Source organism: Engystomops pustulosus, chromosome 1, assembly GCF_040894005.1.
Source record: "Engystomops pustulosus chromosome 1, aEngPut4.maternal, whole genome shotgun sequence".
Classification (NCBI taxonomy): Eukaryota; Metazoa; Chordata; class Amphibia; order Anura; family Leptodactylidae; genus Engystomops; species Engystomops pustulosus.
The window spans coordinates 96,101,816-96,245,994 of NC_092411.1; the positions used below are offsets into that span (position 1 = coordinate 96,101,816).

At 40.7% G+C, this 144,179-nt stretch overlaps 6 protein-coding genes across 7 annotated transcripts in view; 3 read left to right on the plus strand and 3 right to left on the minus strand.

The window, feature by feature from the left end:
* Positions 1–15,129: 15,129 nt before the first annotated feature.
* On the minus strand, positions 15,130–34,672 carry PES1 (pescadillo ribosomal biogenesis factor 1). Its single transcript, XM_072148965.1, has 15 exons — positions 34,499–34,672; positions 33,186–33,265; positions 31,442–31,595; positions 29,134–29,243; positions 28,462–28,633; positions 22,708–22,797; positions 19,330–19,446; positions 19,093–19,170; positions 18,904–18,993; positions 17,995–18,125; positions 17,697–17,822; positions 16,904–17,088; positions 16,416–16,537; positions 16,159–16,326; positions 15,130–15,687 (listed from the first exon to the last, which is right to left on the minus strand). Exons 1-15 carry the CDS (start codon positions 34,520–34,522, stop codon positions 15,604–15,606), a joined length of 1,731 nt encoding a protein of 576 aa, XP_072005066.1. The 5' UTR covers positions 34,523–34,672; the 3' UTR covers positions 15,130–15,603.
* TWNK (twinkle mtDNA helicase) lies at positions 34,627–43,069 on the plus strand. Its single transcript, XM_072148951.1, has 5 exons — positions 34,627–36,079; positions 36,363–36,603; positions 39,024–39,131; positions 41,067–41,208; positions 42,642–43,069. Exons 1-5 carry the CDS (start codon positions 34,849–34,851, stop codon positions 42,885–42,887), a joined length of 1,968 nt encoding a protein of 655 aa, XP_072005052.1. The 5' UTR covers positions 34,627–34,848; the 3' UTR covers positions 42,888–43,069.
* Positions 43,070–45,602: 2,533 nt separating this feature from the next.
* Positions 45,603–53,471, minus strand: PXMP2 (peroxisomal membrane protein 2). Its single transcript, XM_072148991.1, has 5 exons — positions 53,127–53,471; positions 51,827–51,943; positions 50,270–50,432; positions 48,987–49,106; positions 45,603–47,978 (listed from the first exon to the last, which is right to left on the minus strand). Exons 1-5 carry the CDS (start codon positions 53,243–53,245, stop codon positions 47,910–47,912), a joined length of 588 nt encoding a protein of 195 aa, XP_072005092.1. The 5' UTR covers positions 53,246–53,471; the 3' UTR covers positions 45,603–47,909.
* A 69-nt stretch (positions 53,472–53,540) lies between these two features.
* POLE (DNA polymerase epsilon, catalytic subunit) lies at positions 53,541–95,229 on the plus strand. The gene is made up of 49 exons (XM_072148979.1): positions 53,541–53,714; positions 55,293–55,428; positions 56,060–56,140; positions 57,735–57,779; positions 58,381–58,473; positions 61,355–61,509; positions 61,954–62,095; positions 62,784–62,864; positions 63,349–63,456; positions 64,315–64,425; positions 68,635–68,720; positions 68,808–68,927; positions 69,038–69,170; positions 70,308–70,421; positions 70,515–70,727; positions 70,808–70,915; positions 70,993–71,121; positions 71,209–71,311; positions 74,062–74,208; positions 74,734–74,879; positions 75,122–75,270; positions 75,834–75,926; positions 76,560–76,704; positions 77,125–77,282; positions 78,038–78,233; positions 78,401–78,615; positions 80,356–80,458; positions 80,541–80,621; positions 80,798–80,920; positions 82,266–82,478; positions 82,563–82,775; positions 82,932–83,075; positions 83,330–83,470; positions 83,581–83,734; positions 84,006–84,112; positions 84,208–84,384; positions 84,474–84,697; positions 85,064–85,284; positions 85,655–85,856; positions 86,022–86,195; positions 87,388–87,513; positions 87,597–87,729; positions 87,897–88,092; positions 88,180–88,311; positions 88,445–88,638; positions 93,826–94,026; positions 94,118–94,243; positions 94,330–94,419; positions 95,030–95,229. Exons 1-49 carry the CDS (start codon positions 53,653–53,655, stop codon positions 95,141–95,143), a joined length of 6,858 nt encoding a protein of 2,285 aa, XP_072005080.1. The 5' UTR covers positions 53,541–53,652; the 3' UTR covers positions 95,144–95,229.
* A 9,905-nt stretch (positions 95,230–105,134) lies between these two features.
* On the plus strand, positions 105,135–119,992 carry LOC140077779 (telomerase protein component 1-like). 2 transcript variants are annotated; one of them, XM_072125373.1, is made up of 15 exons: positions 105,135–105,280; positions 106,156–106,329; positions 106,399–106,600; positions 107,916–108,240; positions 112,421–112,539; positions 112,651–112,888; positions 112,966–113,074; positions 113,960–114,096; positions 115,624–115,827; positions 116,092–116,304; positions 116,399–116,599; positions 116,912–117,133; positions 117,231–117,326; positions 119,197–119,285; positions 119,779–119,992. In XM_072125373.1, exons 3-15 carry the CDS (start codon positions 106,455–106,457, stop codon positions 119,897–119,899), a joined length of 2,220 nt encoding a protein of 739 aa, XP_071981474.1. In that variant the 5' UTR covers positions 105,135–105,280; positions 106,156–106,329; positions 106,399–106,454; the 3' UTR covers positions 119,900–119,992. The 2 variants fall into 2 exon arrangements, with proteins under 2 accessions (XP_071981474.1, XP_071981389.1); XM_072125288.1 differs by having other exon boundaries at positions 106,416–106,600.
* Positions 119,993–131,856: 11,864 nt separating this feature from the next.
* The window catches only part of P2RX2 (purinergic receptor P2X 2), a 15,161-nt gene continuing 2,838 nt past the window's right edge, over positions 131,857–144,179 (minus strand). The window contains exons 6-12 of the mRNA XM_072125496.1: positions 143,239–143,319; positions 141,210–141,342; positions 140,678–140,805; positions 136,679–136,769; positions 135,634–135,699; positions 133,898–133,975; positions 131,857–133,056 (exon numbers count right to left, since the gene is read on the minus strand). Coding sequence (XP_071981597.1) covers positions 132,814–133,056; positions 133,898–133,975; positions 135,634–135,699; positions 136,679–136,769; positions 140,678–140,805; positions 141,210–141,342; positions 143,239–143,319 — 820 coding nt within the window. The 3' untranslated portion in view covers positions 131,857–132,813. The remainder of the gene's footprint in view (positions 133,057–133,897; positions 133,976–135,633; positions 135,700–136,678; positions 136,770–140,677; positions 140,806–141,209; positions 141,343–143,238; positions 143,320–144,179) is intronic.

Below are 144,179 nucleotides of genomic sequence, written 5' to 3' on the forward strand. Positions count from 1 at the left end.
ATTACTTTTCTTTGGCATTCTGGCAGATTTTTGCATGCGTTTTGAGTGAAATTAGTGAAAATCTGCATCAAATCTGCACCAATGTGTGGTTTTTATCCAGAATTCCCACAGCTTGAAGGGCTTGGAAAAAAAGAGGAAAAAAAACTCATGTGGAAACTCTGCACAAACAAAGCAACACTAAATAGACCTTTCTGCATGTCAATCTTCATTGTGTACCTAACAGGAAAAGCCAAGTTATTGGAAAGGCCAGATGTCATTACTATAGTAGTATCAGATGTTGCATTTCCACATGGGCACCATGTTCTACTTCAATTGGTATAAGAAACCTACATATAAAGTGATACAACCCAACCATGCCGGATTTCAGGCATTAAGCTCTCTGCATTATCACTGTACCTCTCCTTCTCCTGTGTGCAGTAGTGATCAGCAGGTGCGATGATATAATGGGAGGAGCTGGGCACAATCTAAAGTTTTGAGGAGGCACAATATAAGGGGCCCTGCACTACCCTATGTCCTAACATCAGCACATACAGTCAGTGTCAGAACCATAGGAGAGCAGCGGGAAGGAGAGATGAGCCTGGAGATGTGTCTGCTTTGGGGTCTCCAGTATTAATCATATTCTCTGAGGGCCCCCACTATTATTTCTCTGCTCCGAGAGTCTCCACTATTATAGGTCTGTTCCAGCTGTTACTAGTATTATAGGTATACTCCATAGGGTCTCCAATGTTATGGGTCTTCTCTGGGGTCTCCAGTGTCATAGGTCTGCCAGTGGGGGGATGGGGTCTCCAGTGTTAAAGGTCTACTTTGGGGGGTCTCCTGTATTATCATCATCTGGTTTGTGCATTGTATTTGTAGTCTGCTCTTGAATATGTATTAGTTATTGTAGAAATGCAATATTTGGTTTCTGTGGTGACATTGCATGCTGTACTATAGTTTTTGGTTTCTAGTGCAGCCCCTTGGGTTTGAGACATATGACAATGCAGCCCTCAGACTGATAAAGGTTATGCACCCCTGCTTTAGCGAAACATGTGTCACGTAAAAAGTCTGTATACATTGTATAGATCTTAGCATCTTATTAACAGCAGCCGTTACCCTCACATGACCTAGACATGGCCATCTTACAATAATGCTTGTCACAGTCTATGGGGATTAGTCCCTTAGGACTAAGTAAGTGGACTCCCTGGACCACCGCGGGAGATAACAACCTTAGCCACACCCAGGAGCGGAGTCTAAGTGAACTCCTGGTCTTCGCCAGAGCCCGCCGCAAAGCGGGATGGACTTGCTGCGGCAGGGAGTCACCAGGTCGCTCCACGGGTGCGACTAGGCCCACGGTGGCAGCCAAGGTAGGGACAAGGGGACCACGGATGGCAGGCAGGACCACGGGAAGGCAGGCAGGCAGGACCACGGGAAGGCAGGCAGGCAGGACCACGGGTAGGCAGGCAGGCAGGACCGCCACAGGATGCCAGGACCGCCACAGGATGCCACAGAACAGGGTAACAACACGGAACACAGGAAACCGGGAACACGGGAACTCAGGCGTCTGGAAACACTCAAGAAGGCTTTCTCCTCAGAAGAGTGAACTGAAGATCCGGCAGGGGATGCTGGGAGTCGCCAGGCTATATAGCCGAGCCTGGAATGCCAGAGCCAATAAGGAGGACGCTGGCCCTTTAAGGCTGGGAGAAGTCCGTGTGCGCTCCCTCTAGTGGCAGGAGCACGCGACTGCATGGAAGAAGCATGCGGCCTACACGCTGGGAGCAAGAGTGCAGGCCGGAGCCTGGAGAGGTAAGTGAGAGCTGGGGGAGCGGGGACCGCGGCAGCAGGCACGGGTACACCCTCAATCCGTACTGAGGATCGTGGGTGTAACCGTGACAGTACCCCCCCCTTAGGGCCCCTCTTCTCTTCTTCTTCAGCGCGCTGTTCTTCTTTCTTCGCCTCCTCCAATTCTTCTTGGTGATGAGACACCTTAGGAGGAGAGAAGGCACCGGGAAGACTTGGGAAGCAGGCTGGGTCGGCTCTAGCCACACCGGAGCAGCCTCAGGGGAGGCCAGAGCAGCTGTGGCAAGCTGCGGAGTCTCTGGAGCAGCCGTGGCAAGCTGCGGAGTCTCTGGAGCAGCCGTGGCAAGCTGCGGAGTCTGGGGGGCCACTTGGGCAGCACTGGCAAGCTGCAGAGTCTCTGGAGCAGCCGTGGAAAGCTGCGGAGTCTGGGACGCCACTGGAGCAGCCGTGGCAAGCTGCGGAGACTGGGGCGCCACTGGAGCAGCCGTGGCAAGCTGCGGAGTCTGGGGCGCCACTGGAGCAGCCGTGGCAAGCTGCGGAGTCTGGGGCGCCACTGGAGCAGCCGTGGCAAGCTGCGGAGTCTGGGGCGCCACTGGAGCAGCCGTGGCAAGCTGCGGAGTCTGGGGCGCCACTGGAGCAGCCGTGGCAAGCTGCAGAGTCTCTGGAGAAGCCGTGGCAAGCTGCAGAGACTGGGGCACCACGGGAGCAGCCGTGGCAAGCTGCAGAGTCTCTGGAGCAGCCGTGGCAAGCTGCGGAGGCTGGAGAGTCTCTGGAGCAGCCACGGGAAGCTGCGGAGGCTGGAGAGTCTCTGGAGCAGCATTGGCAAGCTGCGGAGCCACTGGAGCAGCTGCGGGGAGCTGAGGAGCCACTGGAGCAGCTGCGGGGAGCTGCGGAGCCACTGGAGCAGCTGCGGGGAGCTGCGGAGCCACTGGAGCAGCTGCGGGGAGCTGCGGAGCCACTGGAGCAACTGCGGGGAGCTGCGGAGCCACTGGAGCAGCTGCGGGGAGCTGCGGAGCCACTGGAGCAGCTGCGGGGAGCTGCGGAGCCACTGGAGCAGCTGCGGGGAGCTGCGGAACCACTGGAGCCACTGGAGCAGCTGCGGGGAGCTGCGGAGGCTGGAGAGTTTCTGGAGCAGCATTGGAAAGCTGCGGAGCCACTGGAGCAGCTGCGGGGAGCTGAGGAGCCACTGCAGCAGCTGCGGGGAGCTGCGGTGCCACTGGAGCAGCTGCGGGGAGCTGCGGAGCCACTGGAGCAGCTCTGGGAAGCTGCGGAGCCACTGGAGCAGCTGCGGGGAAGCTTCGGAGCCACTAGAGCAGCTGCGGGGAGCTGCGGAGCCACTGGAGCAGCCACTGGAGTAACCATGTCCAGGTCACCACTATCCCATAGAGGAGTAGCCCAGTCCAGCGCCTCTCCAATGAGCAAAGAAAAAACACATGCCAACTTAGTGCGTTCAGGGGTGGACTGGGAGGACGTCAGCTTAATGTATAACGAGCACTGGACGACAAAACTCCTGCAAAAATTGGGGTTGCCATCAAATTTGTTTGGCATCAAAAAATCTGATCCAGAGTTCGCTGCCGAAAAACATGGCTGGAGGAGTCACATGAGCCTGCTGCTGGGAGGTAATAAACCGCAGGGTGGCAGCGAGTTTATCCAAGAGTTCTTTTTGCGTAGCAATCTCTTGGGCCTGCTGGGCAATAGTGCTGGGAAGGTCACCCAGAAGTAGGTATGGATCCTTGACACTGTCCATGGCTTTGGCAGAGATCATGACCTTGGCGGAGTCCATGGCCGGATCTTACTGTCACAGTCTATGGCGATTAGTCCCTTAGGACTAAGTAAGTGGACTCCCTGGACCACCGCGGGAGATAACAACCTTAGCCACACCCAGGAGCGGAGTCTAAGTGAACTCCTGGTCTTCGCCAGAGCCCGCCGCAAAGCGGGATGGACTTGCTGCGGCGGGGAGTCACCAGGTCGCTCCACGGGTGCGACTAGGCCCACGGTGGCAGCCAAGGTAGGGACAAGGGGACCACGGATGGCAGGCAGGACCACGGGAAGGCAGGCAGGCAGGACCACGGGAAGGCAGGCAGGCAGGACCACGGGAAGGCAGGCAGGCAGGACCACGGGAAGGCAGGCAGGACCACGGGAAGGCAGGCAGGCAGGACCGCCACAGGATGCCAGGACCGCCACAGGATGCCACAGAACAGGGGAACAACACGGAACACAGGAAACCGGGAACACAGGAACTCAGAGGCGTCTGGAAACGCTCAAGAAGGCTTTCTCCTCAGAAGAGTGAACTGAAGATCCGGCAGGGGATGCTGGGAGTCGCCAGGCTATATAGCCGAGCCTGGAATGCCAGAGCCAATAAGGAGGACGCTGGCCCTTTAAGGCTGGGAGAAGTCCGCGCGCGCGCTCCCTCTAGTGGCAGGAGCACGCGACTGCATGGAAGAAGCATGCGGCCTACACGCTGGGAGCAAGAGTGCAGGCTGGAGCCTGGAGAGGTAAGTGAGAGCTGGGGGAGCGGGGACCGTGGCAGCAGGCACGGGTACACCCTCAATCCGTACTGAGGATCGTGGGTGTAACCGTGACAATGCTGTTCTCTTTTTTTCATTGGTACTACACCAATTGAAATAAAAATACAGAATGTCAGTCAGTTTTGCTAAAGACAGTTCACTTAGAAAATGCCTTACCAAGTTTTTTTGTTTAACATATATTTTTATGATTTTTTTCCATGGACACTGCCAAAACAATTTGAGGATAAGGGGAGTGAAGGAGGAAGTGGACTTGTCTAAGCTTGATGAATAGGCCAAGCTGTTCTTAGTGGAGTTGCTTAACCAACCAGCTTCCTCACCTATTGAGATTGATCAGATCCACAGTACTTTGGGTCCTAAATCTTCCAACATGGAGCGCTCTAGAGATATAGTTTGCCACATAACCACACCAGAGAGCTCAAAGAAATAACCTTCTGTGGCTCTACAGTTATTGTACTTCCTGACCTTGTAAGAAGAACCCTCAAACTGCAGAAAGCCTTGCACCTTTTGCTGGCAGAATTGAAACCTAGAGACATTCCGTATAGACATTCAATTGATTGCAAAGAAAGATGGGAGATTAGCTGTCTTTAGATCCCTGGGTAACATTCCCAGATTTCTGGGGACATTTGAGTTTCCACAAGTCCCCTTCCGAGTTGGCAGTTCATCAACTCGGCCAAGGGAGAAATGTCAAGAAGCGGCCTGGAAGAGTCCAAGCAAAGAAGCCAATCATCCTACTGTAACCTGATTCATGTTATGCGATGTTCATACATGGCTGTTTGTTTTCTCTATTTTCAGTCTCTTGTCACCATTAGAAAATGAATAGGAGTCTAGCAACGGCCAAGTCTATATACATGGAAAAATAGTTAAAAACACACTTTAATGAAGAAAAAATAAAAATATATTCATGGCGCCATGAGAAAAACTGTGTGTCTGAATGTTTCAGATAGCGTTTGTGTTAAGAAAGACCAGTTGGCCCGGTTAGCATCATCCAACATTGAAAATAACACAAAACATGTAGTTAATCAATGAAAAATGTATTCATGAACATATATACTGGTATATATACGAGTATACGGGGCAGGCTGTATACTGATGGGGGCAGGCTGTATACTGCAAGGGGGCAGGCTGTATACTACTGGGAGCGGTCAAGGCTGCAACTTGCACCTTCAGACTTTTCCAATAACCCTTTTAAGGCGTTCCATGACCTGCCTGACCCCTGAGGAAGTCACGACAGCGTGACGGAACGCGTGGGGTCTTTCCCCACACTCCAGCCCTCCCTGCCCCCGTCTGACCTGTGTTACTCTATTCGTGGACTGCTCCTGGGCTTTTTCTAATTTTCTATCGTACATTGGAGGTATTCTATCCTTTATGTGCCATTTTTTATACTTGCAGGACTGGTCCACTTGTCTGTTTATTTATATAATACTGTCTGGGGGTCATCAGAGGGTGTTTGAGGTTGGGGTGTGTGGGTGATCCCTGGAATAGGGACTAGGTTTCCCCCTTCCTCCTCTTTGTTTGGGGGACTGTGTGCCTCATTGTGGCACTTTTTTGTGTTTTTATCTTGTGTGTGTCCTTGAATTTATGAATAAAATTACTCTGTTATATATTGTTTTGGGCCATATATTTGCATCACCTTTTCTTTGTGCATTTCTTAGGTAGATATAGGACGTGATCTTCTTCCTGCTCTTTAGAAGGGTGGAGAGAAATGCATCTGAATGGCCCCTGTCCTTCATGATAATTCTTTCAACCTTTAGTTAAAGCTGAAGCAGATTTGGAGGGTGAATTTTTCCCTGAGACAAGAGGTCTGCAACTTGAGGGAGTGTTAAGTAGTCTCCTTTCAACATTTGAAGAAGTGCCTGGAACCATTGTCTTCTTGTCCAAAAGGGAGTAAAGAAGATCACTGATGCTCTCTGATGGATCTTCTCTAGGGTCCTGGAAATGAGAGTGAAGGGAGGAAACGCATACATCTTGATAAGATGTGGGTCCTGGTGCCTCCTTGCTTGTTCAGTTAAGCTACCATCATAGCATTGTCCGTCAGGATTTTTATATGGCAATTTTTTACCTGAGTGGAAAAAATGTTAAAGCCTCTTTCATTGCAGGAAGTTCTCTTAAATTTGAGGAAGCTTTGTTCATTCCCTCCCCCAGAAGTCCTGGGCTAGATCAGGTCCCCAGTGGGCACGAAGGTGACTCGTCTGCCACGACTTTCTGGATACACTTTGTAAAAAGGGCCTTTTTTATAGGATGAAGAAAGTGATTTCTTGCAAATACCGCATTTCTTTTGCTGGATCTTTAGTTTGAGATGACTCCTGCAGGAGATCAAACAGGGTGTTAGGATTTATATGACAAATTACTTAAAAAAAATCCCTTTAAATAAGCACCCCTTTAAGGCCGGGACCCCCTCAAGGGTAGGACCCCTTTAAGGCCGGGACCCCCTCAAGGGAAGCACCCCTTTTTTTTTTTTTTAATCTTTATTGAATTTTCACAATACAAAAAAAAAATATAACAATAATGATGCACTATATTACAAACCCTATTAATATGTACAAAGTGCAATAAAAACTGTATAATATTGCATCATATCCAATATACATTAATATACTTCCATATAACACCCACCCATACCACCCCAGAGGCGCCAATCAGGGAGAAAAAAATAAAAGAAAAAAATAAAATTTAAATAATATAAAAATTTAAGTAAAATTATATAAAGTCGACAAACAAACAAAAAAAAAAGAAAAATTACGGTACCTAATATGTGGTCTATTCATCCATAATTGCCAGATATCCCTTAAGGGCGATTGTCTACCTGATGTACAAATCTCCTTTTGTTCTGCTGTGATCAAAAGATCCAGTCTCATTTCCCACTCCTCAACAGTTGGTGGCTGAGCAGATTTGCAGTGATACATTATAATTTTCCTAGCTATCAGCAAGCCTTTCATCACATACAATATATGTGCCTGCTGGCCCACTACTCCAACTTGAGTACCCAAGACACATATTTTTGGATCATTGGGTATATGACTAGAAAATATTACCGTATATACTTGTGTATAAGCCAAGTTTTTCAGCACAAAAATTGTGCTGAAAAACCTCACCTCGGCTTATACACGAGTCAATGATAAAAAAAAAACAACTTAATACTAACCCTCTGGTGTCCCCGATGTTCCTCGCGGCTCCCTATCCCTGTTGCGGCTCCCGGCAGCTCCCCGTGTTTCCTCTTCTGTCTTCTATCTTCTCTAGCCGTCAGAGTCGCGTCCATGCGATCTGCCGGCTGTCGCACACTACGATGCGAAGATAGAAGACAGAAGAGTGAAGAAGCCGCCGGGAGCCGCGATGGGGATCAGGAGCCGCAACGAACATCGGGGACACCGGAGGGTGAGTATTAAGTTTATTAATCTGTTTTTTAATCTTTATGCTACACGGGGAAGGCTGTATTCTACATGGGGGCAGGCTGTATACTACATGAGGACAGGCTGTATACTACATGGGGGCAGGCTGTATACTACATGAGGGCAGGTTGTATACTACATGGGGACAGGCTGTATACTGCAAGGGGCAGGCTGTATGCTACATGGGGCTGTATGTATACTACACCCTCGGCTTATACTCGAGTCAATATGTTTTCCCAGTTTTCTGTGGTAAAATTAGGGGCTTATACTCGAGTATATACAGTAATTGTAGTCTTTCGACTACGTCCCTCCAATAGGACAATATGTAGTTTTGGGCACCTCCACATCATGTGAACCAAATCTGCATCAAACAGATCACATTTCGGGCATTTCTCATTCTTATCTATCCTAAAACGATTCAACAACTTAGGAGTGTAATATACTGCATGAGTCAAAAAAATTTGGGATATGATATAGGACATGTTTATAGTCACTTTTGAGATCATATTCAAAGAGTCCATTCGTTCATTCATTGATAAATCCATTAATTCCTCTTTCCCTTACGTCCCCATGACGGCCCACCTGGAGGATGACCCCTTGACCTCTGTAGGGACAGGAAGCAGAGAAGTTAAAAGGCCCCACCCCGGCATCCGTACTCCAGTGGTGGCTCCGGTCACGTGCTCCGACGCTTCATTGGAGAACTTCCGGTCGCACCGGAAGTGACGATTTGGAGTCACTGGATGGCCGAAGCCGGATCACGTGCTGCGGCGCACGAATTACAGGGCTTCCGGTCGCACCGGAAGTGACGTTTGGGGGCGTGACGTTTGGGAAAGCTGACTGTTTACTTAAAAAAGCTTGGGAGTCTGCTATGCTTAATCTAAAAGCTAATGTAGCTACTACCTCGGTTGTCCGTACAATGTACTTCTGGCTATCTGAGCTGGAAAATCACATTAGGGAAGGCACTCCCAGAGAACTCCTGTTAGAGACTCTTCCAACTTTAAAGTCGGCTACTGCCTTTATTGCCGATGCATCTGGCGAATCCGTCAGGTTCTCTGCAAAAGAAGGAGCATTGTCCATTGCAACTAGAAGAGCGCTATGGCTAAGGCAATGGTGTGGGGATTTCAGGTCAAAGTCCAAACTTTGCAGCATTCCATTTGAGGGAGAATTTGTGTTTGGTCCTGAACTTGACTCTATTCTGGAGAAGGCGGCGGACAAAAAGAAAGGAAAAGGCAAGCAAGGGCGCTGGAGCCATCCGAAAGGAGGTAGAGGTAGAGGCTTCCTCCTCAGCTCCAGTAATTCAACCTCATTTGGGAGACAATGACGCCAGAGTGGGAGGAAGGTTACTAGGGTTCCTTGCACGATGGTCCCAGATCACATCCAACCCTTGGATTCTGGACATAATAAAGCAAGGGTACAAGCTAGAATTAACATCTCTTCCTCCCCACAAGTTTATCCTGACCAGGCTGGAGTCTCAAAAGTTGACTGCTTTAATTTTTCAGGAAGTCCAGAAACTCATTCAGATGGATGTAATTACACCTGTTCCAGAAGAAAAATGGAAGAGCGGTCACTTCTCATTCAAAAGCCAAAAGCCCTTGTTTCTCATTCAAAAGCCAAATGGATCCCACAGGATGATTTGCAACCTCAAAGGTTTGAACCAGCATCTCTTGTACAGGAAGTTCAAGATGGAGTCAATAAAGTCTGCAGTAACACTGATCCATCCAGGAGCCTACATGTGCACGATAGACCTGAAGGATGCGTATTACCACGTCCCTATCTACCTTCCGTCTCAAAAGTTTCTGAGGTTCGCAATAGTCTCACCACAGGGGAAGAAACTATGCTTCCAATACAGGTCTCTACCTTTCGGGATAGCATCAGCGCCAAGAGTATTTTCAAAAATCATCATAGAGGTCGTAGCCTTCTTAAGAACACATCAAGTCCTGGTCGTTCCATATCTGGACGACTTACTCATAATAGCGAAAAATCGAGAAGAACTTATTCTACACCGAGACTTTACAATCCAAACGCTACAGAATCTGGGATGGATTATAAACTGGGAGAAGTCTGCCTTGCATCCAGATACTCAGATCCTTTTCCTGGGAACCCTCCTGGACTCTGTGAACCAGAAATCTTATCTTCCCAGAGAAAAGTCAGAACGCCTGGTAGGTCAGGTAAACATTTTTCTCCATCGCCAAAGATGCTCGATAAGAGATGCTATGAAGCTCCTAGGGCAGTTAACTTCTTGCATCCAGTGTGTCCAGTGGGCACAGAACCATACGAGAGTCCTGCAAGGCTGGATACTGCAATCATGGGACAAAGATCCCCTACATCTGGACAATTACATCAGCATTACTCCTGCGGTCAAACAGTCCTTAGTGTGGTGGACCATTCCTACACACCTACAGAAGGGAGTTCCATGGCATCCTTGGCCCCTATCTATAGTCCAGACAGATGCAAGTCAAAAGGGCTGGGGTGCGAACATAGCAGGATCCTTCTTCCAGGGAAGTTGGCCTCCTCCTATCCAAAGAATGTCGTCCAACTATCGAGAACTGAGGGCAGTCCTGGAAACCCTGAAGACAGCCAGTCATCTCCTGGTGGGACAACACGTGGAAGTCCTATCGGACAACTCAACGACAATAGCCTACTTACAGCATCAAGGGGGTACAAGATCTCCAGACCTTTCAGACCTCTCGAGCGAAATATTCTCATGGGCAGAATCGAACATCAAGTCTCTATCAGCAGTTCATCTGAGAGGGAAGGACAACAAAGTGGCAGATTTTCTGAGCAGGAAAAAACTAGACCACAACGAATGGTGTCTGAACCAAAAAATATTCCAGCTTCTAACCCAGATGTGGGGAATACCTGTAGTGGATCTTTTTGCCACCAGAGAAAATACGAAAGCGGAACTTTTCTACTCTCTCAGTTATTCAGAGACCACCTCGAAGTTAGATGCATTCAGCCACAAGTGGGATGCTCCTCTGGCATATGCCTTTCCTCCTCTGCCTATAATTGCAAGAGTTCTTCGGAAAATTCAAAGAGACGAATCCAAGGTCATTCTCATTGTTCCTTTCTGGCCCAAAAAGAGCTGGTTTCCGCTCCTAAAGAAGATGGCTCTAGCAGAACCTCTAATGCTACCCATTCAGGAAGATCTCCTCCATCAAGGGCCACTCTTTCATCCGAAGCCACAGGATCTCAAGCTCTCGGCCTGGATCCTGAAAGGAGCCTTTTGAGGGCAAAAGGCCTTTCGGACAAGGTAATCTCTACTCTACAATCCAGTAGAAAACCAGTTACCTCAGCTATTTACCTGAAGATATGGAAGAAGTTTATTTCTTTCTGTGGTCCAGCAGTTCCCAATCAATCTTCTCCTAATATCTTACAGATCTTAGAAATCCTGCAAGCCGGGTTCGACATGGGCCTTAAAACTAGTACCCTTAAAGTCCAGATTGCAGCACTAAGTGTGTTCTTTGATTCATCCCTGGCGGATCATAGATGGATAAAGAGGTTTGTAAAAGCGACTGTCCGAATCAGGCCCTCAGTGAAACCTTCAGTAGCTCCCTGGGACTTATCCTTAGTGCTAAATTTTCTTACTGGACCTCAATTTGAACCAATTGAATCTGTAAGCCTTAGAAACCTTACCTTGAAAACTGCCTTCTTAATTGCAATCACTACTGCAAGAAGGATTGGCGAGATTCAGGCTCTATCTATAAATGAACCTTATTGTTTAATTTCAGATGACAGGATCATTTTAACGCTTGACCCAAACTTTGTCCCCAAGGTTTGCACAGCTTTCCACCGAAATCAGGAAGTGGTCCTACCTTCATTTTGCCAGAATCCAAGAGCCGCTAAGGAAATCAGCTGGCATTCCCTGGATGTAAGAAGAATAGTACTCAGGTACATAGAAGTCTCTAAGAGCTGGCGGAAAGACTCTAATATTCTTCTCCAATTCCAAGGAAAAAACAAAGGGAAGAAGGCCTCAAAAACATCCTTATCCAGATGGATAAAAACCGTCATCAAAGAGGCTTATGAGTCTCTGAATATGGCTGCGCCAGATACCATAAAAGCCCATTCCACAAGAGCGATGGCTACCTCCTGGGCTGAAAGAAGAGGAGCCACAATTGAGCAGATATGTAAAGCGGCTACCTGGTCTTCTTCACTTACCTTCGCTAAACATTACAGACTGGACATTCCGAATAACATGGACCTTTCCTTTGGGAGAAAGATACTACAGGCCGTAGTCCCTCCCTAAAAAATAATTCATCTGGTATATCTCCAGGTGGGCCGTAAGGGAAAAAGTGAATTAGTCTTACCGGTAATTCCATTTCCTTAGTCCACCATGACGGCCCATATATTTTTTCCCACCCTAGGTATGGGATTTAATTTATTTAAAATCTTGCTTGATTTAATTGTTTGTGCATATTAACAGGCAATAAATCGGGTTGCATCCAAGCCGGTGTAGTTATTTGGTAGACACTGGAGTACGGATGCCGGGGTGGGGCCTTTTAACTTCTCTGCTTCCTGTCCCTACAGAGTCAAGGGGTCATCCTCCAGGTGGGCCGTCATGGTGGACTAAGGAAATGGAATTACCGGTAAGACTAATTCACTTTTTCCATTTGTTATAACTCTGAATGGCTGGCCATTCCCATTTCGATGTTTTCAATTGCTGATAAACCTTTGCCATGAAACCTCTCCTATTGGAATATCATCCTAAACATAATGGGGGTCATTTACTAAGGGCCCAAATCGCGTTTTTCCGGCGGGTTACCTGAATTTTTCAGTTTTCCCCGAATTGCCAAGGGGTTTTGGCGCACGCGATCGGATTGTGGCGCATCGTCGCCGGCGTGCACGCGACGGAAATCATGGGCCGTGGCCGCACGAAAACCCAACGGATTTGGAAAAAACCGCAGCATTAAAAAAAAATATATTAAAAAAAAAAAAAATTGTCGCTTGACACGCGCTTACCTGCACCCGGCCTGGCTTGGTAAACTTCAGCGCACTCAGACAAAACTTCAGCGCAGCAGCGACACCTAGTGGACATCGGGAACTACCTTAGTGAATCGCCGGAAGACCCAAATCCTCCACACAGAGCGCGCCGCTGGATCGCGAATGGACCGGGTAAGTAAATCTGCCCCAATATGTTCTTCCCCAAGGACCACATTGAAAGCATACCTGAATTGCACATAGTAAAACCAATCCTTAGCATTCAGACCGTATTCCAAACACAATTCCTCAAATGATTTGAATCCTCTTTCATCTAAAACCTGGTGAATATATAAAATCCCTTTATCTGTCCATACATGTGAATTCTCTAAGGGACCTAGAGTCAATTTATTAAACCCCCATAGAGGTGTCTCATCAAAAAAAACCTTACAACCCACAATTAATTTCAACTGCTCCCATACCCATTGCATCATTGTGAAAATGGGAAACTTAAACTCAATTTGCGAGAACACATTGGATTCTAAAATTCCCCAAGTACTATATCCCTTTAGAAATCCGTATTGGTTCCCAATAATATAGTGCACCAAATCTAAATTACATTCTACAATGTTCTGTATTTGTGCTGACAAAAAATACCTACGAAAATTCAGGAGTGCCAAACCCCCTTCATTGACTGGGTAATATAATTTATCCAAGCTAATATGTGCCCTCTTACCACACCAAATAAAATTTCTTATTTGTGCTTCCAGTGTTTTATATATCCTAAGAGGAATTATTATTGGGCAGTTCTGTAAAATGAAAATAACTTTGGGTAATATAACCATTTTTAAAAGGACCAGACTAGAAGCCATTGGGATGTGCATTCTGGCCCAAACAGAAAATGTTTGTCTAACTTTTTGGAGCAGTACTAATCACAATTCCCAGATAATTAATATTATCTACCACCTAGAGTTGTCCAGAGATTTCAGTACTACTCACTACGGTGTCCTAAAAGAGACATGATGGCTTTTGCCAATTCATTTTAATACCTGACAGATAACCATTGGATTCAATCAAATTAATGACTGTAGTTATCACATCATCAGATTGATCCAAGAAAAGTAACAAGTCGTCAGCATGCAGCAACAATCGATCTTCCAATGGACCACGTATAAACCCCCTTAGCTGCTCACATATTCTTATACTGCAAGCCAGAGGCTCTAGAACTACCGCAAAGAGCAAGCGTGACAGAGGGCACCCTCGACGGGTTCCCCTTTGCAGCTGCCATGCAGCAGAGGCGCTGCCATTCACGCTTACTCTTGCCATTGGGCCACCATAAAGCAGCCTTATCCAACCAATGAATTGTTGCCCAAACCCCATCCTTTCCAACACTAACCAAATGTAGTCCCACTCGATGCGGTCAAAGGCTTTTACTGCATCGAGTGAGACCACCATTCAATTACCCAGAGCCTCACATTGAGTTTGAATGTTCCACCATGTACGCATGATATTTTGCCTAACCGATCTCCCCGGCATGAATCCCGACTGATCATTATGAACCACCGACCGAATAACTTTTTGCAGTCAAGATGCTAAGATGTTAGCTTAAAGTTTATAGTGGATATTCAGCAAGGAGATCGGCCGGTATGACTCCACCTGAGGGGATTTACCGTCCTTCAACAGCAATATAATTATAGCCTCTTTCATTGATTCTGGTAACATCCCTTTTGCATAAGAGTAATTGTACACCTTTAAAAGTTATGGCAATAAAATCGCAGAGAAGGATGATATAACCTCTGTAGGAATACCATCTGTTCCCACAGCTTTTCTCCTTGGGAGGCTTTTTAAAGCATCTCTTAACTCTTCTAAATTTAGGGGTGGGAAGGGAAGCACCCCTTTAAGACTGGGACCCCCTTAAGACTTGTCAAGCAGGAGGGACATACCTGGGCAGGGGCATTGCTAGGCTCATCAGGACTACGGGGCTCAGGATCCATGGCTAATATGGGACAAAGTATCAGCAACACATACCAACAAGAAGCTTGCTTATATTTTCAAATTTGGCGCCAAACCTTGCAATGTCATTCTGAGCCCCTCCTCTTGTGACTTGGTGTCCAAAAGGTGACCCGGCACTCGAACCCAAAAGTAGTGGGAGAATGGAGCCACCGTAATCATGCAGGCATTCAGCTGCCCAGACCTGCCTCCCAGAAAGGACTTACAGTGAGGAGACAAGGGGGGCACCCACACATGCAAGTCCTCGCTCCCTGCATCAGCATGCAGGGAGCTCAGATATTCTCTCATTTTAACGACACTCCAGTGGGAGAATCTTCTAACCTTTGGCAAGGTATGGTTTGGGCCGGGTTAGTGGCAGGGTGATAAAGAAAAACAGTATATTGTAAAGCTCAATCTAGACGGGCCGCACATGTCAGAAGCCAGGCGCCCCCTGGAAAATGTCAATTTTTAACTGATCAGACTCTGATGAAACTCTTATGTGAAAGGGGCCTTAAGAAAAAAAAGTTTGAGACAAATTATGATCAATAAAATGTTTATAGACTTTATTAAATGTGGGCCAGTTGATGTAGAATACTTTTCATACATTTGTACAAACAATGGTTTATTTTTCACAAGAATTATGTGCCGCTTTACATCACATTGCAAAAATTGAGTAAATGCAACAAGGGACTACTTAATATAAACATGTTATAATAATATAAACAAGTCCTAATATGACAAACATTTTCAGCTGAAGTGAAAGCAGTCTTGAAAACCCTCCTTTATGCAGATTACTCTGATAGAGTTAAGTCTACAATTTGCACTACAGTATGATGTAACTTGTGGGGGAACCAACGATATTCCCTCTTACATCCCACAATAAAAAAAAAGCATGATCTTCCATTTCTTCTGCATCTATGGATTCATAGTTCATATAAGTAAAAAGGGTCCTAGTTACTCTGTAGACACCGCTTGGTTACATTTAGGTCTCAATAGATTTTCAGTGCTATTCACTGCTTTTTTGACTTCTTTCCCTTCCGTTCAGATTTGCTGGCTTCATCATGGGCTTTCCTCTTCAGTGCCAACTTATTGGCCTAGAAAACAAAGATGTAAAAAAGTAAATCATCCATTTTTGCCTTATTTGTCCATGTCCTGTGTTCCATTCAACCATTCTGAAAAATGTAGTAGGCACCGACAGTATCCATAAGACTAAGCCCAGTTTACATCTCCTTTAAGTCTTTAGTTATTTTCTTTAGCCATTTAAAGCCAAAACAAGGAGTTTACAAAATAGGTGCAAGTCTCTCCGTTAAACATTCCTTCCATGCAGTCACTGGGAATACTTGCACTTGTTCTGTGGTATACCACACCTGGATTGGGCTCAAATAACTGAAGGATATAACTGAAGATCTGAGATGTGAACTGGCCCTTACCAGTCTGTTATGAAACATTAAAGGGCATTTTCTTTTTATAAAAAAGTTAGATTGTTGTAAAGGAGTGGTTACATGACTAACACTCTGCAGTTTTACATGGTCCAAACTGATGAGGCATTCTTGTGGGTTACTTACCTCTCTGACTTTCCGCTTCTTGCCAAACATTATCTTGTTGTAAAGATATTTTTCCTTTTTCTTCATCATCATGATGGCCAATCGTTTCTCTTCGCTCTGCTCTCGCTCAGCAGCTCGGGTTTTGTCCACGACTCTGATAGTGCCAGCAGTAACCTTCACATTCAGCTTCTGTATGATAGATGATAAAGTAAAGCTTTACTATAACAGGAAAATAAGCAAAGGGATGTTATTAAAATCAATTCTCAAGCAGAACAAACATTTTGTCCAGAGGTTTGTTGCTTATCGTTTTCATTCTTGTCTTCATCATCTTCTTCTGCCTCCTCTTCACTTTCTTCCTCCTCTTCACTTTCCTCCTCCTCCTCATCACTTTCCTCCTCATCTGTAAACGGGAAATAAAAAAATGTTTCACGATAAACTCCATTTTCAATTAACAAAAAAAAAAAACAATACTATTACTGCAGTGATTTAAGCTTACAATACAGTTTGGACAACACTTGCCTTAAAAGGAAGGTTTGAGGTAAAAATTTTCCTTTTCTCATCTTTAAACATGAGAAAACATATCTGTATAATTCACACAGTGTATTACAAAATGGAGACGTGCTACTGAATACTAAAGGTTAAAGTAATTGGCCAGTCTTTTATATGACAACTGGCTAGATGTAACTCTCTGCTCTGACCAAAATGAAAAAAATCCCTCCACCTTGGCTAAACTAGGATCTATTCAATAAATAAAGAGAGAAGTTACCAATCGTCTCTCCCTTCTGCAAGGCTAGAAGTCGCTGTTTCTCTGGAGGAACATAGTCTCCTTCTTTCTCTTCAACAAATGGCGAGAGATGTGGAGGCAGCAACACACCCGGAAAGTAATCTTCCACAGGAAGGAGCAAGTGGGCATTTACACTGTCAAAAATCCACTGTGGTTGTACATAATATCTGTAGATAAAACATCAAGTAAACCTTGTTATTTCCTATGTAAACATTTCACATACACAAAACAATTTGCATGCACATAAATGCAATTAGTTTAACTTTCATCAATTTAAAAGGAAAAGGTCAACAGAAAATGAACCAAGCTTTTATGTTAAAGGAAACCTACAATACACTTTTTTTTTTGCTGAATTTAAGAAAAACCACTTGGTTCAGGGATTAAACAAAATATGTTTCTGCTTCAAGGTAGCCACAGCATTCTTTTTGAATAACACCCCCGGTATGCAGCAAAGACTTAAGAACACCCGACCCCTAGTTACTAAGGGACCTCTGGATTTTGGTAATTTACTGTTCTTTAGCCCCAGGCTATAATAATCAAATATAACAGTTATCAGAGGCGTGTGCAATTAAGCTTTATTGTTAATCCTGGTTTTGATAAAAATTCAACATTTCTAAAATACAGAAACCAAAAAAATTTGTCTGGATGTACAATGATAAATGATCTTGTACGTAACCCGGGGACTGCCTGTAATATGCCCAGAGTCCCATCCACCTTTAAGAGGAAATTAAAAAGTTTATTTAAAAAATAAAATAAAAATCAGTAGTTAAAGTACCTGTTGATGATCTGCGTTTGTACATTTGGTCTGTCTAAGATGTGATGTGTAATGGAGGTGTCTGAGCTGTCATATGTTGCACCAATACAGACTGAGCTGTCCCACGACACTTGTCCTCCAAAACTCCTGCAGAAAAACAGTGTATTAGTGTCTCTTTATATACTTTAAATTTTTAAAATTGAAGTAAATGATAAATCATGACAAAATCTGAAAAGGGTTGTAAGGACAAATGGAGGATTTATCAGTGAATTATAAGTTTCCCCCAATGTCTTTAATTTGTCCTCTTATTTGTACTTACCGGATGACAAATGCAAGAGCTTCTCTTGGTACTTCCCGGTTCAAGAAAAACTTAAGACCCACAAATAAAGACTTGTGTTTTTCCTCTTCTTGCTGCTGTTTTCTTCTCTCTTCATGAATGCTTGAGTTCTCCTGTGCCAAACAATTTACAACGAGAAGAAAAAATGCTAAATAACTAGAGGGGTATCTGGCCTCCTCAGGCCAAATCCAGTAGCAATTCTCCATGCCTCTTCAGCAATAATGTCATGTGACCAGGGTGAGAGCATCTAAGGTACTTCAGCCTCCTAAGGTTAGCAAACGGTATGCTGGAGGCATGCTGTGATTTATGCATGGGCTACCAGACAATAATATATTGCTTCTACCTTCTGCTATCAGAACATGAGCATTAGAAAACAGCATTTACGAAAGACACTGCTGCAAACATCAGTCCTGCACCGGCTGACGTCTAAATGCCAGTGGGTGCTGTGCATAGAGTTAAGGAGTGGAGCAATTCATTAGAAAAAAACTACAGGCTAAGGCTCAGTTCACATCACCTTTACGGGTTTCTGAAGTGCTCTCCATTTAGGAAAGTTTAATGGAAACTAAAAAGGACAGTTCAACATCCGTTCTCCATTGACTGAATGGTGCCTCCCATTACCATTCTGTCATAATCATGGAGAAGGGGGGGGGACGACAAACTGGTTGCTGCACTCATTTTACCACCATTTCATAAAAGGAGAATGGAAAAAGCCGAAAGCAGGTGTTAATTGAGCCCAGGCTCTTTAGGGCATATTTTGGGTGTTTTAAATTGAGATCACCCCTTTGATAATCAAAACTGAAAATTAATATAAAATGTTCTGATAAGAAGAGTTTCTATCCTGTTATCAAAACCCCCGGTTTGATACAATAGTCACAACAAAAGATCACTTACTGAATCTGCAGGGAACTCATCAACCTCCACTTCGTCTTCAGGCTCAGATGGAATCACACGGGACAGACTAGCACTAAGAGCTGCCAATTTCTGCAGGATAGAAGAGGAAAAAAAAGAGAATTTATGTAATCGAGACTGCCCTGGAATTAAGTCAGCAGGAAGGCATAATAATCTACACATTTCCCATACCTCCATGTAAGTCTCAGACTCCAGAGCATATTTCTCTTCTCCCTCCATCTTAAGCTCAGCCTCGGAATTAGAATCCAGCTAATATGTAAAGAGGAAGTTTGTTCATGAAAAATAGCAGTGTATGGATACATTTATTAACAGTTTTTTAAATTACCGTATTTAGGATTTTCTCAATATACAGGAACCCACTTCCCTTTAATTGGTTAGTGGAAGCAAACAAACTTTTGCATGTATTACCTTAGGAGGGTACTGAAGATTAAGGGTCTGATACAGGCGGAAGTTCACAAATCCCAAAAGAGTTGTATAAAATTCTGTGAAAGTGGCCATAACCCTGTAGTCCACATCTGTAGGATGCTGCAAAAGACAGTATAAAGATTATGATCTTTTCTTCACATTCAGGTTATACTAGGACTGGATAAAATCCTGGCAATAGTGATCATAGCCTCACTAAGTTTAACATATGGACAATAGTTACCTCTGCAAGGACATTTTTACTTTGTGATCATGATGTGCCAATGGCTTGCCGTGACCGTCTATGTCTATAAATCCATTATAGGAGTTCATGCACATGTATTCATAAACCAGCATAGCTCCACCACTACTTCAGACCGCATTGGTTTGAAGTAGTGGTGCAAAGGCAGGAGGAGATTGCAAAGTGATTTTATTTTTTCTTTAAAAGTTCATGGTGCTCATCAGAATAAGCCTGCAGGCCATTTCTAGAACCATTTGTTCCTGCATTATCATGTCTTAATATGTTTTTGCTACTTCTCAATCCCATGTATTAAAAATTCTTGCACAGCTGAGTTGTATTTGTCCATACTTCAGTTGGTTTATATATCTTTGGAAAAGCTTTACATACCAAAAGAATTTTAACTTTTTTTTTTCATGACACGTGAGACTATCTTTATTGTATAGTTTATTAATTACATATTTTTTTTCATCGATCAGAAAAATGACAAAATAGATTTTCACATTTTTAGTCATTTATCAGCCAATTTAAAAAAAGTTTTTTTAGCATGTAAGAAAATGGAATAACCTTTTATCAAAGTTTGCTAATAATTTGTGTAGCATCATTCCATCACCCTTTTCCAAAGTTTAGCTACAAATGAAGAGCGTGCATGTTTGATTTTGTAAATATCTGACAGGCTAGCACAGCGGGCACAAATCAGTGCTGTATTCCAGGTAAAGATAGGAAATTCCCCTTCTTTCTCCTGGAATACGGAACGGTGCCGCACATGTGCAGCACCGTACCACTCCATATGGCGCCGTGCGGCCATTGCGACCTATGGGGGCCGTGTATCTGACGTATATACGTCGGCCGTATACAAGTCCTCCAGCGGCCGTCTGAATGCATCCTAAAAGTTACAACAGGGCATCTTGTAAAAAAGAAAAAAGTAGTAAAAAAATAAAAATATTTATTTTTATATACAGCTTTCTAAGAGTGGATATCTATTGTTCTATGAAGAATCCATTGTGTGTTCAGAAGATATAACCTTTTGAAGTTGGCCACTCATATAAGGGAATGTGAAGGGGTTAAAGCAGCAGCTGGCTATAAAAATAGAAAAATCACATCAGCTGCTATTATTATTATTATTATTATCATCATCAATAGACTGGATTGCCAAATAGTTTTGAATGTCGTAGACAATTCATAGCGAAAAAATTTTTTGCCACAGAATTCTACATTCTATTTTGCTTCCTGTACAAGCATTAATGAGGCACGTAGTCAGGCAGGGTTATACAGTATATGGAAGTGTTATTCAAGCACTCCAAGATTGAAGGTGAAAAAAAATTAATGTACTTTTATTCCCATGTGTAGCTACTTTTCAGCTGCTCAAAGACCTTGAATCTTGGAGTAGTGCCATTTTTTAATTTTTAAAAAAAATATATACCACCATGTTATGCAGCCCCCAATAGCGTAAAGACCCAATAAAACATTTATACAATTTGATCAAAATGTAACCAAGAACCTTGTATAGTGTACACCACAATTTCCTAAAGGCTCAATAAAGCTTTACTGTATTGTATTGTACTGTACGTAGTGAGTGGATGTGCTGTCCAGATCTTCTTATCTCCAAATGTTGGTACATCTTAGGCCTCTTGCACATGAACATTGTGGGGACATATATCCAGTTGCAAAATTTGCGGCTGGATACCCATCCCCACAGACGCCTATGGCACACATTTACCATAGCGTTCATTGGTAAAAGATAAAGCATGCTCTATCTTTTCCCGTAATTACAGCCCGGCATCCCTATGGAGGGGGAAGTAGTGAGCAGCACAATTCACGCCGCCTCTCCAGCAAAACACATGCTGGTCCCGGCCCAGGTGTAGCACAAATTCATGTGAAAGTAGCCTGAAGTTGTATTTACATGCTGCATTTTCATTGTACTTGAAAATTTATCGCTAACGCTTCAGGACAAAACACATGTGCATTGTTACAAGAGTGACCACATTTTGCCATGGTAAGGATTATCAATGACTTAAGGGGGTTGTCCGAGTTTATTAAAAATCTTTAGGTAGCCTACATGGTGCCGCAACTCCCCCCCCCCAAAAAAAACTTGTACTTGCCTTTTCTTGCACTCCCGTTCCTCCACTGTCGCCCGTCAGTTCCGTGTCCGTTTGTTTACAGCGGCAGGAACGCTTTTAATAGGCAACTTCTGCCAGCCTGGAATGTGCACCGATCCCCTGTCCAAGCACCTGATACGGCATTAACTTCAATGTGCATCAGCTACTGGGACAGGTGGGCATGCTAGGCCGGTGAAAGTTGCCCGATCAGAGCGTGCCTGCCTCTGTAGATAAACAGCACAGCACTGAAGGACAGCAGCATGGAACAACTGGACCACAGGAAGAGGCAAGTATATGTTTATTTTTTTTTACAGCACCCCACACACTACCTGAAGATTTTTTAATAAATTCAGACAACCCCTTTAAAGTTATTTAATAATCACATGCATATTATGATTTAGGCATGATGTGTTTGCAATACATTACCAATGTATTACCCCATGTAAAAGCAGGTCAGGAAACACATGGGGCTCAGGCGCAGCATAGCCGCATAGTAATTGTCTAATCTGTAGCTACTTCGATTGGCAGCAAGGTAGATGGAACGACTACGGAACAGTAGTCTTTGCATCAGATAAATTTGATGCTAGGACTCCCTGTTTGCCAGCCAAACAGCAACACTACTGTTACAATAGGATTCCAGTGCACTGTGCGCACTCATAGGATCCAACAAGTGTTTCCATGGCACATTTGTGCGCAGACGCCATATTACTACAAATTCCATACTCTTCCTTGACTAAAGATACTTCTAAGAAATGCCAAGAAGAGAATTTTTACTCTGCCAAAAAAAGGTAGTTCGACGTCTGATACAGTGTAAGGCTACATTCACATGAACGTCTGGCACGCAGGAGAGATGCACTGTGTATAGTTCATGTCCCATCGATTCCCTGTGTACAGAGCGGCATCGCTCTGTGCGACTGTTACTGTCTATGGGGGATGCATGTACAGCAGCAAGTTTGCGGCCATACACAAGTCCCCCATACATCCATGTAAATGAACTTTAGCACATAGCTTTGGGTTACATCTAGAACTAAAACATTAAGAACTTACATCATGGGAAAAAGCATATGGAGTAATCCATGTCACTGTCTGTCCTAGGATTTCTGCCTGGTAGTAAATACCTTTGATTGACAGGAAGACCTGCAGGGGAAAAAAAAAACAAAAACAAAAAAAACAACATTAAATGACTATTGCAAAGGTTTAATGGGCAAATCAACTAATATCTACTATATAAAGAGGAGTGTGAATGTGAATGAACACAAGGGACTGATGTAGTTTTCCTCCATTTTCAGGCTTTTGCCAGAGGTTCTTACCCAATTGCTTATAAGGTAACGGGCGTGAGGAGAAGGTGACCCCAAGGGCAGATTTGTTGTAGTCCACAGAACTATCCAGGGTTCACCTATCACACTGGGCAATATATACACCTCCAATACCGGCCAGATACGGTCTCTCACACGAGTCTTTAAGCAAATTGATAAACTTCCTAGGTGGTTTTGCTCGTAGGGTGAGATTTTAATCTGTCATATTCAGCTCTTGAGGATAAACGCTCCATTAATAGATCCCAGCCCTCTCCAGCACTATTAAACATCACAAGAGAATTCAGCAAACTTTTATGCCTCCACGGCCTCTGGAGAATACACAATCCCAAGGATTAATCCATTTCATTCTACTGCCCACCCCATGGCACCTACACTAGCACTGAATTACAGACATTAAGGCTCATGCTTAGATCCCTTCTGGGTCCAATTTCATGGTGAGAGCATGCACCTCTTACAATAGAATTAATCCCTTTATGACCAGGTCTCCATTTTTCACTCCCCACCTTCAAACTTTAATTTTTTTTCATGTAAAGAGCTGAATGAGGGCTTGTTTTCTTCGTTACAATAGTGACGGTATTTAATATTCCATGGCCTGTACTGGGAAGCAGGAAAAAAAAAAATGCAGTGCATTTGTGCCATTTTCTTGTGGGCTTGGTCTTTACGGCTTTCACTGTGCGCCCCAAATGGCACGTCCCCTTTATTTGGTATGATCACGGGGATACTAAATTTATATAGGTCTTTTAATGTTTTCATACACTTTTCTTCATTTTGCCTTCTTCAGGCTCTAATAACGTTTTCATACTTCAGTGTACGGAGCTGTGTGTGGTGTCATTTTGTGCGAGATGAGAAGATGTTTCCAATGCTACCATTTTGAGGACCGTACGGCCTTTTGATCACTTTTTCACTATTTTACAACATATAGAAAAATGTAATAAAAAGTAGCATTTTCGACTCAGGGCAGTATTTTCTGTTACAGGGTTAAATGGTGGGAATAACAGTAATGATATTTTCATAGATTGGACATTTTGGGACACTGTGATACATGTTTATGATTTTTACTGTTTACTTTTATTTCAGTTTAGTATTTTGAATTTTCATATTTTTTTCAAAATTTTTTTAAGTCGTTTTTAGACCCTCTAGGGTACTTTAACCCTAGGTTGTCTGACTGATCCGACCATATAATGCTATACTACAGCCTGCTTCAGGCGCTGCTCACAGTAGGGACAGAAGAGAGCTTCAAGGGCTTAGATGACTTTTTTTACACCTATAGAACATTGATGGTTATGTTACCGTATATTCCGGCGTATAAGACGACTTTTGAAGACAGAAAAATCTTCTGTCTTCTCTGGGGTCGTTTTATACGCCGGTAATCCCGACCGCCCGCCGTGTATTCAAGGCAGCGGTCGGGTCACGCTGCATGGAGAGGGCTCACGGGCTGAGCCCTCTCCATAGCCGGTAAGTCTTTGCTGCATATTGCAGCAAAGGCTTACCGCTAGCACCCAACGCAGGTGTTTTCACAGCGATGGCTCCCGGCAGCCTAAAAAAGATAGCGGCGCATGGGCGCCACCATCTTACCTGGGATCGCTGCTCCCCGTGACGTCATCGGGGGCAGCGATCCGTCTCCATGGTAGCCTCGGGTCTTCCGAAGACCCGAGGCTATTTCATTTTAACCCCTTCATTACAATGTGCTGATAGCACATTGTAATGAATGAGGAGGAAAATCCCCATATACTGCCATACTGTAGTATGGCAGTATATGATAGGATCGATCAGACAACCTAGGGTTAAAGTACTCTAGGGATTCTGAAAAATAGTATAAATAAAAAAAAAGTTAAAAAAAAAAAAAATTATAATAAAAAACCCTAAAATTTCAAATCACCCCCCCTTTCCCTAGAACTGACATAAATATAAATAAATAGTAAAAATCATAAACACATCAGGTATCGACTCGTCCGAAAATTCCCGATCTATAAAAATATGATAACGGTTTTTCAATGCGTTTAACCCCGTAACGGAAAATAGCACTTTTTTGCCATTTTGAAAAATATAAAAAAAAATCTATAAAAAGTGATCAAAAGGTCGCACAGTCCTAAAAATGATATCATTAAAAATATTATCAAGTTTCACAAAAAATGACACCACCCACAGCTCCGTACGCCAAAGTATAAAAAAGTTATTAGCACCAGAAGTTGGCAAAATCAAAAAAATTATTTTTGTACAGGAGGTTTTCATTTTTGTAAATGTAGGAAAACATTATAAAACCTATACAAATTTGGTATCCCCTTAATCGTACCGACCCAAAGAATAAAGTAGACATGTCATTTGGAGCGCTAAGTGAAAGACGTAATATCCAAGCCCACAAGAAAATGGCGCAAATGCGTTTTTTCACCATTTTCATTGCATTTGGAATTTTTCTGAGTAAATGGCATGGAATATTTAATAAAATGGACGATGGTAATGTTGTTGTTGTATGCCTTATGTTTATGAGCGACAGTTTTCCTGCTATATACCTGCATGTCATAAGAATTTACATTAAAAAAAGGACCATGTTAAATTCAAATCTGTTTTTTTTTTTAATTTTTACTGGTGTTTTGTATGCGTTGGAAAAGGGGTAGTCTTATACGGCGAATATATCTTAAACTCTATATTTTAAACAGGAAAGTAGGGGGGTTGTCTTATACGCCGGAATATACGGTATATAGAATTGTTTCCACTAAATCCCTTCCTTATCCAATCCCTTCCTTCTTTCCCGACTTGCCCGATAAAGGGGACATGGCCTTATTTAAATGGGCATGGCTTATGGGAAACCGTCCGTGCGCCTAAATTCTGGCGCACAGTTTAGACCAACTAAAAGTAGGTCTAAACTAGGAACCGACAGTCTAATGCTGCACAAGAATTCATCATCATAGTGATAAATCTGGCACAGCAAAAGACCAGTGTTTTTTAGCTAGAAACTGGCGGAACCTGAGACACATTGTTAATGAGCTTTATATGTCTGTAGTTGAATATTAGCAGACAGCCACTAAGTACAAGGGGGCAGGGCAGTGATTTGAAGAGACACAGAGCTGTCAGTCACAATAATGGGGTGTGATTCACTGTCAGAAGACATGAGCCAGGAAAACTCATTTGCATAACAGAAAAATGGCTGTAATCAAAGTGCAGTGCCTCACTGGCAGCTAATTTTAGGTGATATGGGGAGGACTTCTAACCATTAATCAGGAGGCATGGTTAGCCATGGTGGTAACATTCTGGTGACATGTCTTCTTTAAGTACTACTGGGCAGCCCACCCAAGTAGAATTCCAGCCTGGTCTACTCTACTTGTGTATTCCAGAAAGATGGAGATAGATAGAATGTCCCGATGCAGGAGGTATCTTCTAGCAGGGACATACTATTAGGTCCAAGTACGGGAAAAGGTTAATTGCTCTTTCTGGCAGCACTAAAAACCTGACGAGACTATTATTGCCTTATATCAACTACATGGAAGCAATCACCCCCTCTCTTCAATGCAGACTTCTGCATAACAAAATTTAACAATTGAATCTAATTCAACACCGTGAAACTATTTCAGAAGGTGCAAAAGTGAATTCTAAACAATTCTCTCTAACGACACTTGCAGTGGTTATTCTTCTCCTAATCTTATGTGTTTTCCCCATGTCTGTGGTATGTTATGTCTAGAATCTGTTAGGTTACTTCTCCACCTGGTATTTAGGGCTCTACCCTGAACAACCAAAGACACTGTTTACAAATATTTCTTATCTACCTTATTTTTTATGTGGAATACTTCACATTACCATGAGATGTTTGAATTGTTTTTATTTGGTAAAGAAACTTTCGAAATGCTTAATAAAAAGAGTTATATAAAAGAAAATATAACACTGATCATACACTCTACATATCCATAACCCCAAAGGAAATCTTATCTTAAGGACTGAATATATTGGATTTAAGCACATGTTCTAAAAGGGGATTAGTTAGTAGACTGTATCACCATTTATCCACACATAGAGAGTCCATGCAACCATATTCATGGCCAAGTTGGTTGAGCCATCTTTTATACATAAAAAGGAAGCTCATATTTACTTCCCAAAGACACATACTTAGGCTGCATTCACATGACCGTAGGGGGGGGGCGCATGAATGGCTGCAAGCTTGCGGCCGTACATACATCCCCAATAGACCGGCAATGGCCACATGGAGTGATACGGAGCAATACGTTCGCATCTTTTCCCGTGTTACGACCCATACACCGTGCATTTCAATTGAAATGGGTCATCCCTGTTCTCCATCACCATACACATATGCCTGCCCGGCCGTAGCACATGTCAGTGTTAATGCTGTCTTAAAGGGGTGTTCCCATTTCAGCAAATTAATCTTATGGTTTGCATAATAAAAAGACAATTTTCCAATATACTTTCTGTATCAATTCTGATTTCTAAATCTCTGCTTGCCATCATAGGACGCTTTAATGTTTATTTCCAGTGGATAGAAATCTGACCATGGTCACACAGGTGCACGGCTCGTTAGTATCAGAGTAATCAGAGCTGTGTGATATAACGGCTCGTGCACCTGTGTGACCATGGACAGATTACTGTCCACTGGAAGTAAACATAGAAGCTTTCTATAAAAGGACAGCAAGCACAGATTTAGAAAACCGTGAGGAATTTTTACAGAAAGTATATTGGAAAATTGTCTAACTTTTCATTATACAAATAATAACATTTATTTTCTGAAATGGGAATATCCATTTAAGTAATTTAGTACATTAGTGCCACCTAGCAGGAGATTAAGCGCATAATACTGAACTTGAAGAATATTAGCTACCTGTAGGGGGTGTTATTGCAACTTTTGATTGGTCATACATACACATTCTGCTTCAGCTACATAGGGAAGGTGTCATCAGAAAACTATTTTTATGATAAACATATTTTGAAGATTTCAATGATATTCAATATTCACCAAATGTGGTTAGTAAAGCCTAGGTCAGTGGTGGCGAACCTATGGCACTGGTGCCAGATGCGGCGCCCGGAGCCCTCTCTGTGGGCACCCAGGCCATCACCCCAGCATGAAGTTCACAAGACAGGACTCTAAGAATCTTCCTACAGAATCTTCCTACAATGAAAGATGAATTTGCCCTCCTCCTTTCAACTGTGTTGGTTTCCTTAGGAGGCTGAAGGATTGAAAGTTGCCAAAGAACAAGGAGAAATAAATTACTGCTTAAATTGCTGTGCTGGCACTTTGCAATAGATAAGTGGCCTTTGGTTGAAGTTTGGGCACTAAAAGGTTCACCATCACTGGCCTAGGTAATATGTTAGCCCCCCATTAACATGGACAAAAAATATAGAATAAAAAAAGATAAGAAAGAAGGAAAACCTTTTAAAGGTTTTACCGCATCAAAACAAAAATTGGTTACACATTCATTTCAAACTAGAAGCGAAGATTCATTTTACAGTATAAAACTATATTAGCTTTATACAATTATCTCACCTTGCGTAGAGATCGGGAAGCAATGACATAATTGAGAAACTCTACGCTGAGGCGACGACAAAGCTGTATGGTCTGAACGTGACACTTGCCAGTGCGCCTAAAGGTCGCAAACAGAAAGCACATGGACAGCGCATCGTCCAAGTCACGGAGAGAATCAATGAAGGTTGGGTACCTGCAAACAAAATCAGGACATGGAACTCAGGACAAGAGACACAAATGGCAAACAAACTGCCTTAGAAATCAAAGGTTTAGGCCTTTCACAGTTATGTCTCATGCAAAAGACTGTGTGCTTTTCCTAGGCTGCAAAAACGGGTTAGCAGTCCGTAGCTGTAGTTCAGATGTGAGCCATAGGTCTGTAAAACAAAAGGCTCGCGTAAGGAGTCAATCTTTCCCCAGCTACTTGAAGGGTCACATGAGGATTTTACCTATTAAGAGATACCCATTAAGAAACTAGAGGGGCTTTACTGTAGCACAATCTCAATGGCAGATCAAGGTTTCAGGACATACAATACTAACGGTCTTAAAATCTAGGAATGCAAAAAAAAAAAAAAAAAAACACTAAGTGTAGGAGTAGTTTATCAATTTGCAACCATCATCATAAACTTGTCTACAAAACCAAGTTTCCATTTCCTTATGTTTACTTTTCAGATAATGATGCCTTATGTATATTACCTCTCCTTGATGATGTGATCTAGTTTATAGCCTGGTTTGTTGCCTCTTATCCGGTCTACATCATCCCACTCCTGTTTTCCATATGCTTTACGCAGGCGACGCACAAAAACCTGACAGTTAAAATGAAAGAAATCCTTCAAGTTTTGTTCACATATAATATCAATTTACCACACAAGCATAATTATTAAATACAGAGAACCCGTGACTTATAATTGAAAAGACCTTTCTGCTACCTGTGACCCCTGGGGATGCTCTCTGGATGCTGGTAATTTACATCTGACCATTGCAGCCTGGGGCTAAAGTTGAGTAAGAGTTATGAAATGTGTATGCAATGAAGACCATTCTTTTTCCATTAACCCAAATTTATAAAAATGTAACTGTCACAAAAAATATTTTCTAGGGTTACACTTACAAAATATACCAGTTCCAACTTACATAGAAATCCCACTTAACAAACAAGAACAAGGTTCTGTATGATTGTTCTTAACAGGGGACAGCCATATTACTTGATGCCAAAACTGTGGCACTAAACTAGGGGAACGTAATCACTTGAATATTCAGTCAATCTTTCGGATTTAGTTTTTTTTTTGTTTTTGGCATGGTTTTTCCTTAAAAAAAAAAGTTTTGTTGCCATACATGATTTATGCTATTTTGGATTTTTAGTCTAGGTTGGAACAATTGTGGAAGCACAAAATGTGTGTGATTTTATGTTTTATTTTTAACCCCTTAACACTGAAGCGATTTTTCACCTTCCTGACACGGCCCATTTTTTCAAATCTGCCTTGTGTCACTATAAGTGGTTATAACTTTGGAACGCTTTAACGTAGCCAAGTGATTTTGAAATAGTTTTTCTCGTGACACTTTGTACTTCATGTTAGTTGAAAAATTTTGGTGGTATGTTTTGCGGTTTTATGAAAAAAAAAAAAACCAAAAAAGAGATACTTAGGAAAAATTCTCGATTTTCGGAATTCAAAACGTTCTACTTTTTCCATACATAGTCATAACAGCAAACCTTAATAACCAACATTCAGTGAATGTCTTCTTTATGTCGATATGCTTTTTTGTGCATAATCTAATTTTTGTAGGATGTTATGGGGCTTTGAACTTCACGTGCGATTTTTCACATTTTCATAAAAACACAAAATCCTGCTATTGATGGTCCAGCTCAGGTTTCAAGTCACTTTGAGAGACCTAAATAAAAGTAAAACCCCATAAATTACCCCATTATATAAACTACACCCCTCAATGTACGTAAAACAACTTTTGTGAAGTTTGTTAACCCTTTAATTGTTTTACAGGGGTTAAGACAAAATCGGATGCAATTTTGAAATTACTTTTTTTTTTTGGCTAAATCAATGTGTTTTTCATAAAATGTACAAATTCCAGTGGATAAAATACCAAAAACGGTCCACAAAGTTTGATACCCCATATTTGTTGGTGACCTGCTGTATGGGCACACACCGGAGCATCGAAGGGAAGCTGCGCCATTCGGAGCCGATTATGCATTGTCACTTTTTATTGGCTATACAATCTTTCTTTTTTTGGCATTTTGGACGTATAAGGGCTTATTTTCTGCGACATGAGATGCAGTTTACAAATACTTCATTTTAATGAATCTGTAGCTTATTGATGAGATTTTATTAACTCTTGAATGTATAGAGGAAAAGAAAATTGTCGATTTTAGTTTCCTTTCTTTTTGCTTTTTTTGGGGGTCGTACACTGTACTCTAAAAATACTACATTATCTTTATTCTATAGATCACTCCGATTACGATAACTCATTTATATAGTTTTTTTTATATATTTTTAAAATTTTACTGGATAAAAACTAATATAAAGAAAATCTCATTTGTTTTTGTATTGCCATCTTTTGAGAGATATAAATAATATTTTTTTATTTGACAGAGCTGGTTTAGGGTTTTTTTTTTACGTGTTTAGTTGTTCTTTTCATTGGTACCATTTTGGCGCACATTTTTTAAAATCATTTTTTGGAACAATTTTTTGAAGGGATTTTATGAAAAATTAAAATTTTTAGCAGTTTTCGGGTTTTGTTTTCATGGCGTTCTCCGAGCGGGTCCAATAATGTTTCTGAGTTATTGTACAGATTGTTACAGAAGCGGCGATACCAAATACATGTTTTTTTTTTAATGTAACACACTGAGCATGCCGCGCAGGACCCGGCTCCGGGAAGGAGATCGCGCAGCCCCGGGTCTGCAATCTGAGGGGAGAATACCTCTTCTGAAATTCCTTACAACATGGAATTATCTATGGCAATGGACTGGTAAAGTCTAAGATATCATAAAATATACCTTGTACTCCCTGAACTTTGACACAATAGGTTCATGCAAAAGAAACTTTATGTCCTTCAGTAGATAAAAGGTCCGGGGGGCTGTAGACCCTTTGTTGACTTTTTTCTTATGTTTGGGTTCATGAGGATAGATTCCTTTTAGGATGCAGAGACGTCTAAAAGAAACAGGACAAGTAACATGTAAACAATTAATACATTTCAAGCACAGTAAACGCTTAAAGAAAATATCTACAGGTTAGAGGAACAGCTAAATAAAAAACATCATAAAAATAACTTCAAGGGGTTGAACTGAACAAAATGCGCAGAATTGCTTTCTCTTTCTAGCATGCTCAGGTAAAGTAGTGGCAAAATTGTGTTGAAAATGGAAAACCCCCAAAATCAAGTTATGTTATTTGGGATGAGCTAAAATTGTTATATTCATCGTGATTTTGCAAACACCTATAAGTTTGTATTATTTACAATAAACTTAATTTGCAATAATTTTTATAGTCAATGTACATACCAGTATGTAAAACCAGTGGGTACTTAACTACTTCAATTGTTTATAAACTTCTCTGTGCTTAACCCGTTAAGAACGCAGGGTTTTTTCGCTCATTTCTTGCTCACCACCTTCAAAAATCCATAACTTTTTCATTTTTATGTGTACAGAGCTGTGTGAGGGCTTATTTTGTGTGCAAGAAATTTTACTTCTCCGTCACATTATTTATTATTCCATGCCAAGCTAGGAAAAAAAAAATCCAAATGTGGAAAAATTGGAAGAAAAACATGTTCGCGTCATGTTCTTTGTTTTTACGACTTTTCCTCTGTGCTCCAAATAACACCTCTACTTTATTCTTTGGTTTGGTACGATCGCGGGGATACCAAATTTATACAGGTTTTATTACGTTTTAATACATTTTCAAAAATTAAATGAATGTGTACAAAAAAAGAAAAAGAATTTCGCCATCTTCTGACGCTAATAACTTTTTCATACTATGGTGCACAGAGCTGTGTTAGGTGTCATTTTTTTGCAAAATGAGCCGTTGTTTTTGCTACCATTTTGAGGACTGTGTGACATTTTGGTCACTTTTTATTCCATTTGTTATGAAAATTCAAATAGAGTAAAAGTCATGTTTCAGACGTTTGGGTGCTATTTTCCGTTATGGGGGGGTCACCGCTGGCAATAACAGTTTTAATATTTTGATAGATCAGGCATTTTGGGATGCGGCGATAGCTATTGTGTCTGTGACTTTTACTGTTTATTATGTTTTATGTCAATTCTAGGGTGATTTGAAATTTTTGGGGTTTTTTTAACATTTTTAAAACTTTTTTTTCCCCCCGTTTTTTAGACCCTCTAGGGTACATTAACCCTAGATGGTGTGATCATTCCTACCATTGGTGTAATACTACTGTATTGCAGTATACGGCATTTCTGCACAGTATATGTTACAATGAGCCACTGGCTCATTGTAACAAAACTGCAATAGCCGTGTAGCCTCGGGTCTGACAAAGACCCGAGGTGTCATGGCAACCGATCGCCGTCACCAGATGACGTTCGGGGGGAGCGACAATGAGATCCAAGACGGCAGCGCCCGGCCACAGTTATTAGCGGTGGGGGTTTGCAGCAATATGCAACAACCTCCACCTATGTATGAAGAGGACTCAGCCCGTGAGCCCTCTTCATACACCCCCAGCACCTCTGCGCTGTAGAGCTACGGCGCAGAGCGTTAAGGGGTTAAGAGAGTTAATAGAAAATGGCATTTTACCTGAAATCTGGAAGGCTCAACTGCAGCTTCTTTCGAGCCTTATTTCTTGTGATGTAGTTTGTGGCTGATCCACTCTCATACTAAAAAAGAAGAAGAAATATTGTATGGTAGGAGTAGAGAAGCATTTGTTGCAGCAGTGATGTAATGTACAGTGTGGTTCTGCTATCTTAATAAGCCTACACTGAGCTCTTCAATCCCAGCCATAAGAGTACCATAGTTTTATTGGTCCCTACCCCCAGAGTGGCTTCCTGGTCTGCAGCACTGACTTTTTAATGTGTATGCAAATTATGATATCAACCACTTACAGGCCCAGCAGTGATGGTACAATCTACGACAATAGACAACGACTGCAATAGTCACATTCGCTAGTACAGAACATATTCACTGAAACTAAGCCCATTTGATTTACTTAGTGATTTCCTACTTGTGTCTATTTTAGTTTAAGTCCTGGGGAACCCCTTTATATACACTGTTGCAGGACATCTAACAGCACGATGAAAGATTGTAAACCAAGTACACCGACATACTGATGTGTGCCCACTCCAGCAGAGTCTTCTCCTTTTTAGCATTGTATGCCTTTGTTTTTCCCCAAAAAATTTTTTAGAATCATGCAAATGTAACTGAGGGGCTTCGGGCTGCATAGCTGTTAATGGTGCCTGGAGCACTTCAGGCTCATTTGCATAATTTTTAAAGCCTTTCTTCTTAAAAAGAGCATTGGAAGCTTAAAGAATAGTGGATCCTGCTAGAGGGGTCACACACCAGTAGGTCAGGGTGCTTTGTTTACAAGCCTTCATCCTGGTGGTAGATGTCCTTTAAGTATTTGCTTGAACTCACTGACAGTATGATCACTTCATGGATCAGCATCTACTATATTATGGACGACAAATTATTTTCCAGGTTTTCATTTAAAACTTTGCTTGGTGTCCGTTCTAAAAACATTTCTGACAATAATCCTACTGCTGACTAAGACTGCAGCTAGGAAATCATGTTCAATCTGCTCAGCTACCAATGCTCTAGACACTATGTACAATCTGCTCAGCTCCTCCTGCTCTATAACACGCTGCCTGCAGATAGAACACTGTACAACGTGATAGGTCCCCTATACACACTTTCTTACAAATATCAGCTAATTGCAGTGACGTGACATTGTGCGTATATAACAGTTTAGATCAACCTAGATTGAGACACATGCAGTCATCCAGAGACGGGGCCCATAAGAAGCCGCCATCCTGTCATGCTCTATAGACCGGGGCCTACATGTAGAGATCCGCTTCTGGGCTCCCCGCATACAACTAATTGGTTGAATCCTTTACCTTTTTCTTCTCCAGGCCTCCCATCGCTTCTTATCGTCACACACCGCTCCGGAACTCCACACGTGTATTCCTCACGCTGCACTAAGGCCCCTTATTGGTGTCTACATCAATGCCAGAGAACGTAAACGACAGGCACTATGAGGACAGCAGCACTAGGACCCCGTATTTTCTCTGACATTGCGGTCGCCGGAAGCACGTTGCTAGTAACAGGAAATGACGTTTGGCGCCAATGTTTTTGTATGATAGCTGTCATGGTGGCGCCCTAGTACTACATGTGACTTCTCCAGCAGTGTCCGGACAATGTGAGGGGACCGGGGGTGCCCGGTGATAACCAGACAGACGTGTGGGTGATGACGATGATGCGATTACACCGGGTGTTCCAGGGGCCTCGCCTCCTCCCATGTGTTCGGATGAAGCATGGCGTAGCTCCCGCTGGATTTTCCCGCAGACATTTCAAGAAGGACCTGTTATCCATACTGGATAGCTCCGTCACCCCAGTGACTGTAACTGAGATCCGCCAGTATCTTAGAGAACACACTATCTCCTTCCATGATGGCTATAGTTGCCTGCATGTCCCCAGTCCCTTCACCCCTAACAAAGACAACCTGTTGTTCATTGACAAGACCACAGGCAGATTTCTGTGCAAGGACTCGCTGCTGGAGGGCACCTGGGAGGACTTTAAGGACAGTATGGATCTGCTCACAAAGGAGGGCTCCACTTTCCTTAGCCCTGATACCATGACAAGCTACTTGGAGGACAGCGACTCTGAGGAGGGAGAGAGGCAGATAAACAATATGGAGATGAGCAGGATCTGGAATAAAGCCGTGTGGATCCATGATCTGGAGGAGGACGATGCACAAATCATTAAAGCCATGTATAACATCTCTAAAATAACTAACAGCACACTTAACAAGTTTGGGGTCAAGTGTTTCCAACCAACCAAAAGTTTAGTGTTTCCATGGTATAACCCACGAGATTTCACCATGAAAGGGTTAAAGTTGTTGTCTGCTGTGTGTCGGGCGGATGTGGTGGATTACATTGAGACTCTTTATCCCAGACCTTCTCATTACAACAACCTATTTGGAATTACGGTTATGGGCAAGAAGGACACAGAGGTGGTGATAACCAGCCGAGAAGTGGATAGTCTAGCTATATATCAAGCCACGGGCATAACCACAGTGTCTTTGCCACGTGGTATAAGTTGCCTCCCGCCTGTTCTTTTGCCGTATCTGGAGCAATTTAAGCGGATAACCCTGTGGCTTGGCGATGATCTGCGTGCTTGGGAAGCTTCCAAATTGTTCTCTCGGAAACTTAATATTAAGAGATGTTCTCTTATACGACCCGGGGATAAACAGCCTAGCCCACTAAAAGCCTTAAATCTCGGACTAAACTTAAACAAACTGATCAAAGCTTCTCTTCCGGCAAGTCACAAGTCTATCATTTCATTCCGTCAGCTCAGGAGTGATGTTTTTAGCCAGCTGGAGAATATAGACCAGGTTGCTGGGGTCAAATGGACAAGATTTCCAGAACTGAATAAGCTACTTAAAGGTCATCGGAAGGGAGAACTGACAGTATTTACAGGTATTTAAAGATTTGGTAATCCTTTATGTCAAGCATATAGATTTCCACTCAGCAGCACAGAGATGGTTGCTGCAGAGAGGCAAACTGTCAGTAAATGAAGATTAGAAGTCACTGCAGTATGGGTGGGCAGGGGGACAGGTAAGTTTAGCTGTATTTTGACTTCCTTGCTGCAATGAAATCCTTTTTCATATTAGATGAACAGCCATATTAGTTTGAATCCCTGGTAATCAACATTGTAGACTATTTCTTGAGATTTATTAACATTTCCTTTTTTCTTTTCCAGGCCCAACTGGTAGTGGAAAAACTACATTCATCAGTGAATATGCTTTGGACTTGTGCACGCAAGGGGTTAACACCTTATGGGGGAGTTTTGAACTCAACAATGTCCGCTTGGCAAAAATCATGCTGACACAGTTCTCTCTGCTGCGTTTGGAGGAACAGCTAGACAAGTATGATCAGTGGGCAGATCGATTTGAAGAGTTGCCACTGTACTTTATGACTTTCCATGGAGAGCAAAATATAAAGTAAGTCATTAGAGACTGAAAATATAGGGGGTTTCTGTTGTAGAAGCACCGAAGTAATTGCAATTTCTTATGCACTGCAATAAATTGCGATCATTCTGCGGCTATGCCACCTCCATGGCGTGGAGGGACTCGGCCACTGGTGAAATGGGCAGTTCTTGCTGTGTTCTAGCGTTCTTTCTAAACTACACCACATTTGACCTTGATGTATCTGCCAAGGCAGGGGGACGCAACCTTTATATTATGACAACAAAATGCAAAAAGGCAAGGGTGTCAGCTCACCTGGTCTGCAGTCTGAAGTGTAAAAGGCCGTGCAACGATGATGAGCCCAGTCCGGTCCTGGGGACCAACGGTAAATGAGGAAAATGGGAAAAATATCATCGGCAACAAGCGAAAAAGTAAAAAAGCTAAACTTTATTTCAAACCACTTTATTAAATCATAACTATTAGTGAACACTAACAAAAATAATTAAAAAAACACACAAAATAATCGGATTTTTGCTCCTCAATAAAAAGTGCTCAAAAAGTCACATTTACGCCACAATGATTCAACTAAAAAGTACAACCCCTCACTCAGAAAATAAGACCTAATACAGCTCATTTAACAAAAATATGTTACAGCACAAAAAATGTCTGCTTATACATGAGTGTATTAAAAAAAAACAAAAAAAAAACTTGCTCACCTTCCGATGCTCTGCTCGTCTCCTCTGCCTTCTTCGTGTGTAATGGAGCGGGCAGAGATGTGTCAATGCACTGTGATTGCCAACTTTCATTGTGACGCAGTAGTGTCGTACGGCTGACGTCATGAGTATTTCCCTACTGGAGGGCTTCTGCAGGGCATTTCTTTACTAGGGGGAGGCTATTTCCCACCCTAGGCTCATAGACGAGTCAATAAGTTTTCCCAATTTTTCAATGTTCTACAAATATTTTTATTTTTGAATAAATGCAAATAATTTCACCCAAAATATACCATTAAGGTGAAGTGCAACATGTCAAGAAAAAAATTGGAAAATTACCTTAGTGTTCTAAAGTTATATATAATCGCATATAAAGACACGTGGCAGATATAAAAAAAAAAAAAAAAAAGCAGACTGGGTCCTTAAAGTAGTTTATAGATTTGGGTCGAAAAAAACAACATGGAGTATATAGGCTCCCTCTCCAGAGCTGCCAACGTCTTCCCAGTGGTGAAAGGCGGTGATTTGCTGAACCTTAGTGCCGGAGAGGGTGATTATTTGCTCTTTGATTTTTTTTTTTTTTTTTTTTTTTTTTTTTTAAAGTTCTATAGACTTTTTATACATGTATTTTTACTGTTAAAAACTTGATGAAGTTTCCAAATTACAATCTAGAAAAAATTTCTAGAATACAGCTTTTGGGGTTTAAAAAAAGAAAATGCCACAAGCTCAAAGTGCATTTACATCCTAGACTTGCCCAATTGCTGTTGTTAGTTTTACCAACAGGATCTGCAGCCATATTGGTCATTACTGCACTTTTTTTCCCCACCGGAACAGATTGTGAAACTGACTTTGTTATTGGTTGCACTTGCTGATAAATGATTTGCATATTCTTGAAGTGAATTTAAAGCCGACAACCAATTTGGTGTTTTTTCCAGGTTGGCTCTTTTGCTGAAATGGTAACTAGAACAGTACAACAAGATGGCAGAGAATGCCTTCCAAACTTTAATGATAGTGCTTAGGCCAAGTGTGTATATATCTATCTCAGAATAACTGATGGTAGATCCCTAACACTTATATATGCATCCGATGAAGTGGAGTCCTGTGCTGTATTTTTTTTATTATATCCAGCATTTTGAAGAAACAAGAGTTTTGCAAAACATGTAATTGAGCCTGGTGCCAAAAGAGCCCCTCTGCACTCTTTTAAGTTATTCACTCCTTTAGTCCTTGTGCCGGTGATTTCAGCTGGCTCTCTGCAAATCTCGTACGATTAGCACTGCGGCTGGGAAAGGAAACCCGAGACGCAAGATTTGCATAGAGCCTGGGTAGCAGGAGGCGGCCAGCTGAGGGCTAGTGGAGTCAATAAATTAAGATGGCAGAGTGCAGAAGGGCTCTGATACCACACACAGAGCCCCACAGGTTCATTTACATTTTTTTTTTTTTTTTTTAATTCTCTTTTTCTTCAAATTCCAGGCATTGCCGGATATAAGAAAAACACATGACCCCACTTCGTTTGAAGCACATGCAAGTGTAAGGGGTCTACCATCAATGATTCTAGATTTCCTTTAAAGAACATTATATGGTATTACAAATGATTTGTTACCTGAAAATTATCTAAAATGTTGCATTGCCTTCAAAGGAATAAAATGTAATTTTAAGTTGAGTGATCCCAGATTCTGTCCTGGACTTGCTAGCTTTGTAATGCAGGGTGTTCATTTTCTGCGGTTTTCTTGTCTTTGTCTTCCCCTATAGGTCTGTGATTGACACCATGCAACACGCAGTGTACATGTATGACATTAACCACGTAATCATTGATAACCTGCAGTTCATGATGGGTCAGGAGCATCTCTTTTCTGATAAGTAAGAATCTGATGTCACATGCTGGATTATTAGTCTTACACAGTTATGGATTGTGCACTTGTTTTATGTCAATAGTCACATACCTTGAACCTCCTTGTGAAGGCTTCCTTTCATTTATATGGACTAGATTTTTATTTCCACCTTATATTTTTCATATTGGGTCATTTTTTTAAAGGCCAATCTTCTATAGAGGACCATCTGTCAGTGAAATTTTTGCAGTTGTCTCAAATAGTTTTTGAGGCCATTCAGAACTTTGAAAAGCTGAGTACCAGTTCTTGTCTATACCTGAAAAAATTAGCTCTGTTTACTTTAAGGGAGTTCGCCAAAAACATCCCCTTTTTAACTCCTATGCTATAGTACATCCCTGTGGGTAGATACTTTCCTCCATTTTGTTTTAACCCCTATAAAACACCCCTATAAAGGGTTAACAAACTTCTTAAGTGCTTTTTCATATTTTGACGGGTGTAGTTTCCATAATGGGGTCATTTACAATTCTAGCTATTATTTAGGCCTCTCACAGTCAATTAAAAGTTGGGCAGGTGCATCTAAATATGAGTTTTTGTGATTTTCCCAAAAATTTGAAAAATGGCACCCAAATTCTGAGCCTCATAACATTCTCCCTCTACCTCTCCCACACCCCATTATTCTGACTGACAGCTCTGCATCTCTTTAAATCCTTGCTCTGCCTCCATGTTCTTGGGGACAGTCTGCTAATATTCAACTACAGACATTTAAAGTTCTATGTAGAGATGGGAAATATTGTGTCAATCTTTTTACACAGTGCCTTCTGTTACATTCATGACGTGACCTCATCGCAGGTCCTTCAGCCTTCTATAATAGCAAACTGTACATCATGTATGTGACTAAATGAGATCACAGCAGCCTCCATGGAGGATGAGGAGAAGTAGATGTCCATGGAGGCTGCTGTGACTTTGCGTGGTCAGATACAGGCGGTCCCCTACTTAAGAACACTCGACTTACATACGACCCCTAGTTACAAACGGACCTCTGGATATTGGTAATTTATTGTACTTTAGTCCTAGGCTACAATGATCAGCTGTAACAGTTATCACAGGTGTCTGTAATGAAGCTTTAGTGTTAATCCTGATTCTTATGACAACCCAACATTTTTAAAATCCAATTGTCACAGAGACCAAAAAAGTTCTGGCTGGGATTACAATGATAAAATATACAGTTCCGACTTACATACAAATTCAACTTAAGAATAAACCTACAGACCCTATCTTGTATTTAACCCGGGGACTGCCTGTACATGCAAGCAGCAGAGTTTGCTATTATTAAGAGGCTAAAGGACTTAAGATTATGTCACCCTGGTTACATGACATGGACTGTGACCAGTATGGAGGCATAAGGCATGGGGATGAGTGGGACACTTTCCCCTCTGATTCTAGGTAGTATAAGGTAAAAGGTAATTAATATGGATGTAAAGGAAACCATTTTTAGCTAAAAAATAATTGTGAGTTGGTGAGTAGGGCTCTTTAGTAACCTGGCACTGGCTGTATATATACAAATGTGGTGACCGGTTCCCTTTAAGCTTGTTTTCAGTTACCTGATCTGTTGTGGCAAATTGGGCCCCTAATGACATCACATGTTTCATGACACCTTTCTGTTGGACCACCTAGATGTGTACTTTTTTTTTTTTTCAAGAGTAGGTCATGTTCCTTGCCTAATAAGAATGTTAGAGTATATTTTCTTATAATTATGCAGTGGCTTTGTGTATCTGATAGATGATATAAAGCTGGAATATAAAAAATAAATTACAAGATTCATTTGATTATAGAATATTTTTTGTGAAAAACAATTAAGGATGGGTTTTATATTGCCTAAAAGCAAGCAAAGCTTCATTTTACCAACCTAAATTCTGCATTCTTGTATACCATTGCAAAAGGGGAACTGTTTTTCTTTTTAATACAGATTTGCGGTGCAGGATTACATAGTTGGGGCATTTAGGAAATTTGCTACAGAAAACGTCTGTCATGTGACTTTGGTCATTCATCCCAGGAAAGAAGATGATGACAAGGAATTACAAACATCCTCCATTTTTGGAACCGCAAAAGTAGGTTGATGATACATATGTTTCCCGTTGAATTGTTCTCATTTGTATTTTTTTACATTGCACCATCCCAAAATAGATTACATTTGTCCTCTGACAGTATCTCATATAGTATGGTGACTGGATACATTTAGGCATTTTACTAAATGATTAATACTAATCATTATTTTGTTATAAATTACTTTAAAGGACATCTACCACCAGGCTTAAGGAGTGTAAAGCAAACACACTGACACAGTGGTTTGTTTAGCTTCTTATGTGCTGGTTTTTACAATCAAAGGCTTTTTAAATTATACAAATGAGCCTGAAAGGCTCTGGGCTTTATAGGTGTTAATGGAGCCTAGAGCCTCTCAGGCTCATTTGCACAATTTTGAAAGCCCTTTTTTCTTAAAAACCAGGACATAAGAAGCTAAAAGAGCAGCTCCTACTAGAGGAGCACACACCAGCATGTAGGTGTGCATGGTTTATAATCCTTGGTCCTGGTGGTAGATGTCCTTTAAATGTTTCAGTATGTTGGTTTTTAAAAGATTTTCTTGACTACACTAATATTTGCAAAAGAATCGGTGGAGGTGGGGGGCAGGATGTGACATGGCACAATAATGGAGTAGCAAACTGGAGTTACAAATATACGTTTTCTAGTTTTAAAAGGGTTTCCCTTTCAAATTCTACAAATAACACAATTACCACAATACACGATTAGCCATATTCCACTGCAAAATATTAAAACTAAGATAACCTTAAATTATTTAAAGGAAACCTACCACTTCTGATGGTGCTTCTAAGCTGCTGGTGCCGGCGCTTATTTTAGTTTTGGTTTTAAACTGATGTAAAGCGTTTATATACAAGTAGCTTCACCGCACCGTGGTCCGCACTCGGAGCACCATGCGCGACCACTTTCTATTCGGGTGCACGCACGGTTGCGCGAATTGTGCGCCGAGCGCATACCACGGTGTGGTGAAGCTACTTGTATATAAAGATTTCTATAGCATTTAAACGCTTTACATCAGTTTAAAAACATAATGAAAATAAGCGCCAGCACCAGCTCACCCTGAAAATAAGCGCCAGCACCAGCTCACCCTGAGCTGGTGCACGGCATTTGCAGCTTATAAACAAGTGGAAGTGGTAGGTTTCCTTTAATAAAAGATTCACACAGAACATATCCACAAGCCCTCTGGAAAAACCATTCTAATATCCCCATATTCAGCCTGGGAAAATATTAATAAAAAGAAAAGATCTTATGATACAGTCCTTAAAAGCTGGAACATAAAGTTGAATACACTGTGTGAAGGAAAGTTTGTAACATAAGAGGGGGGCAGCAAATTTTAGGAAAGATGGGATGAATTGGATTATTTTGTCAGTGTATTTATTCCAGTTTTCAAAGACTTTTATTATTTCTCAGAATTTTGTTTCTCCCCCCTACCTTTTTATGGTCATAGGCGAGCCAAGAGGCAGATAATGTTCTCATACTTCAAGACAGAAAACTAGTCAGTGGTCAAGGGAAGAGACATCTACAAGTGTCTAAAAACCGGTATGATGGTGATGTTGGAGTTTTTTCACTGGAATTCAACAAGTCTTCATTGACTTTTACTTGTTCCAAGAGCAAGGCAAAAGTAAAAAAAGTTAACAAAGAAAATGAGACCCCTGATGATGTGCCAGATACGACACCAGCAAAGAAGAAGTAATCTGAAATCACTGCTGCTAAACTAATATTTAATATGCACTGAATTTGATACATTTTGCTACATTTGTGTCCTAGATTCCAAGTGTTGCTGATGGACATTTCACATGTTTTGAACAGATTTGTTATATTTAAATCCTATTTTATATTCGAGGTCCTAATTACAAAATGATTATGTACCTTAAATTGTATCTCTTCATTTGTATGTATGAAAAGCATTGGAGATGTGTTGATGTAAGCAAGCAGGTTGGTCCTAAGGCATCAACTAAAAATCTTGAAGGAATTATCAATGAATTTAAAACTTTTATACTAGAGGAATAGAAGGCTCCTGAGCAGCAGTTGAGAGAAGAACATAACCAATATTTGCTACATTGCCTTATGTCTGTCATGTGTTTTATACAATTCTACTGCAAGTTCTCACCATGTATGTCTGTGCAGAAATACAGTCTTCCTACAGTATAAGCCAAGACCCCTATAGCCATCCCCCTATAGTATAGAGCCAGCCCAGCCTGCCCCCCCCCCCCAATTGAAACTCAAACATTTTCATTGGAATCAAAGACCTATATGTCTAGTGGAAACGGGGACTTACCCCCCCCCCAGCAGTACTAAAAAAAAAAAAAAAAAAATTATACGCACCCTGCAGCCTGATACAGAAGAAAGAAGACAGAAGAGGAGCCGTGGTGACATCGGGGGAGCAGCGCTGCTCATCGAGGGCACCGGAGGGTATATAAGGTTTTTTTTTTTTTTTTTTTAGTACTGGGCTCGTGTGTTTACTCGTATATAAGCCAAGTTAAGGATTTTCAGCACATTTTTCAAGTTATATAATGGACATTGAAAAAGTCCAGACATCTGTCAGAATGCTCTCAGGGTGGTGCCAGTCGCCCATGAGGCTTGAAACCCTATTACAGCGGACAAATATGTTGCAAAGAATAATCTCCATAAATTGTAAAGTACTGTGTAAAAAAGGGGCCCATATTTATCAGAAATAGCGCAATTTATCAGAAACACTGCTCTGACACAACTGTTTTTTTTGTGGTACACCTTTAACATAGGGCCTGCCACAAAATTCTGTCGGACAATGAAATATAAATGTGCCACATGGTCCGACTGTGCACCATAATGCCAATAGTGCAGCTGTAACACAAATGTGTCTTGGACACTTCTTAAATACATGTGCAAAGTCAGATTGAAAACTGGCTAGAATAAATCTGGGCCAATGTATCTTTCTTGTGGGTCAAGGATATTTCAATTGGGTCCTAAATAGTTTTTGCTACTTCTGCCTTATTCCTTACCTTCGTAGCTATGTGCCATCATGTAATGGTTATGGGAAAATTTATTATGCAATATCCACCATGGAGACCATAAGTTCAGAAGGAACTTTAAAGAGGACCTGTCACCCTGAAACTGAGCCCCAACAAATGTGCCCCCCATAATCGTCTCCCCAGCCAGTTTTTAAAAAAAAAAATATTATTTGTGCCAAGTTGATTTAAACTGATCTGACCTGTTATTCATTAGGGGGCCGGCCGACACACCCCCAGCAGGCCCCTGTCAGCGGGGACCTGTATACACAGCGCGGCTGCGCCACATTGACAGTGGCTGTGATTGTTCACATACAGCACGGCTGTGGTATTCTTTCTACACACCGCGGACGTGGTATTCTTCATATAAAGAATACCACGGCTGCGATATTCTTTATATACAGCGCGGCCGCAGACTTTCTTCTTCACAGCGCCAGGCTTACACAGGGGTGTACTGGCCTGCCCCCTAATGAATAAGGCCGACTGCACTGATACAAGATACGAGAGTCCGACCTCTTATTTAGTAAGAGGTCGTATCGGTTTAAATCAACTTAGCACAAATAATTTTTTTTTAAAAAGGGGCTGGGGAGAGGATTATGGAGGGAACATTTGTTGGGGCTCATTTTTGGGGTGACAGGTCCTCTTTAAGAGCACGCTGTGGCTGTAGTAGATTTCTCCTCTGTGCTCTTCTGCGCTGCACACCAATATGTGGAGCATACAGGAAGGCCTCTACAGCAAAATGGCCCTGTGGAAGACAAGGTGGTGGGAGGAGCCCTCTTCTCTTACCTGTGGATGGAGGCCCTTAAAGCGGATGATGCAAGTCCTTATAACCTGCAAGAGCAACGTTGTAAAAATAGAACACCAGGGCCGCCCATTTTTTAACCAAAATTAAAATCAGATTTATTTATGAGATAGAAGTCAGAGTTGGAGACACAAACTCCTAGGGAGTTTGACAGGGTCCCTTTAAAACGGCATGTTTTTCCATTGTAAATAAACTAGAAAAAAAAGCTTTGAGTGTAAAGGTTAACTGGCTCTATAAATATTAAAAACAAACAAATCCTGAAAGTTCAATGTACATCTATCCACCAAAACATGGCAGATGCATTCCATAAAGAGCTTACTGCTAAATCAAAGCAACTCCTGTCAGGCTGGGACGCTAAGGGTATCTGTAAGCATTGCAGATTACAGATTTTGTTGCTGAAAATTTGCACTGTAGGATTAAAGTGAATGGGATTTGGAAAAACTAATGTAGACTATCTGTTTTAGGTTTCTGCAAAGAAATTGCTGCTTAATGCGGAGAACACCCTATAACACTTACTACTTTGTTGGTAAACTTGGGTTTAACTGCCACGTATCAACCAGCATAAAACCCTCTATTGTATGCTGCACAAACAAACACAAAGAAACAGCAATCAATAGAATCAGAATACAGAGCTATTGCTTTATTAGAATAAAACAATCACAGATTATGTGCATTAAACATTAAAGCCATGTTACAGAACAGCCACATATAGAGCTTACTGCAAAGATATCCGTTAGTGGTTGGACCTTTTGGCACCTATCATTTGTATCAAATCAAAGTAATATTTTCTAACCCTACAGGTCCCATACCCTGAATGTTGCTGACAATGCCTTGGCTTCTAACATATTAGCATCCAATCTGTCAAATAGTATATGCATAATAACAGCCTTAAAGGTTTATTCAGAGGATATAAAGTTTTTCCCTAATTTCAGATAAATTAATGATTCCACAGGCTGGACCCCGACTATTCATGAAAATGGGTCCATTTTACCCACAAATTGATGAGATGAAGGTCACACATAGGTGGCTTTACCATCTACTTTTACAGGGCTTTTAGCAAATGCAATATGAATGGTAATTGCTTGTGGTTCACTAGCAATTGTGATTATATTGAAGCCCTCATAAATTGTATAGAATGCATAGACTTCTGTGTGGCAAAATACACTACATAAAGAGTTTGTACATTCTCTCTGTGTTTGTGTGGGTTTCCTCCGATTTCCTCCCACACTCCAAAACATAGTGGTAGGTTGTTTAGATTGTGAGCCCCATGGGGGACAGGGACTGTGTTGGCATGCTTTGTGCAGCACTTCTATAAATAAAGAATTATTATTATAGTGTAACAAATGGAATTTATCTGAAACTTTTTGCAGCAGATTTTAGTGTAGAATTCAACCTTAGCAATGCCGCAAAAAAGTGATGTCCTGCAGTAATTCATTAACCCCTTGATTTCGAAGCCACTTTGCACCTTCCAGAGACATCCAAGTGATTTTGAAATTGTTTTTGTGTGTGTGTGTGTGTTTTTTTGTACTTTTGTAAGTAAGTGTTTTAAAGGAAATCTACCTATTAAGGTAGATCCGTTAGCAGGTTTATCTAATGAATAGCATCCAAGCCCAATGACATCTTCAGGGCACTCCTCCACGCTCTGCATAGACTCTATGCAAAGCGGGCGGCTGTGCATACTCCGCTCTGAAGCCTGAGCTAAAGGGCGCGCACAGCTCTGAAAGGGGAAAAAAAACAGGGCTTGGATGCTATTCATTAGATTAACCTGCCACTGGATCTACCTTAATAGATAAATCCAGATGGTAGTTTTCCTTTAAACACTTTTTTTTTTTACTAGTTAGCTTTACAAGAATTTACAAGCAATTCTCAGATGTATTACACTGTGTTTACATCAGTGCTTCGTGTGTAACAGCCAGGTCATGTCAGGAGGCATGGCCGGCTCGAGAAGCCATCGTGCAGCCTTGGGGCTGCCATAAGGGCACCCGGTTAGCATGGTGAATGGGAATTGTTTTTTTGGCGCAGCTGCGCTGGCTTTCATGTGACACGACCCGATTGATTCGGACTGAGCACGGGATTTAAATTTTAAATTGTATCACAAGACAATGCACTTACATATACCAGAAAGAAAAAGGTGAACCTGAGGGAAGCGACACATTCATGATATCGGGCGCATGATCTTAGTGAATCACAGTGCCAGACAATGCACTTTTGGAAACTTTGGACAGGTAAATAAATGGGCACCAATGGTCTCAGACCAATTAATTGTTGGTTTCATTTTAACATGACTGATCCTGAGCATTGGTAAAGGGATTGTGCAGGAGATTATAACTATAGGGAAAAATATGACACGTTCAGATATAAACATATACACTTTGCCAATCCAAGTACCCATGCCAAATTATGGAAGTTACGATAGAATGTTAAAGTCATCTAAGGCAGGTTTTACACATGTGGTAGTGGAGTAAAGTACCTAGGAGTAGTTACAGCGTAGTGCAGAAGTACAAGACTTTCACTAAATCTATGCTCCTTCTGTTGATCATATTAACTGTACAATAAAAAAACTAGTGTGCATAGAAGGTTAAAATCCAGCTTTACCCTGGCAGTTTTTGGGGTGCTTCTTTCAGCTCTAAAATGGTGTTACTGCCGTGTTTATTCACAGTTTGCAATACACGGGTAAATAGTATTTCATAAGTTGACAACTTCCAGGCTGTCTACCATTATATATTCCGTTTTGACCAGTTAGTGTAAAATTAGTACTGTCTCAAGGCGCACAACTGCTTCTTAGACATAATCCCAATTATCTTTCTAAATATTACAGTTAAATTTAAGTTTTGATATATTATTGCTGAAAACCATTAGTGTGATTCATTACGGTTGCCATTTCCTCTGAATGTTCCGACACTGGCACTGTAGCTGGATGTCGCAGTCATTTCCTTGTGGAAGCCAAGTATGTATACCAGAAGAAGGCTACCATGTTTGCAAACAAAACTCGGAACTGAAGTGACAAAAGAAACAAAAAACAAAACTTGCCTTTATTTCCTTTTTTTCCACACAAATACAATAAGGGTCAATAGAGAATTATTTACAGAATTATTCACTTACATTAATGTTAACTGTAGTCAATGTTTTCTGAAGTCTAGCTTACAAGTCCTGAATTGGCCATTAACCAGGAAATGCACCTATTTCCCCCCTTAAAAGGAAATCTACCAGCAGGATGAAGGATTGTAAACCAAGCACACTGCCATATTGGTGTAGCTTTTATGCCCTTGATTTCTTTTTTTAAAAAGGTTTCACAATTATGCAAATGAGCCCAAGGGTCTCCAGGCTCCATTAACACCTATATAACCACCTAATTTGAATAATTTTAAAGGCCCTTTTTTTTGTAAATAGCAGGGGATAAGAAGCTAAAAGAGGAGCGGATTCTGCGAGAGGGGCCACACACCAGTCTGTCAGTGTGCTTGGTTTACAATCCTTGGTCCAGGTGATAGATGTCCTTTAAGCCAACTCCACACCATGTGCCCAGCAGCTGAACGGGTGGGTCGCTGCAGGCTATAGCTCAATTTTGCATCAGGCCAGACCTGATTTAGGTCTTCCCCTGCTGCCGATGCAGCTTCCCAGCGGCGGTTAACTTTTGTGGCTGCAGTCATGTGCTTGTATAAACCTGCTAGATGGCCATTTTGGAGTGGGATTATTGCTCCCCAATGTTGTCAGGGTAGCGTGATAGTACTTTAAGTGTCACTGGGGACTTTGCCAGCGGCATTTAAACAAGTAACACCAGTGATCAGTTCCAGCACTGATTGTGACCGTTACTGGTAGGAATCATGCTTGCTACCCAATTCCGAACAGAATTTAAAAATTTGTGTTCAGCTGGGTCCGGAAATCACTAGCAGGAACAAAAAGCAAAGCCTCAGATGGAACAGTGCCACAAAAGGAACTGTCCCATTTAAAGGCTCGTTAAGTAAGCTTTTAATTTTTAAGTGGGTTCCACCTTAACAAACCTTACCTGCACGGGAACATAGTTCACATTAATAAACTGAAAAGGTGTCCACACTTTCCAGTTCATCTTTAGTGCTGACCAGTACCTCTCCTTCAACGTCTGATTTAGTGCCTTGAGGTTTTTGCCCTGGTAGAGAAAATGGATATTCAGTATAGTAAAATATAAAACAATGATTTAGACCAGAAGGATACAAACACAGGAAAGAATAGCATCTTACTTCTAATACAGAAACAACAACAAATGGTACTGCAATTTGCTGTACACAAACTATTCACTACGCAAAAGATGGCCAAACCTGTACATTACTGTAGCTTCAGGTGGGGAATCAAAAGACTATGGAAGTTAAAATTTATTCTTCAGAGACAAGCCGCTGACAAGTAGCTTTGTCCCCTCTTAAGGCTACCCGCACATAAACATGGTCAAAAACGGACGGAAAAAAAAAAAAAAAAAAACACAGGCACAATCTAGCATTCTTTTTCTCAAATCCCAATAAACTATAGTCTATCAATAACTTAGTCAAAACAGTTTTTCACAGAAAACTTCCTACTTAAACAGATCAGTCGCATGTTCCATTAAAATAATGTCTGTGGGCACTGATCCATTAAGAAGTATTTCCAACACACCCATACTATTGGAGCAACAGGACACATACTCTACCCATCAGGAAGAATGGGACTCTATTCTCTAGATAGTTAGGTGTCCCACAGAGCAGACTCTCACCAATAAGCAAGTTATCCCCTATCCCAGTGATGGCAAACCTTTTGGAGACAGAGTGCTTAAGCTACAACCAAAACCCACCAATATGTTGCAAAGTGCAAACATGACAATTTAAGCAGTAACTTAAATTGGTGTATTACAGGTTTTAATCGTATTGGCGTCCTGAGTTCACCAATACAATAGAAAGATGATGGAAAAATTTGGATTGTAGCTTCCCTGCAGGGTCCCATGAAGAGGAAGAATCAGGGGACCCAGAGCAGGAGTTCCAATGACGAACCATCCGTACTTTGTCCTCCTGTAGTCCTGGCAGCCAAAGATGTTGATTAAAAATAGTGCTGAGCATGGCACGTCCTGGGCTGTATTGGATCACAGGGGAAAGCCTTGAGTCCTATCTGGCAAACTCTGTGTTGGGGTGAAGGGGCTCTGTGTGCCATAGGTTTTCCACCACTACCCTATCCTATGGTTAGGAGATTCACTCGAAAGCTAACCAATAGTCCATGGATGTTAAGCAGTTCATACATTCATTTTCAGGGATGGGAATAAGCCTGAGAAATAAGTGTAGAAGCACTCACTTCAAGAAAATTAATGACTATGAAAAAGAGTAGCAGGAAAGCTGGAGCAATAATTAATCGGTCCAGAAGGAGGCGCCGTAGTCCAGCCAATGGCAGAGAGGAAGGGATCCACTGCTCCAAGAACAGGTAGAAGTAATGAGACAGCGGACCAGTGAAGAAAAACCTGAGAATGAGCACAAATTACAGGTACAGTTTTGATTGTACAGCAAGTTTATACAGCTTCTATGCTGAACTATAGTCTTCATGGTTAAAGACATTTTATACACGAATAAAATCACAGAAATCTTGGTTTCTCCCCCTTTATTGCTCAGACAAGTATAAAATCTAAGAATGAGAAGACTGCTGGCTTACTTATAAGTCTACATTGTCCACTGGCTTAAATTTAACTAGAGGTATGATGGCAATCTGAAACCTCCAACCTTAAACAAAGGTAAACTAATGATCAGCTGGCAAAGGTCAGATGGGCACACGTTGCAATATCAGTCAGTCAGTTTGAATATCTGAAAAGCAGGTAAGAAAAAAAAAAAAGTTTCCATTAAAAGAGTTTTAATACTTTTTGAACTGTTAAAGGACATATACCACAAGAATGAAGTATTGTACACCAAGAACACTTACATGCTGGTTTGTGCCCATGTCAGAAACGGTTCATCTATTTGCTCCTTATGTCATGGTTTTCACCAAAAAAAAAAAAAAGGGCTTTAAAAATTATGCGTATGAGCCTGAGGGGCTCCAGGTTGAATTAACAGCTATGGAACCTGGAGCCCCTCAGGCTTATTTGCATTTAAATCTTTTTATTCTTAAAACAAGGGCATAGGGGCACACAACAGCATTTAAAGGGGTTATCCGGGTTTAAAATTTTTTTTATGGCCGGGCTGGGGAGGGCTATTTAAACATAATAAACATGTACTTACCTCCTCCGGTGCTGCCGATGTCCCGCGCCGCGGCCCGTCTTCTCCGTGCGCCGGTTTCAGTACAAGAGCGCACAGGGAGCTTCCGGCCGGCCGGAAGCTCCCATGCGCACCATCTCTTACAACGCTGAGAGATAGGGACGGATGGGAGGAGCCGTCCACAAACGCGGACCGGAAGCTCCCTGTGCGCGGCTTCCGTGCCCCTGTTTGTTTACAGGGGCACGGATCGAAGAGACGGCGGCGCCGGAGGAGGTAAGTCCATGTTTATTATGTTTAACTAGCCCTCCCCAGCCCAGCCATAAAAATTTTTTTTAACCCGGATAACCCCTTTAAGTGTGTTTGGTTCAGAGTCCTTGATCCTGATGGTAGATTTCTTTTAAGGAGAGTCCAAAATGCCTTTCTAACCAATCATGGCTAATCGTTGCTTTATGGTTATGGAAATCAACTGACAAGTGCAAAAGGGGCAGACCCGACTTCCTTGTATGCAGTTGTGACATAGTCAGATGCTAAAAATGTCAATAATGGCTAAAGAGTCAGAGATTTATGGCCAAAAAAGAAAGTATCTTCTCCTATTCTTTACTTTATACTCAGGACATTCGCGCACTTTATCAAAACCTTCACCATGTAGAACAACCACAGAGAAGTTTACCCATATGCAGCAAATCGAAGTGGGGCAATCAGGTCAACCTTCTTCGTTGGAGATTCACATTGGTGCCTTCTTTCTATCCTCTGTGATAAGAGATTCCCCAATGCAGACAGAATTGAACTGTGAAGAAAAACAATTTTTGCAGTGCAATGCCATCAATGTGGCTACATTTAAAGCCTCCTACCAAATCAATATTCTATTTTACTTTAAAGGGGTTATACCAATTTATACCCTATCCACAGGATCGGGGATGACAAGCTGATTGGTGAGTGTCTAATTGATTGGATCTAAACCGATCACAAGAACGGGACCATTAGCAATCCAGGCAACAGGGATCTCATTCTCACTAATGGGTGGCAGGACCAGCATTTTTTTCTGCCGTTCCATTTAATAGTATAGCAGTGTCAGAAATTGCTAATCACGTTGCCGATCTACCTCCAGCACCCCAAATCACAGCTTGTTATCTCCTATCCTGTGGATGGTGAACGTCAACTTGGTACAACCACCTTAAGAAGGAATAGGATTCAATCATGTTTGGCATCTATAAACCATAAAATATGGTAAAAATCACCCATTATTGTCCAAATAAAAGAAAGAAAACACACACACACCATAACTCTCAGCCTACTTGCCGTTTAGATAGCCGCCACCACTGAGGCCTGTGATTGGCACAGCAATGGCACACAAAAATATTCACAGCACAGTGATTGCCAGTCGGGGCCTACAAAGATTCTGTCTCCACCAGTTACACAGAAATGAACCGTATCCCCAGCTACAAGGAATTCTGGTAATTATAGTCTATCCATATTGTAACATATCTGTTGAGGTATGACTGCTGGAAATAAAACATGTGAACTGTCAATCTGTGGAATAGCCTGCCTCAGGCGCTGGTCACAGCAGGGACAGCAAAGAGCTTCAAGAAGGTTCTAGATGCCTTTTTACACCTAAATAACATTAATGGTTATGTTATATAGAATTGTTTCCCCTAAATCCCTTCCTCATCCAATCCCTTCCTTGGTTGAACTTGATGGACAAGTGTCTTTTTTCAATTGTATAAACTATGTACACAGCTTTGCCATCACCCCTGTCTGATAAAACTAAACCGAGCAGAAGCTTATTCATACCCAATGTCTTATGAATATCCCTTTAAAAACACCCCAAATCATGAATGTTTACAATTCTTCAGAATGTAAATGAAAGATCATGAAAGGTTCTGCATCCAGAACGTGACTACAACTTGTCCCCACTCATCCAGATCTCCACTAGAGGACTACATTTCCCAGCACGTCCTCCTGGCTGTTACCTGGTCAGGGCTTTGGTCAGCACGGGGCGGCTGTGCAGCAGCTGCAGGTAGGTCCGCAGGAGCACGGTGTGTAGGTGGGCATGCTCACGCTCCGGGATCGGTTTGGAAGCTAGCGGCATAGCTGCACTAGCCACCTGCCGCACATACAGGAAGCTCGTGACTCCGCCACTACAGGCCCCCGCCTGCTCGTGTGAACGATGTCCTGCAGATGACAAGCGCTTACTACGGAGCACTGGGTACACATGGGCGAGTTATACACGTCAATATTTTATCACATCTATTCCACTGCGAGAAATCAGGATCAGCCCCTCACATAGCGCCGCGATGATTGGCTGCCACTAGCGTAGCTCAGGACTGATTGGTAGAGTGGTGCACTGCGGGTTATGGGTTGGAGACATTTTGAGGTGGTTACTGATTGGCTGTAGCTCGTGGACGGAGCGGCAGGTGATTGGTGTGGAGGTGGGCGGAGCTGTGCACTGCTGCTGGCGGGAGTTCCTTGGCGCGGGAAGTACAGTCTGATGCCGGGATGGTGCTGCAGAACAGCGGGAAGCTCAGAGCCGAACCTCGGGGAGACGGGGAAGGCCAGCAGTGAGTAATCGCAATAACCCGCCTCTGCTGCTGTTCGCACGATTGTCAGGTCTTTAGTGCGTTTCTCTACTTTGCTGCCGGCAAATCAAAACATTGGCCGGTGACAGATAAGCAACAGCACCAGCCTGGTATAATACGGACCATAGGCTAATGTCAAATAAAACCGGAACATTGCTTTCGTTTGACTACATAAGACATGGGATACACGGGTGCACAGGACGGGGCCATTATAAGGAATAGATGGGGTACAGGGGTGCATATGGAGGGCAATATGAGCCATAGATGGGGTAGGGTGCCACAGGGTGGTGGAAATGTAAGGGATGGATGGGGTACAGGGGTGCTGATGGAGGGCATTATGAGCCATAGATGGGGTGCAGATGAATGGAGGTCCATATGAGCCATAGACGGGGTACTGGGATGCCACAGGGTGGTGGAAATGTAAGGGATAAATGGGGTACAGGGGCGCTGATGGAGGGCATTATGAGCCATAGATGGGGTACAGGGGTGCAGACGAATGGAGGGCAATATGAGCCATAGATGGGGTACAGATGAATGGAGGGCAATATGAGCCCTAGACGGGGTACAGGGGTGCCACGTGGTGGTGGAAATGTAAGGGATGGATGGGGTACAGGGGTGCTGATGACTGGAGGGCAATACGAGCCATAGATGGAGAACATGGGTGCCACAGGATGGTAGCAATATAATAATGGATGAGGTACAGGGGTGCCATTGGATGCGGATGATACAATGGATGGATGGATGGGGTACAGGGGTGCCACACGATGGGGGCAGTTTAATAAGCGATAGAGTACAGTTGTGCCACGTAATAACTGATGTTTGTGCCAGAGGACAGTAGTGATATAATTAGTAATGGGGTATAGGGGTGACACCAGCTTTCAGAAGTAACCCCCCCCCCCTATGTTCTTCAAATGTTTTTAGAGACCAAGTGCTCACACTGAGGAACAAACCCACTTGTTTATTGCAAAAAGACCTGAAGTCTTGTTCCCCCTTACCTGTCCCTTTTTCCCCATCAACTTTGGTGCCCCTCATATGTTTTGTGTCTCCTATGTCCGCTAGTTTGTGCTGCCTGCCTAAGCCAAGTCACAAACTTGCCTGCCAAGTTTTGTGCTTCTTCTGCCCCACTAAATGTTTCAGCTCTCTCCCTCTCGTACCTCTTTAAAATTAATAGTGAAGAATATAGAAAGAAATTAACCCTTACTTGTCCCCAGATGAGTGGACATCTTCTTTTATGGTTTACTTTTAAAACTGAATGGAACCAAGATTTAGTCTGTGCACACAAATCTCACATATCAGCTGTTTGTAGTTATCCTTCATCTATTTTGTGGTTTTGCTTATTTATTTTTAGATGTAGATCTTCAATACCTTCATGTGATTTGCAACTCAGGTTCTTGTATCTTAATATCTTCCACCTTTATGGACTTGTCTGTTTTGGTAAATGCTTGATTTTCCTATGAAAATATCTTGGTAAAGTAGTAATACATTTACAACTATATTATTAGGTATTAAGGTTGCTAACAGAAGATCTTTGATAACTTTTTATTTCTTGTCTGCATATAGAGATGATTCGTCATCAAGTTCAGCTGCTAAGAGACTGGAGCGCAGCCAGTGGACTGATAAGATTGATACCCAGTATGGATTTGAGAGGATTAAGGAACCTGGAGAGAAAACTGGATGGCTGCTTAACATGCACCCAGTAAGTGTTGCCTATTGTAATTCTTAAACCCAATTCCCATGGACTGCCAGGATGGACTAATTCAAATTTAAAAACCACCTTATAGCATTTATGCTATGACTTACAACAATGATGCATGGAGAAGGGGGGGGGGGTGACACACACTGGAGTGAGAAACAAACATGGGCAATGACAACTTTGTGACAACACTGTTTAGATTTTTAAGAGGGCTTCTTCCACTACTCGCTTACTGTATATCTGTTTTACAACTGCTTTGATGGGAAATTCCCATTATTTTACCATTAACTTTAACAGCTTTAAGTACCGTAAATAAAAATGTAAGTATTAACTATGATTCTCTATGATCCCTGCCCATAAACTTATTTTGGTTATATGGATTAATTGAGAGCATGAGCATCTCCTTATCTGGCAGGTTTGAGCAGTCTTTGCCGTTCTTGGATACCCTTCTTTCTGAATGGCCAGTGAAAATCTTATATTTCTGAAGATATCTACTCCAATAGATATGTCTGCTTGACTGTGGCTTTCCTATATACATTGGGTCTAAACCAGTGTTATTAGTTTTATTGTTCAAATGGCTGCATTCTTGACATGTGTCAACATGGATATAAATGTTCTGTCTTGATTTTACTAGACTGAAATTCTTGATGAGGACAAACGTCTTGTGAGCGCTGTAGATTATTACTTCATACAGGAGGATGGGAGCAGGTTCAAGGTGAGCAAAAAAGCCTATTTACCCAAGCTGATGCAACCTGCACTTTTCACATCTAGTGTCTTGATGCTTTGCCTACGGATATGGTAGAAGCTCTCTATTTTTATTTGTATTATTAAATTTATTTATAGAGCACCATTAATTCAGTTGTGTTGTACAAGCAGTAAGGGAGTCACATACATTACATTAAGACAAGAACAATTCAATTACAAAGAAGATCTGAAGTGGGAGAAGAGAACCCCTGCCCATGAGGGCTCACAAACTAGACACGAGGTGAGGGAGTGGAGCAGCGCAGTTATTGCATAATGTAGGCGATCCTGTACACGTGGGTTTTCAGGTTATGTTTGAAGCACAGTCTAACACATTTTGGTAGAGTGTTCCAGAGTATGGAGGATGTACAGGAGAAATCCTGCATAATGTTGTGAGAAAAAGCGGGTGGTAATAGAAAGAAGCTGAAGGTCCTTTGAGGAACAGAGATTGTGTGGGATTGTATTGGCTGACTAGCTCAGAGATATATGGAGGGGACAAGTAGTGGACAATTTTGTAAGTCATGGTTAATATTTTAAACAGAATTTGTTGTACAATGGGTAACCAGTGGAGAGACTGGCAGAGGGGAACCGAGGAGACTGATGGATCAGCCGGGCAGCAGAGTTAAAGGAGTTATCCGGGTGTTAGAATTTACTTATCGCAGTGCTGGGGTGAGCTATTTAAAAATAATAAACATCTACTTACCTCCTCCGACGCCGCTGATGTCTGGCGCCGTGGTCCGTCTCCTCTGTGTTCTGGTTGGATTACAAGGGCACACAGGGAGCTTCCTGCCGGCCGGAAGCTCCCATATGACACCATCTCCCAGCGCTTACAACGCTGTGAGATAGGGACGGATGGGAGGAGCCGGCCACATAGCAGACCGGAAGTTCCCTGTGTGCGGCTTCTGTGCCCCTGTAAACAAACAGGGGCACGGATCAAATGGGCCGCGGCGCGGGACGAGGTAAGTAGATGTTTATTATTTTAAAATAGGCCGCCCCAGCCCGACCATAAGTAATTTTTTATAACCGGATAACCCATTTAAGGATAGATTGGAGGCGTGTTAAATAGTTAGATGGAACAATACCAGTGGATGGCAAAAGGTTAAAGAGATGGGTTAGAGCTGGGTTAAGATGTGGATTAAATGCGCAAGTTGTGAGATGTAAACTGAACACCATGGAGTAGGAAGTTAGAGGTAGAAAGTAGTTGTCTGGAGTGGTGAGCGGAGGTATAAGATGAATGATGTAATCATGTGTTGTAGACATATATGCAGATTTGTAGGTGAGGACCACTTGATTGTATGATAGTAGTTCTTCCTTTTTTTTATAAAATTTTTGTTATGTTGTTCCAGCAGTTATGCTCCGATATACATTTATGGAGGTATTCTAGAAACATAGGCCCTAAACTCAATGGGAACATTGTGACTGTGTAGCGTACATTTTATTCAAAGATGTTCCTATTACACCCTCCCTACAATTGTATTGCTGGATATCGCATGAGTGACCTCCTTGAGTTAATAAAATCTTTTGTATTGATGTATCCATGACATCATTTATGTTTTGTTTTATTGCAGGTTGCTCTACCCTATAAGCCGTATTTCTATGTTGCCACTAAAAAGGTAACTTCTTTGTTCAGACTATAATGGTATATTTATACAGTATGGACCTACTGCAAAGTCGTTCTACAAGCTTTTGGATTGCCTATGGGACTTCTAGCTCATTTATCTAGAATAGTATTTTATTAACTCATGATGTTGGATTATAGGGTCATGCTCTCTTATCACTATACTAGTTCATTGAAGGTATTAAGAATGGTTGAGGGCTTTGAATGTACCAGCATACATGTGACCTGGAGAAAATGGAACCAAACGTTTCAGCATTTTCCGAATAAGCCTATTTTCACACTGCAGTATTAGACCTTCATGTTCTATTGTACTTTTCTGATGCTGGTTGTGAACATAACCTTATAAGAAAGCACAGTTCATTTCTGGAGTAGCATCCTGTTTCTATGGGAGAGTGCCATATATTTTCTTGTTGGAATATCCATGTCAAAATCTGTACGGTGAATGGGGCCTAAGACATTGGTCTCAATGCTTTTTCCATGTATTGAATGTGTTAGCTTCCATCCTGCCATCATATATGTGTAAGCTACTGTTTTTGCTGCCACATTATCAGCATTTTTACTTTTACTTTCAATATATATTTTTTGTATTTTACAAGGGATGTGAGAGGGAAGTCTCATCTTTCCTTTCCAAAAAGTTCCAAGGAAAGGTTGCAAAGTTGGAAACTATACCCAAGGAAGATCTAGATCTGGTGAGTAATTTAAATGACAACCCCCCCCCCCTCCCCCCGCCCCTACCAATTGCACCCTCTACCTGTTTTTAAACTGGATATTTCATTCACTCATCTGGCCTATCTGCCAAGTCAATCAGGCATAGATTTATAGGGAGCTACTTATCAAAGTGACAGACGGAAAACATAATTGCAAATCCTTTGCCAGCACATTTTATATTTATGTAAAGTATTTTTTACAGGGATAAACTCAACTAAAGCTTTAAAAAACAGATATCCAAATAGTCAGCCAACAGCTATTCTTTTCCCATACATTATTTGGTCTAGGGGGATAAGGCAATCCCACATACCCCTGGCACTTATCACTCTTGCTAACTGTTAAACAGATTTCGTACATTTATCTGATGTCCACCAAAAAAGGTGGTACTTTACGTGCTACATTTTTTAAAATAAAGTTGTACTGTAAAGTTTTTTAAGCTAAAATAAGTCTGTCATGTTTGAGCACAGCAATTTAGTTTGGGGACCACAGTATTATTATACTAGTGAAATTTATGATCCTCCGCTTTGCATTCTCCACCCAATCTGCCCATCATTTTGTTTAACCCCTTGCCACCGATGCCACTTTTAAACTAAGCTCTGTTTTTGTTTTGTTTTTTTAAAGATTTTATTTGTGAATTTTTCATTTTTAAATCCAACAATAACACATTATATCATCAGACTACGGCGCAGCGTAGAAACACTTGAAGGTATCAAAACAGCATAGGCAAAAACAGCATTGGGTCTAATTGCATACTAGTATCAGGAATAGATGACCATAGTAGTGCATATACAGTATATTAACGCCGCGGTCGGAGCTTAATGAACAATCATTTAGTCACCCACGCATACAGACACACAAAGACAGAACACTAATACCACATTTCTCCACAGAGAAAGAAAGAAGAAGAATAATTATTAAAAAAAAAAAAAAAAAAAAGGGGGGGGGGGGAAGCCAGACAAAGGAATTTGTTTATGGTAGATACTTTACACCGTAGTGTAAGAGTTCATGTTCCATCTAGACCAAATAAATTAACCAAGCTCTGTTTTTGAAATCTGAACTGTCACTTTACATAGTGGTAAATTTGGGACACTGTAACAAAGCTAACTAATTATGGTTTGTTTGTTTTTTTGGTCACACAATGGGCGAAACATAGAAAAAGTGATGCAGTGCTCATTATTTTTCCTTGCCTTTGCTCTGTGCATGTTGCGCCATGTTATGTAATAGGGTTGATTACTATTAGTTCTTAGGATGTGCACACAGTTGCACCGTGTGGCATAATTGTGACACATATCAGTAGTAATGTGTCACAAACTAGGAACCCAGACTATCATGCCCCTTTAAGCTAAAGGAAAGTAAAAAGTATTTAGCAAAATGCAGCCACAACATGATTGTGGTGCACGAACATAATAAATTCATGTGCAACCTCCAAAGACCTTTTTTTATATACAAATGTAGACAGAAAGCTGGCGCAGACATAATGATATATCTGAGCCGTTATACTTTATTAAAACATTTGTTTAATATTTTTCATAAATGCAAAACTGCGATAAATTAACTTAACCCCTAACTTTCTGACCAGGGCTCAAGGCTTTACTGACCAGAGAATTTCTAACAAATTTTCATACTTGGTTTAAGGGCTATAACATTTTTATTTTGTGCAATGCCGTAAACATTTTGTGATTTTTTTTTTAATTTTTTTTTTAATTAATTTATTTTTTTGAGCGGCCCAAATAATAGGGAAATAACATAAATCTCCCCAATTTTGTAATGGCAACCCTCAATGTATATAAAACAACTTTTATAAAACAATGGAGTTGTAGTTTAGAAATTGTAATTTTTTTTTCAACACCCAGAAGCATCCGCTTGTGAGCCAGTGCCAAACATGCAGACGTAAGGGTACTGTGGTTTGTGGAAAGTCCCTTCCTATAACGCAGTACTATTATTACGTTTTGGGGGAAGCTGATATTACATGCACGCCATTGTACTGTTTACAAATTACTGATTAGTTCATATCAATTGTATTAACTAGTTGGTCTTCTGGTAGTTAAAGGACACCTGTCATCAGGTCTCTGCCACTAGTCCTGTCACTACTACCTGTTGGAGCAGCTCACAAGGATCCCATCCCAGCCTTTATCTAGTTATTTCATACAGTAATCATTGTAAAATAATAATTTCTTTATTATGTAAATGATGCGGGTCACATGGTCAGAGGCAGTGATGTCACCCCTGTTCCCCCTCCCCTCTCCTGCCCCTGCTCATGCCTGTGTGTAATGTATAGTAAAGCATAGTTAGTGTATCTGCTGACATGTTGCATCCTCCTAATACATATGTGAGAGACAAAGACATCAGCTACACATGTACCTGACATGTTCTGCTATAACATGGCTGCCTAGAGCTGTTGTATCTCTCACACACACACACACACACACACGCACACACACGCACACACACGCACACACACGCACACGCTGAAGGGGAGCGTGGCCACCAGCAAGCACATGTAGCAGCCATCACAGCATTATACAGGCTGTCAGTCAAGCACTGGGGGTGTGGATATGCCTCCCACTCATGAATAAGCTGGACAGCTTGAATATGCTAATGACTCATTGGACATTTCACAGGTCATTTGCATACAGCTTTAGGACCTCATTGCTTAGGTTTACAGGCATGTAAAGGGACAATGAAGGGATAAAGGCAATGCTTTCTAATGGCAGTTTATGGAAATATATTTAGATTAGAGGGGTTATTTTGCATGACAGGTTCTCTTTAAGATTAATATGAATTACTCAGTAACTCAGATATTTACTGTCCATATATATATTTTCCATATATAAATAACCATCTTTATTTTGAATTTTGCAGCCAAACCATCTGGTGGGACTGAAAAGAAACTACATCAAATTATCATTTCATTCGGTAGATGATCTAATAAAAGTTCGAAAAGAGATCTCCCCGGCAGTTCGGAAAAACAAGGAACGTGATAACGCTAGTGATACGTACACTGCAATGCTTTCCAGGTACCTGTAGAATTCTTTTCACCCAAATTTGCTCACTCTGTGATGTTTTTATTCAGTATAAATATGGATTTGAGGGTCAAATTATTCTTTCAAAAAATCTCACAATTAACATACCTGACTAAAATGCCATATTGGATAAAGGGGCTTATTTTAGGCAAGAAAAGATTGCGAGATTGTCTTGCCTAAATTTGACAGACTATGCCATCATTAGTATTTTTGGCTAGTCATGGGATGTGATTTACCTAAAGCGTGAATCTGCTGTTTTGTTTTGTTTTTAAAACAGTCTTGCAGTAAAGGATTATTTGGTCTCTAATATTTGGCAGCGTTCGAGACATCGAGAAGCTCTGGACTAGAATAAATAGTAGTGAAGATCTGGATGTTTAAAATGCATATTGTGTCATTCATGGGTGTTTCATTTGATGCAAATATTGCAATTTTTTGCAGTGCTTTAGCTGGAAACAACTTTGCTCCTGAGGAGGAAGGACCCTCCAAGAAGATTTCAGATCAGATGGAGAACATAATTGATATGCGAGAATATGATGTCCCCTACCATGTGCGACTTTCTATCGATCTTAAAATTCATGTGGTATGTGCAGAATTGTAGCCATTTAACTTTTATTGGAAAGCCCAGCAAAGCCTGGCTCAATCCCACCACCAAGTGTCAAGTGGTGACTTGCTGTCTGTAGTTTTCTAGTGAATAATAGCCTACAGTTGGCCTTCAACCTTCTACAATGCCGGCAGAACAAACCATAGTAAAGCAGTATAACATGTGTTATTACTTAAAGGGTTATTCCAGGAATCGGCATAATTCATATACAAATGGGTCTTTAAAATATAAGCCAATATGTAATTAGTTGTTATTTAAAATTTTGCTCCCCTTAGCAGAAAAATGCTGGGGACAGATCCAGAATGAGATGTCATCTCAATGAGGTAATGTACAGTGATGGCAGTTACTATGGTGATAACTCCGCCTACTTTAGAAAGCCCATACCATTTTGTAAATCAAAAAAATATAACCATTTATGCTCCATTTTGAGACTAATGACATTGAGTTTTGTCATATTCATTTATTTGTAGCATTACAGGTTTTTGTATCAGAAGTTCATATTCCCGCAATACCCCTTTAAGTAATTTATTTTTGTGAATTTTATTTTAAACGTTGCTGTTTGTATTGTGACCCATGTGTTTTTCATTGTAAATTATTATTTGAATCTAATAATCTACTTTCTTGGAAATGTTGGCCTATGAAAATATAATACTTTTATTCCCATCAGGCACACTGGTATAATATCAGATATCGTGGAAGCTCTGCACCCCCAGAAATCATACGACGTGATGACCTTGTGGAAAGGCCTGTAAGTGTGTGGTTTTCTAGCATAAGGATTTCAAGGATATTTTAAAGTTGACAGAGGAGTAGCGGGTAGGGTTAAAACTTTTATTTCTTTTAATAATTTTATGTGCACAGCACTCACACACCATAATCTCCCGCTCATTTGTCCACTGATCCACCTATATAACAAGGAACAGATTTCTAAACCCTCAGGTTATCCTATGCTACAATAGAGGACCAAGGTTATTTCTACCCTGAATTCAAAAATTGGTTATAAAGTTTTAATTCAAAGGAAATCTACCATGAAAATAAAGCACGATAAACCAGGGACACATTTCAGGCACTGTGATTGTGGTAATTTTCTTATGTTTGTCATCCATGGCCTCCTTCTAACATTAACTTTATGCTTGGGGTTGTTACCAAAGCCCCTCTGTGCTGTAGATTCACAGGTTGTTACACTGTGGAGTTTTCCTATGACAAAATCATTAATCTTTTTCTCATCTTATTAGGATCCTGTGGTTTTAGCTTTTGACATTGAAACCACAAAGCTGCCGTTGAAGTTTCCAGATGCTGAAACTGACCAGATTATGATGATCTCCTACATGATTGATGGACAGGTTGGACTTTTTGCCTGAAAAACATAGTTTAAGGGATATATTCCCATCTAGGACAACACAGGATATGTCAAAAGTAATAATTTTTTCAGGCCTCACTGGTTAGCGCTCCCAGAACTTTCAGAGACCTGGCAAGAATCCCCAGGGGAAATAAATAATTGTCTACCATCCTAGAAGAGTGGGTAGTTCTCCTAAATGTGTGGTTTGTTTTAGGGCTCTGGGGCTTGGGCTACATTCACACAAATGTATTGGGGGCGTATATATGCCTCATCCACACACGGCAATCGGTGCACGGCGCCCTACGGGAGCAGTACGGTGCAACACACGTGCGGCACCGTACTGTTCCATAGCCAGGAGAAAGATGGGACATGTACTAGCTTTCTCCTGATTATGGCGCCATATATTATTATCCCCTCCTCCTCTCCACATCGCCGATGTATGAGTACGGCGGTCATACATCGTGTGAATGTAGCCTTAGTTTGTGTGGCAAATGTGTGGTCAGCATGGAGAGTGTCAGAGGATGTTTTCTATGGCGTTGACCGTTAAATGTTAGGAAGTGTACAATGATATAGGCTCTACCACTGGGATCTGCACTTGTTGTTTTTCTTTGGAGGATCAGATTGAGCTATTTTCAGACATCCGTTGGTAATGAATTGAAAGTACCAATCTATGACATTAACCTCCCACAAAAAGGGTTTGCACAATCCTTGTTTCAAGGCTCTATTTGGACCCACACCTGTTGGATATTAATTACATATCCTGTGAATATTCTATAAATATTCTATATGTCAAATTGCAGCTTTATCACATTTCTTAATGATCTGTAATTATTCCCAACCTCTTGATTTTGCCTTATTTTAGGGCTATCTGATCACAAACCGGGAGATTGTGTCTGAAGACATTGAAGACTTTGAGTTCACCCCTAAACCAGAGTATGAGGGTCCTTTTTGTATTTTCAATGAGCCAGATGAGGTAAACATGATATTCTCAATGTGTACTTCTGCATTATTCAAAGTAAATTAACTGGGACCCTACATCCAGAATTTGGGATTTCACCATTATTTACCCCTTAACCCCTTCCCGCACCTTGACCTAGAATTTGTCATGGCTATCACTGCGGGATCCCGTCAGTAAGCGGTAGCCGGCTTTGCGACTGTCGCAATCCCGCCTAGTTGACCCTATAGAAGACGCGGGCATAGTGACTGAGGCGTCTATAGTGCATTGCCGAGATGATCAGGACCCTCCGTGCAGGGCACGGTGGTGCCGATCATTGCCATGGAAACCCTGAGGTCCGATAAGGACCCCAGCGCTGCCTTTAGTAGCAGCTTGTTAGGATTGTATTTACAGCATGATCTAACAGTGCAGCTAAATGCATAGGCTGACTGTGATATGCTGCACTACACTAGTATACAGCATAGTGTATTAGTAATACACTAGTAATACACTTGTTCATGTCCCCCCCCATAAGACAAAAGAAAACAGTAAAAATAAAATTTGATAAAAAAGTGCAATAAAAAAAAAATAAAAGGCCCCTGATGTCCCATCTCATGCAATCATCAAAACATAAAAAAGTGAAAGTCACACAAAAAACCCATATTGGGTATGACAACGTGTACAATAAAATGCGTATGGTGAACACCACCCATTAAAACTATGACATTTTCACCGCGTCAAAAAGTAACATATACTTAACGCGATGCCAAGAAAAAGTACAACAGCAAAAAATAAGCTGTGTTAACAAAATATAAATGTTATGCCCATTGTTACATGGCGATGCAAAAATAAGAACATTTGTCACAAAATGAGTTCTGTACTCTGCAAAACAAGTTAACTATAAAAAAAAAAAAAAAAGCTACATAAATCGTGATGTCCCATAGAATAAAGATAACACATTTTTATGGTACGGTGAACGTCCTGAAAAAAAGATTGTAAAAACCAGTAACAAGAATTAATGATTTGATTTTTTTTTTTTTTTTTATATACCACCTGTTAATGACATCTGATTATTAGCTATTGAACCGCCCATAAATGCTGTACCTGAAAAGTGGATCTCATCCACAAAAAAAAAAATCCCCCATATGTCCAAATTAAAAAATAAACATTTTATAGCCTGAAAAATGTGACAATGCAGATCTGCTCTGAAAGGCGCTGCTTCCCTTCTATGCCCGGCCGTGTGCCCATACAGCAGTCACCACCACATATGGGGCATACTCATCAAACTTTGTGGCGTTTATCACATTTAATGTTTTGTGATGGTTTAATCTTGGGCCAAAATTAATAGTGTCTAAAAAAAAAATTAGAGCTGGTAAATTACACCTCCATTTTGGTTTAACCCCTGTGAAACATCTAAAGGGTTAACACCCTTCTTAATGTTAATTTTGCACACATTGAGGGGTGTAGTTTCTAAAATGGTATCATTTACAGGGTTTTACTGCTATTTAGGCCTCTCGATGTCACTTAAAACTGAGCAGGTGCTAAGGGTTTTCACGATTTTCATAAAAATGAGAAAAATTGCATTCACAATTCTGAACCTCCTAAAAATCTAGAAAAGAGAGGATGCATAAATAGCCACGCTGTTATGAAGGAGACATTTGGAAATGTTAGTCGTAGCACCCAAGTAACTTTATAGCTATCTGCCTGAAAAGCAGAAAATTTAGAAGTTTGAAAATTAATGTTTAGAAATTTTTGCAAAATTTCTGTTTTTTTTTTTTTTTTTTATAACTAAACACAAAAGATGTCATCAAAAATTTTCTATTACTTTGAAGTACAATCTCAAAATCCCCTGGGTATGTTAAAGATTTACAAAGGTATAACCTCCTACAAGGACACAGGGCAAATTATAAAAATAATGCCTGGTCCTAAGGCCCTAAAATGGCTTAGACTAGAAGTGGTCAATGGCACAACCCTTTTTGGTTTTTGTATTTTCCTTCAAAAGGCCACACCTTTATTTTTGTGTGCACACACCTGTGTTAGGGCTTGTTTTCTGCATAACAACTCATACTTCCTAGTGTAATTATTTAATGTACTGGGAAAATTCAGAAATTTTCTTGTAGGATCTGTTTTAACATCTTTCACTGTGCACTCCAAATGGCAGCTCCCCTATATTCCTTCGATCAGTACAATCACAGAGCTACCAAATTTATATAGATTTTATGTTTTTTTGGTTGATTTCTTAAAACTCTTTTACAAAGTCTTTTTGCCATATGTAGACACCTATAACTTTTTCCTAGTGCGTAACTACTACAGCTTACCCCACTCCTCAAGATATTGCAACTGTGCAAACAATGGAGATAACGCCGTCATTCATTTTAAGGCTCAAAATGTGTCCGCTTCACGAGCAGTTATAATTTTAATGAATTTAAAAAATGTAAAGCTTTGGAAACTTTTAACACTGCGCTGGATGATCTTTTCATCCAATTTTTATAACTTTTTCATACTTCGTTTAGGAAGCTGAGCTGTGTGAGGTTTAATTTTTCTCTGATATGAGATGACCGTTTTCGTTGCTACCATTTTACATACGACTTTTTTGATCACTTTTTATTAAAAATTTTCTGTATAGCCTAAAGTGGTAATTCGGACATTTGGGCACTACTTTCGCTTACTGGGTTCATTGGCAGGATTAACCATTTTGGAATGCTGCAATACATAACATGTTTCTCATCTATAAAAATGGGGCAACTTGGGTTTTCTAAATATATTTTTTTTAATGTTCTTTCAGACCACCTTTGGGTACTCCATCCTAGGAGGTCTAGGGCTGTATGAAGAGAGATCAGCCCATGAACCCTCTTCATACATTTGTGAACACACCAGGATGTTAACCCCTTACCGACATGTGACGTAATAGTACGTCACATGTCGGGTCCCGGTACATGGAGGGGGCTTGCGGGCCGAGCCCTCTCCATAGCCGGTAAGTCTTTGCTGCATATTGCCGGCACCGATCGCGGCTGTTTTACCGCTGATCGCCACCGGCAAAGTTGCCGGCGGCTTCAAAAAGACGGCGGCGCGCGGGCGCCGCCATCTTTTCGTGGATCGTCGCTCCCTGTGACGTCGTCGGGGAGCGGTGATTCGTTGCCATGGTAGCTTCGGGTCTCACGAAGACCCGAAGCTACTTCGGGTTAACCCATTCATTACAATGTGCTGTCAGCACATTGTAATGTATGAGTAGTAAAATCCCCATATACTGCCATACTGTAGTATGGCAGTATATGATAGGATTGTACAGACACCCTAGGGTTAAAGTAGCCTAGGGAGTATGAAAAATAGTAAAAAAAAAAGTTAAAATAAAAAAATTAAAATTAAAAAAAACCTAAAAAATTAAAATCACCCCCCTTTCCCTAGAATTGATATAAATAAACAGTAGAAATCATAAACACATTAGGTATCGCCGCGTCCGAAAATGCCCGATCTATCAAAATATGATAACGGTTTTTCACTGCGTTTAACCCCGTAACGGAAAATCGCACCCAAAGTCGAAAATGGCACTTTTTTGCCATTTTAAAAAAAAAATTTTAATTCTATAAAAAGTGATCAGTCCTAAAAATGATAACATTGTAAACGTCATCAAAATCCGCAAAAAAAGACACCACCCACAGCTCCGTACACCAAAGTATGAAAAAGTTATTAGCGCCAGAAGATGGCAAAATCCCCCCCAAAAAATTTGTACAGGAGGTTTTAATTTTTTTAAATGTATGAAAACATTATAAAACCTATATAAATTTGCTATCCCCGTAATCGTACCGACCCAAAGAATAAAGAAGACATGTCATTTGAGGTGCACAGTGAAATCCGTAAAATCCAAGCCCACAAGAATACGGCACAAATGTTTTTTTTTGCCAATTTCACTGCATTTGGAATTTTTTTCCTGCTTCCCAGTACACGGCATGGAATATTAAATACCACCATTTTGAAGTGTCATTTGTTACGCAGAAAATAAGCCATCACACAGCTCTGTACATGGAAAAATTAAAAAAGTTACAGATTTTTGAATGTGGGGAGTGAAAAATGAAAACGCAAAATCGAAAAAGGGCCGCGGCGGGAAGGGGTTAAGGAACCTCCTGGTGTTGTAAAGGGTTAATCAAAATATAACTGAAAATCCATTAAAAAGCTGCAGCTTTTTCTCACACTTGCTTTTACCACTTTATATGAACTGTGGCACAGCACTAAAAAAATCTTGTGTTTCAGGCACATCTAATTCAGCGCTGGTTTGAGCACCTTCAAGAAACCAAGCCAAATATAATTGTGACATACAATGGAGACTTCTTTGACTGGTAAGTCATTTCTTTTGCATTCTAAATTTATTCTTGAAGTGGAACATGTGGATATTCCATGGGGATTGATCTTTATTTTTTTTACAGGCCTTTTGTGGAAACTCGTGCTACAGTTCATGGGATGAGCATGTTGCAGGAGATTGGCTTTCAGAAAGATAACCAAGGGGAGTACAAGTCTCCATCTTGTATTCATATGGATTGTCTTAGGTACATTATCATTAAAAGTATTACAAATAATACTCTTATTCTAATTTTTTAATGGATAAATCTCTTTCAAGTTCCAATAAAATTTTAGTCATATATATTTTTTACTGTAGGTGGGTAAAGCGAGATAGTTACCTGCCTGTTGGAAGCCATAACCTTAAGGCAGCTGCCAAAGCTAAATTGGGATATGACCCAGTAGAGCTTGACCCTGAGGAGATGTGTCGTATGGCTACAGAAGAACCACAGGTAAAACTTTGTGACTATCATACAGATATATACATCCTATTTGCATGTTCTCCATGCAGATAGTATGTATATATACGTTACTGTCATATCTCCTGAACAGTAGCACCTAGAAACAATCTTATCTCTATTTCCGACTAACTTTAATAGTGGATATCTCCTGTTCTCTTTCACCTAGAAAGACAATTCTAGTATTCTTTTAAACGGCTAATGTGTAGGTGCTATAGTTCAGGAGCGATTTCCCCCTGTCAACTGAAGGCAGAACGCAGACTGAGCTGTAGAAGACACTTGGCAAAAATAAATACGCCCTCTGTCTCTAAACCTGGACACTGTACATACAGGCAGTCCCCGGGTTACGTACAAGATAGGGTCTGTAGGTTTGTTCTTAAGTTGAATTTGTATGTAAGTCGGAATTGTATATTTTATAATTGTAGCTCCAGACAATTTTTTTTTTTTGCCCAAGTGACAATTGGAGTTAAAATTTTTTTGATGTAATTGGACCAAGGATTATCAATAAAGCTTCATTACAGACACCTTACAGCTGATCATTGCAGCCTGGGACTATAGTAAAGCCTCCAGAGAGCTTCACCAGAGGTCACAGTGGGCAGAGGGGTCCGTCTGTAACTATGAGTCGTCTGTAAGTCGGGTGTCCTTAAGTAGGGGACCGCCTGTATTTCTAAAATCTTTTAAGGTTTATACAATTTTAATGGGAAAAATGACGGCATTCTTTTTCACATTTTTAGTTTATAGAAATGTTAATAAAACCAAGTAAGTCTCACACATCATAAAAAATATCATCTAACATTTGATAAGTAATGCAGTTGTTATTTAAAGATGCACAGAACTGCAAAAATTGAGCCCTGCTTTCAGACAACAATGAATCTTAGTAAAGGGGTGAATGTCCTATTCGTTAAAACTAAGTGATACCATCCTCCACTTTCTACGTCGACGCAGTTTCTCCTGCTCCCGCGCTAATAAGACACAGCATCCTTCTTTCTTCACTGCATATAAGTGATGTAGCACTATGCAGTGAATAGCAGCGCTGGTGGTGCCGTTCGCTCTATTGACTCAACGGTCATATGATCACGGTCTCCAGGGGTTAATCAGCGCTGCTGGGTCTCATCACTTATTTCATTTTAGGTGCTGGCCACATACTCGGTGTCTGATGCTGTTGCAACATATTACATGTACATGAAGTATGTTCATCCATTCATCTTTGCTCTCTGCACCATTATCCCTATGGAGCCAGATGAGGTAATAGTCCATTTTGAATAGTCCTACTTTTAATATCAACATATATTTTTCTTCTGTGTTGTTATACTTAGTTTGTTGTTGTTTACAATTTAGGTGTTGAGGAAAGGCTCTGGAACTTTGTGCGAGGCTTTGCTGATGGTGCAGGCGTATCATGCAAATATAATATTCCCTAACAAACAAGAAGCGGTGTTTAATAAGCTGACCAATGATGGCCATGTGCTAGATTCTGAGACATATGTGGGTGGTCACGTGGAAGCTTTGGAATCTGGTGTCTTCCGCAGTGACATTCCTTGCCGTTTCAAAATGGTTAGTTTATAACCCAAGATTTGACTAAAATACATCATGTAATGGGAAGAAAGCAAACTCGCTTTTTTTTCTCCTTTTAGAACCCAGCTGCCTTTGACTTCCTACTGCAGCGCGTTGAAATGACTCTCCGTCATGCTATTGAAGAGGAGGAGAAAGTCCCATTGGAAGAAGTCACCAACTTTGAAGAAGTATGCTATTTCTCAATAAATGTGATGCATTTATATCATATTGACAGGTTGCTTTAATCTTTATTTGTCCTCCCTAGGTTTGCGATGAGATTAAAAGGAAGTTGAATTCTTTGAAAGAAGTGCCAAACAGAATTGAGTGTCCACTCATTTACCATCTGGATGTGGGTGCCATGTATCCCAATATTATTCTCACAAATCGTTTGCAGGTTAGTAAGCGATGCAAACACATGTGGGGTTTAAAAAAACAAAACAAAAACACTTTCCATCTTTGCCTTTTTTTTGTTTTTAATTAGCCATCTGCTATGGTTGATGAAGTGACTTGTGCAGCCTGTGACTTCAACAAGCCAGGAGCCATGTGTCAACGCAAGATGACTTGGCAGTGGAGAGGAGAGTTCAGTAAGTAGTTTTGTTCAATTTTATTTCCAGCCAAAACAATAGCCACGTATTTGTAAATTTCAAGTGCTGCCCTTATCTGAACATTGGTTATTTATACACTTACTGATATTTATATACAGTATTTTGTTGTTGTGAAGAAATATTGCACCATCCCTGTAAGGATGGTAGCATCCTGCTCTTTACAGGTGAACAGAGCAGTCATACCTTTTGTTATGCTAGGATGACAGATGCCTCACTTGTGTTTCCTGGATGCTGCATGTGAAGGCAGATAGTATAAGTATAATGCACTACACTTTGGTAAAATGCATTGCTAATCGGAGTTACTACTTAATTAAATTTATAGGTCTAGGGATATCTCCACAAATAACAATGGGAAATTAAGTTTTTTTTTTCCTGAATATGTGTAAATTCTGTGTATCCTCCTACAATTTTACATATAAAATGTAGAACATTTGCACAGCCAACACCATAGTCCATGTTTTTAGGGTCAACAAAGTTTATTGAACAAATATTGAAATGCAGGCATATACATAAAAAATCATAGTTGTGGATATTTACAAAGACAACCCCATGCAAATGACATTGTTACCAGAATAATATTGTAGACAGTATCTGCATAGTCCAAGGTTTTTTATGGTTAAGCACTTTATTGTGCAAATTACAGATATTGTAATTATAACGATTGAAGAAGCTTAACATTATAGTCTATGCACTTAATTTATTAACTTTAACATACTCTTGCACTTTTCCCAGATCTAAAACTGAGTAATTGTATTATTTCCAATTACATTTATCTGTAACTGCCAAGAACATCTTAAGTTAATGAAGATTAATGTTATTGCCTTTACCGAAGTAATTATTGGCATTTGCAGACTACAGATGTAACGGACTGATATAAACTGCGTATTAGAGACTTAGGTTTCAGATGATTATCACATTAGATGTCGGAACTTTCTTATAGCTTTCATTTATAAGGTCCTTACCACTTTCAAGCATTAATAACCTAAGGACTGTCTTCATGTCATCTTAAAGAGTAACTGTAAAGGTTTTTTTTAGTTTTCCACAAATCAATAGCTTTTGGGGTGTAAAACAATTTTGCCTATTAAATTTGTTACCTAAATTCAGTAGTTTCTTTGCTATCCCTCTCAGATTATGTGAGTGCTGCAGTAGCTGCTTCCTCTCCCTCTGCTGATAAGCCCTGGAGTCCATATTATAAACTAATCTGCAAACTACGGACTCCTGGGAGGAGAGGAGCTGCTGCTCACCTGCTCCAGGGGAGGAGGTCATGTGACAGAGCTCTCTGTGTATGAAGCAGTGCTGAATCTGTACAGGACTGTGGATACAGATGTCTCCTACACAGAATAGTGAGGTACAAGATCTTCACTGTTCCCTATCAGTTCATGCATCCTAGTCTGATTCTACAGAAATTTCTCTTGTCCCTCTCTACATGCCATGCTGTTAGCTACCCCCACACGGTCATGGGCAGTATCGGCTCTGTACAGATAAGCTATTAAAGGAAACCTGTCACCAGGGACCTCATTTTAACTAAAGACAGATTGCAGAAGCTAATATACCTTTTTGCCTTTTATAAGCATTTGCATTACAGTATAATTGTGTGGTATAACTTACTCTTGCACCCTGACAAAATCCTGGGGTAGTCACATGTTGTTTCTTGAAATGCATCCAAATCAAAGCCCAACCCCGGTGACTACACAGTTGATTCTGTCAGAGTGTAAGGCAAGTTATAACACAGAATTATATTGTAATGCAAATTCTTAGAAAAGGCAGAGAGGCAGATTTGCACTGCAGGTGTCATGGGCTTTTACAATCTGTCTTTAGTGAAAATGAAGTCCCTGGTGGCAGGTTCCCTTTGTGCTCACACAGTACAGGCATAGACTTCATGTACTAATGATTACTATCACTTATTACATGTTCACTGCTCATGTTCACATGTGGTGGAAGCTGCCAGTCTAGTCTCCATGTACATCCTGTATATACACTGTGCAGTGATCAGTGGATTTACTTGTGGGAAACTAAATGTATTTAATGCTAAATTACTTTGAGAGAGAACACAAGGCATCATGGGATCTAAGGGCAAGCTAACTGGCCTCAGCCTGAGGGTATAGACTGACAGACATTAGTCTCCACCCACTTCACTTCTGGTGAGAGATTATAGAACAGAAATTGCCATAACTTTGGAAAGAAAAGAGTGAGCCGCACAAAGTAGGCATTGTTCTGTTTGTTTCTAAAGGGGGAATCGCATATAATAATTTGGTAAAATCACTATAACTTTACAGTTACAGTTTAAAAAGGGCATTATCGTATTCTAAAAGCAGCTATCACTATATAGTGACATTTTAAGGAACAGTTTGACAGATTTGTATTCGGTACCTGGGTAAAGTTCTCAGCTCTTAAAATTGTACTCCACACAAGATGTAGTGACAATGAGTCAGTCAATGAGTGAGTCCCGATTTGCCTAATATCTGCAAATTCTGTCTCCATATTTTTTTTGGCTCCACATCAAAGGACATGTGATCTTGTGCTTTGAATCACATTCTAGGTGCAGTTGGGTAGTTTTTACCTGCTGCAGCTACTGTGCATTGTTAGTTTTTGAAAGATGCCGTCACCAGTCCTGAATGAAGTTTATTTTTGAGTTGTATAGAGTAGAAAAAAGTGTCTAAACAAAATGGCTTGAATTGTTTTGAGGAATCTCAAATATATTCATTAAGTAATAAAAAATTAATATGCAGTGCCAGCCAGCCGCAGTGAGTACCATCGTATCCAGCAACAGCTAGAATCTGAGAAGTTTCCTCCACTCTTCCCTGGTCAGCCCCCAAGAGCATTTCATGAACTGAATCGAGAGGAGCAAGCCAAGTATGAAAAGAAGCGACTGGCAGGTGAGCATAGCTTAATACCTGGATATCTTCACATGCTTAATGGGTTTCTGAGTACACCCTAAATCCCTTGGGAGGCTTGGGCAGGGATAACAGGCTCTCCTCTGACTCCCATTTCTAGTGTTATATGAATTCTTTGGTCACTAGAATGGTAAACCAAGAAATATCCATTAAAGGACATCTACCACGAGAGTCAAGGATTGTAAACCAAGCACACTGACATACTGGTGTGTGCCCCCTTGTTTTGCCCTTGGTTTTACGAAAACAGGCTCTTAAAATGATGCAAATGAGCCTGAGGGGTCCCCCCCTCTGTAAGTGCTAATGGAGCATGGAGTCTCTCAGGCTCATTTGCTTAATTTTTTGTTTCCTGAAAACAAGAGCATAAGAACCTTAAAGAACTGTGAATCCTGCCAGAGGGGGCACACACCAGTATGTTAGTGTGCTTGGTTTACAATCCTTCATACTGGTGGTAGATTTGGTAGAAATTTAGGCATTACTGTTGAAATTGACTGCAACAATTATTCCCAGATTATTGCAGAAAAGCTTATAAGAAGATCCATGTCACCAGACTGGAAGACCGTGTTACAACCATATGCCAGCGGGAAAATTCCTTCTATGTTGATACAGTGCGAGCATTTAGGGATCGTAGATATGAGTTCAAAGGACTGCACAAGGTATGATATACCAATATGCGGGTTAGAAAGTAGTGTATTTGTTTCTGAGATAACTGACATGATTTCATGACCCCGTTTAGACTACTTACTGCAGATCTCTCATAGAGGAACAATGGAATTGCGATACAGAATCTTTTTGGTTTCCATAGTGCCACATTATTTAGTGATGTTACTTCCTGGTTATTCTGAAATGTATGGACTGATGTACAGTACCACAATAAACAGCTTTTAATTATTTCCAGGTGTGGAAAAAGAAATTATCGGCTGCATATGAAAGTGGAGATGCGGCTGAATTAAAGCGATGCAAAAACATGGAGATTTTGTATGAATCCCTGCAGCTGGCTCACAAATGCATTCTGAATTCCTTCTATGGATATGTAATGCGTAAGGGGTACGTGTTTTACTGAAATGTTCTCTAAAAGCAAAATTGCATCGTTGAAATTTCAAAGAGAATACAGGCAGTCCCCGGGTTACATCCAAGATAGGGTCTGTAGGTTTGTTATTAAGTTGAGTTTGTATGTAAGTCAGAACTGTATATTTTATCATTGTAATCCCAGCCAGAACTTTTTTGGTTTCTGTGACAATTGCATTTTAAAAATGTTGGATTGTCATAAGAATCAAGATTAACACTAAAGCTTCATTAAAGACGCCTGTGATATCTGTTACAGCTGTTTATTGTAGCCTAGGACTAAAGAACAATGAATTACCAATATCCAGAGGTCAGTTTGTAACTAGGGGTCGTATGTAAGTCGAGTGTTCTTAAGTAGGGGACCACCTGTAATCTGTAGTCTGTCTCCATCTAACTTTGAGATGTGTGGGTTTTTTTTGGGCTGCAAACAACTGATTTGTAGTCCGTTGTTTATGGCCACGGTTAATAGCATTTAATACACATGTAACTGTTATGTATGGAACTTATCCTTCACATCGATAATTGTCCCTTTATTTTTCTTTCAGAGCTCGTTGGTATTCAATGGAGATGGCTGGAATTGTATGTTATACTGGAGCAAACATTATAACTCAGGCAAGGGAGCTTGTTGAACAAATAGGGTAAGCAATAGGAATATTGTTCACCCCCACCTCCTTCAAAGGACATCTACCACCAGGATGAAGGATTGTAAACCAAGCATATGTACATGCTGCTTTGCGCCCCCTCTTTGAAGTCCTTTTCTTTTTTTAAGTATCTTAAGCCCTTGTTTTTATGAAAAAAAGGTATTAAATATTATGTAAATTAACCTGAGTGGCTCCAGGCTCAATGATGTCAATGGAGCCTGCAGCCCTTTAGGCTCATTTGTATATTTTTAAAACCTTTTTTTTCAATAAAAGAAAAGTTTAAGGAGCTAAAGGAAGAGCAGATCCTGCCAGAGAGACCAGACACCAGTAGTTAGTGTGCATAGTTTACAATCCTTCATCCTGGTGGTAGATGTTTTTTTAATTATAACCCCATAGCTAACTTTGTTGGGCATGGCATGCTGACTTGCTGCAGATATGAGATGTGTATCTGGCTGAACATGCATCTGAGCCAGGTTATTTCTACAACGTGTGCACTTAGATTTCTGTCACATTCTTGAACGGTTTCAGAATTTTTCTTGTGAAATGCAAACATCACATAGTTGCCTTGGGTCATTTGAACATTTTTTTTTTTTTTTCTGAACATGACTGAACCTATTTTTTTTTTTATAGGAGGCCTCTGGAATTGGATACAGATGGAATTTGGTGTGTTCTCCCAAATAGTTTCCCTGAGAACTTTGTGATAAAATCTAATAATGCCAAAAAGCCAAAAGTGACCATATCATATCCTGGGGCAATGCTCAATATTTTGGTGAAGGTAAGAGATCATAGATGCCATGGAACAGTGATGTGGTATTTTGTTTTCCCACTAGACCTCTTCCCTATCACATTTTTATCAATTTAAGATTTCAGGAAAGATTGTCATAGTTACAGAATTGTAATGGGATACAGACTGGTTTCCAACTCGGTGATGATAGTTTAAGGATGTATGGAATAACAGTTATGATCCCACATGTCAAGATGTGGCCTTAATGGAAAAACGCCTTTTTAATATTTTTTATCCACACAGGGTTTATAGGAGTCGCAATACTGTGACTGCCACTAGTCGCAGTAACAGTGATCACATTAGAATTGGGTAAACCCCTATAATACTATTGTGGCTGTGTAGTAGCACACAGGGATGCCGATGTAACCTGTATAATACGAATAAAATCTTTATTGGTTTGCCATTCTCCAGGAAGGGTTTACAAACCATCAATACCAGGAGCTTGTTGACCCTTCAACACTAACATACATCACACGATCTGAAAATAGTATCTTCTTTGAGGTGGATGGACCATATCTTGCCATGATACTTCCTGCATCCAAGGAGGAGGGGAAGAAGTTGAAAAAAAGGTTGGTGGCCTATAGGGATCTGTTTGCTAGTAACGTGATCTTTTCACTGAAATCTTGCTTCGCTCAGTTTGTATAGCTCTGTTTTCCTGGGATGTATTTTCTTACAATGATCAGTATAGCATTGATGGAATATATAAGCCAGCCATATTGGCTTTATAAGTAGTATCTCTCAATAGTGTAAATCTATACACTAAGCATGTTGCAGAAATAAAAATCTAGATTTTTTTTGGATATCGGTCTTTGGATTATCCTTAATAAATAATCCCCATCAGATTTTAACTTTATGATAATGCTGCTATTGCTATGACCTGAACTGCAAATCTAATACATTATCTATCCAGCTGGGGAAATGGTGTGGGGGGGGGGGGATTATTTTTTCTTAAGTTCTTTAGAAGATGACAGTTTCCTTACTGTAATAACATCAACAGTACTGTAAAATACAAAATTAAGAGATTGCTAGTACCCTACATTGCTGTGGTAAATGTCATAAGTGTTTCAACTTCAATATTCGACAATCCCCTGTGGCCAATTTGGGAGCACAGCAGGGACCTTGTAGGCCGTAGAAGGTTAATTATTATCTGTATCCTTGTTGCTTCCAGCTGATTGGTGGAGATTCGGCATCAATCTACAATTATTTAATCACCCAAGGGGTCAACCATTTATTGCAATTCTCATATAATACCATTAAATATCATTAAATTCACTCATGAGAATGTGTTTTTTAAATGACGATTTGAAATTTTCCTTGTCCTTAGGTATGCTGTGTTTAATGAGGATGGTTCACTTGCCGAGCTTAAAGGATTTGAAGTAAAGAGAAGAGGTGAATTGCAGCTGATCAAGATATTCCAATCCTCTGTGTTTGAGGCTTTCCTTAAGGGAAGTACATTGGAAGAGGTCTATGCATCAGTAGCTAAAGTGGCAGATTACTGGCTGGATGTGCTGTACAGCAAAGTGAGTGGAAACCCCAAACTACAGTTTACCAGAGCTATGGTGGAATTGCTGATTTGTTATTTACTAATATAAACTATGAAACAAATTGCTGTTAAAAAAACCTGCAGTAAAATGTGCCAACTGTATGAAAGAGGAGTCATGTTAAATTTTGTTTGTTTTCTATTTAGGCTGCCAATATGCCAGATTCTGAGCTATTTGAACTGATCTCTGAAAATCGATCCATGTCCAGGCGACTTGAGGATTATGGGGAGCAAAAATCTACATCTATTAGTACTGCCAAACGCCTAGCTGAGTTTCTTGGCGATCAGATGGTCAAAGATGCAGGACTTAGCTGCCGATATGTCATATCTCGCAAGCCTGAAGGATCCCCAGTTACCGAGAGGTGAGAGCAAGTGTAAGAGAAACAAATTACTGGGTGACTGCTATAGCTGTTACTCTCTTCAGAAAGAGGGGCAGAGTTGTAGTTAGTGCCATTTGCCCGGACATGGAACAATAAGGAACTGAGCCCATGGCATGTGCAGTGGTGAAAATATTTCTATTTTTGTGTGTGTGTTTGTACTTAATCCCTTCTTAAGAGGTTCCAAGCAAACCACACGGTTAATACCATGACTGCAGCAGGTTTGAGATATATACTTGTTTATCCCCATCCTTTTTTTTTCTTTCCCCAAATGTGAAAATTTAGCAGAAATGTTGAAAATTCATTTTGCTTCAAGTTTGTGTTATAATCTGAAATCAAATGGAAATAAGTGTTTAAGGGGTTTTCCCACAAAACAAGTTGGGTCCACAGGAAAAGGCCCAACATGCTGATCAGCTCCTACTACCTGCTCCGCTCCTCCCATGGAGCAAGTCTTTGCAGCGATATACAGCAAATACTTACCGGTTATGGAGAGGGCTCAGCCCGTGAGCCCTCTCCATGCACCCGCAGCCGACCCGTGACATGCTATTACGTCATGCGTCGTTAAATGGTTAAAGTGGCTTTCCCGACGACCCCACACAGATCACGAGAACAGCGGAGGGGGTCCGAAGTACCCCCGTCAGAAGCCTTGTCACTACCTGAGAGGAGCAGAACAGCTGGTAGCACATGGTTGGACTGCTTCGTTCATTTCTATGAAGCTGACAGAGATTGCCGATGTGAATGGAGCAGGCCATGCGTAACCAGCTGCGCCACTTATCTTGGGGAGAGACGAAGGGTCAGACGGTGGAACATTGGACCCCCTGTTCTCGTGATCTGTGGGGGTCTCATCACTGAGTCCCCACCGATCAGCAAGTTTTCTCGTGGGAAAATCCCTTAAACACTTGCTTTTTTTTTCGTTTTTGATTTCAGCCATTATGAGAATGCAGAACAATGTGCAGGCATTCTGTTGTTGAGCCACATATGCTGAGCAAAGTAAAATGCAAGTTTTGTGGGAAAAGATGCTGTACAACTTGGTGTTTATATTTCTGCACTTTCCGGTTCACATTTTGTGCCGTATATTGTAAGGACATATGGCACAGACGTATCCCACTGTATGCTTATAGATTGGGACATGTCACCCAGGGTCCCTCCCTTTTTAGTGAGGAGTGTACAAAGTTTTATAAGGGGTTGTTTGTATTTGGACAATGTGTACTTCCTAATGGCATCGTATGTAGTACAGTGTACTGGGAAATGAAAGACCATGTGCAGACTGCAAATTATACAGGAATGTCTGTGCTCACGGTGACCTCTGAATTCCTATAATTTGCTGAACTTTATCCTTAGGCTGCAGTGATATTCTGTCAGGTGTCTGCAATAAAGATTTCTCGTTATTCTTTGTAAACCCCAAATTTTCATATTGTAACCTTGTCTGGAGTTACACTTCACGGAACACTGCAAAAATGTGTTCCGACTTGCATATAAATTCAACTTACTAACAAACCTATAGAACTTATCTTGTACATAACCTGGGGAGTGCATGTAGGGTATAGTCCATTTTATTAAAGTTAAGATGTTGACTGTAAAAAGTTAAAAATAAAAAATAAGAAGGTCCTAAAAAATCGTAAAACATTTTTTTTTAAAAAGTTTAAAATACAGAGTTAGTAATTATCTTGAGATGCCTTCAATTTAAGGATATGTTAGATGGCAGACTTTTTTTTTATATTCTAGAGCGATTCCTTTGGCAATTTTTCAAGCTGAGATGGGAGTAAAACGACACTATCTTCGCAAGTGGCTGAAAAACCCCTCTCTACAGGATTTAGATATACGATCGGTTAGTTATCTGTCCTTTTTTGTCCGTTATTCTGTTTTGCAGATGAAGTGTTTTATTGTGGTTTCTTTTTCTTTCCCTGCAGATTCTAGACTGGGATTACTACATAGAGCGTCTGGGAAGTGCTATTCAAAAAATCATTACCATTCCAGCAGCGTTACAGCAGGTACAAAAATGACATTGGACTACGTATGACTTCCAGATTTCTAATTATCAATAATAACCTGTATAGTTTTCTTTTTACTTGGAAAGCAATTGTTTTAAAGCAACTTTTTTTTTTATACCATAAGGTGTGCATGCTAGATATACATAATGATGTGAGTCTGACTTGTGTGTGTTTAGGTTAAGAATCCAGTCCCTCGTGTAAGACACCCAGATTGGTTACATAAGAAGTTGCTGGAGAAGAATGATGTCTACAAACAAAAAAGAATTAATGAGCTCTTCACTAGTGAAGGAAAAAAACAAGTGAGTATTGCAAGACATTATAGAGTATTATAAAACAAAGGATTCATTTGTATAAAACATTTAGTGTACTCACTCTGGGATGATGTCTCATCTGTCCACATGGTGGCAGTGTTTGTTTTTCTCAAGCCTGAGCGTTTCACAATGCCTTTGCATAAGAATCAATCTTGTGGCTAGATCTTGTCTTAGTAAAAATAAAAGAAGCAGTGGGGACCTCTCTTCTGAGCTGACAGAGGCATGTATTTTACTGGAAAGTGTAACTAATTCATACTTGGAAGTGGTAAAAGCTTGACTATCTATTAGCAGTGTGGCCGGATAGAGATCATTAATAATTAGTCATTTGCAGGCTGTTTTAGAAATGTTGTTGATGCTTCCAGGCCATGTAGTGTTTACGCAGAAAGTTCTAAAATACTTACGTTCATCCGTTTTACGTGAAGTGATTTCTGCTAATGTGGTTCTTGTGTTAACTCTTTGCAACCAACCAAAAACAAAAGTTGAAATCTGATAGTTCTTGTGAAACTACAGTATGTATGCTGGAAGAGTAAATTAAAAATACCATTAAAGGGGCATTATTAATGGGCCGGGGGGGGGGGGGTTGTCAATGGAATTCTCCTTTTAATAGCTATCTAGTAAATTATCACTGGCTGCAAATTTAAAGGAAAAACTTCTTCCAACACAGACTCTGCACCATGAGTTGTGGCTGAATATTATTTATTCAGAAAATATGGGTCTTCAGTTATGGCAAAGCTCCAGGTAGACTTTATAAATCTAGTGTGGACACTTTGTGTGAGGAGTTTTGCATATTTTACAAGGTTGATAGATTCCAAATAAGTATTCATTTTGCATAATAATAAATCATAAAGGTGAAGTTGTGATAGTGGCCAATAAAGTGTCACTTATTTCTATTAAGAGTGACTCTTATGCTCATTGGTAGCATTAGGGAGACGGCATGAGAAAAATCTTGTGAGCATATGCCAAAATTGGCCAAATTTTTGGACCTGCGCTTTAGCTTAGTCATTTTAGCTTGATCTTGTATGATGAGGTCTCTGATGTTATAGCATTAGCATAGTTGTTTCTGGAATTTTAATCCTGAAAATTAGTTGGGTATTCTGTGTTGGCAAATTTTTTTTTTAAAACAAGCTTTCTCCAAAATAAGTGTAGGTCCTTGATGACCTCAAATTTATTTTAATTTGTTTGGGAGATAGAAATTGAAGTCTTTATTTAAAATCTTTTTTCACCACTGCTGGTATGTTTAGAAAGGTTTATGATTTGTAGAGGGTTGAAGTTTTCCCATGGATAATGTGTTTTCATATATTGGTTCAGTATATATTTTGGTGTCATGTTTTAGGTCACCGCTCATCTGCAGCAGCCAGATTCCTCACAAACTGCAGATATAGAGGATTTTGGGGTAGGGAAACGTCTTCAGCCTGCCATTCCTATAAGCACTAAGAGAAAACGTGTACCTACAGCAGAGGAGAGTCAAGGGGATTCACAAGATGTAGCACTAACACAGTCTTGGAGAGAGGTCTTGGGTCAACCACCACCACTGGGCACCACCAAGGTAAGTTTGGCCTTTTATCAGTATGTTTTTCTTTATGGTTATCCTTACTGCTGTAGTTGGTTACCTGTATGTTTTCCATGATAGGAAGAGAGACTTCTTTGGTTGCGTTATCACAAGAAAAAGTGGGAAATTCAGGCACGTCAGCGCAAAGAACGACAGAAGAAACGGAGATTAGATGATGGAGATGCAGTCCCTGGAGCAGGAGGTGTAGTCCGTGAAACCCAAGCAGCTGGGTTAGGTAGTTTCCTGCGTCGAACGGCTCGCAGCATCCTTGACATGCCCTGGCAGATTGTTCAGGTTAGACTTTATTCCTCAATAGATACAAATTGGGGGACATATATCATGGCTTGTATGACAGTTATATGGCCTGCAATCTCAATTAAAACTCACAATAAATTTTCCCCATTGTGTCCCGAGAATCTTGGGTGTTAAATTCTTGTATCTTTTTTACAGATTGGGGATAGCAGTCAACCAGGTATCTTCCGCCTGTGGGCAGTAATTGGCAGCGACTTGCACTGCATCAAGTTGAACATTCCCCGTGTTTTCTATGTCAACCAGAGAGTGCCAAAAACAGAGGAAGGAGTGGTGTACAGAAAGGTTGGCACTCGTTTCCAATATTACATTTTGATATCATATACAATTTGATATATTCATATTTAATATAGATGAATGAGGCTTTTTAACTTAAGCAATGTGGATTGTTGAATAATATGCTATAAATATTGCTTCGGAATGGATTTGTCCAAAGCCACATAGTTAATTATTGTTGCAGCATCAACTATTGTAACGCAGCAAATCCTTTGTCTATTGTAAGTCCATATTGGATCTTATGTACGATTTATTCTCTACAGGTAAATAGAATCTTGCCTCGTTCAAACCCAGTTTACAACTTGTATGAATATTCTGTCCCAGAGGATATGTACCAGGAGCACATCAATGAGATTAATGCTGACCTGTCAGCTCCAGACATCGAGGGAGTGTATGAAACGCAGGTACTGAACTACATAAAGCTATGTTTGGGTGGGCCCCCTGAACAAGCACATTCCTTTAAAGGTGTTAAACTAAAAGTAATGTTTTATCCCACCGCCACTTCCATTTATAGGTCCCACTTATACTACGGGCCGTGGTCCAGCTTGGTTGTGTGTGCATGGTTAACAAACAGATGGTTCGGCACTTGTCTGGAAGAGAGGCTGACATTTTTGAATTGGACCATTTGGATATGAAATCTTTAGCCCAGTACAGCTACTTGGAGCCAGGTACCAACAGAAAAATGCACTTCTTTTTTCCATAATGATTTCTTGCTTGTTTAAAAGTAATGGAATTACAATATACAATTCCTGTGGACTTTATAGATTGTAAACACGTATGAGCAGGGCCCTCTCTCCTTTTGTTTCATGATGCTGTTGTTCTGTAATGTCATATTTAAATTGAATATGTACCTCATGAACTGTAAAATGCTGCAGAATATGATGGTTCTTTATAAGAAGAGGTTTGTTTATAAATAAAGATTTTATTTTCCCCTTCCAGGTAGTATCAGACATATTTACTTGTACCACAATTGTCAGGGAAACAAGGCTCTCTTTGGGCTGTTTATTCCATCACAGAGAAAGTCTGCAGTGTTTGTGGTTGACACGGTTAGTGTAATCTTATTCTTTTTGTGGTTAAAAAGTGTTTGGCTGTCAATATCCTTTAGTTTAAATGCATGTCCCACTTTAATCCTTCCATGTAGGTTCGTAGTAACCAGATGCCAAATCTGAACAATATGTATACTAGTGAACACACTGCAATGCAGGAAAGGGTTGATCTTGAGCTTTTGCCACCTGAGAAACATGTCTTTGAGGTTCGAGCAGAGACAGACTTGAAAACAGTTTATCGCGCAATTCAGAGGCTACTTCTGAGCTACAAGGTTTGTTATATTCAAGACAAAGAGCACATACATGAATAGGTAAAAGCCCATTGTAGGGTAATGACTGTGTATTCCTTTTTCTGCTACAGGATGAGAGACGTGGACCAACTCTGATTGCATTACAATCTAACTGGTCCCCCAAAAGGTTAACAAGTGGAATGCCTGTTCTAGAGGAATTTCCTCTTGTCCCTGTACGTGTCACTGATGATATTAGTTATAATGTCCTCGACTGGCAGCGCCATGGAGCCCGTCGTATGATTCGTCATTATCTAAATTTGGATAGCTGTCTTTCTCAAGCGTTTGAGATGGCCAGGTAATTTATTCCATCACAATGCCTTCTGAAATCCAATACTGCACTAGGATTTAAATGTTTTGGTAGAGCTAGAAATAATTGACAGCTATTTTCAAACCCCTTGGTTCTCAATTAACTTAAAATGGTTGTCCAGAGATTTAGAAATATGGCTGCCTTCTTCCTAAAACAGCTCCGCTCCTGACCATTGGTAGTGCTTGCTATGATGGTTATGCTTTATTCATCAGCTAATCAGCATTAACCAAGTTCATGTTTGCTGCTGGTTTTGGAAGAAATAATATTTTTCAACCTCTGAAAAAGCCTTTTAAATGGTGACAAAGTGACAATTTCAAATGAGCTGTAAAAAAATTACATTTTTCTTTTAAATAGATATTACCATCTTCCCGTTGGCAACCTGCCAGATGATGTATCAACATTTGGGTCAGATCTGTTCTTCTCAAGGCATCTTCGACGACATAATCACCTACTTTGGTTGTCGCCAAGTTCAAGACCAGACCTTGGAGGCAAAGAAGCAGATGATAACAGATTGGTTATGGAGTTTGATGAGAGAGCATCTGTGGAAATTAACAATTCTGGCTGTTACAATACTGGTAAAATAATTGTCTCTTGTGATTTCTTCTACAATAAGGTCTGCAACCAAGCCAGAAAGTCATTTTTATTTTTTGCAGACAGGCTTACTCACCTCCCTGACTGTACGACACTGAATGGTACCACACATGTTTGGCACTGGGCCGCCATTTCTGTCTTTGGGGATGTATATTCGGCTGCAAATTTGCGGCCGCCTATATATACCCCAGACAATTGTGTGAATGAGGCCTTAAAGTTAGTTGAGCTAGATCCTTGTATTTACCTCCAATATGTGTATGTAAATATTAATAATTGCATGGTTAGTTATGTTTTTGCTCAAGATTTAAAGGATAAAAAAAGCTGCAATTTTAATAAAATTGTTTTCCTCTTCAGTGTGTGTAGAGCTGGATATTCAGAGCCTGGCTGTGAACAGTATCCTGCAGTCGCACCACATTAATGACCTGGAAGGAGCTGGTAGCATTGGCATCAGTTTTGACGTATTGCAGCAGGCATCCCTCGAGGACATGGTCACTGGTAATCAGGCCAGTACTGTGGCCAGTTATGATGAGACTGCCCTTTGCTCCAACACTTTCAGGTAAGGTACCAAGTATGGGGTGTTATGAGAACATCTTGCTAACAGCATATAAAACAAAATATCCAGGGTGACAATGTAGGATAGCACTGAGGTAATTTGTAATTAAATATAATTCATATACCACTTCAGGCGTATGTGACTTATATGAGTTTTCTATACTTTTAGGATTCTGAAGAGCATGGTGGTAGGTTGGGTGAAGGAAATTACTCAGTATCACAATGTGTATGCAGATAACCAAGTTATGCACTTCTACCGGTGGCTACGGAGCCCATCGTCATTGCTTTATGACCCTGCCCTTCATCGAACACTGCACAATATGATGAAAAAGTTGTTTCTACAGTGAGTAAAAATAACTATTTTGATACTAATTAAAAAAAAATTGATTATTAAAAAAATATTTTCATAGATGCTGTCATTGTATTGTATATTTTTGTGGTCGCCTAAACAAAGCTTGGTGTATACAGTGTGTCTGAATAAATGCAATTGAAATCAGAAGTTTTCATCCCCTATATTAAAAGACACATGTTCATGTTTTTCCTCACTATTTGGCATGAAATCAGAATAAACCTTTAACCTCTTAGGTCAAATATAAATAATTTTGGTAATCCTATTTGCCAAATGTTGATTAATAATAATTTTAAGGCATGTGTATTACTTTATGAAAAGTGCAAAGTCAAACGTTTACACACACTAAGCTTTAACCAATTTGGGACAGCCCATTTGATGTCATGTCTTTGGAAGCTTCTGTTCATTGGCAACATCTGAGTTAGGTCCCAAGCACTTGACCATTATGGAGACCGTGATCTGGCTGCAAAATTTGTGACCATCATGGCCCCATAGAGGTCTATGGCACTAGGTTACGGTGTGGTGACCACTGCACTGATTGAGCCAAGCTTTCTGTGGAGAGGGTAGGACATGTGCATGAAGCCTTAGAGACACACATGTGGATGTATTTTAAGGCACACATTAAACTCACTGCTTCTTGGTATAACATCATGGAAAACTCTAAAGAAATCAGCCAAGATATTAGGATGTCTGCCAGACATGCAGTTACTCCAGGACATTTCATGTTTGCTTCTTTGCGCAGTCATATACAAGGCTTGGCCGCAAATGGGTCTTCCAAATGGATAGAGATCCATAACATACTGCCAAACTGGTTACAATAATAATATATGTATTTTGAAATGGCCATCACAAATACCTGATCTCAATCATATTAAAAATTTGCGGGCAAAGCTGAAAAGGCAAGGCAACCTACAAACATGACTCGGTTACGCTAGTTCTGTCGAGACCCAAATTCCTACTAACTATTGTGAGAAGCTTGAGAAGGATATCCAAAATATTTAACCCAAATCACAGTTTAGGTGCAATGGTGCCAAATTCTAATAAAATGTATGTAACCTTCTGACTTTGCAGAAAGTAATAAAAATTCTCTTTCTATTAAAACCACAAGACCTTTTATATAGCTTATTACGCAGTCTCATACATTTTATATTGGTTTATCACTCAATACTATTTTTTCTTTTTATAGATTGGTCGCTGAATTTAAGCGACTTGGCTCTTCTGTTGTGTATGCTAACTTCAATCGCATTATCCTCTGCACAAAAAAGCGGCGAGTAGATGATGCTATTGCTTATGTGGAATACATTACACAGAGGTAGGTACTTCCCTCTTTTTCTTGACAATTTTGTATATTTATTTTGTTAAAGACACTCCAATATGTTTTTTTTTTCTTTTAAGTATTCACACCAAGGAGATATTTCACTCCCTTACAATCTCTTTTTCACGCTGTTGGGAGTTTTTGCTCTGGATGGACCCTGCAAACTATGGGGGAATCAAAGGAAAACTTCCTTCAAGTGTGCACTATGGAGAGGTCAGTTTTCAAAAACTTATGGCCAAGTATAGCTTCCTCAGGCTCAGTTTATGCCTGCATCAACAGTTTCGGCTGAACAAAAGATGACCGGAACCTGCGTAATGCAGGTGTGAACTGTGCCTTGATTTGTTCTGCAGGATAATAAATATGTATTCTCTTTTTGACAGAGTGGTAAAAAGAAAAAATCTGAAGATGAAGAAGGAAGTGAAGATGATGGTGATGAGGAAGATGGTACAGATCTGCACTCGGACAGTGAACAGGCAGAAGATCAAGTGGAAGAAAGCTTGGAGAACAACTGGAACATAGTTCAGTATTTACCTCAGGCAGCGTCATGTCAGAGTTATTTCCTAATGATTGTCTCTGGTTAGTATTGATATCTATTTGCCTATGTTATATATTATTTAATAATTGATGGTTTTAGCTGGCGTCATATAATCTGTGCTCCTGCAGCATACATTGTGGCAGTGTATCATAGTATGCGGGAAGAATTAAGACGCAATGCACCCGGCAGCACCCCAATCAAACGACGCCAGGACAGCCAAGTATCGCAAGAGCCAGTGGGGGAAGTTGGAGCCATGCCTGGTATGAAACAATTTTTCTTTTCCTGCATTTTTTTTGGCATACCAGTAATAGATGTAGTAACAATATAAGAGCAGTCAACATTTGCCTCAGAAAATTTACTTATTGTGGCTTGTGTTTGTGTACCTCTCTCCAGGACTTATAACCTTTTCTCAGGATTATGTGGCGAATGAGTTGACACAAAACTTTTTCACAATTACACAGAAGATACAGAAAAAAGTCACTGGAACGCGCCACGTAACAGAACCATCGGAAATGTTTCCCATTTTGCCTGGATCCCATCTGCCTCTCAACAATCCAGCATTAGAATTCATTAAATATGTTTGTCAGGTGAGATTGTGAGGATAATGGTTTTATAGGTTTTATTGTATTCTCATTTTTGTCTTTGCATTATTGCAATTAAAGTAACACTTTTACCTGCCATGGAATTAGTTTTTGATTTGTGGCGCGTAACCCTTGTTTCTGCTTTGCTGTAATGTAATATAATCTTTAAACACGTGTGTAAATTTGGCCTAAATGGCTATTAAAGGAAACCTACCACCACAAATCTACCTATAAAGGTAGATTGGGTGGTAGGTGCATCAATGGGACGTGAGGATAGCCCTTTTAAGGGCTAATCCTCACGTCCCCTCACTTTTTTGATAACTTTTATTCCACATATATTTAAATTTACTTATGCGGCTACCGGGGCGTGGAGTAGCCGCATATGAGATTACATGAGGCGGCTACTCCACGCCCCGGTACCCACTTTACCCCTCCTACTCACCCATCTTCGGCGTGCAGCTCCGCATAGCTGCGTGCCCTCGTCCGGCGGTCACTGCTCCGAAACAGGCGCGGGCCTGCTCTACTGCGCATGCGCAGACGGCAGGGTCGCCGGACGAGGGCGCGCAGCTACGCGGAGCTGCGCGCCGAAGATGGGTGAGTAGGAGGGGTAAAGTGTCTACCGGGGCGTGGAGTAGCCGCCTCGTGTAACCTCAGATGCGGCTACTCCACGCCCCAGTAGCCGCATAAGTAAATGTAAATATATGTGGAATAAAAGTTATCAAAAAAGTGAGGGGACGTGAGGATTAGCCCTTAAAAGGGCTCTCCTCACGTCCCATTGATCCACCTACCACCCAATCTACCTTTATAGGTAGATTTGTGGTGGTAGGTGCCCTTTAAGTGTCAGGACCCTTAAGATGTTTGTTGTTTGTCCTGGAAGCATGTCTTCTGGAGTTCACATGGAATGGTTATTTAGTTTTTTTTCCACTTGTGGTTTTAGCTTTTATGCTTTTGCTCATGAATATACATTAATCTCACCAAAAAATTGAAAAACACAACATCTAAAGTATATTACGTATAATACAAAACAATCTTTATTGAGAAAAAATAGTGCATCACAATGCACCAGCAGCAATACAATATAAAAACAACAGAGGGTGCCACATAATATAAAGTTGATAAAACCAATGGAACAAATAGAAACTGGTAAGTGTAGCCTACTAACAGTCACAACCTAAGTAGGAATTGTAAACAGAGGAAGAACATCCCTCACATAAGAGCAGTAATGTTACCTATACCAGTAGGAAGGCACACGCTGTACACCCCGACACGTGTTTCGCACTTGGCTTTTTCAAGGGGACTCCCCTTGAAAAAGCCAAGTGCGAAACACGTGTCGGGGTGTACAGCGTGTGCCTTCCTACTGGTATAGGTAACATTACTGCTCTTATGTGAGGGATGTTCTTCCTCTGTTTACAATTCCTACTTAGGTTGTGACTGTTAGTAGGCTACACTTGCCAGTTTCTATTTGTTCCATTGGTTTTATCAACTTTATATTATGTGGCACTCTCTGTTGTTTTTATATTGTATTGCTGCTGGTGCATTGTGATGCACTATTTTTTCTCAATAAAGATTGTTTTGTATTATACGTAATATACTTTAGATGTTGTGTTTTTCAATTTTTTGGTGAGATTAATTTATACAACGGGGGGATCCAGTACAATCTATGCCCATACCACCCGTTTTATTACTTTGGTTTTGTCATGAATATACATGTAAATGGTCTTTTCTGCTAAATCTGCAAAGAAACTATAGTAAGCAATCGAAAAAGTGGTCATACACAGCCTGTTGATAAAATCTTTCCCAAGTATACAAACCCCATTTTAAAGGGGTATTCTTATTTCGGCCAATATTGTTTGTATGATGGAAAATTATGAAATTTTCCAATACAATTTCTCTATCAATTCACTGCTTGCTGTTATTCTATAGAAAGCTTCTATGTTTACTTCCAGTCTGACCATGATCACATAAGTGCACAGCTTGTTGGTTTTATAGAGCGTAATCAGAGCTCTGTTTTATAACAAGCTGTGCACCTGTGTGACCATGGTCAGATTTAGGTCCTGTAGAATGACAGTAAGCAGAGATCTAGAAAAACATGAGTTGATTCAGAAATGGGACATTCCTTTAAGGCTTGCTTTTAAGTGATGCTGGCAAATTCTTTCAAAATTTTGCATGCTAGAACATAGTGGAGGACAGCATGGATCCCAAAAGCCAAAATTGTTTTTGATGTTCTGTAGGCTTAAGCATTGCAAATCGTAAATGTGGTATTCCAGGATTTGTTTGATAATTATTCCATAGATAAATTCCAGAATATCACTATTTTCTCATGAAGAAATCCTTTGTACATCAAACGCATATAATAGGCGGACAGGGAGAGACTGGAAAGAGCTCAGAGTAGTTTTTAGTTGAAAAACTTTGGTTAAAGGAAATCTACCACCAGGATGAAGGATTGTAAACCAAGCACACTGACATACTGGCGTGCGCCCCCTCTGGCATGATCTGCTCTTCTTGTAGCTTTGTATGCCTTTGTTTTTAAGAAAAAGAGGTTTTTAAAAATTATGCAGGTGAGCCTTCAGGGCTCCAAGCTCCATTGACATCTATAGAGCCTGGAGCTCTGGAGGCTCATTTGCATAATTTGTGAAACCTTTTTATTGAACCTTTTAAAAGAAAAGCAGAACCTACCAGAGGGGGCACTCATCAGTATGTCAGTGTGGTTGGTTTACAATTTTTTATCCTGGTGGTAGATTTCCTCTAAGGTGAGGTGATTAGAATGAGGCTTACCAGACGGGGTTGTGCTGATACCAGGCACAACACTAGTATGAAGCGTGAGAGCGGTACCGTAAGGTGCTGCCCGTTGACAGGATTGTCAGAACGCAGCCATACCGTTCTGGATCAGATACACTGGGTAGTAGGGTGGTTGTCACTGCTGCTCACACTTGTAGTGTGGCAATCGGAGTATTCATCATTAGAAATTTTTTATTGATAGATATCTCAGTTTACACAATGCATTTGGGAATCTCAAAGGATTCCTGTTTCAATTGAGAAGAGGCTGAACGCTTTGGTGTTTCTTGCTTGCCAGAGCTAACTCATCCCACTTGAAATATGGAATCCTTTGATATCCCGAAACGTGTTTGTGTAAACTGAGATATCACTCAATAAAAAGTTTCTTATGAAGAATATTCCGTATCCCATTCACTACCAGTGTGCGCCACAGTGACAAGCACCTTTGCACCAGCAGGACCCGATGTCCCACAATCATCTTCTGCTGTGCGCGATGTAGAAAGCTGGCGCGTCAGGAGGAGTACACTTATAGGGAACCTACCACCACGAATCTACCTATAAAGGTAGAACGGGTGGTAGGTGGATGGATGGGACGTGAGGATAGCCCTTTTTTGGGCTAATCCTCACGTCCCGGGTGTCTTTTAGAAAACTTTATTGTAGCTATATGCTAATTTTTTTTATGCGGCTACTGGGGCATGGAGTAGCCGGATATGAGGCTACTAGTCGCGGCTACTCCATGCCCCAGTAGCCGCGTTACTCCGCCTACCAGATAATCTTCGGCGTGCAGCTCCTGGTAGCTGCGCGCCCTCGTCCGGGTCCCCTGCGTTCTGCGCGGCTCCGGGGCCGGAACTACTGCGCATGCGCAGTAGACGGGGGATTCGGACGACAAAGATTATCTGGTAGGCGGAGTAACGTGGCTACTGGGGCGTGGAGTAGCCGCGACTAGTAGCTTCATGTCCGGCTACTCCACGCCCCAGTAGCCGCATAAAAAAATTGGCATATAGCTACAATAAAGTTTTCTAAATGACACCCGGGACGTGAGGATTAGCCCAAAAAAAGGGCTATCCTCACGTCCCATCCATCCACCTACCACCCCTTCTACCTTTTATAGGTAGAATCGGGGTGGTAGGTGCCCTTTAATGGCTGCCATAAAAACCCGTTATGACAGTCATTAAGGACCTATTACCCTAAATATAGCCTCTAGGAGCTGCTTACTTTAGCTAGCTCTACCACAGTAATAGCAGTGTTAAATTGCTAGCTTTATGAAGACCTACCGATAAAGCTAGAAAACGCTGCACTGCAGAGCCCTCCGGCGTATTCATGAGGGGGGCAGTCCGAGGAGGCTTCCAGGTCCAGGCTACATGCGGCAGTCACCACCACCATATGGTGTGGGAGGGGCAGTCTGGGGTAGAAGCCAAGGATAGGTGGAGTGCCTTGGACTGCCCCATCAGACGCCGTTCAGACGGCTATGTAGTGCAGTGTTTGCTAGCTTATTGGTATATTCCGATAAAGCTAGCGATTTAACACTGCTATTACTGGAGTAGGGTTGGGGAGCTGCTTACTAAACCCTAGAGGGTTTATGTAGAGTGACAGGTACTGTATAATGTGGGGCATAATATACGTTCTTTGTGCTCTATATGTAATATTAAAAGTGCCATATCTTGATACAAACAGGCAGCAATGTATAGCAAAGGGTAGCACCTAAAAAAATTTAACAATAAACCCAGGTAGTTGAATAAACCATTTAGCTGCATTGGCAGTCTCCTCTGCCCAATTAATACTAGACCACAGGATACTGTAGATGTCACTTATAGAAAATGTTTGCAATCTTCCCTGTTTTGGTTTGACGATTTGGTATATATATATATTTTTTGTGGTAGTATGTTTGTTTTTGTGGTATATTTGTTTTTCTTGTATGAGTAAGATCAACACATATTTGGTCTCTGGTACTATTCCTTTGCTTCTGAAACACTTCATTCATGCATCTCAAGTGCTGAAACTTTTTTTAATCATGTATAAATATATTTATATAATTTTCCATAAACGTGGCCATGCTGTCCATGTATACGACAACCCCTGCACTCTTGCACTGATGGCCAGACATACGCTATTGATGCCTGCACAATCGCCTGTATTCAGTGTTCATTACCACAGGATGACTCTGGGATCTGCAGTAACTCCCAGACATTTCGGATGCAGTTTCTTTGTGCAGTTACTCCAGTGGTGGTCGTATCAAAGAACAATAGTCTTTTTTTTTTTTCTAATATGACTACCTTTCTGGTAAACTGTCTTCACACAAGTACATTTTTTATTAACATCCAATTGTAGAAATGTCCAGATGAGAATACCCCTTTAAGAGAATGTTAGCACAGTAAAATGAGTTAACAAGGTCTAAATTGTGACAATTTGGATCTCTAGGTTCTTTCTCTGGATTCCAACATAACCAACCAGGTCAACAAATTAAAGCGGGATCTTTTACGCCTAATTGATGTTGGTGAATTTTCAGAAGATGCACAGTTTCGGGATCCATGTCGCTCCTATATACTTCCTGAAATTATCTGCAAAAATTGTAACTTCTGTCGGGACCTAGACTTGTGCAAGGATCCTTCTCTCAGTCAGGTTTGTCTGTTGATGTGCTTGCATCATACTTGACTACCTCTCTAATTTTTTTGCTATCTATAATTTTGGTTCCCATCTCTCACGCTTCTAGGATGGGTCTGTTCTGCCACAGTGGGTTTGTTCAAACTGCCAGACAGAGTATGACACTGATGGCATAGAGATGGCATTGGTGGAAGCTCTGCAGAAGAAGATGATGGCTTTTATGCTACAGGATTTGGTGAGACTTGTAGTGATCTTATTTAGTTTAGAATTTCTGTATGTAATTACTTTATTCATTTTATCTTATGTGTTTTTTGTGTCCAGATGTGCATGAAGTGTAAAGGGGTGAAAGAAGCCAATATGCCAGTCTACTGCAGCTGTGCAGGAGACTTCAACCTAACAATTTCAGTGAAGGTACATGCATAATTCAATTTTAAAGAAATTCTACCAATAGCAGATTACTGTTTTTAGCTGAGCTCACTTGCATAACACCGGCTTCATTCTGAAATCAGCTTTTATCTACTTTGATCCAGAAACGGTTCCATTGCTAAGAAAATAATTGTGAAAAATATGGTCCGGTGCTACAGCCTGTATGTATTCGGATGCTTGACTTTCCAAACGTAATTATGCACGCCTCTTGTGCGACTAACATTGCCCTCCCCCTCGCTTCTGGTTCAGTCATACTGCCACATCCGTAATTTAGATAGCTGGCTCATGGCCTGGTGAAGGAGGAGGACGGCATTATTTGCACAGGAGGCGTGCATAATTATGTTAGCATGGAGCGTCAAGCATCCGAATAGATTCAGCCTACTGCATCGGACCCTTAATTTGAATATTTTTATAACTTTTGTTTTCTTGGCAATGGCATTGTTTCTGGATCAAAGAAGATAATAGCCGATTTCAGCATGAAGCTGGCGTTGTGTAAGTGAGATCAAAAATGTCTTCTGATAGTGGTAGATTTCCTTTAACTCTTTATCATAATAAATGCATGACATCCTATTAACTATATGTATTCTAATTGCAGGTTCTCATGGAGCAGATAGATGCCTTCCGTAATATTGCTCAACATTACCAGATGTCTCATCTCTTGGAGACAATCACATGGCTTGTCCAACAGAATTCCCACCTAACCTTGTGACCTAGTCAGCATCTGACCACCGTTTTTTGCCTTGTATAAATTGTATCTTAATAAACATTGTAATAAAAAAAGAATTGTAAAGTAACGCTATATAATGCTAATAGGTTGTCTACATCAATTGTTGTCAACCTGCAGAACGCTAAGGTGTACTAGGATTTACATTCCACATCCTGCTGCTTTAAATTATTGTGGCTAGTACTGCATGTTACAAAAAGCAAGACCTGGTCATCCCTAAAACTGTAGCAACAGTGTTAGAAGAGGCTTAGATTGACTGACTTAAACATCCATTCCCCACAGTTTGGAAAACACACACTGTCCTATGGGGAAGTCATTCTCCTAATTGGAGGAGTCAACTGGGGTTTAACTTACATTTAGTGCCTCAAGAGTGCAATGATTTGGTTGAAAGCATACAAATTGAAGGAATTAAATATTGATAACCATTCTGGCACCCCCACACATCAGCTGTAGGCCTTTGCTGCAATAAAGTCACTGTACTGTGCTTGGTAGATGTTGTAAAGGCCAGTGCATTTGGACAAATGCTATAGTTTTTTTTGGCTGTTTTTTTTTAAAAGATCCTAAAATAACAAAAATCTTTGTCTTTCATGAGCACCAACTGTGCAGTTGAGTAATCTAGTTCCCCTATTTTTGAGCGGCAACCTCAACTAGTCTGTTTCACATGAATGTGTGGGTGTCTGGCTTGTTTGTTGGCAAAATATATGGCCTGTTTTAACAGAAGTTCTATATTCTGTATTCCTTTTTTCTCTGCTGCTAAAAAGATTTTCTGGCCACTGATCGCACTGCGCGCTCTTGATATATTGTACATATATTGTACATACTAATTACATTACATTATGTCAAATATGGCAGAAAAATATCTATAATCTCCTTGGATGAAACTCTGTTGTCTAGTCGAGTGTGTAGCTAATTGAGAGATATGCAGGTGACCCGCTTGTGATCTACCCATCTAAACCATATTGAATCCAACTTCCCCAAGGCTTACACAGCCTCAAAAAAACTCCTGAGGGGCCCCTCTGCACCGAAGTGCCTCAATCAAGCAATATTTTTTACTTTTTGGGTGCCATAATGCATTGATTGCGGCCTACGTAAACAGGAAGCCGGGGCCTTGAGTACAGGCCTCCCGCCACCTTTGGTGAACTTTCAGCCAGCTGCAATGTGTGTTTATAGCCCGATACCCTCCCTCAGCCCACCAGAGCGTGGATATATCAGCTGGGAGTCCAAGTAGAAGCCCTTGTTTGTGTGAAGGCCCCTGGACACATCTGATCTACAAGACAACAGTGGTAGCCGGCACCATCTTGCGCTCCCCCTACTGGATTCGCCAGCAAGCAGCCAGGACTCGGCCCTTCATCAGCCTGGGTAAGAGCATTATACCCCAGGGCACCACAAACGGTAAGCTCCTGCTCCCTGGGAAGTCCCCTTTTTTCACCAGCATATCAGCTCTGGACAATAACAAAACTTTTAAAAAGGGACAGTGCTCTAAGCTGGGCTGTATCTTAGCCACCACAGACATTACTACCTTACTCCAGGCCTTGGAATTACTGGACAGATGCCTCTAAAAGGGGCATAATGGGAAAATTAAGAGATCTAGTAGAGCAGTAAACCACCAACATGAAAAAACAACAAAAGATTTCTCCTATATCTCCAAGTACTCCAACAAAAGAAAGACGGCGCAAGGGGAACAAAATGGCAAAGTCCGACAAAACCATAAAGTCCACACAACAAATAAATGTGTTCCTCTGCTTCTATGTCCTCCTTTTTTACCTGATGGCAAAATATTTGAGGAGAGACACAGTACGTAACTCATGAGTAGGGATAATATCCTACTGTGATTTTGTTGTCCTGAGGCGGCGTTTCCTTTGTTGTCCTGAGGCGGTGTTATTCCTGGATCTTCTGGCTGGGAAACCCAGCCTCTCAACCCCTAGTTCCACTTTCTTTCCATCCTCGCTGCCTTGTTTCTCAGGATGAGAAAAAGAATCGCAATTAGGCAATAGGTTTCGAACTTCTTCTAAAAATGTTTGTTTTCAATCAGAATACTCACAAAGATGAATGTATAAAAAGCATGCTCAGTTGGTCATGGCATGTCATGGCAGGAACAACACAGGAGCTAGCTGCGAGACCATCGGACAACTTGAGGAAATGCCGCCTCAGGGCAACAAGATCACAATAGGATATTATCCCTACTCGTGAGTTATGATTTTAAACTGGATGCAAACATCAGGGTAGCGGGCTCCTCTTAAAACAGCTGTTCTGTTCTGTTTTTCTTGATTGACTACAATTGTCAAAATGGCGTTCTAAGAAACAGCATGAATAGGGCAGCAGTGACATATCCTACAATTTGCCGTATTGATATATATTTACAGCTGACCATCCTAATTTGAAATGGTTAAAGGGTGAAAACAAGAAAACTTATCTCCACTGATGAAGTCGTTGCAGGGGGAGATGGAGAAGTTCTTGAAGAAAATGTCCCATTTTCTTCATCAGCGACACCATAGTGACCTGCCGCCTTTTGTTCACCCCAAAAGATACATCCAATGAAGAGTCTGCTTCTAGACCTTCCTGTGTTTCCCAAAAAAAAAAATCTTAGAAAAGCACTTCCCCAGTTATGGATGAGCTTTCAGATATAAAATGTGATGTTCGTCCGATTGGCTCCAGAGTGGACCAACTGGAACAAACACATTGCCTTTGGCAAAGCTACAGCTGCTGGTCTACACAATTATCAAGCTCACCTATATAGCCTTTTATTGTATATAGAAGATCAAGACAACAGAGGCAGGAGAAATAACCTTTGCTTGAAGGGAGTCCCTGAGACGGTACTACCTACAGTGATGCTCACTTCTACCTACAGACCAAGCACCTCTGTTAGTGATGGAGAGACCTCATAGGGCTTTACATCCTAAACCAAGGGAAGGGGAACCCCCTTGAGATGTCATCAGTAAATTGCTAAACTCGGCCCATGGAGTGCTATCCTAAAGGAGGTCAGGGAAAGGGCAGCATTAACTCATGGAGAACCTAAGTCTTTCACAATGTATCCCTGGAAACTCTCAAAAAGTGGCGTTTAATATGGCTGGTGACTGATGTCCTCAGAGCCTGCCAAATCTCCTATAGGTGGCTTTTTCTGATTGGCCACTCTTTTATGTTCAAGAACTCTTTACAGCTTATTCGGAGACCAGATAATCTTATCCCTCTCTGTGATGACCTGACAACTTACCTGTTGGCTACAAGTCACCAACATCTCAGATCTACCTGGCTTACCCCATGTAGAGCCCATGAATCAGCAGCCACCCTGAGTGAAATGCTATGTATAGTAGGGTCATACTTAAATGCCACAATAGACTGCTAGACTCCTCTTCCCAAAAATAAACTCTCAATGCTAAAACACTAAAAAAAAACTCCACACTGACCATTATCGAAACAACCCTGAGAGATGTCAGGATAACCACCCATCCTACATCTAAAGTGATTTTATTCGGCTCCACACACCTCCTTTCAATGTATAGACTACCTACTACTACGCATGACAGCCCACCCTGGAGGATGACCTTTGTCGGAATAGGAAGAAGAGAGTTTAAAAGGCCCCTCCTGCATCCTCCCGCCAGTGTCTTCCTGTCCTACAGTGGTCAGAATAAGAGAGGTGCCTCTCTCCTCCAGGTTGAGGAAAGGGGCGAAAGAATACCTTTGATGGGGCCACATAACCAGTATCTGGGGTTCTCCAGAAGTGGACCTCAAGGAAGAACTCAAAGTGCCGTCTTTTCTACTCACTAGAAACAGGAGAACAGAAAGAATATGCAGACACGTTCAGCCATGTATGGGACAAGCCCTTCTTGTACGCCTTCTTCCCTATTACCCCAGTAGCAAGGGTTCAAAGAAAAATTCTCCAGGAGAGGGCTAGGGTGATACCTATATGTCCTCATTGGCCCAAGAAGAGCTGGTACCAGTTTCTGACATCCATGGCTCTCCAAAAGACAATTCTGCCAGTACAGGAGGACCTTCTGCATCAAGGACTCTTCTATCCAGATCCAGGGAGACTACAACTTTCAGCCTGGATGCTGAGGCCGACTTCCTGTATTCTCAGGGACTTTCTAAAGAGGCCATAATTACGTTTTCTATGTACCATAATATTTGGAAAAAGTTTGGAACATTTTGTAAAGACAATTCACCTTCTCAAGCTAATCCCAATATCTTTTGGGTTTTGGACTTCTTGCGAGCAGGTCTGCAACTTGGACTTTCAACAAGTACCTTAAAGGTACTGGTGTCCACTCTCAGCACCTTCTTTGTCCATCCCCTCGCTGACCACAGGTGGTTCCAAAGATTTATAGCTGCTGCCTCCAAGATTAGGCCCCAAATCCTCAGGCGGGTACCAACCTTAGATCTCACTACCATGTTTTACGCCCTATCCAAGGCTCCGTTTGAGACTATAGAGAACGCCAACATCAGAGACGTAACCTTCAAAATGTCTTTACTGGTAGCAGTCACTTCGGCTAGAAGATTAGGAGAGATTCAGTCTACATCTATTAAAGAGTCATCTATGAGGATCTTAGCTGATAGAATTGTTCTTACTTTAGATCCAAGTTTCACCCCCAAGGTGGTCTCCAGCTTCCACACAGACCATGAGATCATCTTGTCGTCCTTCTGTGCAGGATCCTCTTCATCGGGCAGGGAGATGGAATGGCATTTATCGTATATAAGACGGGCAGTATTACAATATATGCAGGTCACAAGACCTTGGTGCATTGACCACAACCTCTTTGTTCAATTTTGGGAAAGTACAAGAAGAAGAAGGCGTCCAAGACAACCATCGCAAGATGGCTGCGATCTGCTATTGCATTTTGTTATATGAAACAGGGGAAATCAGTTCCTCCCTACATAAAAGCACATTCCATGCGTGCCATGTCAGCCTCTTTAGCAGAGAGAAGGGACGCCTCACTGGAACAAATCTGCATGGCCGCAACATCTTCCCCTTCAACCTTTACAAAGCATTATATCTTAGACTTGCCTGGCTCCCAGGACCAGTCCTTTGGTATAAAGGTGCTACAGACCGTAGCCCTACCCTAACTTGGCTGATTATTTTGTAAATCTCCGGGTTGTGACGACATGGAAATAGTGAATTAGTACTCACAGGTAATTCTGTATCCATTAGTCCACCATGACGGCCTATATATTTCACTACCTTTGTTGTACAATGTATGTGCTGATATAACATACTTAATAAAAATGAAGTTGTATCCTCCTCTGGTGTAGTTTATTATTATAAGGCAATTAGAAAGAGCAAGAGAAAATCACCCCTGCCTTTAAGAGGTCTTGTATCTGGGCATTGACAGCATCTTGTTGGGTGGGGATCAAGGGGTACTTTCTCAGTTTGGGAGGCTTTTTCTCGGGTACAAAGTTTACCATCACCGGGCTGACTGGTAAAAGTCCCACATCAGTTTTACAACAAAAGGAACAAACTCTGTCTTTGGGAGGGTGTGCTTGCTGACGTCCTCATCCGTTACGACACCCTTTGTCCTGCCCTGTTGGGGCCATCTCTGTTTTCTACAGTGTGTCCAGTCGCTCCTCCGCACAGTTGAAGCACGCCCGTTGAGTCTGGCTGCCGGTGCTTCCGTAACTGCTGTCAGTCTCACTTTGGCAGTGGTCTGCTAAGCCTGATCTCTGTCCTTCTGACTATCTGTCACTCTGTTGGCCAACCTGGCAGAGAAGTCTCTAGTCCAAACTTAACTTTGGTAACAACCCATTAACAAAACTGCTGGAAAAATGCACTTTATGTTGGTCATTGGTCAAGTTATACCCCATGTGCCCAAAATCTGCAAATAGTTCCCCGTACAACTGTTCAGTGACTGATTTGGTCTTTGCTTTATCTCATGGGGTTCTCTCTTAACCTGTCTTCAGTCCAGCATCCATGCTATCTATAAAGTGCTGGCCAGACTGCAACGGTTCAACAAAAGTGACCGTCTTCAGGGAGATAGTTACGCAAGTATTCTGCTAGTTGTGGTTTTATCTTCTCTTTGACTAGGTCTCACATTCCCCACATGCTACTCATAGTCTCCAAGTCTTGCCAGGTACACTTAGACGTACATAGGGTTGGGGGCTTGTCTTCGCTTAGAATCTAGCTCTGTTGTTAAGTTCAATATGGAGGGCAGGGGAGACATCTACACTGTCTTAGAGTGTCATTAGGTGGCATGAGCAGGGCACACTGCATTCTTACATCACAAGCAGAATCCTCCCTGCTGTGGTCTCAATAAGGAGCAATACAGCCCCCACTGTCCTCTACACTCCAAGGCTGCACTGTCTGCGTTTTGAGATACTGGACTACAAGCTCCAAAAGTAATACAAGGGATACTGAAACACCTTTTTACACATGTTCATTTAAAATCACTTCTCCCACAAGCCACTGCCTTTTCTGAACAAGTTTCTTAACTCACGGTTCTTTAAGGTGTTCAGATACAACAAAAAGCTACCAGCCTTCATGTTCAACTTTGCACCTTTCCATAACTTTCCATTACTTTCACCCTCAACAATATCTTCACAACCAACTGTCTACTTACAGCAAGCCAACATTCTGCCTGTGCATTTCTTTCCCTTCATTTGAGACACTTGGCTCAATTTATTTTGTTCACTACCCAGACTCAAGGCCAGTGGCATAGTTTTGCATAAAGACCAGCAAAGGAAAGTTTTCTGGTTTTGCAAAAGAATGCAGGCATGGGACAGGAACGACCGGCCACCACACCCCTCTACAAATCCTGAAGATTTCTTCCCAGCATTAGCAAAAAAATTGCTAGAATTCCAAGATTAATACCTCCAAATCATGTGCCTTAAATTTGTAATGTCCCACAGCAACCATTGAAAGAGTAGCAACCTCCACCCCCTTTGTATTGTTGTAAGGTCTGATAGCGCTATAACTTATCTATGTGTTCTGATCTCTGCACATCCAGACCGCTGGTTTTCTCTAAATTACACCACCCTACTGGATTCCATTACAAACACAATCAAAGAATGGAAGACACCATTTATCTCCTGGATTGGAAGATAGGCACGATCATCATTTTGATGAGATTCTAAGATTACATAATGCATGTACTACCTATTTACCTGCCACTGCACTTTTTTCATACTATTAGACGACTGTTTCTTAAATTTGTCTTGAAGGGAACAGGCCATAGGATTTCCTATAATACCATGACTAGCCCCAATCATTTAGGAGGTATAGTTCTCCCTGACATTATCATTTATTAAAAGGCGAACTAGATTGGCCAAGTAATAAATTGCCACAAAAGACCTTCATCTAAAACCTAATTTATCACTAGGTTTTTGTTGTCTGTTTGGTGGTGTTTTGGTGCAGTTCTGGTACAAATGCAGTTTTGTGACTTTCCATTGCGCCAAATGAACATAGGACAGTGCAAAGCCAATTTATAATAAACCCTGCTTTCAGCAAATTTAGACTAGTTTTCACAATACTAAACTAAATTCATAATAACTGATTTGCAAAAATTTTCATTTAGACGTGTTGTTTTGGCGCAAAATGACTTCAATCACCCCTATTGTATAAATACCACTAAGAAATTTATCAAGACCAATTGGTCCTTAGAAGATCATGTGTGCCCAAAAACATTTTGTGACAAATGTAAAAATTAAAAAAAACAATATAATGAGACAAATAAAAAAATCAAATACAACAACATACATAGTGTCCGTTGGATGCACGTAAAGATAATGAGAGTTTTTTTGGCGCTGGGACGACCCAAATTGTTGTTTTTTCGAAATTCTTTGCTGTGTGAACACGGTCCAGCCTTCAGCTCTCCAGGTGGCACTGCCTGGAGAGCTGAAGGCTGGACCGTGTTCACACAGCAAAGAATTTCGAAAAAACAACAATTTGGGTCGTCCCAGCGCCAAAAAACCCTCATTATGGTTACGTGCATCAAGGGGATACTTACCTTCAAGATCTACCCTCTGAATTCCGGAGAAAGGATTCTTCTTGTGAGCGTGGCTGCAGAGGGATGCTGTTTCTTCTTATACATGTGCATCACAGAGTTGTGCCTGTCAAGTTATACCCCATGTGCCCAAAATCTGCAAATAGTTCCCCGTACAACTCTTCAGTGACTGATTTCTGCCCTGTGTAGACAGGGCAGAATTATCTTTGGAGGACCTCTGCTGGCCCCACGATTCTCTGAGTACTGAGGGACACTGGAAAGAAGCTAAAATGATGCAAATTTCCCAACTTGTCCTCAGGAGGCCAATATGATCTAACATTGTTGAGGAACAGGGAGCAATAAGTTACTACTTTAATTTTTGTTTGGCCCCTTGCAATAAATAAGGGGGGTTTTGGGTTGCACTCGGCCGCTAAAAGGTTAGCCATCACTGCTCTAGAAGATGGTGCCCTGTCATCTCTAGCATAACTTAGGGCAGTGATGGCAAACCTTTTGGAGACAGAGTGCCCAAGCTACAAACAAAACCCACTTATATATCGCGAAGTGCCCACATGACAATTTAAGCAGTAACTTATTGGACCCTGGTGTATCACAGGTTTTAATTGTATTGGCGCCCTCCAATATTGGAGTTCACCAATACAATTGAAAGATGATGGAGAACAGTAGACTGTAGCTTCCCGGTAGGGTCCACTGCAGAGGAAGGATCAGGTAACCCAGAGCAGGAGCTCCAAATCCATCTCTATCCACACCTTACCACTCCTCATGTAGTCCTGGCAGCCAAGGATGCTGCTTTAAAATAGCACTGAGCATGGCATGTCCTGGACTGTATTGGATCACAGGGGAAAGCCTTGAGTCCTATCTGGCAAACTCTAAATTGGGATGAAGGCCTGGGTGCCCACAGAAAGGGATCCAAGTGCCACCTCTAGCACCCGTGCCATAGGTTCGCCACCACTGACTTAGGGTATGGTTTCCACACTCACGTGTACACTGTATTACGCATTCGTAATTGGTAAGAAATTTCAAGTCTATGCCCCAACAGGGAGACTCCCTACATGTCTCACCTGGTTTGAGAAACTGATATCCTCAACCTCTCCAATTGACAAGGTGGTATCTTCACTTTACAAATCTTCTCCCAACCAAGTTTTCTGCAACCATTCGAAAGTAAAATGAACTGCTTGTTCTTGGAGAAAAAGCAAGGAATGATTGTTAAACATGGCTTGGGTCGCTCCAGATATATAACTCTGCAGGAGACTAGATATAAATTAGTGAGCAGCTGGTACAAAACCCCTGTGGTGTCAGACAAGTATGACACTAACATAGCGGACTTATGGTGGAGATGCCAGAAGAGCAAAGGACCCTTACACATATTTGGTGGACCTGCCTGGATATACACCCTTTTTGGGAATCTGTTGAATCTATTTGCCACAGCCTATGCCTAAACACAACTCCCCTCAGTGAGCGAATTATATGCCTAAACCTCATGATTTTGGCAGTAAAATTTTTGGGTAATGGGTAAATGGATAAATAAAATGTCCCAGTTGTGCCGCTTGGAGGAAATTTGCATCTAAGCAACCACAATTATCCTAAATTCCTGAAAACATGGCACCTGTAGCTTGACATCCTAAGGTCTCCTTCAAGAGATCTCACTTCACTATTCACCCCATTATTTACATAGTCATCTTTTATCCCCTGCTAAATCTCTCCTCTACCCCCCTTCTGCACACACCATGTTTCCTAATCTGCCCTCATCTGCCCTCATCATGTGACAAATCTATATATTCCCTGTACAAACATAGTAAAATGTATGTTATATGTTTTGTTGTTATCTTAAAAAATGCAAACATCCAATAAAAAGAGATTTGAAAAGACAAACTCTGTCTAGTATGCAATTTCTAATAGTTTCAAACAATATTCTGTGTATAACGCTACAACAAAGGTAGGTAAGGCCATTATAGTTGTAATGTCCCTTTAAAAAGATCATTTATTTGCCTTTGTAAAACAGGTATGCTGGTTCCCTGGATACATACATTGTACACTTGATGCATGGTGTCTTGTTACCCAGCAAATGCTATAGACATACAACTGACATTGGTTTACTCCTGGTGTTGAATATTTTGCAGATCCTCTGTTAAAATCTATGGGGGTTCTAGGAAGCACAATGAAGAGACAGAAAAGAGGTGACAGACATGAAAACGTGAAGGTAAAAAAGTTAATGTTATTGTCCATCAGTGCAGACAAGTAATTCTTCCATGTCCACTGCCACTTCTGTAAGTTCAGCACTTGCATGAAATCTTTTGGTCTTTTCAGTGTTTGACTGTAAAACGTGGCTGACATAGCAGGATAGTTGGCCAACTGTTTGAGGACAATTAATCTACTTGATCCCCTGCAGGCAGCATTTCATAGACAAACTGTATTTGTGATTACAACCATTTACATGTGGCATATATTACTACTTGGGAAAAGCTACAAAAATGACTTTTTGTGCAAATCAGGTTTTCAGATCACATTTTTGCAAATGTTGGAAATGGGCTGAGAACTGATTCTGAACTGGTTCCAATTGGTTCTTAAATTGATTTTCCTGTTGTCAAAATCTCTTTATGAGCAATCTCTTGAAGCTGTGTTCACATGCTGCATTGAATTGTGTTAATTCATACCTAAACACTCGCTATCAGAAACGTGTTTTGCATTGTTTACGGGCAAAACATGTATCTCTTGTTCCTGCCTTCTTCACTGTAATTGACTGTCCTGTATTCAGAAACATCAGTAACCACCTAGGCTATGTACTGCAGAGTTACCACTATAAATAATGTATGTGTAGCATCTCTCAGGGGAACAAAAGGTGAAAGGAAGACGCTTTTTTCTGTTTTTGTTATACTGACTGCTGCTCCGTTAAAGCAACAAGTTACAGGTCAATAGACTTTCATTTTCTAGGTAAATGGGGATTCCAGAGTTGGGGCCCACACCTATTAGGTATTAATAATTTATTCAGAGACATGACAACCCACTTAAAGTTAGTTTTGTTTAGCCAAAAATTTGACCATAGGTGTATTTCAAAAGATTTCCATCTGTTGTCAGTACTCAGCTGTCGATTTATCCCAGATGTGGAATGAGATTGATAACTTACCTCCTGTTGAAAGACCACATGATCCCTCGTCCAAATATAGATCTTCTGGTTGGATCACCATAAGAGTCTTTGTCTCATCCACATTTGATGACTTCCACTCAGAGAGAGAGGTGCTGGTGAAGCAGGTAAGCACATAAGAACAGTATGTATTTAGGTGATATGATAATAGTAAATACAATAACTCAGTTTTTTAGGTTTGTTCACATTACAGGTGTTTCCAGAACTCAGGGAATGGTGTGAAGCCCACAGCATGTGCTTGGTTGAATGTGATTTAAGATGGGGAATCCCAAAGGACACACCTTCAGGAAAGATTTTTGCCACTTGCCTTGGTGAACTGGATCGATGTCACCAGGACACCTTTGGAATGCCTCTTATGGTGGTGCTTTTAGGAGAACGGTAAATTTTTTTAAGGTCCAACAGGTCTATAAATGCTGTTATAACAATTTTTATGCACGTGAATCAGTATTAAATAATGCCACTGTAGAAAAATGTGCCAGTATTCTGACCTAATGTGCATTCAAAAACTGTTTGATATATTGAGTGGGGTGTTACAAAATATTATTACAAATAATAAAACCAGTTAAAACTAAGAAAAGATAAGAAACAAGATATACCAAAAGCCCTGTACACAAATCTCTATGCATTCTGATAATGCAGGTACATATAATAGTAGTAGCATTGCTCAGTTGGAATAGGCCAAGAGCTCCAGTAAATATGTATATAAAGTACTAGTTATCTCTTTCTCTGTTTGTCTCTTTGTCAGTCTCTCTGTCTGTCTGTCTCTCCCTCTCTCTTTCTTTCTTTCTTTCTTTCTTTCTTTCTTTCTTTCTTTCTTTCTTTCTTTCTTTCTTTCTTTCTTTCTTTCTTTCTTTCTTTCTTTCTTTCTTTCTTTCTCCCTATCTCTTTCTTTCTCTGTCTGTCTGCCTGTGTTTCTCTCTGTATGTCCATCTCTCCCTCTGTCTGTCTCTCCCTCTTTCTGTCTGTCTCTCTCTGTCTCTCCCTCTTTTTGTCTGTCCGTCTATCTACCTCTTTCTCCCCCTCCTTCCCTCTTTCTGTCTGTCTCTCTTTGTTTCTGTCACTCTATCTCTATTCATATTACCTCACACATAAGATACTCATTGCCTATAGTAACCAATCACAGCTCAGAGCTCATATTAATGACCTGTGGAAAAATAGAAGCTGAGCTGTGAGTGGTTGGTAACTGGGACAGCAACCAACAGTCAATGGTTCCTGTATATGGTGGTTAATAAGTGTATTTGGAAAGCTGTGGGTGAAAATTTCAGTTCAAAACCTAATCTACGATGTTCCTTGAGTCACAGGGAGTGGCTGTGCAAAATTTTGTGATAATAAACATGACGGTACAGATTCAACTTAGTATATATATATATATTAGATTTTAGACATTTACTCAACTTATTTTAAAGGGGCATGGATTCAAGTAAGTGGGAGTGAGAAAAGTTGCCATTTTGTGCGTCAAATCTATTATGCAACTTTTAGGTGTAAACTAAGCCAACTAATTGGAGGTGCAAAAATGGACTAAACTGATATACTGTTCCATATTTATCTCAGCAACTGATACTGATGATATGACTCTATAGTCTAACTTTATACTATCTTACAGTTAGACATTTATAGTATTTCTCCTACATTGTGTGACTAGTCCTATTGTAAATCATTGAATTTAGGAATAAAAATTATTTTTTTCCCTAAGTGCTGGTTGGATACCAGATGCAGCTGAGGTACCTAAAGAAATGGTTGATGTTTATGATTGGATCAATGGAATGTCTGTCACAGGAACAGAAATATTGCATGGAGCTTATAGAAACCACAATCCCAATGCTGCATTTTGTCTTCGAGATCCATCTTTTATGCTTCAGTTGCCCCCGGAGGATATTCCAAGATATAAAGACAAAGGTCACAAGGCTTTGTTCATGCAGTCGCTCAAAGAGCATGTATGTCACCACTTTCCTGAAGACCAAATACTAAACTACAGATGCCAGATACTCTCCAGTGACTCCTCTGCTGCACCAGGGAAGGTAAGAAAGAAACTGCTCATTCATCAGTTGTCTAATGGCTTTTAAAAGGGACAGATGATTTAGCCATTAGGAGTTTGAGTTTGAGTGCAGTTTTGAGACTAGTTTTTAAATAATGGGTTACTGGTAAAACATTCATTTGTATATCTCCTTCAAAGCCATACTTTCTTTTTTTTTTCCCACAAATTCATGGGGTGATGATAATGTAAGGATTGATGTTTATGATGTTTATGCAGGGACTTTTATGGCAGATTAGCTCTGCAGTCACGGTGTCTAGTGGGTTAATCCTATGGTCTCTGAAGGCTCTTTGGATAGTGTACCCCCAATGCAAATAGTTGGTTGTATGTAATAATCTCAGAGTCTTTGATATTGATAAAAATAAGAACCAAGAGACTATTACAGACAATCTAACTAGAAATCTCACGGTTCAATTTACTCATAGCTATACTTGTATAATCATCCAGAAAATGGGAGCACACGCAGTTATCACACATTCAACGTCACTCCTTAGGTCAAGAAGTCCTTTTTTACAGAATACTGAACCTCTAAGAATCACAGCAGTGTGACCATATCAGTGTTCGACATAAAAGGTCCTAAATCCTCATGACAGATTCCCCATTACCACAAGTTATTTACTATTATGTTACATTGTCATTAAAGGGGTATTCCCATCTGGGCATTTACATTTAATTAAATTCATTTGCCATATGTAAACATTTCTTCAATCAAAAAAAAAAATGTTCCTGTGTGAAGATAATTTCTCATAAATGTAGTCATGTTGTCCATTAGAAATGAGATAGCTTCCTCGGATACGACCACGTCACACTCTGGCAGCAGTGGGCAGACATGTACTATAGAGTCCTGCCGGACCACCAGGATTCAGCGTTCATTACCACAGGACGGCTTACATGTAGTCACTCCCGGACATTTTATATACAATAACCTTTTGTTTCTTTGTGCAATCACTCCAGCAGAGGTGGCCATATCCGAGGAAGCTATCTCGTTTCTAAGGGACAACATGACTACATTTATGAGAAATTATCTTCACACAGGAACATTTTTTTTAATAACATCTAATTGAAGAAATGTTTACATACGGCAGATTAATGAAACTGAATGTGAATGCCCAGATGAGAATACCCCTTTAAAGTAGTTTGGAGAGGACTCATGTGCCCATATCCATACAGAGCAGGTGACTACTATATTATGCAGCAGACACTTGTTTACTGGAATTAGTATATTAACATTAGAATTAAATACAGTTCTACTGCAGTATAATGTATAAGCAATCAAACACCCTAAGAGTGTCCCAAAATGCCCAATCAACATAAAAAATGATCCCATATAGTGCGCACCACAACAGAGAAAACATCCAACTTCACTGGTTTTTACCATTTTGCCACCTAAAACATTAGAGCTAAAATTGATCAAGATGTAGTACCTCTGCCCAAATGGTATCAATGAAAGCGAAAGCTAATCCTGCAAAAATTTACACCTTTCACATCTCCATACACCAAAATATAATAAGTTGAGTCAGGGTATGGTCTCACAAATCATTTTTGAAGGTTTTTTAGATATTTTTTAAAAAGTATAAAGACATGACAAAACTACACTCACCGGCCACTTTATTAGATACACCTGTCCAACTGCTCGTTAACACTTAATTTCTAATCAGTCAATCACATGGCGGCAACTCAGTGCATTTAGGCATGTAGACATGGTCAAGACAATCTCCTGCAGTTCAAACTGAGCATCAGTATGGGGAAGAAAGGTGATTTGAGTGCCTTTGAACGTGGCATGGTTGTTGGTGCCAGAAGGGCTAGTCTGAGTATTTCAGAAACTGCTGATCCACTGGGATTTTCACGCACAACCATCTCTAGGGTTTACAGAGAATGGTCCGAAAAAGAAAAAACATCCAGTGAGCGGCAGTTCTGTGGGCGGAAATGCCTTTTTGATGCCAGAGGTCAGAGGAGAATGGGCAGACTGGTTCGAGCTGATAGAAAGGCAACAGTGACTCAAATCGCCACCCGTTACAACCAAGGTAGGCAGAAGAGCATCTCTGAACGCACAGTACGTCGAACTTTGAGGCAGATGGGCTACAGCAGCAGAAGACCACACCGGGTGCCACTCCTTTCAGCTAAGAACAGGAAACTGAGGCTACAATTTGCACAAGCTCATCGAAATTGGACAGTAGAAGATTGGAAAAACATTGCCTGGTCTGATGAGTTTCGATTCCTGCTGCGACATTCGGATGGTAGGGTCTGAAAGCATGGATCCATCCTGCCTTGTATCAACGGTTCAGGCTGGTGGTGGTGGTGTCATGGTGTGGGGAATATTTTCTTGGCACTCTTTGGGCCCCTTGGTACCAATTGAGCTTCATTGCAACGCCACAGCCTACCTGAGTATTGTTGCTGACCATGTCCATCCCTTTATGACCACAATGTACCCAACATCTGATGGCTACTTTCAGCAGGATAATGCGCCATGTCATAAAGCTGGAATCATCTCAGACTGGTTTCTTGAACATGACAATGAGGTCACTGTACTCAAATGGCCTCCACAGTCACCAGATCTCAATCCAATAGAGCATCTTTGGGATGTGGTGGAACGGGAGATTCGCATCATGGATGTGCAGCCGACAAATCTGCGGCAACTGTGTGATGCCATCATGTCAATATGGACCAAAATCTCTGAGGAATGCTTCCAGCACCTTGTTGAATTGAGGCAGTTCTGAAGGCAAAAGGGGGTCCAACCCGTTACTAGCATGGTGTACCTAATAAAGTGGCCGGTGAGTGTATATTAAAAAAAAAAAGTTGTATCTTCGCAATTACACTGAACTAAAACAAAAAAGGGACCAGTCATTTGGGTCTACAAATATAGTTATAAGAAAATGGTCCAACTACATTTTTGTGGACTCCACCACATTTGATTTTTTTATCTGCATTTCATGGAATTTAAATGAATACAATGTACATAACATAAGTTCTCTAATGGCAGGAGAGGTAGGAAGAGGGGAGAGGGTATCCTGCCCAGAGTCAGACAAAAGACCATGGCATACGTAAGGGAGGTTGACTAGTAACCTACACACCTATTGGGGGAGGTGGTTGCAGGACTATGGTGAGATCCAGGATGAAGCCAGGGCCCACAGATAAGAAGAAATTGATTGTTGGATCTCAGTTTCCAGATGTTCTTCCACAGGATAAATTATATCTAGCTTGTTGAGCCAACAGGGAGGGGTCAGGGATCCACCCATTTTTTGGGAATGAGAAGCTTAGGAAGCTTGGGAACAGTAATTCTATTTATTTATCAAGTTATTCCCATTAGGTTGTAAAAAGGGGTCACCCAGTCCTGGTAACATAATTAAGGACCTCAGCTTAACCCACTCAGCTGTAATACTAGCTATAGTCTTTACCAGCTCCTTCAGTATTGTTAGGTTACTGAGCATCCCTATTGCTATTGTAGTTTGTGTTTGTTTTAGTTTTTGTTAAATGTGCCGAGTATAATACTGTGCATAAATGTGAAATACCACATCCCGCACTCTCATTATTCTCACTCTCATTCAGCTCTCTACACTAACGCTGTATACATGCATTCAAATACACAGCACCTAATGGAAAATTTATAGCACCACTTATCTTAAACCTAAGTAGTCAAAATTATTTCTTAGCCATCATCCGATGCATTACAGCATACATATCCCTCTTATTTGCTATTCTAGGAGATTTTAGAATACAATCTTCCCAATAGAAACTAGCTAATCAAATAGTTGCGTTTACCCAAACTGGTAAAAAAAAAAAAATTGATTGATTTCTCTTCTCTTTACTTGTTTAAATGACATCTACCACCAGGATGAAGGACAGTAACTTAAGCACCCTGACATACTGGTGTGTGTCTCCTCTGGCTATAAAAAGACTTTTTCTGTAAAAACCAGGGTGTAAGAAGCTAAAAGAAGAGTAGATCCTGCCTCACGGAGCACACACAAGCATACAATCCTTCATCCTGGTGGTAGATGTCCTTTAACATCAGACCGTTTTATAGTTCACTTCATATTAAGGTTATGTTATATATACTATGATTTACTTATTATATTTGGAAAGTAATTTTTTCTATTGTGTAGCTTCTGATGATGGAGGAATAAGCAATGTGAAAAGCAGATTATGTCTTATTTATTTTATGCTTTTAGGTAAAACTGGGTTTCCCCCCTGAGTTTTCCTCATGGATTGTAGAATTTCTTAAAAAGAAAATTCTACTAACATTCCCAGAACGTTCAGAAGCTGTAATGCATGAGGGAGAGATTCCTTGGTAAGATGAATGAGTGTGCTGAAATAGTCTTAGTAAAATATAGAATTGGAGAAGGTTGTAATGTTTATTATATCTTGCTTGCAGTAATGCTCACAATGACTTTCTTTGTAGGGAAGAGACAGAATTAGTTCAACATCAAATCTTTCTCCATCAAAAGCAGCAACTGTTCCTTGGTCGGGACCTTGAGGTAAAGAGGATCCTAGAGTTCCTAAACATGGATCAAGTGAATCCCATTATACTTGACAATAATGACTCACCTGATTGGAGGGTTCCTGTGTACCAGATAGTCTCAGAGCCTGGGAGAGGCAAATCGTCTTTAATGGCTGCTTGTATATCCAGAGCACACCAGGTAAGTTACTGTTTGCCATCCTTAGCTATTTAAGAAGCTGCTGTAATAAATCAACATTCTTTTGGTTCTTTACGCAGGTTCCTAAAAGCAGGGAATTTTATCATTTTGTTGGCTGCTGTCCTTCATCTGTTCAGCTTTCCAACATAGTGATGCGTCTTTGCTGCTTCCTCATTCCAGATGGACCAGGTATGTTTTTTATATGACTATGTATGTGTCCAAAGAAAAAAAAACAAATCATACACATTTCCCCAGTGCAATTAAAAGTATTATACAGCAGGATTACAAAAAAAGCTTTTAAAGGGGTTTTCCCATGAAAGAAAATTCTCAAATTTCAATCACCTAGTGATGTTTACACGATAAAGATAATTTTTTACCCTTTACTTCACAATTTTACTCAGTTTTATTGCTGCTCCTATCACTCAGTGATGGCCAGTGCAAAATTGTGGGCGGGGACTCTCTAAGCAGATACATTATCATCCATCTAGTGCTGTGTGCCGACAGTGTGATTAGATTATCAGGGTGTAGGTTTATATACACTTTAATTTACTTTATGAACATTGTACTAGTATCTGACACATATAAAGAGAGAGATGATACAGATCAGATCATAGAGAGAGAAATTCAGTACCACAACCGTCACACAGAAATCCAAGATGGCTTTCCCGACCCTAAGTTATAAGTTACAGGGTCGTGTCTAGGGGCAACTGAAATTGTGTATGCCATTTCTGATAGAGACATGGTGGATTATATTTGTGAAATGCTGTATTTTTGTTAATAACAGTGAATTAGAGAATGTGTTATTTACACGGGAATTCCCCTTTAAATAGAGGAAATTTTGACACATGCTCCTGTATTTAATGACATAGAAACAGAACCAGAGGGCGAGGCTGCACAGTGTAATAACACGTCACTTTGTGTAAATTAATTTAATAAAAATACATCATCATACAAAATACTCCATTATCCAGCCAATCTGAATTATGTTAGACAACAAAACAAAGGCTGAATGAAAATGGTGCTCTTGAAGTCAGTAAATGGCTGATGTTCCCCTCTGTGATATCTTTTCTCCAGAGCGAGAAGATTTTGTGATGAAACTGAGAAATTGTTGGAGAAATGAAGAGATGAAAGACATACTGCAGAATGTCCTGAAAACATCTGCCCAACTCAACGACATGACCACTTATATATTTATAGATGCCATAAATCAGGTGAAAATATGGGTTGCTCCCAGCCCTACTGTACACAAAAACAAGTAATATGTCTATATCAGGACTAATTCTAGCTTTTTTGTTGCCCCCACAAACACTTGTTTGTGTAAATATGTGTGCCTTTGTATTAGCAGTGTGATTACTGAACCTCCTATAGTTCGAAGGAACTTAAGTTAGATGCCAATATATAGGTATAAATAGGGGAGGGACAGTGTAAAATAAAAATGTTATTCATTAATATGTGTTTTACATGTTCTGTGCATCTGTTTGGACAGGTTCTGGGTCACAGGTGTTTATATGTGATAATATAAGGCAAACATTTTCAAATGTTCATCCTTTCCCACCTTTCGGCAACCTGCAAAAAAAGCACATTTGCACATAAAGTGATGAGGGCAGATGACAATAAAACAGACTGTTTGGGGAGTCTGCTCATAATCGGGCCATTGAAAATATAGCTGTGTATGCTAAAAAAGGTTAAGGAGACGTGTGCCATAGAACCAAAAGTTTTAAGTGACAGTTGTTAATAAGAGCTGGGTGTGAATATCACATTGCCAACTGTAAATGCTCTACTCTTCCATATATATAAGAGGAAAAAAAGGATAAAAAACTGTCAATGATTTATGTCCCCCATAGTGTAGCTGCTACAGCTCAGCATGTGCATTGTTATTTATGCAGATAGTCTTTTTGAAACCATGAACATGTCGGCCACTACACCAGGGAGGGGGGGGGGTTATATATTAATGCTGGGATTCTGCATGTAATGGACAGATTAATACTCTAGTAAGTGCAGCAAGTCCTCACATACCTTGAGCGTCTAGTATGCCTTTCTCCAGGGTCAGTCATCTGCTTTTCTGGGTGTGCAAACAGAGGATACCAGTGTAACGTGACAAGAGCTGATAATATCTTGCATGGAACTTACACTGCTACATACTGTATCAGCCACCGGCTTCTCCTGCACTGGGTTTGGCAGGGAAGAGATGGATCTCCTGTACAGCAGCATTATCATGTCTGTTGTAATGCCAAGATACTAGTAGTCAGGACGCTCCCCTGCTCTCCAGCAAGCAAACTTCTTCTTGTGGTATGGCAGCACTGGTTATAAAAGTGCGTGCTGTGGATCTCCCTGAGGTGGTTCACCTGGGCACTGCCGCCCCCCTTAGGAAGCTGCCACCTGCCGCCTTAAGCAAGATTTTCATCTTTCCTCATGATAGATGCGGCCCTACTCTATATATCATTGATCATACTTTCTTACAACAGCTACAAAGGGTGTTTTTCTACCTTTTAAATATATGGCTCCCATTTAAGTGATTAGTTACTTTTGTCTCCCTTCTCTGTTATTTCGGCACCATGGGCTGCTGAAATCAGTTGATTGATGGGGGTCGCAAGTGTCAGAATCCCAACTGATCCAATATTAAGGGTCTATCCTATTGATAGATCAGCAACATCATTAAAGGGACTGAAGATGTTGTAGCCATTTAGATCCTTTATGCAAGATATTAATTTGTTATGTACAATTGTGTATTTTTACAGCTTTTATCTCCAGCTGATGTCATGGACCTGTCCTCTTGGCTGAGCACTGAAGGATTTCTTCCTCTTTCTTACAAGTGTGTCATCACGTGTACCCCTGGCTCTGCACTCCACAACCTGCCATCATCAAACATTCTGGATTTGGATCTTCTGTCTTTGGATGCAGCACAGAGCCTTGCAGTCCAATATTTATCCCGCTATTGCAAGGTGATAGCAATGGTGCATTATATAGTACCATCAACTGACAACTGAGAGAGTGAAAAACTGCGATGGTATTACCATAACATTGCCGACTATAGACAAGTATTTCTCCGTGCCAATCAGAAAGTAGTGATGTTGGGACAATAGGTCAGATATAACTGTATGTATTCTATTGCTTACTGCTATTATGCCTGAAAAAAGTTTTTTTTTATTTTTGGAATTCATTCTTGTTTTACTTGCTCTGTCCACTGTCTATCTTGCCTCATACAGATACTGAGTTCTGAACAACTTCATGAACTTCTGCAGAAATCGTCCTCCACAAACCCATTATGGATATCCCTTGCCTGTGAGGAACTTCGTGTTTATGGAGTTTTTGAGATGCTCACCAAAAAGATTGTAGAATTAGCAGACACACTCCAGGGTCTGCTGGAAAGTATCATTCAGAGGCTGGTCCAGGAAGATGACAGTAATCGAGTGGAAAAGGTGACAAGGAATTGTAATGGTCATATTTGGTTTGATTCTAAGACCTTTGGTCTGACAAAGCAATGCTAAACCATTATGGTCTTTTTATTTTTAGATACTTTGTCTGCTCCATTGCTGTCAGGAGGGTATAGCTGAACAAGACTTAAAGGGAGCTATGTCGTCTCTAGAAGGTGTTTCCGAAATACCCACCATGCACTGGGCCTCGCTTCGTAGAACTTTGAGCAGTCTTCTTCGAGTAGGCCGTGACTATAGAGGGAGAGACACGCTAAGTTTCTTTCATGGTAGTGTAGCAAAGGTAACATGGCTCTATGTGAAGTTAAGTGCAAGATATTTTGTAGGGTTTCATCCACTGTTTTTTATGTCATTTGAAACTGGAAAGAAAGAACCCCATACCACTTTAGTAACACAGCAAAGTCACTGGCTTGGTATACTGTTAATGAGGGAAGACTGATGACAGAGGTAGTTTGAAGCATTTTAATTTCCATGGTGTTTCAAACTTTTGCTTGGTACAAACATATTCATCTATGTGTCACCTATTTGTTAATAGAAGAAGACTAAGCCATCGATTATCTTTTCCTATGAGTGTCACATTTTTCTCTGATTTTAGGCAGTGGATCAATGTCTGCTCAGCCCTAAAAACTCTCACCATGTATATTTAATAAGCCTTGCCGATTACTATGAGTACAATTGCACTGACACTTCCACAGTGGTGTACCAGCTGCCAAGACTCCTACAGGAAGCCATGATAAACAGTCGCCTGGTTAACTTCTTGAGAACAGATCCTCGAGCTCGCACCATTCAGGCTCACACCAGAGCACAGTACTTAAAGGTATAAAGACATTGCTTCATTTTGTGGCCAAATCTGTATCTCTTATAGTTGTTGCTTTTATGAGCTGTATGCTTATTCAACCATGTGTGTTCTGCAGGGCCTACGTTGCACTAATGTATGCAGGAATGGTTTCCCCAGGTCACAAGCAATGATTTGTGGCATGTGTTCAATGAAAACTGGAGCATTTGGTCAGGTAACTACAATATATACACATTTTGCCCTCATGCAAACAACTGTTGTCTTATTTCGTGTGTAGCATACAGCTCCATAGTTTCCTATGTGCAAGAGCCAACTGACCAGGTCACAAATTATGGAGCAGATCCTATTCCTGCCTGTATTGCGGGCTTGGCCAGTCTTCTACATCCCTTGAACTGCACACAGGAGGGCTTACTGATACTTCTATGACGTAAGTAGCCCCTTATTACTGCAGTCACGGTGCCTGGATCTATGAATAAGTGCCCCTGGTTTCTCATGCTGGATTTTGGTGGTAGATTTCCTTTAAGCACCTTTTGTTTTATTCAGACACTGATGTGCTGTCTGCTTCATATTTATATCTATACATCTCCCCATAAATTTGTCTCTAGCTTTCTATATGATTTGCAAATTCCTTTACTAATTCAAATTTGTATACCCAGCAAACTTTATATCTTTCTTAGAAATGATGCTGCCTGCTTTTAGAATATTTGTTCCCTGTCTCCTACTACTCAAAATGCCATTGCAGTCTTAAACATCTCCTCAAAATAGTCTAAGGCATTGTCATTACTGATGTGTCCTCCCAGTCGGTGGATTCTGCAACACCCCTGCCAATGTATAGGCAAAGGAATAGTTGTGAATAAGACCCTCTACCTTTCAGGATCCATCTAGTGAGACTGATGAACTCAAGAGATTATGCAGGGAGATCTCAGGTAATAAGCAGCTGTAGATTTTGCCTAAACAGACAATAGAGGGGGTAAGTTATTGACCAATGATTGGAGAGGTGCTACCACCTGACCAAGAGGATAAAACCCCTGGGCAGGGAGGATCACATGGTCTTGTCTTTGAGCACATGCTCTTTACCACTAGGTCCAGTCCAGACTACAGGAGCCTGTGAGTGTACAGGGAGACAGTATTCAGTACACCTTCAGTACTTACACAGAACCAATCACAGGACCACCATCCTGAGACTCTAATCAAGAGCTGCATCTACCACCAGGCTGGAGCACTACTCCTGAGGACCCCTCTCCATGGCGACTCCAGTACCAGAATCTGCTGTTGACTGTTTAATATTGTTGCCTGCTTCCTGTTGTTCAATAAAGAACCGAGAGTTGATTTGCACAACGTTGCCTCAGTCTGATCCCAGGATACGACTGTCTACCACCACGGGCTTCCCCATCTATTACCTAGGGACCTATCTTACAGACACTCAGGGGTTGCCCCAGGGAGAACCAGTACATCAGCCTCTCCGTCCTTATTTCTTGCACACAACACCTGCTGGAGACCGGCCAGGCTGTAGGACAGCCCTCCAGTCCCCATACCAAGCACTGTAACCACAGCGTGCCCTAGGTCTCAATCGCCAGGCACTCCGGTATTCTGGGCCCTGGCTGCCTCCAGGCCCCAAGAAAAGGCTAGGCCCCGGTGGGGCATGTTGCACTTCCACTGCATGTCTCTTTAATGGGGCTCTGGATGCAGAGAGAAGAGCAGTGTTTGAGGTGATGTGCATTTAGAACGGACAATTCTATTGATTCATCTAAAGGCAGTAGACATATGGAAGGCTGTAACTTAGACTGGTAACCCAGGTCTAGACTGCATTGGTCATTTTGTGAAAATGGAGTCAGAGACAATAACTACAGAGACAGGGTCATTTCTAAAAAAGCGTGCTTGGTGCAATGTGTTGACTATAGTTTTCACATGTATAGTCGAATTTAGTTTTGAGCTGGAGGATCAATTTCTAATTATTATTTTAGATATGCTTTCAAAGAGAAAAAGTGAGATCTAGAAAGTATTTTGAATGCAATGAACAATTTCCAAAGAAAGTTTATCTGTATTCTATGTATTCCAAATATATTTTTCCTCTTTATAAACAGTTGTTTGTGAACAAGCAGAGCTGTGTCCTGTGTGGAGTGCATGTTGCCATAATGGGGAGAGAGGCTTTCTTATGTCCTCAGCATTCCAGGTAATGAAATAAAATCCAGCATTAAAGGGGTTGGGCACCTTCTTCTACAATTAAACACAAGGATTGTAAGATAAATAGGCTTCCTGTATGTCTCATCCTGTAATGATGTCCTGTGCCTCTTATTTAAATCCATGCAAGCCATACTTTTGTTTTGTCTTACTTCTGTGTTGGAGACATGAAAGCGCCACCCATAAGGTGACTTCCCATGGAAGAAATAGTGACCTGATACATCCCTTAGCCTCCATCATTAAAACACTGTGCTCCCCTGTCCCTCTATTAGTAGGAATCTTATGGACATGGATCCAGCAAAGAAAACAGACCAAACAAGGGAACATGGTATAATCAAACAGCACTGGGCAATATTATAGGCTGAATTAGTGATTGACAACTAATTTCTCTTAAAACCCAGTGGTTAACAAAATGATGTAGGTAGCCAACTTCTTGAAGTTATTAGCATTCTTTAAAGATCTTTACCAATTTTCTATATTTTTAGGATTGGCACAACTGAATGTCTCATTTGCAAGTCACCTATCCTTGGGCATCCACCAGCATCCCCTGCTCTTCTTTGTCACATGTGTGGCTTCCATGAAACATGCATTGCTTTTAAAATGTAACTTTTGTGTGTATATAAATTGTATGTACTGTATAAATTCTAGATACATACATAATTAGTAAAGTAGTAGTCTATTTATTAACGATTCTAGCTATTGAAGATGATTTCCTTAGAACAGTGGTGGCGACCTATGGCACGGGTGCCAGAGGTGGCACTCAGAGCCATTTCTGTGGGCACTCAGACCATCACCCCAGGACAGAGTTTACCAAATAGGATGAAATACAGCAAACTTCTTGCAGTCCCAGGCAACTAAAGTTATGCTTCTCTCAGCACTATTTTAAAGCAACATTTCATTGGCTGTTTGGAACGGCAGGAAAAGTGAGAAGGTGTGGACTGGGCTGCAGTATCTTTGGAGGCCATCTTGCTGGACCCACAATTCTTCCTCTCCAGAATGAGACCCTCGAGAGAAGCAACAATAAGAATCTGAATTTGCCCTCCTTCTTTCAACTGTATTGGTGGCCTCAGACGGCCGATATGATTGAAAGATGTAGAAGAACAGGTAGCAATAAGTTACTGCTTAAAATGTCGTGTTGGCGCTTCACGGTAAATAAGTGGATTTTGGTTGTAGTTTGGGCACTCGGTCTCCAAAAGGTTCGCCATCACTGCCTTAGAAGCTTCATGTAGACACTAGGGTGTGAATTCTTGTAAAACATGCAAATTCCATGTCCATTAGAGATTTCCAGTTGGGATCAGTTGTGTAACTTATCTTTATGATAATTTGAAAAAATAAATACTATATTAATATTTTTTTTGTCCATAAGCCTCTTGGGAAAATTAGCATTGTCAGTCTACTGTGTGAACTAAAGAGATATCAGTACTGGATGCATGTGTAAAGGAATATCAATAATAACTAAATTATCTTATTCCATGTACAGTATTTCCAGGATAAAGCAACATTTGCTGGATCTCTCTTAATTTTTCAGAAGAATATGTCATCATACTATTAATAGCTCAAAACATATTATCTTCTAAAAAGCTGCCCTAGATATTTGAATGTAAACTAATCACATGTCTATTTTTGGAAATATTATATAATTTGATATTTCAAACAATATTCTCCAAGTAGCTAACAGTCGATTTCAGTTGTAGCCAGTCAGTCAATATAAATCTAAACGTCTCTTGTAATAACAGAATCACTTTCAGGAATTGCTGTGGTGTATAGGAGAGCTTTGCGGTAACTAGACATGGCCTTTACACAGTATAAACAGCTGAACATTGTGATAAATGTCTGGAGCAATGTTGAGCAATGTTGAGGTAGGGTAAAAAGGTAACCAAATAGCAATTTGCTATCATTTATCGATTATCAAGTACGTTTTAAAATGTTTGACTAAGGTTCTCTGTACACTTCATGGGCCACAGATTCATTGTATACAGCCTGTTTATGGCATAAAAGACTGCAAATACAGGCAGGATTGGCACCTGCTCAGGCAGTCAGCAGTGAGCCTAACACATGGGTAAGCTGATTTCCCCTTTGTTTTGATAATGGCACAGTGTTGATGATGTCATCAGGTATGATGTAGAGAAACACGTAGCACACATCCTTTGTGAATTTAATGATTTCTTTTAATTCATATCATGTTGTATATAGCTCCACCATAAAGATCACAAGAAGATCATATAAAATGATAACAGATCCAAATAATTCTTTCAGCGACGTTTCGGTCTGAGTCGACCTTTGTCAAGCATGATCTGTAACTAATGTAAAGAGTAGAGTATAATTAGTATAATGGTATCTAGTTACATTGGTATATATCGAACTATTCCTTAGGACAAAAAAATTTAAAAAAAAAAAATCCTCTGTAACAAGTTATTCTAAATGAGTGAGGAATATCTGTTAGTAGAAAGTATACAAATTTATGTAATTAGAATATATACAAGAGGTGGAATGTTTTAGCCAGAAGGTACGTTGTCACTGTTTGATAAATATGGTAATAGCAGAGGGTAGGAAATAAGAAGATGTTATCTAGAAAGATGTTATGTAGAATATGCCTGGTAGGAGAAGGAAGGTGTTTATCATGTGTAGGAGGAAGAGTAACCCTAGGTAGACATTGGAAACAGGCTTAACAAGTATTCTAAGAGGGCCAGAGGTTAGTACTTACTTTCAAGGTAGTATTTAGGCGCTTAGGTGGGAGCCAAAAGGGACCTGTGTCCAAGCGTCTCGTGCTTATGAGCACGGACTGTTGTAGGAAGAGCCAGTGAGGGCTCACGGCCGCGGGACCGGAAGCCCGGCCCACGTGACCGGAAGTTCGGCCCGCGGCACGCGAGTTGCTCCACCGCACATGCGCGAGGACGGCGACCCCACACCCGACAAATCAGGTAACCATGGAGACGTGCCTATCAACACGCACGCGCGGCAGAGCAGCCGCGGTCCATGTCCCCTAAGTCGGAGGCATAAAAAGGATCGCGGTACCCCACCGGCCCGGTCCAGTTGTAGAGTGGTAGCAATAACATATTATAGGTGTAGTAGATTGGATGGATCTAATGTTTGGAAAACCATGTTTATGAAAGGAAATGAGGAAATATAATGTAGGTAGAAGGTGAGAAATGAGCTTACAGGGAAGATCCACAAGGTGGCTTAACAGATGTGATGTAATAGGGGAAAGAGAAGAGGAAAAACTGAAATAAAATAAAATAGAACAAAGGGGAGAAAAAAGGAGATCCTATCCATAATGATAGGGATATGTATGAGAATAGGTAGATGAAAGATATATTAGATACAGTAATGAGACATCACTATGATATGTGTATACAGTTACCATTAACCACGAATCTATGTGTAGGAGTCAGTCCCATTGACCGTATCCACGTGTAATCTATTTTTTCTGAAAAGCAAAAGGTGAAATAAGTTAGAGATTCAACTTATTAGTCAAACGATATACAGTGCATATAGAGCTATATTAGGAAAATGATCGATCATAGGCACGATTCAGTCCCTTAGGTTCAACTGTTTGAAGAATATGGATCCAGTAGGCTTCTCTCTGGCGTAGAAGGGCCGTACGATTTCCTTCTCGTCTTGGCATGTCAACTTGTTCAATTACCTGGAACCGTAGTTGTGAGGGATGGTGGTGATGAGAGTTGAAATGAGCTGGTACTGGGAGTAGATTCTGGTTTGTACGAATGGTGGCTTGCTTATTCTGTCTTTTATCGGGGTGATTGTTTCCCCAACATATCCTAGTCCACATGGGCATTTTAGTAAATATACCACAAACTGGGAGTTACGTGTGTAATAACCCTTGATTGGGTATACGCTTCCAATTATTTGAAGATCATTTTATATGATCTTCTTGTGATCTTTATGGTGGAGCTATATACAACATGATATGAATTAAAAGAAATCATTAAATTCACAAAGGATGTGTGCTACGTGTTTCTCTACTGTATATTGGGGTTGAGTACCCGACGCAAGCACCATCCACTCTACATAGGAGTGCGGTACCCTTGTTTTCTCGGTCATCAGGTATGATGTCATGTAGGTAAAAATAGCAAGCAAATATATGATGGCATCAAAATGACTCCTAGTAAAAAGCTGAAGCACCCCATTATACAAGTCAATGGGGGTCATTTACTAAGGGCCCAAATCACGTTTTTTCGTCGGGTTTCCCGAATATTTCCCTGAATTGCCCTGAATTGAAATTCCCTGAATTTCCCTGAATTTCCCCGGGATTTTGGCACATGCAATCGCGACAGGACCGGGTAAGTTAATCTGCCCCAATGGGTCTACTTTTCTCTCTCTTTCTAAAATTGATTTGTGTTCTCTTATCTTCATCATTTTCCTTATTCCATTACATGCATACCAATCACTGCTGCCCAATATAAAGTCCTAATTTAGGATGTAACATCAATTGTCTATGTAACAAGAGTATAATTGAATTCTAGCTATCAGAAAGACAGAGAGAGCAAAGGGCCAGGACAGTGTGGAAACCAACTGGTTAAATAAAATTAGAAAGGAAAAAGCAAATTCACGATTAATAATAAAAATGAGTTATGACAAGGATGACTCATTTATGACATATAAAACAGATTAGATTATATTGTTCTGTAATGACAGAAGTCTCAACTCGAATCATGAGCAGTGAAAATAGCAAAAAATTACATCATAACCAAATGAAGCCCTCATCTGGTATGCCCCACCACCTTGCCCATTAATGTTCATCCAGTTCTCAAATACTGTTGTGTTTCTATAATGGAGAAGAAGCCCCTTTGGATATGTGAAATCTGATTCCATATGCACACATATGACTACTGATCACACATCTGCTCAGTTATTTATTTTTTTTAAACAAAATTTTATTTAAGTTTCCAACAAAAAGAAAACAGCATTTAAACATACATGACAATAAGGCAGTATGCATGGTTTACAGACTTGTTCATTGTTCCGAGCTAGTACATTTCCAGAAAAAGAAAACATTTTCATTTTTGTTTAATATGAAAGTACATTCTGCAAGCAGTTTGAGTTTCGTTGTGTGGTAGCATTTTTCATTGTTTCCAATGTACTCATCGTATGTTGTGGAGGGTAGGCTTTGGGAAGGGCTCTATCCCCAGTGTCCCTTTCAGTTCTTCCCGATTGTACCACTGCGTGTATCGGAAGGGGGTCACTTGTTCCACAATTTCTGTTCTAGACATATGTGTCGTAATAAATTTCCTCCATTTTCTGAAAATGCCTTTTGTTTTTTTTTCTTTGTGTCTTAAAGTCTCTAGTCTGTCCTGTCTAATTAAATATATCCTCTTTGTAGTTTTCTCTGTCATGGTAGGTGTTGAGGCATGTATCCAGTGTCTCATTATACTACGTTTGGCCACCAGAAGAAAGGCATGTATGTCCACTCTTATGTCTCCCTGGATTTCCTCGCTTTCTTCATCATGAAATACCAGTACAAGAGGGGCAAGGGGCAAGGTAACTGACCAGTGTGTTGCTATGTGGTCCCTTACCATCTTCCAGAATGACTGCATGTGTTCGCATGCCCATATGCCATGCCACAGGTCGGTGCTGGGAGTTGAACATTTGGGACATTCCGTAATTCTGTCTGGTCTCGTGGGCGTAACAAACCGTAATATGCATGATGGAGTATTCTGAAATATGTTTCCCTCCACTGTTCACTAGTTACACATTTCCTAATTTGTTCCCACCCTCTCAGTAGTTTTTCTGACACCTCGCCAAATCTACGAACCCAGCCTTTTCCTACCTGTGTCAGAGTAGTTTTTAACATTTGTTGTTTCAGGTCCCTGTATAGCATTGATATGTTCTAGGTACTCTGCTCAGTGCCTAACATGAAGGTAAAGAAGGTTTCTAAAGCTTCCTTTCTGATGTCCGCCACCCTTGACTTTATACAATTGTGAATCTGGTGGTAAGTGAAGGCCCCGTAAGTGAGTATTTATTTTGGAGCTCTTGTTCTGTGAGCCAGCGTGGTTCTGTTTCGTGTAACAGGTCTCGTATCGTCCTAATCCCATTTTCCTTCCACGAGCTGAACAGTCTACTTTCTGTCCCTGGTTTAAAGTCCCTGTGAGACCATAAAGGCATGTACTTTGATATCAGAAAAGGGAGGTCATGCAGCTTCCTCACTTCTTTCCATGTTACCAGTGTGTCACGGAGCAGGATGGATTGTTTCGCTATTGGCGGCCATTTTGAATAACTAGTGTGCATGAGGTGAAAGTAAGTCATTCAGTGTTAGAGTAACTGGCTTTGTTATGGAGCCAGTCTATTGGGTAGATTCACACCTCCCTCCTTATACAGCTTTTTTGCTGCAATTCGTGGTCTCTGGCCATGCCATATGAAGTGCTGGAAAGCTTTCTGCTCAGTTAGTTTTACCTCCACTTTATTTTGAGGAACAATTCTCAAAATCGGAGAGGTTTTTATACTATTTTTGAAGATAAAAATGAAAATGTTTTTTATATTGTTTCAAATGACTCAAACACAGTTTGTAAACATGACCATACTAGCATCTATCAGTTATACACACCCTCCCCTCAGAGTAGCAGCAAAAGCACAGAAATAGGTGCTATAAAGAAAATGGGACAGAGGGAGGAGAGAACACTTAGCAAAGTCAGGAGTGCAGGGAGCATTTATGATGCTGAGAGGTAGGATGCACACAAGGTGGTGTATGGACAAAGTAGCAGAGAAATTAATTGCTAGATTATGGGAAGATGCCATGTCATACACTTGTCCATATTCTTTCTACAAAAATTTTTGACTTCATGAAGTCAAAAGAACTGCACGTTCACTTGCTGCCTCTTCACAGCCAGTTGACAAGTGCTTAGTCAGCAACATTATCAGTGATGTTAAGTTATGACCAGTGTATATGGCAAATGTTTTTCAGTACAAACTATATTAAAATGGCCGATTTGGCTTTGGCTGTGTGGATTTGGCTCAGACTATAGAACATGTCGCTTGAACATATCTACTCTCGGGGGAAAAAAAGACCCAATGGCCTCCCATTGATTTCAGAGGTAATACCGGGGAAATATTCCTTCCATAATCTGCTCTGTGATTTTTATATACATTATCCAGAAACCACCGTATATTTAAACAGTATTATAAATAATAAAATACATATTTTATGTGGAGAAGTGATGTTTCGAGATGAAGACGTTCTTTAAAGGCGTTTAAATTACATATTTTAAATTATGAATTAGATATCCACTATGACTATTATAAACATGAAATAGATTTAGTTGCTCTTAAAAGCATTAGAAGATATAAAAGGCCAAGACTGCCTTTCTGTTTGGATTAATACATAATTACATTTCTGTTTTCCAGTATAAATATTCATCAAGATAGACATACCTTGTGGCTACACATTTGAGCTAAACAAATATCAATAAGTCTGCTTAGTTCTATCCCTTAGAAGTCAGTCTGCAGTCAATAGTGACCATGGTATATTTGGAATTGGCTTGAAGATCATTAATGACATTGGTCGGAAGTGACTGGGAAGGGGCATGAGCTGAAATGCCAGCCAGGACTTGAAGAGTAACTGCCTTTGAAAGGGAACCTGTCACCAGCTTTAGCCCCTATAAACTACAAAATGTATCTTATATGTCCATTTGCATGTGCACTGGTTGTGTCTTTATATTTGTCCAACATTGTCTGACACCTGGAATATGAACTTATATTCACATCCTCATTCCAGTCAAGGGGGCGGAGTTAACAGTAAAGTAGTCAATCCTCTACCCTCCTTACGGCTGAGAATCCGGCTTATTCTCTCCTGTAGCAGTGCCAGGCTCTGCCTCTCGCATACTGGAGCCTCCCTGTCTTGCCGCAGTCTCTCACCACTTCTTGTGCATGTGCAGGGTGCCGCTTATCTCAGCTCCGGCACTCAGCTCCGATGCTCCCCCACATTGGCAGTGCAGATGGCTAGCTCAAATGTGATGGCAATGTGCGGGAATAGCAGCGCATGCCTCGGACCGGTGGAGAGCAGCAAACTGTACGTGCGCGAGAAGTGGTGCAAGACTGAAATATTCAAATTTCAAAAATTTGTGAAATGTCAGTTACTTAGGGGAAGATTAGCAGAAATGTCTGAAGTAAAACTGTTCTAATTGCCTATGGAAACCAATCAGAGATCAGCTTTAATTTTATAAACAAGGCATTGATGTGAACAAGCACAAACATCTCAGCCAATCAGGACACAGAATCAGACTTACTACTAAAGAGACCGAGTGCAGAGAAAGGCTACATGCACACGATGTATGTCCGCCGTACCGTAGTACAGCGGGCGTACATTGGCCCTGGGGAGAGGAGCAGAGGATGAGCGTTACTCACCTCTCCATAGGAGTATACAGCGCTCGGCACCGTATCACGTACAAAGATAGGACATGTCCTATCTTTCTACGGGCTACGGAGCGGTACGGTGCCGTGCAAGGCCGTGAGTCCCTAGAAGTGTATGGGGGACGTACTGGGCCGTGAGCCCATAGAAGTGTATGGGGGACGTACACTCACCGGCCACTTTATTAGGTACACCATGCTAGTAACGGGTTGGACCCCCTTTTGCCTTCAGAACTGCCTCAATTCTTCATGGTATAGATTCAACAAGGTGCTGGAAGCATTCCTCAGAGATTTTGGTCCATATTGACATGATGGCATCACACAGTTGCCGCAGATTTGTCGGCTGCACATCCAATATTGCGAATCTCCCGTTCCACCACATCCCAAAGATGCTCTATTGGATTGAGATCTGGTGACTGTGGAGGCCATTTGAGTACAGTGAACTCATTGTCATGTTCAAGAAACCAGTCTGAGATGATTCCAGCTTTATGACATGGCGCATTATCCTGCTGAAAGTAGCCATCAGATGTTGGGTACATTGTGGTCATAAAGGGATGGACATGGTCAGCAACAATACTCAGGTAGGCTGTGGCGTTGCAATGATGCTCAATTGGTACCAAGGGGCCCAAAGAGTGCCAAGAAAATATTCCCCACACCATGACACCACCACCAGCCGTTCATACAAGGCAGGATGGATCCATGCTTTCATGTTGTTGATGCCAAATTCTGACCCTACCATCCGAATGTCACAGCAGAAATGGAGACTCATCAGACCAGGCAACGTTTTTCCAATTTTCTACTGTCCAATTTCGATGAGCTTGTGCAAATTGTAGCCTCAGTTTCCTGTTCTTAGATGAAAGGAGTGGCACCCAGTGTGGTCTTCTGCTGCTGTAGCCCATCTGCCTAAAAGTTCAACGTACTGTGCATTCAGAGATGCTCTTCTGCCTACCTTGGTTGTAACGGGTGGCGATTTGAGTCACTGTTGCCTTTCTATCAGCTCAAACCAGTCTGCCCATTCTCCTCTGACCTCTGGCATCAACAAGGCATTTCCGCCCACAGAACTGCCACTCACTGGATGTTTTTTCTTTTTCGGACCATTCTCTGTAAACCCTACAGATGGCTGTGCATGAAAATCCCAGTAGATCAGCAGTTTCTGAAATACTCAGACCAGCCCTTCTGGCACCAACAACCATGCCACGTTCAAAGGCACTCAAATCACCTTTCTTCCCCATACTGATGCTCAGTTTGAACTGCAGGAGATTGTCTTGACCATGTCTACATGCCTAAATGCACTGAGTTGCCGCCATGTGATTGGCTGATTAGAAATTAAGTGTTAACAAGCAGTTGGACAGGTGTACCTAATAAAGTGTCGGGTGAGTGTATATCAGCTGTATATATGTCGGCCGTATATACGTCCCCCATACATGTGTATGAATGTAGCCTAAGGCCGGGAAGAGAGAGCATTGGAGCTACGCATCATACAGCAAACTACTGTACTACATCACAAAGAAAAAGATATATTAAAAATATATTAAAACATGTGCAACTGCACCATAAAATATCTAAACATCTACATAGGAATAAGAAGATGAACAAATGGCCGTAATATATATATATATATATATATATATATATATATATATATATGTATGTACAGGCCCACAGGCCGTGTTCACACATTTCATTGCGTTTACATTGTGTTTTTAAACACATTACAACAGCTGAAGAGAGGTAATTTGCCTAATTACTTTACTGGTAGCATTTGCGTTTACAAAACGCAACCGTTAGCACATGTGTCAACATTGTGTAAAAACATTGTCGAAGCATTGCATTTTAACTCTAATGCAATTAAGTTACTCACTTCTCCTCAGTTGTTGTAATATGTTTCAAAACGGATTCCCATGGCAACCAACCAAGCAAAGACAGCCAGTGGGGCTTCTAGCCTACTAGCTGACAAATGGCAGCAGATAGCTAATGGCCCAGATTTATCAAAAATAGTGCAAATCTGTGCAGTTTGCCTGTGCAGAGTACAGTGTGTGACAGATTCACGAAATGTGTAGCAAAGTCTTCATGAATCCGGTTCCCCGTGCACTGCTCCGACAGAGTGCACTAACTTTTTTTTAGCACTTTTAACATAGGGCGTGCAACACATTTCTGTCGAACTCTGCATGTTAAATTTGCTAAACCCAAAAAAAAGAATATTGCATCATGCGTAAATAGTCAAGCTATGTAAATACAGGTTCATTGATCTATCTAGCTCTTCCAGTTTTATACACATGTTAAATGTGACGCATGATCCGACTGTGCACCTGAACGCCCTTTCTGTGCAGAATTTTGTGTCACGTCGGGAAATGTCTTTGGCATTTTGTAAATACATGTGAAAGCAGTTTGCACTAAAGAGAACATGCAATACTGGTGCAAGGGTTTTAACCCCTTACCTTACCGACTATTATGGCGCACGTCGGTTGCGGGTAGACGGAGAGGGCTTACAGATGAGCCCTCTCCATAGCCGGTAAGCCTTTGCTGCATACTACATACCCGCGGCTGTCTCGTTTTAACCCTTTGATTACAATGTGCAATCAGCACATTGTAATGAATGAGGAGGAAAATCCCCTCATATATGGGGAGGATCTATCAGACAACCTAGGTTTAAAGTACCCTAGGGAGTCTGAAAAATAGTAAAAATAAATATTAAAAAAATTTGAAAAAAATGATAATAAAAAAACGTAAAAATTCAAATCACCCCCTTTCCCTAGAACTGATATAAATAAATAAACAGTAAAAATAATAAACACATTAGATATTGCTGTGTCCGAAAATGACCGATCTATCAAAATATAATGACGCTTTTTCACTGCGTTAAATCTCATAACCCAAAGTAAAAAATGGCACTTTTTTTCCATTTTGAAAAATATAAAAAATTCAATAAAAAGTGATCAAAAGGTTGTACGATCATCGAAAGTCGCACCACCCACAGCTCCGTACACCAAAGTATGAAAAATGTATTTAGTGGCAGGAGGTTTTAATTTTTGTAAATGTATGAAAACATTATAAAACCTATACAAATTTGGTATCCCCATGATCGTATGGACTCAAAGAATAAAGTAGACAGGTCATTTGGGGCTCACAGTGAAAGCCGTAAAATCCAAGCCTACAAGAAAACGACGCAAATGGATTTTTAAAAATCATTTTCACTGCATTTGGAATTCTTTTCCCATCTCCCAGTACATGGCATGGAATACTCAATACCATCACTACGAAGTGCAATTTGTTACGCAGAAAACAAGCCATCATCTCTTTATGTGTAAAAATACAAAAGTTATAGATTTTTTAAGGTGGGGAGTGAAAAATGGAAATGAAAAAACAAAAAAGGGCTAGGTCGTTAAGGGGTTAATAAATCTGGGCCGCTGAGTGTAAATTAGAGAATTGCTTATTTTGGTTTTGCTCAGAGCTAGGCAAAAGTTTTTGTACTTTACAGTTGTACTTTAAACCATCTTTTCCGTATCTCTCCCCCATGTTGGCCTCACTCGGAGGATGCCCCTAGACCACTGTAGGGACAGGAAGAAGAGAGGTTAAAAAGTCCCCTCCCGCATTCTCCCGCCAATGTTTTTCCTGTCCCTACAGTGTTCAGGTTAAGAGAGGTTATTTGGTAATCACTGGTAATATACATTTTTTTGTAATTACAAAAGAAGCTACATTTTTTCAGTGTAAATATTAACTCACAAAGCTTTATCATTGGACAATTGTTCTAATTAAACTGATCCACAGACTTTAAGTAACACATAAATTATGATGACATTACAATTTATTTCAATTCCTGGCCGTAAAGAGGTCATTGGGGGGCATCACCATAACCACTGAGGGGGCTCTGGCTATTACATGCCATCAAAAAGCACTTCTCCCTTGCCTACCTTGGCCTTCTGCTGGAAATCTTGCCATAGTATTAGCATTTGCTCTGTGCTGCCACAAGATTTCCATCAGACAGCTGGAGGGGAAAACGCTGGTTACAATGCTACGGGGGAGTGTAATGGCCACGGACACCGCTCTCCCCAGAAGGGGCTCTACCGCCCCCCCCCCCCCCCTAAGCACTTGTGCTTTATATTTTCTTTCACTGGTCAAGCATAGTAGTGGTGCAAAAATAAAGTGAAATCTCTTTGACTCTGTCACCATAAAGAATTTTTGAAGGACAAAAATGTGTATCATGATGTTTTATTTTCCCCCAAAAAACCTATACCCCAAACGATGGCAAAATTTTGATGTAAACAGCCTTTACCTGTTATCACCAGTATTTTATATTACTGTAATGTTCTACAATAGTTAGTTACATCACAGGCACATATACATAAACCAGTGCTTCTATACATCCATCCTATTGCTCTCTACTCAGGGCTCTATGAATTGTTGGGGTAAATTTGTCCAATCTCTGTAACCAATTGATGTCTTTCTAGGTATCAAGCAGCGAAGCCAGGCTTTATCACTTGTGATTACAAGTTCATTATGGCCACTCTAATACCACAGGCAAATTAATCATTGATTTATGGTCAGTTCTCAGCACTTACTACATCTCCTCACAATATTCCTGGGAGGCAGCCTTATATACAAGGCTTCCATTTCTCCTGTAAAATGAGATGAAAGGAGGGGTTGAGCAGTAAGTGGATTACAAAGTAATGGAGGTAAATCTGAGACCACAGGGCCTGATCTTTATAATTACTGTTAAATCTTGTTATCTACTGAGAAAGATCATTACTTATCACTTCCCCGCTCATGAATCCCCAGAGAATGAGTCAGAGACTCTCAAACAGAAAGAAATAGAGAGAGGCCTGAACAGATTGAAGACATTGAGATGTAAATATACATAGAAGAGAAGACAGTGACTAAGGGAAGTGCAGTCCGAGATACAGGACATATACAATATAAATCATAAGGCATGATGTTCTATATGAATAAGGGTTTGGAACAAAGGATCTGCATTGTCTACAATGATACGACAACAGATAGCGCTGGTGATCCAATGTTTAGTGTCTGTTCCTTGATTCTGTTCCATTGTCCCATAAGATGAGAGCCAGTTAAAGTCATCCTAAAGTCTAAAACTATCATTTTCTGTGTAATAGACAGCATTTGTCAGTTTTTTCCACTACTAATAAACATTCCAGAGTCTTTTATCACCCATATAAAAGAGAGCTTGAGCCTCTTCGAGAAATGTCAACTTCCATGTGGGGGCTTTTCCCATCACTCCATGATAGCATTTGCTGTCCCTCTTGATGTGTTACACTTTCAGATGACGGACTACTGTCTTTATATGGAGGATCATGATTGGTACAGAGAGATTCAGAGGTAGCTGGTGAGTCCTGGGCAGAGCTTAGTGTGGTAATTGTAGCAGTGTTTGTCTCCTCCAGTTTCCAAACCTTGAAAAGATGAGCCATATTTGTTACTGTTAGTTAACATGTGAAATAAAACTTTAATATACAGAAAAGGTTTTAAATTGCAAATGCTGAAACTTCCTCTGCTGCTGTGAGATTTCATCAGGCAGAAGGAGGGGGGAGGAGCAACACTGTAACAGCCTGGGAAGCTGCAGCATTAAGGTGCTCTGGTAACATCCCCTGGAGCCTTTCTGGCTCTAAGTGGAATTTTAAAAGTTCACTTTAAAAGGAAGGAGGCCATGGGTAACAAATATAAGAAGATTACCACAGTCACAGTGCCAGGATCTATGAGTATGTGTCCCTGGTTTATCCATGCTTAATTTTGATGGAAGATTTTCATTAATAAACAATTGTATTCTCTATAATACAAAAATTCTGAAGCATATTTTCTTATATGTTGTACGTTATATGTTATACAGTGTTTGAAGAGAATTGTGATTATCATTTGGGGTGTGTTCTGACACACTATCAGTTCTGACATCATTAGATTATATGTCGACAAACCCCTGTAACAAGGGGAATGATGATGCGATTTTTAAGGAAGAATAAGAGCACAACAAAAAGTTATGATATAACACAAAGAAAATATACTCCAGTATTCCTATTTCATGACAAATTCATATATAACTAAAACAAACATGCCAAGAGAGGCGTTTTAATCCCAGTTTTACAGCCCCATTGTTGTGGTGCTTTTGCTTTGTCATTCAAATGCCAGTAGAATCAGAAGCAAATGCTGTATACAAATTAATAGTTCTGCTTTGACATGTCTCTTCTCATATTGTAACATATGAGTTTTTTAGCCAGGGAACAAAATCTTATCATTTACCTTGTCGTATTTTCTAAGACTGTACATGTGGTCTTTGTTCATAAAGGTCAGCAGTATCCAGTCACAGAACACAGAGCCCTGAAGGGACAAAGAAATACACGAAGAAAGCCAACAGTATATAAGTACTTTATTTATGGAGATGCTTGTTTTACAGAAAGCGTAACATCAGGCTGTACATAACACATTAGGTAACATGATGTAGGTTCTTAACTATGTAACTTAGTTTGGTTAAATCTTCAGAATTGATGAAAACCTTAAATCCTTCATGAATTAAGATGATGTTAAGATGGACCAGTTAAACAATACAGCAATATATGTCATTTGGGAAATTTGCATTATGCCCTTGTTCAGAAGGAACAGTACTATGCAGTATAACCTAAGCAATAAAGCTGTATATTTGTAATATGTGATTTATTTCTTGGTTCATATGGTGCAGTAATATGCTGTTTAATAAGCAATCAAGATACATATGTGTTTCTTGGGATATGTGACTTATGTTCTTGTTCAGGTGGAACAGTGATATGCAGTACATCATTAGCAATATCACTACATGAAAGCTATTAGGGATATGTGGAGGGCCTCATCTGCCATGAGGTGGGATGAAAATTCCGCCTCAGGCGGCAGATGCGGAGCCCTTAAAGAGGTGGAAAAACAGATGTGGGTGATCCGGGCACCTGCACCTGCCCGAATCACCCACTAGCAGTACAGATCTGCCACTGGCAGTCCGTTCTTTCCGATCGCTATCAGTGGTATCCTCCGTGTGGTGGAGGCAACTAGTACAGAGCTGAGTGCAGTGCAGAGCAACCCACTTGTCTGCGCTGCTCTATAGCTCTGGAGGACACGTTTGATGATGTCACACTGCCCGTGTGTCACTTTCCACTTGTCACGCTGCACGTGTCCATGCAAGAAAACAAGCACTGGGCGCCGCTTGGCAGAAGAGCCGGGAGTATAGGAGGGGACCTCGGCGTGGGAGGAGGAGGTAAGTAAAATCTTTATTTTTTTTAAACTAACCACATTTTTAATAGAATAATCACTAGGGGGGCAGTATATAATAAGGAGAAGGAGGTTTAAATTTTAAAATCTACCACTTCCTTTGTACATCCTGTCAGCTTGATAAGAAATATATGTGTGTTAGGACAGTTACCATTTACTTTATTTATAAAAAAATGTTGCAAGTGTTGCTTAGGGTGTCACCAGATTCCCCCAGCTCAAAGGCTCTGGCTATAATATTCCCCTCGGAGGACTTCTCCCCCAACTTCCTGCTTCTTCTCTTACTTCCCATCCCACTATATGCTGGAAATCTGGGCAACAGAGAACTAATACTGTGTGCTGCCGCAAGAGTTCCAGCAGATAGTGGGAAAGGGTGCGAGAAGCATCAGGGAGAAGTGCTATGGGGGCGTGTTGTAGCCCCCATGGATCTTTCATATGGTCGCTGATTGTAATATAATGTTCAATCTATGGCCAACTTCAGACCACTGATGCAGCAGCTTGGATTGGCTTGCTACTCAAGACTGTTTCAAGACTTTTTATATCATGTGATAATTTCTGGACAACTTGTGATGTCATCAATGCAAAGAATGAGACTTAATGGGTCATTAGTGTCAACACTCGCGATCCCTATCAACTGACTCTGAAAAACCAACTAAGGACATTGAAGTCCAACTTAGTTTTCTGTATCAACAACTGTCCTAAAGAAAAACCTTTGAATTATTAAAAAAAAAGTAACACATACTTACTACACCAATTGAAGTCAGGGCAGTGGCCAAGTTAATGATGGTGGGGATAAGACTAAATTTTCCAGCCTGTGTGATGAGAAATGTTCATCAATGAAGATAAACAACTAATTAGTTAATTTATATACTTAGGACATATCCGTTTGTCCATGTGTGTCTGGTCATTAAAAGTTTGTGTTTTTATGAATAAAATGCATATGTGTTTGCCAAAACCCAGAAGTGTTCTTATAGATGTTTTTTGGAAACTGATGTCCCAATTTTAGACAAGGTCTGCAATATCAGATTTTTGGTGGTCCGCAGAGGTATGTTTACACATGTGCCCAACCAAGCTTACTCTAGTGCCCATAAAGCATGTTACAGACTTCCATTAAACATATAATGGCACTGCATACCAGATATAATTGTGTAACATTAGTTGCCTACACGACCATCATGTAGACCATTCATGTGTTTTTCTACTTTACATAAATAACTTTTATTTGTCCTATAGCAGTGGTGGCGAACCTATGGCACAGATGCCAGAAGTGGCACTCCGAGCCCTTTCTGTGGGCACCCGGGCCATCGCCCCAGAACATTAGACAGGACTCAAAGTATTGTCGTGCAGTTCCAAGCAACTTAAAAGATGCTGCTTTCAGTCATATTTTGATACTTACTTTGCTACTTGGGACTGTAGGAAGAGGGAGAATGAGTAGACGGGGCCAAATTATTTTTGGAGGACCTACTGCTGGCCCCACGATTCTCTGTGTAAGGAGGGACACTGGAAAGAAGCCAAAAGTATAAAAAATGTACATCTTTCTACTGTGTTGCTGTCCTGTTGCTCAGGAGGCAAATATGAAGTTGTTGAGCAGGGAGCAATAAGTTACTTTAATTTTTGGTTGGCACCTCTCGATACATAAGGAGGGTTTTGGGTTCAGTTTGGGCACTCGGCTGCTAAAAGGTTCGCCATCACTGTCCTATAGTATCTGATAGTGGTTGGTTTCTGTATTCATTAATGGAATGCAATGTACCTCTGTAAAGGCTAAGAGTGTAATGAATTAAGCAAAATTACCTGTCCATGAACGATGACATCAATACGGATCCCATAAACTTTTATTAGTGTACGGGCCTCTATACCATTCTTATTGTAATACTTAGCGAACCTGAGAGTGATAAAATTTGAGGAAAATCAGATTTTACAATGAGAAATATAAAAACCAATAACTCACTTCAGAACAATTAGATTTACTTTAATTAAAAGAAACATTTATCTTTTTAAAATGCAATTAAGTAGTAGGGCACTTGGAAAGGTACCTGAAAGGCCATATAAATGATAACCATAGGTAAACATTGTACATGGAAGTGAAGGGGACCAAATTATCCATGTATGTGAATGAAATTACTCCGCAGTGGGAAGTCCTACACAAGCTCCTGCAACCCAGTGGAAAATGATTTAAAATAATTTGGCTCTGGGCTCCCACTCTCTTATCTTTCAGTAGGAGCTCAATACTTTAAGGAACAGACATTTAAATAAAAGCCTGCCTAAAAAAGTTAAGGGCCTTATAATATGAATGTTGGAGAGTCAGATACATAGTGATATCCATGGAGTTGGAATAAGAGCCTTCATACTATGAACATAATATGAATATGTCTCTTAGGATGCACCATTGTTTCTGCCTATACTGTATTTCTGCATTTGATAAGTTAGCAGAATTGAAGTGTAATGTCAAATCAAAGTTCAATTTCTGAATAAAATGTAAAAGTTAGGCTAAGTTCACATAATTTCAACCATTCTTCTGTCCCATACTAAGAACAGAAGAATCATCAAGACATATTCATCTAATGTTTAAGAGCAACTGTTCCTGAGGCACTTACATTAACCATAATGCATTCCATTATGTATCTGTTATTGTAAATGTCTGTTTGTAGTGCCTATTCATCTGCAATTTTAGATGACCTCAGTGACTCTGACACAGATGTGAACATAGCTTTAACAGAGGTTAAAGGACATCTACCACCAGGATTAAGTATTGTACACCAAGCACACTGACATACTGGTGTCTGCCCCCTCTGGCAGGATCCACTTTTCTCTTACCTTCTTATTCTCAGTTTTTTTCCTTTAAAAGGCTTTTAAAACTGCAAACGAGTCTGAGGGGCTCCGGCTCCATAGGTATTAATGGGGAGTGGAGCCACACAGGCTCATTTGCTTACTTTTTAAAGCCTTTTTTTCTTAAAAATAAAGGAATAAGTATCTAAAAGAAGAGCAGATCCCAGCAGAGGGGGCACACACCAGTATGTCAGTGTGCTTGGTTTACAATCATAATTATCATTATGACATAAAAGGGAATTTACTAAATTGCTAAATTACAGTAAATGCTGCATGCATTGAACCCAAAATCAGACTCCTACTAAGTTCCCTAACTTTAGAATGATAAAATGTTGTTAAAAGAGTCTGCAGTTTTTATTATTTTTTTTGTTTCCCTTCTACACAAAATAATTATAATATGTAAGACCTATTCTTCATGTAAACTCTATGGAATGTACAAATTGTAAAAGTGCTATTAACACAATAATGGAGTTTTAAAACATTTCACTGTTCAAAACATGCAATTAAATCAGATCCCTATCAGAATATTTTTATAGGCACCATAGTATAATTTGATATTTTACTTTCAAAGGTCCTTCTAAATTAAAGGAGTTGGCCACTTTTCAATAAATATAATATAATTTAGATATGTCTCTGCATGCACATGTACCTGCGTCTTTGCCTTATTTGAAAGCTTTAACCATTCCCTGAATTATACATGATTCCCTAGGCATAAACAGACTGCTCCTCTCTGCTGAGGTACTTTCATATACTTCCAGGAAGCCCCAAACTGTCAGATACAGGGAGGGGGGGGGGTGGAGATGTGAGTCATGATGTAAAGGGAGGGAGGAACAGAGTGTTGTTCCAGCTCCACCTATTCAGTAGAGTTCAGATCATGTTTCTTTCATGACCCAGCTTGGTGGCATCATCCAGAAAATTATCTTTGAAGTTAGATGTATAAAGTCAGGGAGGCAGAGAGGTTAACATTGAAGTCAAGTTCTCCCTGCCTCTGAACACCTCCTTTCATGTGATTGACATCACACAACTGACTTCAGGAGATCTGATCAATGATGTCTCTTGACGTAGGACAATATATTACAACGAAGGTGCTTTTTAAGACAGGGAAAAATTAACTACAGTGATAAACTCTCCAGCTCCTTGACTTCATAAAACCAATGCTCAGCTGCTTGACAACATACTGTTAGTGGTTTATTAGGCCAATTTCTGATGACAGGTTCCCTTTAAGCATAGTAATATACACTCACCGGCCACTTTATTAGGCACACCTGTCCAACTGCTCATTAACACTTAATTTCTAATCAGCCAATCACATGGCGGCAACTCATGTGCATTTAGGCATGTAGACATGGTCAAGACAATCTCCTGCAGTTCAAACCGAGCATCAGTATGGGGAAGAAAGGTGATTTGAGTTCCTTTGAACGTGGCATGGTTGTTGGTGCCAGAAGGGCTGGTCTGAGTATTTCAGAAACTGCTGATCTACTGGGATTTTCACACACAACCATCTCTAAGGTTTACAGAGAATGGTCCGAAAAAGAAAAAACATCCAGTGAGCGGCAGTTCTGAGGGCAGAAATGCCTTGTTGATGCCAGAGGTCAGAGGAGAATGGGCAGACTGGTTCAAGCTGATAGAAAGGCAACAGTGACTCAAATCGCCACCCGTTACAACCAAGGTAGGCAGAAGAGCATCTCTGAATGCACAGGACGTCGAATTTTGAAGCAGATGGGCTACAGCAGCAGAAGACCACACCGGGTGCCACTCCTTTCAGCTAAGAACAGGAAACTGAGGCTACAATTTGCACAAGCTCATCGAAATTGGACAGTCTCATGAGTCTCCATTTCTGCTGCGACATTCGGATAGTAGGGTCAGAATTTGGCGTCAACAACATGAAAGCATGGATCCATCCTTCCTTGTATCAACGATTCAGGATGGTGGTGTCATGGTGTTGGGAATATTTTCTTGGCACTCTTTGGGCCCCTTGGTACCAATTGAGCATCGTTGCAACGCCACAGCCTACCTGAGTATTGTTGCTAACCATGTCCATCCCTTTATGACCACAATGTACCCAGCATCTGGTGGCTACTTTCAGCAGGATAATGCGCCATGTCATAAAGCTGGAATCATCTCAGACTGGTTTCTTGAACATGACAATGAGTTCACTGTACTCAAATGGCCTCCACAGTCACCAGATCTCAATCCAATAGAGCATCTTTGGGATGGGGTGGAACTGGAGATTCGCATCATGGATGTGCAGCCGACAAATCGGCGGCAACTGTGTGATGCCATCATGTCAATATGGACCAAAATCTCTGAGGAATGCTTCCAGCACCTTGTTGAATCTATGCCACGAAGAATTGAGGCAGTTCTGAAGGCAAAAGGGGGTCCAACCCGTTACTAGCATGGTGTACCTAATAAAGTGGCCGGTGAGTGTATAAAGGAATGTCCAAACTCTTTAATTTGTTTAATGTTACAGATTCAATACCGACTAAACATTTTGATCATGTGACCTTCGTCAGCTACGGCATAAGCAATGAATAGGTTGCTTATGATGCCATTTGCCATGCTAATTTAAATAGCCAAAAGGAATGTCAATTATGAAAGAATGAAGCTGCTATGACCTTGATTATGTGTGTTTATACTAATAAAAGTCAAACAGAAAAACAGAGAGTGCTGTGAATTCACTATTCGGTGTATCTCTTTCTAACACTTTCTAACCTCTTCCTGTCATTTTGCCATTTATGTGTATGAAATATTCATAATCACTTCCCTGGATAGTTCTTACCATTACTATTGTGAAACTGAAAGTGAAGCTGTCTTTGCTACCCACAACAATACCATTTTAAATTTTGCAAGAATGAATGCAACAATGTGAATGGTTGCAATGGCAACAAAGGCAATTCTCATATATCCCCCAGTGACTGTATTCTTAGCCAAAGCACTTATTATTAAAGCAATGCAGTCACTAACCTGTAGTTATAGCCAGTAGAAATATTGTTCTGCAGATCGAGGCGTCGGAATGAATACTCTGGCCGACACTTTGAGGGATGCAGATCCAAATTACAGTTCCATTTAATGATCACACCAATGATTCCTCCCTTGAAATATTAAACAATGACTTGTTAAGCACTGAGTGGTGGCATTTATGTAACTTGCTGTAACTATTGTAAAACAGTTGTTTGGTGCAAATGCTTTATTTTTAGCATATTTTGTTTAGTAAAACTCCTCCAAGGTCCATTATACTATGAAAACAAACTGTGTTTAACATGATACCCGCCAATACTTTTATACACGAACAATGGCAGAAACTTGTTGCTGAACTAAACTCATAGGCATTACAGGCCATAGGTTGGTAGCAGTAAGCAGACAGCCCTAGCACAGTGTTGGCTACAAATGTCAGAAATCCCCCTTAGAACTTTCTAAATCCTCCATAGAACTTTTTTTTTAGATGTTTAGATAATCGTGTTTTATACATCCATTACATTATTGAACATAAGCTGACCTTATATGCAAGTTCTGTGAAGTTAACACCAGCTTCTTTCACAATAAAGTCCATGGTGAAAATTGGGCATGAGGGAGTATGGATAGGGTGGTAAGTACAGTTCTTCAAAGCATTGTCCCCCTCGATGTTACCCCTGGGAGACATAATATGTACCAGATGGTCAATGAATTTTGATATTCAAAAAACAGATGATTTTTTCTGTATGCAGTACAATAATATAAGGTAGATCCAGTGGCAGGTTCCTTTAATGTATCATATCCATATTTAAAAAAAATAATAAAACTGTTAATGGACCAGAACTTTAGAAAAGGAGAATCTAATCTATGTGGGGCGTATTCATGGAAGTGAACGACTACTTGACGCTTTGGTAGCCTCTTTCAATCCCAAATACCAAGAAGTTTTCAGCCGAAGTCTTATGCTACTGCAGTAGCACCGGCTTTGTGTAGAATTGTGTATTGTGCATGCGCAAAACTCCAGCATTGCAGGCGAGTGCAGTGCTGAAGACTTCTTGGTAGGAGGATCATAAGAGGCTACTGGAGCATGGAGCAGCTGTAACATGAGCTATGATACATTAAAGGAACCTGCAACAGGATCTACCTGTTTAGTTAGATCCATGATGGTAAGTTTCCTGTAAGCAGTTTGTGTAAATCAGCTTTCTGTACAGTTCTCCACTGACAGCTGAGAGGTGAATGTACCTTATAATATTCCTATTTCCTACAGACAGTCCTTGGATAGTCTAAACTCCTCTAATTGCTTATGAAGGCTTTCAGAAACACTGCTCTTTTCTGGAGAAGGAGGAGAATGAAGGCAAACAGAAGATTTTTTCCTTAATAAAATGTATAATAAATTGTACTATTATCATCTGCTCTATTCATTTCTGCTTTAAAGGTTTATAGATGCTTTAAGGTTGCAAGTTGCAGATACATTTTTCATATTTTGATATCTGTTGGGGACAATGTTATCATAGAGACTTTGTAAAAGTTCAAAAAATTATTCAATCCACATTGCTATGGTAGTTCATCAAACAACAACAACTGCTAAAAATCTTTTTATCCATTTATACCAGTGGTGGCATAGGTGTCACAGGTGCCACAGTTGTCATTGGGGGGGGGGGGGGGGGGGGCTGTGATTCAGTTTGCAGCAGTGTGAGGACAATCCAGCTAAATCCAATTTTTGTAAGTCCTTCTGCTTCCAGCAACATACGCAAAGGTATTATTATATTGGACTTTGGGCTGCTTCCTAACACTGCAGTTTTCTATGGTAAAAACTGCTGGTAGATTACCTTTAAGCTCTTAAAGGTGGGTGTGCAAGCAGAGATAATGGATATTGTGTACCAACTTCTTGTTCATAGCAAACAACCAGATTTCACAATGTACTATGCACTTTAAATAGTAAGAGCATGTCTGGAAAGCGTATAGAGGGCAAATCGCCTTTTAATGCACTAGGGGCATGGCTATGCCTGCCGGGGCTCCTGTTCTCCTGTACATTTTTTACACCTTCCTCCTTTAGGGAATGTCAGTCATTTTATAAAAGGTTGCTGATGTAAGGAGAAGGTATAGCAGCAAAGAAACGACCCTGGTGTACCAAGAAGCCAGTTTGCATAAAGGTGAAATCATCTAAAATGATAGACTGCTTAAAAACAGGAATGATAGGGAATAAAATGTATAAAATACCCTACTCTGTTAGGTTTTAAAATAGTTTGTATTAAAATATAAAAATACTAACAGATATCTTTATAAATAACTCCCATATATGTCACTTCTGTTTTGTTGTAAGGTCTAAAAGTAAAAGCCAATTTTACAGCACTAAGCACAAAGCTTTATCTCGGGGGATTCATCTTAAGTACACATTAAGAACATTGACTCAAGCTTCAAAGCAACAAAATAATTTTAACATACATTAAGAGCATAGGAATCACCTCTCTGCCTGTGCAATCTAAGTAGTCTGGACTCGATTTGTACATGTTTTTTTGGATAAGGACTTTGTACAGCAGGAGGTAAGTTGCGAACTATTGATTAAATAATCTTACTTGGAGAATCCAAACTGAGGGAAATGGATGTTGTTCTTGATGAGGATGGTGAAGCTTGGGACAAACTCATGCAATGACTCACTAGAAATGAAGAGACAACAGACAGAACGGGAGAGAGACAATAGAGAAAATGTCATTATATTTGTGGGAAATGGGAAGAAGTAATAAAATACAACTGAGAATTGACACATAAAAGCCTCTGAAGATACGGGATGTTATCAGGATCTTACAATATTGCTGAGCTCTCCTTGGGGAAATTAAGTATTGCTTTTCCTACCACTCTGCACTCTATCCCAACTTATCTACAAAAGAACAATGGCAGAGATTTAGGAGATATAGAGCAAGGATGGAAAATGGTGCAGCTCCCTGTATGGGAGCTAATATGGCCTGTGAACTTTAAAATGTAGCCTGTGGCTCCAATAAAACAAATGTATGCTTAATCATTGCATACATTTGTATAATTTTCTATTGTGTCATCCACTTGGTAAAGTTCAGTGATTTAAAACTACATAGTTTAAATGAAATTTACCATTTGATTTCATGCATTATGAACCAAACATACCTTGAGAATGCTGTAGCTACACTGATGCAGAAACGTATCTTGTTTAATAACTGAGCTGAGTGGTTTTGCTGAAGAAACAAATATAAAATTATGATAATGAAGCTCTGTCACTTCTGTGCCTGGCTCGGCGATTCTCCTAACACATTAAGTATGCACTGCTTCTGAAAATTATGTAATCACTGTGTTGTTTCTAACAGGCAGAAGTAGTCGATCGCTGCACTATCCCACAGCTGCTGTGAATGAGTAATCCAGATTAGTCCTGTCAGGACAGTTCAGGAAGCTCCGTTTGTAAAATGGTTATTTTGGCACCCAGCTTTTCCAAGGTCCTGAATTTTTTAATAGTTTTTTTCAGCAAAACCACTCAGCTCAGGGATTAAAC

Coding starts and splice junctions, on each gene's coding strand:
- POLE (XM_072148979.1), top strand. CDS start 53,653: ATGGTGCTGCAGAACAGCGGGAAGCTCAGAGCCGAACCTCGGGGAGAC. Junction 63,457..64,314: donor CCTACATGATTGATGGACAG/GTTGGACTTTTT, acceptor GCCTTATTTTAG/GGCTATCTGATCACAAACCG. Junction 70,728..70,807: donor TTCCTTGCCGTTTCAAAATG/GTTAGTTTATAA, acceptor TTCTCCTTTTAG/AACCCAGCTGCCTTTGACTT.
- TWNK (XM_072148951.1), top strand. CDS start 34,849: ATGACGATGATGCGATTACACCGGGTGTTCCAGGGGCCTCGCCTCCTC. Junction 39,132..41,066: donor GAGCATCTCTTTTCTGATAA/GTAAGAATCTGA, acceptor TTTTTAATACAG/ATTTGCGGTGCAGGATTACA. Junction 41,209..42,641: donor CCATTTTTGGAACCGCAAAA/GTAGGTTGATGA, acceptor TTATGGTCATAG/GCGAGCCAAGAGGCAGATAA.
- PES1 (XM_072148965.1), bottom strand. CDS start 34,522: ATGGGAGGCCTGGAGAAGAAAAAG. Junction 31,596..33,185: donor TTGAGCCTTCCAGATTTCAG/GTAAAATGCCAT, acceptor TGTTTCTTTTAG/ACGTCTCTGCATCCTAAAAG. Junction 18,994..19,092: donor AGTCTGAGACTTACATGGAG/GTATGGGAAATG, acceptor TCTATCCTGCAG/AAATTGGCAGCTCTTAGTGC.
- PXMP2 (XM_072148991.1), bottom strand. CDS start 53,245: ATGCCGCTAGCTTCCAAACCGATCCCGGAGCGTGAGCATGCCCACCTA. Junction 49,107..50,269: donor TAGTCATTAATTTTCTTGAA/GTGAGTGCTTCT, acceptor TTTCTCTACCAG/GGCAAAAACCTCAAGGCACT. Junction 47,979..48,986: donor TGAACTATGTTCCCGTGCAG/GTAAGGTTTGTT, acceptor TTGTCACTTCAG/TTCCGAGTTTTGTTTGCAAA.
- LOC140077779 (XM_072125288.1), top strand. CDS start 105,218: ATGGGGGTTCTAGGAAGCACAATGAAGAGACAGAAAAGAGGTGACAGA. Junction 108,241..112,420: donor CCTCTGCTGCACCAGGGAAG/GTAAGAAAGAAA, acceptor TTATGCTTTTAG/GTAAAACTGGGTTTCCCCCC. Junction 117,327..119,196: donor AAACTGGAGCATTTGGTCAG/GTAACTACAATA, acceptor CTTTATAAACAG/TTGTTTGTGAACAAGCAGAG.